Consider the following 144,179-nt stretch of genomic DNA (forward strand, 5'->3'; position numbering starts at 1 on the left):
AAAAGGCTAAGAAACCAGCTGAAGGTGAGGCAGGTAATGAAGATAGGATTAAGAAAAAAATGAATAAGAAGAAGAAGAAGAAAATTGAAGGTCCTAAAGATAGTGGGTTGGTAGACCGGTCTTCTCTGCCTAGGAAGAAGAAGACAGGTGATGGGCTTGCCATTTATACAGAGGAGGAGTTAGGGATTGGAAGGGAAGATGCTGGAGGTACCCCCCTTTGTCCTTTTGATTGTTCTTGTTGTTTCTGATTATAAACAATTACTCTTTTGAGTAAGTAATTTTGTTTGTATGTACTTTTTGAAACCTTTGCAAAAGTAGTTAATTTGTAATTCTCCATTTCACTTTTTGACTTTTTTAACATTATAATTATTTTGTTAATGTCTTAGATGTAGTAGTATATTGGCCGATCATCTCATATTAATATTAGCTTACAATTTCAAATTTTGTTTTCCTCAATTGTTAAATCAGAGATATTTGTATGTGAAACCTGTCTATGTCAGTAATTTTGGATTGGGGTAGCCTGCTGTTGTGTTAGCTTTAATCCATTTCTCTAGGTTTTACTTTAGTTTCTGTCTAAAAAAGTATTTCTTCTAACCTGTCTTTGAACATGGAAATCAGGATCCTTCATCTAACTCATTTGAGTTCTAGAATGGAGCAACTCGGTTGGGTTGCATTTTGGCCTCACCTTGGCGAAGGTGAAGCTAAAATTGTTCTTCAATTGGAATCACTTTCTTAGTTCTGTCTTGTGCTTACTGTTTCCGAAAGCAATAATTTTGTATTGGAAAGCAAAAGAGTTGCTCAAAGCCCTTTCCTTAAAAGGTGGTGCTTCTTCTGTTTTAAACTTTTGTAATTTTGGCAGGGAGAGTTAGATTTGTTAGACCTAAATAAATTGAATAGGTAGGTAAAAAATGATTAAATTCTTTTTAATAATTAAGAGAGAATCATGGACCGTACTCTACTAGTTGTAAAATACAAAATTTCTCCAAAAATTGGATAAATGAATAATCTTTGCTCAAGATAGATTAAAAAAATCTTTACCTATTTAATATATTTGGGCAACTTGAGGACACTGTCAAGAATTTTTTCTTTTTAAAATGAACCACTTCATTACTCTTGTTCTTTGTAAAGGATTACTCCCTTTAGACACCCCCCCAAACTCACACACACACAGAGAGGGAAGGATGGACTCTAATGAGTGGGAAAGGCAAAAGCCCCACCACAAAGGCGAGACTTGGGTTATTCTGTGATGGTGATACAGGATTGATCGAGTGCCAAAGATGGAAAAAGTATTTGAGAAAACTTTCAAAGGTGAGTGATCCTAATGAGTAATAGTTGCTCCCACTTCTTCAACCCTCTAATCAGATTGATGAATTTTAAATAGTAAATCTCATTCAAATTCATACTTAAAAATGTTCAAAATTCTTGAATACACGTTTATTTTAAAAACCACAGATACCAATTTACTTCACAGTTTGGTTAGTGACGTATGCTTAATCATTGTACAAGGCAATTTAAAGATGCTTGAAACCTAAAATTACATTCTCTTTACTTTTTAATTTTATTTTTAATTTTCTATTTTAATAATTTATTTTTAAAAATTTAAAAATACATTCTCTTTATCATTTTAAAAAATTATTTCTCAAAACCAAAAATTAAAAAATACATCTCTTTGAAATTTTAAAAATATTTTTTTAATAATATTTTATTTAATAAATTTAATTATTCAATAAATTAAAAATATTTAATATTAATATATTATTTAAAAAACATATACGTTTTAAAGTTAATAAATTTTATAATATTTTTTCTCATTATAATAATAAAATATAAATAAATAAATGAGTTTTAAATTTAAAATTTATTTTAGACAAAAACACTCAAAAATAATTTTTTGTTGTTTTAATTTTTTTTATTTTTAAAAACAATAAAAAAATAAATTTTTATTATTTAAGAAAATCAAAAACTAAAAACGCAACCTAAAATTTCTGATTAAAATAGGGAGAATATGATTTTACATGCATGTATAAAAATTTGTGCACCTTCATTGTTAATGATATTGAAGGCATATTCAAGTTCAGGCCTTTGAATCTGAAAGCGCCCAAGGAATTAAAAACTTGTGCATAATCCTGCCAATGGAGAAGTTTGGTTTTTAACATGTTAAGATTTATGATTTAATTTTAAAAATTTATATAATTCTACGTTTGATTAAATTAAAATATATATTTAATTTAAATACAATATTTTTAAAAATTCATATTATTTTTTTGAAATTAACCTTAATTAATTTTTTATTTAAAAATAATAAATTTCTTCTTATATATAAAATATTAAGACCCATAACTTCTTTAAAAAGTCAAAAAAACATCATTTTTCTTATGCATTACATGTGTATATATATACATAATATATATTTGTATAAACATCTACTTTAATTATTTCTAAAAAAATTTATGTACAAAACATTCACCTGTGTGAACTGCGTGAAGAGCAGAACAAGAAGCTAATAATCGTGAAGATAATCATGAAAGAACGATAAAATTATAAAAGAATAAAGTGTTTTAATTTTTCTATTTGTTAAAAACTGTACATAATTTATGAAAATCCAACATTCTCAATAAAAAAAATTGAAAAGAAAGTTGATTAAAAATGAATTTAAAAAAATAATACCAAACATGAAAATATAAATTCTCAATCTTCCCAAAAATTTAAAAACTTCCCTTCAAGCGTTCACAAGCATTCACCTTTTCAGTCAATATTCACAACTAATTATATCCTTTTGGCTGTCAATAAAGCTGTCCAACTAGCACTCTGCAATTCTTTTTCACAACAAACACATCATCAATGCCTCGCAAGCTTTGGCAGCTAGGCGAGGAATTTTGCAACCCCAAGAATTCAGAATGACCTCATAAATCAGCTACAAATAACAGGGTGTTCATGACATAGAATTTTGCAACCCCAAGAATTCAACTCCAAAATTCCTCATAAATCAGAATGACCTCTGTTATATTGGGATTGAATTCTGTCATGACATAGAATTTTGGGGTTGAATTCTTGGGGTTGCAAAATTCCTCATAAATCAGGGTATAATCAGCTACAAATAACAGAAAATCAACTCCAACATGGCCCAAAACATCAGGAATTTTGCGGGCCAAAAAGGTTGTTCATGAAAGAATTTACAGAATAATTTAAAAAATTGAATATGCAATCAATCCCAATATAAACACAAGGCACGCACCTAAACCTTATCCCAAAAGTACTCGGTTTTTTAATAAAAAAGAGCCAGGGTAAACTCCAGCAAAGAAAAAGGAAAAACAAAAACAAACTTACAAATAGGATACGATAAAAACTAACACCAAACCATATGTAGAAGACAAATTACAAACTGCATACAACGAATGCTCAGAAGCCAAGCGTAACAAAAAATTTCATGGAAGAAACCACATAAAATGGCATCTTCTTACATGTTAGCTTATTCATCATTGCATTTAGAAGAATATACAAGGAGTTGAAAGAGTAATTTTGCTACTTCAAATTTGAAGGAAACACTCAAGAAGAAGCAACACCTCAATCGTGAAAAGTAGCCATCTATTTATAGGCACCATGCAAAAGGTGGTTTGTTATTGTTTTGAGAACAAAACCCCCGTGTCTGACTGAGTGCCATAGTAATAATATGCAACGTACGCAAGCACAGCGCCGCCCAAAAGACAAGGAGACAAACAAATTCCATAATCCCCAAAAACAGCAACAAGTTACAAATTCCTAATTTCTAAATTGCTCACCAAGACCAGAATTTAAAACAAACATTGTAGTATAACCAGAATATTGTGTCATGAAACAACAGTGAGTTCCATGGATCTTCAACTGGTGGATCTAATCTTGGCTCCAAGCGGCAGACAGGTTGCCATTGACCAGCACCTGCTGTTGACTCTTATATAGAGCCACATACATTTAGTAACCTTAGACAACCACCATTTCCAAATCCAAAAGAAAATTGAAGGATTGATTGATTTGAAAATCATTGCAGATGTTTGTCTAGATGCCAAATAACAAGTTATCACCAAAGGATCAAAAGCTTTATTTTCTGAAATTCACTAATTTGATGTATAAAAGAACCCTTGGGAGGTTTTCAAGCTAGACTTCAATGATTAATTTGTGCATTCCATAACTTATCAAATAAAAAAAAAACACAAAAGTTTGATGAAATATCATTCTGAAAATACCTCACATGAATAGCGTATCCAATCATAAAGGTCCTTCGTTCCCTGAAGTCTCTATTTGCCTTATTCCCTCGCCATAACAAGTTGGAAATTGACAAGATTGCACTTTGAAGGTTTCAAATTGTAGTGATTTTAACCATGTTACAAGTAAATTACCGAAGCACACATAAAGAAGTAAAGAGCTTCCTCTCTTTGAAAGGTAAAATGTTTAGATTGTGTAACACTTAACACAAAAATAAAATAAACGAAAGGTAACCAATCTAAAACCAGCACAGGCTTGTAAGACAGACAGAACCAAAACTTTCTTGGACCTTCAACTATGCCAAATCTGAGAATAGGCCATACCTTTTACTCTGAGCACACAACACAGCCCAAGAAGAAAAACTGAGTTACATACAAGAGAGTAAAGAAGCCTCAGGTTGCCAACAATAGTCACACTCAATGAAGGGGAGGAATGGAGGAAAAGAAAAGTTAAGACTAAACTAAAATTCGAATAGAGGGAGTTACAATATGCGAGTCATGTGAGGTGCATCGACAACGTGACTTTAGATATGAAATCAGAATGGAAGCACAGGGCAACAGTTCACCGAAGCAAGAAGCCCTAAATGAGTTTCATCACTTAGCCCTAAGTGATGATTTTGCCGCCTTCCATTTGCAGAATGCCCGATGCGTAATGCGATGGGTCAGGTCATAGTCTTTGGGTTTGGATATTATAGGGATAGATTTATCTTAAACAAAATAAAGAATATAATTTTAAACAAATATTTATTATTTCTACTATCTAGCTTATTTTTTAATTTCACCAAGACCCTTAACCTTTCCAAAACTTCACAAAAATCAAAAACTTGCACAAAACCAACAGCAAACACCAGGCTTTTCTTTATTTTATTTCAGCACCTTAAAATTTTTTCCTAATTGCACAAAAACCCCTCAATCCAGAAAAACCCAGGGCTGGAATCACCTCGCCGCCGGCCTGCTTCCTCGAGAATCTGACCACTATAACCAAAATGGGGCTATATGGCTATATTCAACTGTCAGATCTAAGAATTAATCCTAGGGATTCCGGTCACAGTCATCCACCGCTGGCCAATGATTCACTTGATCGGAGCCGGTCATAATGTTCCCTCACTCTGCGGTGGTTTAACATATCCAAAAACCGAATCGATCCAACGGCTAGATCTAAATATTAACTTTTGGTGAAAAGATCCCATTTCTGGAAGGGCATCGCCGGTCACCGTCCATGCAAGATTCCGATGATCGGAACCGACCATCAGAGTCGTCTTGGCCTTGTGACCCACCTACCCAAAAACCAAAAAGATCAAACGGTGGGATCCCACTAGATCTGGATTTTAATTTTTGAAAGAACCTACATGTGCCAAGTATATACATATATATATGTATAAATCGGAGCCCAAAGATCATCGGGAACAAGCAGAAAAGGACAAAATCGCTTACCTTGGGGTCTGACTGCTCCGGCAAGCTGTCGCCGGCGGCTGAGGCTAGCCAGATCTCGGCTCCCAGACCGCTTCTGGGAAGCTCGGGGCCGGCTTTAAGGTAAATCTACGCCGGATCGTCGATCTGACAGGTCGGATCATTGTGCATTTGACCGGCAGTTGGCAGGACGGGAGAAGGTGAGAGAAAATAGAGAGAGAAAGAGGAGGCGACAGGCGAAGCTAGGGTTTAGGGAAACCGAGAGGTCTCCCCTGACACTTTATAGTCGGACCCCTTCGGGTCGGCTCCTAGTCCTATGGATCGCCTTGACCTGATCCGTCTCTCTCGTTCCTCCCCTCTTACCATCTTTTATTTTCTCTCCTCCTCTCCTTCATATATATATATATATATATATTGCAATGTGCAAAATGGCTAAATGATTGGGGCAAAATCATTCAGTCAAACAGAACAACTTGGAAAAAAGCATGAGGAGCAATTCTAATGTAACGTTGATAACTGCTAGAATTATCCATCGCCTGTGATGTGTTATGGGGAAAAGTTCACAAAAAGATAAAAAGTTTAACAAAATGTGAAGCCCAAACCAAGATGGAAAAAATGCATAAAATGAATTTTTTTTTTAGAGATTGAGGCATCTCTTGAACACAGACTCCGTTGGAAGATTCTAGTCTCTCAGAAGACTAGAAACAGGGAGACTCTGGTCTCCCAGAAATCAAAAATGATTTTAAGATACTAAAATATGTTGTAAACTAGCATACAACTCAAAATTCAATTATGGTCTCCCAAAAACTCTATCATGGGAAAGTCCTGAACAAAACAAAAAACATGAACATGATAGATTTTGACATTCAAAATTTTCTTTGAAAATTTCATAAAGGATAGATATTATCCATAAAAGTCCTAATTCTACTTAATTTTAGAATACTAAGAATGCTTATCACGAACTCTCATTCTCACCTATAAATAGATAGGCCCTCATTCTAGAAAGAATACGCTTATGATATTAAATTTAATACTACTTATAAACTTTTAGCAAATTCAAGTATTTGACTTAAGTATCAGAGTATTTGCAAGGACAATCCTTCGCCCTCTAATCATTCTCTTTCTTGCAGATATCAAACAGTTTGATGATGATTTTCTTAGTAAATAAATTTATTGTTGTGTTTGAGCCATAACAATTAGTGCCATATATGAGAAACATTCAAAAATCCTAAGAAAACAAAAATGGTTTGCACAAGATCTCAAGCAATAGGTAACAGGCACAACAATGAGGGTCTTGATGTCGATAGCCAGCCTAATCCCAGACTCTGGGAGATTTTTCCTTCCGAGGCTCTTGGGGCTTCTAGGATAACTCCTCAAATTGCCTTTCTCAATGAACATGAAGCCTTGAAATTATGTCATGAAGAGAACACTAAAGCTCTTAGGGAGATGACCATCTTTCTTCAAAATGCTTTCCCACACACTCAATTTCCTCCCATTTTACAAGGCTATGTATTGCTAGAAGACTAAGGTTACGCTAGGGTAGGAATTACGAAAGGAAAGGACTGATTAGAGGGAAAAAAACAAAACTACACATGACAGAGAATAGAGGAAATATAAGGAAAGTAAAAGGGGTCAGAAGAGGTAAAATGTAAAGAGATAAGACTGAATTCAAAATATCATTCCACAACATAACTAATTCTCTAAGAGCAAGCCTATACATAGACTTTACAACTAAACAGTACTAGCAAGCAAAGCTATAAAGTATAACATTAACTATTACATGAAACATATTATGCCTAATATATTCTTAGGGTCGTGAAAATTTTCCCCTCTTTAAGAGGTTTTTTGATCCTAAGAAACTTCAACACTTGGCCACTATTCCTTATCCAATCCCTGCTTGTTTTTCTTTTCTTCCTTCCACTAGTCCTTCAATATATAGTAGTTGTTTTTTGCACTGGTGGCCTTGGCTAAACTTTTCTCCACACGGTAACACAGCCCTAACTGTCTCTTTTGTTCCACCAAGAAAGATTTGCTTGAATTAGGGTTGGTATAAACCCTCAGCTGCAGATTTCCTTGATGAAGTCTCGAGGTTGAAGTCTAAGGATTATCTTCCAACTGTGGACTATTTGCAGGATGAATTTCGGTTAGGAGCTAATGCTTTGTAAAAAGGATTTTTCAATTAATCCACTATAATCCTCCTATCTCTCCGGAAAGACTATCTAACTACAAGTTAGAAATTTATAACATTTTGCTTACACAAGTAAACCCTCTAGCAACAAGCTATATATTACAACCTTTTACTTAAACAAACAAGCTCTCTAACAACAAGTTAGGAAATACAAACTTCTTGTCTAAAATAAGCAAGCCCTCTAGCTACAAGTTAGGTAAGATAGAGACTGATACAATTGATGAAAGAGTCTAAGATACTAATCTCTCAGTTACAAATTCTTATCACAAGTGAATACAAGGCTTGAAAATAAAATTTTACAAGGTTTAATGCAAAGCCTTGAAGAGAGAAATGAATGGAATAACGAAGCACAAAATGAATAACCACTTAAGAGCTTGTAATATGATTGTTAAGCTCAATGGTAAGTAAATATGATTTTGATGATAACAAAAATATTTTTATGATATAAATGTATTTTTTATTCATGTAAAATATAAATTTATTTTGAATTAAAAATGGGTACAAAGAGTAAATTTATTTTGAATTAAAGGTGGATTGTCTTCAGACATGTTTTCTTGTTTTGATTATTTATGTCTCAAAAGTTTATATTTAAATTTACATATCTTGATAAATGCATTTCTTACTCATGTATAAAGTAAATTTATTTTGAATTAAAGAAGAATTATTTTGATACATGTTTTCTCTTACTCATACAAAAAGTAAATTTATTTTGAATTAAAGGAGAATTGATTTTAGACATATTTTCTAGTTTTTAATCATTTATGTCTCAAAAGCTTAGGATGTGTTTTCTCTGTTGTTTTCAAGTCATTTTTAGTTTTCAATTTTCTAAAATAATGAAAACGCTTTCTCTTTACTATTTTTAAAAATTCATTTTTGAAAAGAAAAAAAGAATTGTAAAGAAAACTCAAAATAACAAAAAGTTGTTTTGAGTGTTTTCATAAAAAAAAAACTCTAAACTTAAAACACATTTATTTGTTTATTCATTCATATTTTATTATTGGAATGAGAAAAAATATTACAAAATTCATTAACTTTAAAATGTATATATATTTTTAATAATATATTAACATTAAATATTTCTAATTTATTGAACAATCAAATTTATTGAATAAAATATCATTAAAAGATTATTTTTAAAATTTCAAAAAGAACGCGTTTTCTAATTTTCTGTTTTGAGAAATAGTTTTTTAAAATGACAAAGAGAACACGTTTTTAATTTTCTAAAAATAGACTACCAAAATAAAAAATTGAAAATGAATTCAAAACTCAAAACTGAAAATTGAAAAGTAGAGAGAACGCAGACTTATATTTGAATTTTCAAATTTTGATTTTTCATGTAAAAAATAAATTTATTTTAAATTAAAGGTGAGACATGTTTTCTTATTGTTTGAAAAAGTCTAAACATTTTTTGAATTTTAAATTTCATATTAACATTTTCTTTAATTGCTAATGTGTTTAGAAGATATATATATAGGGTAAGTATAGAGGTTCAATGTGGAGAACAAACTTGACAAAACATTCAAATAAGAGTGAGAAATGTTTGAAATGCTGAAAGTGTGCTGGTTGGTAGAATTCTCAACAATTGGTGACTTGTTTGTAATTGTTTCTAGTTGTAAGTTTGTTATTTTTACTCACTTGTTGTGTGAGAAAATTATTTTACTCATTTGTCGTGTGAGGGGATTATATTTGCTAGTAGTATGCTATTAATTCTTGTTTAGACAATGGATCGTATGTTGATTTTAACTCCAATTAAAAACTAGTGTTGATTCTTCCTAATGGAACCTCAAGCCAAGTCTTGAAAGAGAGAATTAGATTCTTTAGAGCCGAACCTCTATAATTTTTTCTTGTTCCTTGTGGTTGTGTGATTTTATTGTTATTAATCCTACTGCAATCACCACATATTAAAATTACAAATTTAAGAGTTTTTAAAAAAGCTAAAAATTATTAAATTTCTTTAAAAACCCAATTCACCCCTTTTTGGGTATTTTTCTGGATAACAATGATTACTTCGCTCATTTGAATTATCCATCTAACTTCTATTTATAATGCTTGATAAGATCTTGTAAGAATATAGTCGTTGGTAGTGGGAAGAGCACTTTGGATTAGTGAAAAAACTAGGCATTGGGGATTCCTGCAACATAAATGATCGACAGATGCAAGGCATCAGTCAACAAATTAGTTAAAATTCAAAAATCGATCAGCAGTCTAGGAAAGAATTTTCGACACCATCTTGCAAAGCATTCTTTCGGTTGACAGATCATAGAGGATCAATCGATAGACAAAGGCTTAAAATGCAAAACATGAAAGCGTAGGCTTTCTGATGGTCAACAACTTTGAAGCAAATGATTGATAGATTTGGTAAATAGCATTTTGTTGGTTGATAGATTCATTTGGATTAATTGATAGATTAAGGCAAAACATCAAATTTTAAAAAACTATCATTTTGTTAGTCGACAGATCAAAACTGATTGATTAACAGATTAAGGCAAAACATCAAATTTTAAGGAACTATCATTTTGTCGATTGAAAGATAAAAAATGGTCAGTCAATAGGCATAAGTAAAATAGCTTATGAAGTTGACATATGATTTGTTTTTTTCTTGAAGGATTTTTACTTCATTTTATCAATACAAGACACCAATTTAAAAGCTCTTTGGGGATCATTTTTTAGAGATGTCAAACTTTGTTTTTTCAATCTTCTTTGATAGATAAGACAATTTTTGTGTTTTGAAAATGTGATGCTCATATAAGGTGTGTAATGCCCCGCTTTTTTGAGCATTAAATAACTTAGTAATTTCGGGAATAAATTTTTTTTTTCAATATAAACCATTTCCCGACAATCCTGTTTTACCTTCTCAACACACTAAATAAGAATCAATAAGTTAAGACAGGTAAACATTATAATTGCGGAAGCTTAAAATCGAAACCTGATATAGTACAGAATCGTAATCCACTTTAATCATAAAATAAGAATTCTTACAATTACATTTTTAAATACTTAATTACATGGAAACTCATCATCAAGAGATAACAACTAAGTACCTCAATTGATACAATCTAAAGATACCTCAAAAATACATTAAACCATAACAATTATACATGATCATTAATATAATAATATATTTTGACTCCTCATGAAAAAGTAAATAAAGGGACAATTCGCCAAACTCATCAGTCACGTCATCACGTGCCGTTACGTCTCAATCATCTCCCTGCCATATCTGCAAGTCCTAACTGGAAGGTGGAATGTTCCAGGGTCATAACCCATTAGAAGATGAAATTTCTAGTAAGGGTTTAAAAACATGATACGTGAATGCAGGATGCAAATACATGAACAAACATTTGCCTTAGTGTAACTTCCCAGGCTCAGCCCGGCATGGAATCCTAGGCAAATCCCGAACCTCTGTAGGACAAGCCTAACGTTATTCCATCATTGCCCTAGGGGAATTACGGCTACACTCTAGGGCGACATCCCGTTCCCATGTACAATTATCAATGTGACAATAATATCGTGCCATACAATTATCACGATTTTCCATGTAATATGACAAAATAAATCATATCTTTCGTAAATATTATGCATATATAAGCAATCATATCTTTCATAAATATCATGTATAATAAACAATCATATCATGTAGGATAGGAAAAACTCACATTTTTGAGATAAACTTGCATTTCCTCGAAAAGCGTGCATCGCCTCGATATGCGTGCCCGACCTCGATTCTCGTGCCCACTCTTAAAAGTTGCACCAATCATATCATCTTGATCACCTCAATCATAAAAATGATATTTTATCACTAAATATCTAAAAACTCCATTTTTTCATTTTTCCTTCTAAAAATCCCAATAAATACCATTGAAACTATTTTCTCAAATCCAACTCCACAAAAATTCATAATATACTATGAATTTCAAAGGAAAAATACTGGACTTACCCGGATAGTGCGTTTTCATGCAAAACGAGGCTCTTTGGTGTTAGAATCGAGACACCGAGAACTCTAAATCCAAATCTTTTTTACAGGACCTAGATATCGATTTTAGAGGAATTTAGAATTTTTTTTCAAAATTTTTGGAGTCCGGACGCGCCCTCACTTGCCCAAACAAGTTAGCTCACGCGCGCCCACTCCCGGGGCCTAGCTGGAGAGTGTGTTGCACACGCCGATCGTCTTCAACCTCCAGATTCCGGCCAACTCCTACGCATTTTGGTTTAATGGCCATATCTCCTTCATCCGACCTCCGATTAACTCCTCGTTTGAACCTATGGCTTCGTCTTTTCGCCCTCTACAAGATGACACCAAAAAATCCACAAATGGAGCCATTTTCAGACTGCTCAAGCACATTTTTCGGCGAAACTCGTTTTTTCGACGAAGCTCCATATCTCCTTTATCTCTAAACGAAAATTGCTCAGAATTCACAGGAATGATCCTCTGGACAGGGAAAAAAAAATCCCCTTATCCGTTGCTCTCAATTTTTGCCCAAACTCTAGGATCTGAGAGTTTAATTTTTCACTTTATTCGGCTAATTCAAAAATCTCTATTTATAGGCAACCCCGAGCCTCCAAATGCCCATGGTTGGTCGATCCAACCTCCATGAGGCTTCTACCTGCCCCAGATTAGTCCAAAAACGCCACCAAACACAGATTCAACGTATTGAAATTTCGGCCACAAAACAGTCGAAAATCATGCAAAATTGGTCATCACCTTGGCCAATGTCGGCCTAAGCTCGACCCAAGAGCATCCTAGGCCACTTTCCTCGAGTATCTCACTGCCGAATTCGATGATGGGAGGTGGTAGAGAAAGCTTGGTCGGCCATGGCAGATTTGCTCCATCTTCAACTTTTGAAAATTGCACTTTGACCCCTATCTTTTCTCATTTTAAACTTTTGGTCCTTTCCTTGAAGCCCTTGAGCTTCCCAATACTGCTATTGCGACCTATAAGTTCTATACTTTTCATTGCATTCCCAAAGATTCCGAAAAATATCATTTCGACCTCCCTCCGTGATTAGTGGTTAATTTTATAAAAATTTTGTTATAATTATATCCTTCTTTTGATCTTAAAAATAGTTTAAATTAGATATTAATATATATTTTATGGTTATATGCAAGTTTAAATTGAAAAATGAATGAAATGAAATTTTAAAGTAAAATTTAATAATAATAATAATAATATATAAAATTATATATAATACATATACATCATTATATGCATTCATGTAATATATATAATATAATATAATATATATATATATATATGTGCCATGTGTAATACATATATATAATATATAATTTATTAATAATATTAAATTATTTTTATTTTTTTTAGGCATGAAGAATTAAAGCCCATGAAGACTTAAAGTCCATGAAGAATTCAAGTCCATGAAGAAATCAAACCCATGGAGAAATCAAGTCCATGAAGAATTTAAGCCCATGAAGAATTAAGGCCCAATTTGAGCAACCCATGGAAGATATTATTTGGAGAAGGCCCAAGGATTATTTTTAATCCTAATGAAGATTAAAAATCAATTTATAGAAATCTATTTTTATTTTTTATGTGAGAGCTTTATTAGGTGTGTTTTTTAGCTAAAATCCACTTAACTATTAGGTGGATATTATAGCTAAAATCCATTTAACTTTATGAATGCTTTATTAGGTATGTATTTTAGCTAAAATCCATTTAATATTAGGTGTGTATTATAGCTAAAATCCATTTAACTTTAAGTGTGTGAGTGCCCATTAGATATAATTATGTCTAGTTGAATAATTGAAATTGTGTGGTTTGTATTGCATCTTGTGGCCTATAAATAGATCACTTGATTGCATTTGTAAGTGTGATTATTATTCTTGAATCAAAGTTTAGTTGTTTCCTTATAATTCTCTCTTTGAGAATTGTTCTTGTTCTTTCCCCTTTTCTTTAGTATTCTCTCTTGTGATCTTACTTCCTTCATTTCTTCTTTTAAATTCTTATGTCATTTATTATTACTTTATTATTCACCGCCTAAATGGCCGGTTAATTTGTGCCTTTAAATTTCTGCAATTTTCATTCTTGTCATTTAATTGTTCACCGCCTAAATGGACGGTTAGTTTCTTGCCTTTAAATTCTTGCAATTTTAATTCTTGTATTTTAATTATCTACCGCCTAAATGGCCGATTAGTTTCTTCTATTTTAATTCCTGTCATTTAAATTCTGTTATTTAAATTATGTCATTTAAATTGTTGTCAATTAATTTAATAGAGATGAGTAGCTAAATCTAATCTTGGGTTAAGGCAAGGACAGTGTCTAACGCCAATGATTCCCAAAGAAAGCTACGCTTTAAATGAGTAACATTGGTTTAAACTTCAATATAAGTGTATTTTGATTATTGAAAAATCACTAGGTTTGGATTGGAGCGTAAGCCTAACTTAGAGCTTTCATGTCACGCATGAGAGTTACTAGAACTGGAAACGCTATCATACCCAAACCCGGATGATTAATTTAGTTGTTTTGTGTATTAATTGTAATTGAATTTATGGTAGTTTCTTAAATTAGAATCCCGCATATCATGTATGGGGATTGCTTAAACTAGAGCTATCATTATCTTTAATTGCATTTAATAACAAATCCTCATATCTGAAATTAAATTAATGTTGCTAATCTTTTATGCTAATATTTGGGAATCAACGGGTTGGCACTGAAATTGTCTTAACTCAAGTACTTTCCAATTTCATATTCTCACGTTTAGTATTTTTTTCAACTTCTGTCTTGTTTTATTTTCTAGTATTTGTTATCTAAAAAAATCATAAAAAATCATGTTATCAATCCATCTAAATGCGTGTGCGTGTGTGTGACATTCTTTTTTTTTTTTGCCATAAATAAATCTCTCAGTGGACGACCTGGACTTATCCAGAAAGTATAAATTTAAATTTGAACTACAACTGCACTCGTACACTGACGAGTATAAACCTCTCGCCTAAATAAATAAATAAAATATAAAATTTTTATTGTGTTTTGTTTTGTGTTTTAATTGCAGGGTGAGAGTGCAGTCAAATTTTGGCGCCGTTGCCGGGGAGATTGAGGCAAAAACAAAAAGGAAAAACAAAATATAAGAAGAAGCATCTCCTGATAAATTCAGTAACTCTGTTTCTTTTTACTTTATTTTTGCATAGTGTATGATACTTAGGTCAGGTAAAACTGTAGAAAATCAGTCACTCATGTCTCAACACAATGAGAACATGCCACTTCCACAGAACATGTCTGCACGTGGTAGTGACCACGGTGACCCTGATCCCATTGATCAGGAGATGATCAGACCCCTTAGGGAGTATCTTCATCCTCCTAGGCAGACAACCCCCTCATGCATTATTCTTCCCATCAATCATCATAGGTTTAACTTCAAACCTGGCACAATCCAATTGTTGCCAACTTTTCATGGCATGGATTCTGAAAATCCATATACTCATATGAAAGAATTTGAGGAAGTATGTAGCACTTGCATGGACCATACAGCAAATGAGGATGTCATAAGATTAAAACTCTTTCCATTCTCACTGAAAGATAAGGCAAAAATATGGTTAAGTACTCTCCCACCTAGATCTATAGGAACTTGGAGAGAAATGCAAACAACTTTCTTAAAAAAATACTTCCCTGCCAACAGAACTGCTACTCTTCAAAGACAAATCATGAACTTTGCCTGTAAACCAAATGAGAATTTTGCGCAAGCGTGGGAAAGGTTTAAAGACCTTCTTCACACTTGTCCGCACCATGCTTTTGAGCAATGGAGAGTGGTCAGTTTCTTTCATGATTCACTCACTCCCCAATTGAAAATGCTAGTTTCTACAATGTGCAATGGAGAATTCTATGAGAAGACTCCAGAAGAAGCTTTCCACTTCTTTGACACATTGGCTGAGAATACAAGGAACTGGGAAGTTGGTCCAACATCTGCTCTTGATTCAAGAGAAAATCCACAACCTAGAGGGAGATACCAACTGAGTGAGAGTGACGATTTAAATGCAAGACTAACTGCTTTAACAAAGAAAGTTGAAAACATGCAACCCAAAAAGGTGCAATCTGTTAATCAAGTGGAAGTAAAGTGTGCTGTGTGTGATGCAACAGATCATTCAACTGAAGAATGTCCTACCCTACCTGCTTTCAAGGAGGTATTGTATGGGCAGACTAATAACAATCATTCACATAACTTTGAGGGGAGACAAAATCAAAATCAGAGTGGAGCCTATTATGGGAATAATCAGAACTACAATTCATACCATCCCAATAATAGAAATCACCCCAATTTTTCTTGGAGAAATGATTCTGGAAATCATTCTCAACCTCCCTTCCCTACACAACAACATACCTTTCAACAAAATCAAGGTTCTTCATCCAATACTTACCAACCTCCTCATAGGAGATCTTTGGAAGATACCTTGCACCAGTTCATCCAAAGTCAAACAGGTATCAATAATCAGGTTGCTCAGCTTGTCAAAAATCAAGACCAAACAAACAGAGCCATAGAAGACATTAGGAGCCAGTTGACCAAGATAACACAAACATTGAGTGTGAGAGAACCCGAGAGGTTTCCATCCCAAACTAATCCTAACCCAATTAGGCAAACCAACCAGGTAGAAGCTTCAAATAGTGAAACCAACACTCATGAACAAGTGCAAGCAGTGACTGCCCTAAGAAGTGGAAGAATAATTGAGAAACCAACTGATCCTAGGATAAACCAACATGTTGATGAAGAAAAAGAACCAAAAGATCATGAATCCACCGTGGAAAAAAATGAAAAAAATGAGAAAAATGAGAAAAATGAAAAAAATAAAAAAAATGAAAAACAAAAAGAAGATGAGAAAGAAATTCAATACAGGCCCAAACCACCTTTTCCACAAAGGTTGAATCATTTGAAAAAAGAGCAACAAAATGCAGATATATATGAAGTGTTTAAGCAAGTGAGAATCAACATCCCGCTGTTGGATGCAATCAAACAAACACCTTCATATGCAAAGTTTTTGAAAGATCTGTGCACTGTCAAAAGGAAAACAAATGTGCATGAAAAGGCATTCTTGACTGAACAAGTCAGCGCCATTCTCCAATTGAAAACTCCTCCCAAATACAAAGATCCAGGCTGTCCAACCATTACATGCATCATAGGAAGTCAAAAGGTTGATCGGGCACTCTTGGATTTAGGAGCTAGTGTCAATTTGTTGCCATACAGTGTGTATCAACAGTTGGGATTAGGTGAGCTTAAACCCACTAGAGTGACCCTTCAGCTGGCTGATCGATCAGTCAAAGTTCCACGAGGAATTGTGGAGGATGTTCTGGTACAAATCGATAAGTTCTACTTTCCAGTGGACTTCATCGTTTTGGACACCCAGCCACATCAGGGGCCTCAACCTCCTGTGCCAGTCATCTTAGGTCGACCATTCCTTGCCACATCAAATGCCATCATCAACTGTAGGAATGGTGTGTTAAAGCTATCTTTTGGGAACATGACTGTAGAAATGAATATCTTTAGGGTAGCCAAACATCAGGACACTGAGAGTGAAGTGGAGGAGGTAGACTTGATCCAAACACTGACCAATGACTGTTTTGAAGAGTTCATGAGAAGACCCAAAGAAGGAAATCAAGATCTCGAAGAAATAAAAGAAGTGGAAGTCATAAGCAAAGAAAGTGAGAAGCCTACATGGATGCCTGGTTTAGAGCCATTAAGGAACTTGGACAGTAAGCTCATGGCTCCTGATAGCCATCAGTCCACGCCTGAGAGAAAGCCATTGCCCAGTGATTTGAAATATGTCTTTCTAGGAGAAGGGGAAGCATTCCCAGTGGTGATCTCTTCAAGTTTGACACCTCAGCAAGAGCAACAACTGATAGAAGTTCTAAAAGCACACAGGAAGTCATTAGGATGGACCATTTCAGATTTGCAAGGTATTAGCCCTTTGATCTGTACTCATAAGATATTCTTGGAAGAAGGAGCAAAACCAGTTAGGCAAATGCAAAGGAGATTAAATCCCAACATGAAAGAAGTTGTCAGAAAAGAAGTGCTTAAGCTATTGGATGTTGAAATAATTTACCCAATCTCTGATTCTAAGTGGGTAAGTCCAACACAGGTAGTACCCAAAAAGTCTAGAGTCACTGTTGTAAAAAATGAGAACAATGAACTGATTCCCACGCGCATCCAGACAGGATGGCGTATGTGCATTGATTATAGAAAGCTCAATTCTGTGACAAGGAAAGATCATTTTCCTTTGCCTTTCTTGGATCAAGTTCTGGAGAGAATAGCAGGCCAAGCCTACTATTGTTTCTTAGATGGCTACTCAGGGTACAATCAGATAGAAATTGCACTAGAAGATCAAGAGAAGACAACTTTCACATGTCCATTTGGGACATTTGCATACAGGCGCATGCCATTTGGGTTATGCAATGCTCCAGCCACCTTTCAAAGGTGTATGATGAGCATTTTCAGTGAAATGGTTGAGCAGATTGTTGAAGTATTTATGGATGACTTTTCTGTTTATGGAAGTAACTTTGAGGCCTGTTTGGAGAATCTGAAAAAGGTTTTAGCAAGATGTGAGGAAACAAATTTGATACTCAATTGGGAAAAATGTCACTTCATGGTGAAACAGGGCATAGTCTTGGGGCACATCGTTTCATCTAGGGGGATGGAGGTAGACAGGTCAAAAATTGAAACAATTCAAAAACTCCCCATCCCTAGGAATGTGAAAGACATCAGAAGTTTTTTGGGACATGCAGGGTTTTATAGGAGATTCATTGCTTCCTTTAGCACCATAACAAGACCCTTGTGCCATTTGTTGTCTCAAGATGTTCCGTTTGAATGGAGTCCTGCCTGTCAAAATGCTTTTGATAAATTGAAAGATGCACTCATTTCAGCACCTATCATTCAGTCCCCTGATTGGTCCCTCCCGTTTGAACTTATGTGCGATGCTAGTGATTATGCGGTAGGAGCTGTGTTAGGGCAGAGGAAGGATAAGAAACCTCATGTGATATATTATGCTAGCAAAACTCTTAATGAGGCACAAAAGAATTACACCACTACAGAGAAAGAGTTACTAGCAGTTGTCTTTGCCCTGGACAAGTTTCGATCTTACCTCGTAGGGTCACTAGTGATCATTTTTACTGATCACGCTGCTCTGAAGTATTTGTTCACAAAGCAAGATGCAAAACCCCGTCTGCTCCGATGGATCTTACTCCTGCAAGAGTTCAACATTGAAATCAGAGACAAGAAGGGAGTAGAAAATGTGGTGGCTGACCATTTGTCAAGGATTCCAAGTCAAGATCTCACACAATTTGATGAACCAATTCATGACAATTTCCCTGATGAGCAACTGTTTAAAGTGAATGTTATTCGTGCATCATCTGTTGTCCCTTGGTATGCCGACATTGCGAACTACCTGGCAACTGGTCTGATCCCAGACCATTGGAGTAAGCAAGATAGGCATAAATTCTTCAGAAAAGTCAGAACATTCTTTTGGGATGAGCCCTACCTCTTCAAGTATTGTCCTGACCAAATCATCCGTAGATGCATACCCGATCATGAGCAACAAAGTGTCATCAATTTCAGTCATACTCTTGCATGTGGAGGCCATTTTTCTGTCAAGAAAACAGTTGCAAAAATTTTTCAGAGTGGATTTTATTGGCCGACACTGTTCAAGGATGTGTACAAGTTCTGTTCAAATTGTGATCGATGTCAAAGGTTAGGAAGTCTGTCAAGGAGAAACATGATGCCATTACATCCGATCCAAGTGTTAGAAGTTTTTGACTGTTGGGGTATGGATTTTATGGGCCCATTTGTCAATTCATTTGGTCATGAATACATCTTACTTGCTGTTGACTATGTGTCCAAATGGGTAGAAGCAATCCCGGCCAGAACAAATGACCATAGGACTGTCGTGAAATTTTTGAAAGAAAACATATTCAGTCGATTTGGGATGCCACGTGCAATCATCAGTGATGGGGGTTCCCATTTTTGTAATAAAGTAGTGGCAGGATTAATGAAGAAATATGGTGTACTGCATAAAGTTGCAACACCATACCATCCCCAAACCAATGGTCAAGCCGAGCTAGCCAATAGGGAGATTAAGCGCATATTGGAAAAGACTGTTGCTGCTAATCGTAAGGATTGGTCCTTAAGACTAGTAGACGCTCTTTGGGCATACAGAACAGCTTACAAAACAATTTTGGGAATGTCTCCCTATAGGCTAGTATACGGTAAATCTTGTCATCTGCCGGTGGAAATTGAGCATAAAGCATATTGGGCAATTCATAAGATCAACAAGAGTCTAACTGAAGCAGGCTTATCCAGGAAGCTCCAATTGAACGAACTTGAGGAAATTCGGAATGAAGCATTTGAAAATGCACGATTGGCCAAGGTTCGCATGAAAGAGTTACATGATCGGCACATCATTCGAAAAAGCTTTCAGGTAGGGCAACGGGTACTCTTGTATGATTCTCGATTGCATCTATTCCCAGGAAAATTGAAGTCTCGATGGGTCGGCCCCTTTGTAATCAAGTCCATCTCAGGATATGGGGCATTTGAGATAGAAAATCCGGAGTCAGGACAGCTTCTAACAGTCAATGGTCATAGGTTGAAACCATACCAGGATAGTGTTGAGGAGAATGAAGGAGTTGTGGATTTAGATGATCCATCATCATCTGATGAGTAGGGAAAGTTTCCTATCGTCTGGGAATCTGACGTTAAAAGACCACATTTCCATTTAGGTTAAATGGATGTTTATAGATCTGGAAAAAAAAAAATAATAATAATAATAATAAAATTAAATAAAAAAAAAAGAAAAAAAATAAAATAAAATAATAAAGAATTATATATATAAGTTATTCATTTTCTGCATTACTTAATTAACTTTGATTCAAATAGTGTTTCTCTGTGTGCAGTCTAAATAAATTTTTTTTTGCATACGAGTTCATGCATTGAAGACCACCAGGTATGCCTATCTTCTATCCTTTTATTGTCGATTGAGGACAATGCGCAATTTAAGTTGGGGGGTAAGGTGTACTTGATTTTATTGGTGTTTGAAACTGATCTATTGTGCAAATAATTTTGTTAGACTCGATAATATTGTCTTGTGTGGTATGTATGATTTTATTGGGCCCCTAAAACAAAATATGTATTAAAAAAAAATCAAAAAAAAAATAATAATAATAATAAGAATAAAAAAAAAATTAAAAAAAATAATAAAATAATAAAAAAAAAAAAAAATTTTTGAATTGAGAGAGACAGAATTGACGCTGGTGGTAGCTATCTTTTCTTGGGCAGTGCAATCACACTGCCCTATAAAGGATAAGGCACACTGCCAAATGTTGAAAAATGAGGCACCAAGCGTTGAAAAAGAGACGCCAAGCATAACCCTGTAATTATGGCATGCCTCGAGCCGAGTGTAAAATAGTGATGGTCATTGCTCTATAAGAGACTCCATATCTGTATAAGGCAAGCCACCCTTCTTGAGCTCAGTCTTCTCTCTTTTGTGTTATTCTCCGATCAGGTACTCTCATCCCTTTTGTAAAGTTTATAGTTCTTTACTTTTTTTTTTCTTAGTATAGTTAAAAAAAAAAAATGGATCTTTATCTCTCAAAAATTCACAAGTACTATCCATCTCTCCCGCAGAATGATTTGAAAAAAATTTATGTTGCTAGGTGTGAAAGACTTAGGTTGTTGATGCTTAATAACATCCCTGAAGATATTCGTTGGCTGATCGAAGCAAAAGTTCGATTAGCTGGTGAAACTTCACCTAGTTTTAAGCATTTTCCAGGCTTAGGGAAGAGTAGTTTTGCGAAGAAAAGAAGAGCGAAAAGAGTGAATGGTTGTTACAAATGTGCTCGATGGACCTGTAACACACGATGCAAATCTGTGGGGTTTACGTCCATAAATCGAGAAGATAAAATTAGTTTCATAAAGGATGGACTGAGTAAGGAGTCTCTGGATGATATCCGATTGACTCTTGAGACGCATCCGTGTGGAATAGTGCAAAGAGAACTTCTTGCTTTATGGACCCAGTTCAGAAGTGACCACCAACGCTATAGTCTTGGGAATCTGACTAAAAACGACCCTGTTTGCCAATCTATAAGAAAATTGGATGGGAAGCTTATCCCCACTTCATAGAAAGTGTTTAAGCCGTTTCTGGACGTAAAACCAGAGGAAGATGTGAGCCACAATCACAACTACTTATACATACGCATGATTTTTGTTTATATTTATTTCTTGTTGAATTGTTGTATAGCTACTTTTGATCTCCAAACTTCTTTTCAGGACATACAAAAGAAACAAACATGGAAGGGCAGTTCGTTCGTCAAATTAAAACCATATGTGTACTTTGTGGCTCTCAACTTGGGAGTGATATTTGTTACGCACTTGCAGCGAACGAACTTGGTAAAAAATTAGGAGAGAAAAAAATTAATTTGGTATATGGAGGGGGAAGTCGTGGATTGAATGGTTATGTTTCACAAGCTGTACATCTTGGAAATTCATCTGTGGTAGGTATAATGCCAATCCCTTTAGCTGAACCACATATTTCTGGGATTACACGCGGTCAACTTATAGAAATGACTTCTATGTCTGAGCGCATGGCTTGTAAGATTTATCAGTCAGATGCCTTCATTGCTTTACCAGGAGGTTTTGGAACACTTGAAGAAATCTTTTGTATAATCTCCTGGGCCAAGAGTAATCTCCATACCAAACCCATTGGACTTTTAAATGTTAACCATTTTTTCGATGGGTTACTCTCTTTTCTTGATCAGGCTGTGGACCAACAGTTCATTTCTCGTTCAGCAAGAAAGATTCTCATTTCTGCATCCACCATTGATAAGCTGTTAGAGAAATTACATGCTTATGTTCCACAGTACGATCCTCATGAGCCTCGGATAGACTGGTCTAAGGCAATTAGTAACAAGCGCCCAAGGGGTCCGATTAATTTAGATTTATCACTGTGAGAAATGCTCTTTATTAAGATGGCTGAGTAAGGAGTACTTTTTGTACTCTTGAGACGCATCTAGTTATTGTACAACTTGCAGGATTTTTTTGGTTGTGTTCTTGAAAAAAAAAAAAAAAAAAAAAAAAAAACAAAACTGTGGAATGTTGTTAGCAAAGTCTTTGATAAGATGGCTGAGTAAGGAGTACTTTTTGTACTCTTGAGACGCATTTTGCTTATCTTATGACTTGCATGAAATTTTTATTTTGGTGTGAAAATATAAATATATATATATGGTGTGCTCATTTGTTGTTTAAGTTTTAGCAGTTCACAGCAAAATGGACTTGTGGAGTTACAGGTATTCTTAACAACCCTAATTTATTACTGCAATTCAAGTTGGGGGGTGTAAGGTTTAGTTATGAATTATTTGGTTCATATTTAACTGTGAGTTTGCTATTGCTAGTTTGTAGTCTTGTGTGAATTGATTATCTTTATCTGCTCTTATTAAAAAAAAAAAAATTGTGTTTTAAATAACGCTATTCCTAAAGTTTTGAAGTTATGTACTGATAGCCAGTTAAGTTTGCAATACGAAACATGAATGCATTGATTTCTCATTTGAAAACGTTTATGCATGAGAATAAATAATTTACATTCATCAGGGATTCAAAATTTAGAAATTGGTTATCGGTCATAAAGTCAAAGGTAATAGTAATTAGCTGATTAGTACATTGTATGATCCCTCAACAGAAGTGGAGACTATTACCCAAGCAAGTGTTTGAGCCTAATAACCGTTAATTCTGAGTGAAATAACACTTACTCTAAATATGCTCTTTTGTTTATCTTATCTTTTCAATGGCTTCAAAATATCAATTCGCTTTGAATGTCTAGTATGATAGCGGATGAATTTGACTGGTTTCAAACTATGAATTAGATGACTGAGAAGCATGATAGGGGGATCAATTTCTTTCATTTTGAGCCTATTTTTTTTTCTCTTTAAATCAACCTCTTGTTAGCCCATCTGAGCCATTTGTAGTACAACTTCTTTCGTTACCCTTATTTAACCTATAACCATATGAATTTTATCCAATCTGGTGTGATTTTGGGAATTAGTCTGTTTATCTATTTTCATATTTAAAAAGAAAAAGAAAAAAAAAGAAAAAAAAAAGAAAAAAAAAAAGTGAAAAAAAAGGGGCAAATTCTCTTAGTTATTCAGCATAACTGTTTCAAAATGAATGCTAAAAAAAAAAAAAAAAAAAAAAAAAAATTCCCGACACACCCTTTGCACACTCTACCTTTTCTTTGACAACCCGTATTAACATTATAGCCCCATTACAACCTAGTCTGGTCCCTTTTGATGTTATAAATCATGTGATCTCAGAATTCGAGTTTGGAGTAGGGAATCATGTTTAAATTCAGAAGTTACTCATCTAGAGCATTATTCCAATCATGAAGCTATGTCAATTTCCTTATTCTTTCATGAAAATACGTTCCTTGTATTTGGGATGGCACCGAGTTTTGAACTTGTTCTGCATTTACTCTTATAACGGTGCACCCCCTTGTGTGTACACCTGAGGAATCCTTTTTATTGGAGAGAAAATCCATAGTAAGATTTGAAGTCAAAACTTTGAGGGAGTAAGTCTGTGTGTTGGTTATCCTAATTTCCATTCCTGAGATTGTATGACCTTTAACCAAAAATCTGATTTAGAATGCTAAATTATTTATTTAATTTTATGCATTTCGGTTTCGAATTTGAAATTTTTACATTCATACAGTTATTGTGAATAAAGTTTGGCAGGTGTATAATCTGATTGCTAAGGGACTAGCAATGTTTAAGTTGGAGGGTATGATTAGTGGTTAATTTTATAAAAATTTTGTTATAATTATATCCTTCTTTTGATCTTAAAAATAGTTTAAATTAGATATTAATATATATTTTATGGTTATATGCAAGTTTAAATTGAAAAATGAATGAAATGAAATTTTAAAGTAAAATTTAATAATAATAATAATAATATATAAAATTATATATAATACATATACATCATTATATGCATTCATGTAATATATATAATATAATATAATATATATATATATGTGCCATGTGTAATACATATATATAATATATAATTTATTAATAATATTAAATTATTTTTATTTTTTTTAGGCATGAAGAATTAAAGCCCATGAAGACTTAAAGTCCATGAAGAATTCAAGTCCATGAAGAAATCAAACCCATGGAGAAATCAAGTCCATGAAGAATTTAAGCCCATGAAGAATTAAGGCCCAATTTGAGCAACCCATGGAAGATATTATTTGGAGAAGGCCCAAGGATTATTTTTAATCCTAATGAAGATTAAAAATCAATTTATAGAAATCTATTTTTATTTTTTATGTGAGAGCTTTATTAGGTGTGTTTTTTAGCTAAAATCCACTTAACTATTAGGTGGATATTATAGCTAAAATCCATTTAACTTTATGAATGCTTTATTAGGTATGTATTTTAGCTAAAATCCATTTAATATTAGGTGTGTATTATAGCTAAAATCCATTTAACTTTAAGTGTGTGAGTGCCCATTAGATATAATTATGTCTAGTTGAATAATTGAAATTGTGTGGTTTGTATTGCATCTTGTGGCCTATAAATAGATCACTTGATTGCATTTGTAAGTGTGATTATTATTCTTGAATCAAAGTTTAGTTGTTTTCTTATAATTCTCTCTTTGAGAATTGTTCTTGTTCTTTCCCCTTTTCTTTAGTATTCTCTCTTGTGATCTTACTTCCTTCATTTCTTCTTTTAAATTCTTATGTCATTTATTATTACTTTATTATTCACCGCCTAAATGGCCGGTTAATTTGTGCCTTTAAATTTTTGCAATTTTCATTCTTGTCATTTAATTGTTCACCGCCTAAATGGACGGTTAGTTTCTTGCCTTTAAATTCTTGCAATTTTAATTCTTGTATTTTAATTATCTACCGCCTAAATGGCCGGTTAGTTTCTTCTATTTTAATTCCTGTCATTTAAATTCTGTTATTTAAATTATGTCATTTAAATTGTTGTCAATTAATTTAATAGAGATGAGTAGCTAAATCTAATCTTGGGTTAAGGCAAGGACAGTGTCTAACGCCAATGATTCCCAAAGAAAGCTACGCTTTAAATGAGTAACATTGGTTTAAACTTCAATATGAGTGTGTTTTGATTATTGAAAAATCACTAGGTTTGGATTGGAGCGTAAGCCTAACTTAGAGCTTTCATGTCACGCATGAGAGTTACTAGAACTGGAAACGCTATCATACCCAAACCCGGATGATTAATTTAGTTGTTTTGTGTATTAATTGTAATTGAATTTATGGTAGTTTCTTAAATTAGAATCCCGCATATCATGTATGGGGATTGCTTAAACTAGAGCTATCATTATCTTTAATTGCATTTAATAACAAATCCTCATATCTGAAATTAAATTAATGTTGCTAATCTTTTATGCTAATATTTGGGAATCAACGGGTTGGCACTGAAATTGTCTTAACTCAAGTACTTTCCAATTTCATATTCTCACGTTTAGTATTTATTTCAACTTCTGTCTTGCTTTATTTTCTAGTATTTGTTATCTAAAAAAATCATAAAAAATCATGTTATCAATCCATCTAAATGCGTGTGCGTGTGTGTGACATTCTTTTTTTTTTTTTGCCATAAATAAATCTCTCAGTGGACGATCTGGACTTATCCAGAAAGTATAAATTTAAATTTGAACTACAACTGCACTCGTACACTGACGAGTATAAACCTCTCGCCTAAATAAATAAATAAAATATAAAATTTTTATTGTGTTTTGTTTTGTGTTTTAATTGCAGGGTGAGAGTGCAGTCACTCCGGCAAAATTAAGAAATTACACTTAGGCCCGAATCTTCGTTTTGGCCTTAAACCTCTTCGTTTCTTCCTGAAACCACTGAAGGGTTGTTCCTTATGAAAAACTGAAGCCCCCTCAAGCTTCCGTTGAATTTTTGGAAGTCGTCTATAATATTTCGGTATTGTAGCCTAATTGACAGTTGCATTTTAGTTGTACCGAAATCCGTTCCCGATCCGATTTCTTTCGGTACCATAAATCCTATCTCAGGGTGCTTGTTAATGTCACATAATTTTTCTTTGGCATCTTGGCTCCAGGGCACTCCCTGCAGTCGATTCAGTCATTTTTTTTGGGTTATTCAGATACTAATCTTTTCTGAAATTCCATTTTTCTAATAAATTGCTTATTCTTAATTAGTCCAAATTTCTTGGGTATTACATTCACCCCTCTTTAAAGAAATTTCAGCCTCAAAATTTTCATCTGGCCGTTAAGGTAACTAAGACAATACATAGTTTATTACCCGAATACTTCAAATCAAATGTTCATTTGGTCCTTGACAAATACTTTAATTTGAATTTCTTACACGTCCGATGCTTACAAGCATGCCGTGTCATTTACATAATTTCATGTTGTGTCTCTTTATAGACGACCACATATCTTCCCACATCCTAGGCACACACATCCTTCCCCGAAACTTTTAAGAATGCCATCTTGTATCTCAAAAATCATAACCCTTGGGCTAACCACAATCATCAATAACACTCATCAATCACACATGCTTTTTGTATCTTGTTCATCAGATCCAGCTAAACAACCAGGTTAGCGTTAAAAACAGACGATCCTTTTGGCACTATACTCATAGTTAACAGGCCAATAAGCCTTCAACATCTGACACTCACAGCTATCCACCCAGGTCATGCATCAGGCACCTCTTTGCCACACCTCGGGTGATACGAAGTAGTGTAGTCGTAGTCCTTAAGGAATTCCATCCACCGTCGCTACCTCTCATTTAGCTCTTTCTCCGAGAACCCATACTTTAGGCTCCTCGTGGTTCATGAGCACATCAAATATCCCATCATTTTGGTAGTGTCTCCATAGCCTCGAGAGTACATACCACATCTACTAGCTCTAGGTCATACACTGAGTAGTTTTCTTTGTGCCTTGGTGTAATCCACACGTGATGATTTGGTCATGTTGCATTAACACGTAACCCGATCCCTTGTGCTATCTCAAACTCTCATTGCACTCGGCAGGTTATTCTCATTAGACTCTTCTCACGATTCCTATTATAGCCATAACTATTCCAAAGTGTCCAATCATGACCTTCTGACAACAGCTTGCCAAAACACCTTATTTGAAACATCTTAGTATTCTATTTCGAAATCTGGTTCACAAAAATTTCATTTCGAACCCTACGTTGTTCCATGTTTCGAAACATAGGGTCGGGACTATAAATACCCGAAGAGCCCCGAACTCAAATTTTTGCGTGTCCAGATAATTTTTTTCTTCTTTCCAAAATCTCCGGAACAATAAAACATTTTTTTCCCATAAAGAAATTTTTTTTTTCATTTTTTTCATTTTTTTCCTTTTCTTTTTTTTTCTTTTTCTTATTTTCTTATTTTATTCTTTCTTCCTATTCTTCTTCTTCTTCTTTCCTTCTTTCTTCTCCAACGCACCAACCCTGCGCGAGAACCGTCGCCGCCGCCTTCTAGCGTCGCTGCCACCCCCGACGGTCGCTGCTGCCCCCTCCGCAACCCCCTCCAGCGCCTGCTCTGTCATCGGCCGCGAGCCACCGTGCGGCTTCTCCGCGCCCTAGTCGCCGATCGCAGCTCCTCCCCACCATCATCGCCGTCTCAATCGACCCTCGCGTCGGCCATATCCGGCACGCCGTCGTTGCCGCTTGCTCCACCACGCAGCTGCCGGCCATCGCCCGGCCTCCCTCGGCAGCCACTGCGACCGTCGCCGTCCCTGCCGCTGCTACCAGATTTTGGTTGATCCGACCCGACTCGACCCGACCCGACTCGGCCCGCTTCAGGTTTTACCTATCCTTGATTCGACCCATTAGATCTGACCCATATCTATTTTGACTCATCCATTTATATCTGATCCATATCTGATTTGTCCAGATCTAAGCCAAAACCTAGATCTATTATGCCAGCGTTCAACCTGTTTCGATGCGATGCCTGCCGAGTTTTGAGGAGACAGTGTTCTCCACACTGTATCTTTGCTCCTTATTTCTGTCATGAGGAAGGATTCGCTCATTTTGCTGCCATCCACAACATTTTTGGTGCCAGAATTGCCTCCATCCTCCTGACTTATCTTCTAGTAAGTGACCGGCTTGTAGTTATTATGACACTCTTATTTGAAGCTCAAGCTCGGCTTCAGGATCCTGTCTATGGTTGTGTATCTCACATTCTAGCCCTTCAGCAGCAGGTTAGTGACTTGCAAGCCCATCAAGCTTATTTGCAAAATTCACTATTCGCGTATTATTCTTTGCATCCCCAACCTGTTCCTCAACCTGTTCAAAACCCAAGTTGGAATTTCGATCTTCCTATCATACCAGAGGATATCCCTCATCCCAATGTCCTAGAGACTACTCTTCCATCTTACCCTGGTGAAGCCAGCAGTAGCCAGATGCCACCCCCAAATGACATCAATGAGCTGGGACCTGTTGTGTTTGGCAACCGTCGTCGTCACTGAGCATCGGCATCATCATCAGTTTTATGGTTTCTTTTTTTTCTTTGAGTAATTGTACAACTTGATTTCTTGTAACTGTTTAAACATATGGAATGTATATTATGCTTTGGATGCTTTAACGTTCCATTCCCTTCGATTGATCTTTGGGCTCACTTTCAAGGAGCAGATTTGGGCTGCTCGATTTTGCTGTTTTGGGCTCACTTATCTCTCTTCTGTTTCTTCTCTTTTCTGTTGGACTAGGCCCAACCCTAGCCTTCCTAGCTCTTCCTTTCTTAGCCATGTATTTAAGGCCTCTTAGCACTTATTTCCAGGGGGGAGGAAAAAAAGAGAGGAGATTCTGGCCGTTTTTCTTGTTAGCATTTTTCTGTTTTCTTCATTTTGTCTCCATTTTGTCTTCCTTGCTGTAATGAAAGGCTAGAGCTATTGTAACTGGTTGTGTATCTTGAACCTGTGTGGAATCTGAGTCCTGGATGAACTGCAAAAACCTGGTTTGTTTGTTTTAATCTTATTCATTTCCATTTGGTTTAGTTCGAGCAGATTTTCGAATGCATAGAGTTCATGGTAGGTTTGTGTGAATTTGCATGGATTCATTTTTTGTTAAATGCTTAAGAGAACAGAGTGTTGTAGCCGGTTGGTATAACATCTCAGAAATGAATATAATGTGCTTGAATGGTTGTTCTTGCATAGCTCCGGATGGGTTGAATAGAGAGTGAATGGTTGCATTTTGTTTATAAGAGATTTCTGTATTCGTTTTATTGTTCCAATCATTCTAATCCTTGAACGGTTGTTGGGGATGCTTTAAGTTTGATATCCGGAGATTAAAACATCTAACAAACCAAGATTTATGTGTTGGACGAGGAAGATTTCACAGAGGGGACAAATACATAGCTGGTTGCATTTCATTTACTGATTTTCATCTATCCTTGTCTTTCTATTTTGTTACTTAGTTTTCTGTCAAAACCCCCCCTAAACAAACTGTTGTTTATATTGGTTCTCCTTGTTGGTAGAAGAAAGTGAGGCTCCTTGTGAGAGACGACCTAGGGTGCACTTTGTTGCAAACTAGAGAAGAGATACATAGATATCTAATCTGGGGTGGTTCAACAGCCGTCGGCCACTTTTCACCGACCGCAGGTGCCTATACCTCATAACAATAGGATCATCATTTTCATAACTTGCTGACATCATTTTAATGGTCGTCCAGTTATATATATCTCAATTTGCCTGCTGGTCTACCTAGACCAGTCGTTTAATCATACGAGAGTTTCATTCTAAAATTTGAAGATCTCGAATCTTTAATCAATTTGGGTCTGCAGCTTCCCTTACTACGACTCGTCATCTCGGCACACATGCCGTCACTTGATTTCATCGATCCTGTCATCCAATCCTTACTGGATTTCTTCATGGAACCCTAAAGTTCCATCACGAATCCCTAGATCCTCAAGAAATTCCTCAAGAATCTCAAATCACTTTATCTCCGAAAATCCTGAATCAGATTACGATATCTAGTTCTAATCACTTTTTGTGAACTCGATTTCCTTGCAATTATGGCTCTCAATTCATCGCTTATCATGGCGCTTCCGAGTTCGTCTTGTCTGGTTGACCACCGATAACTTTACCTGATTCCATAGATCCATCTGACACATTGAACCGTAGTCGCAACCTCTGTTGACTAGGACTCCTCATCATTCCTTGTCGCTGTCATGAATCCAACTCCTTCTGCAAGAATATTCATTCTAGGCCCTCGAGCCTCCCATTGCTTATCGTGTCATCATCCCCAAAGATGACCACGAATCTCGATGCAATCCTTTAAATAGGGCACTCGGTCCATATTCAACTCATCTCACCTTAGGTTAATTTCCTAGGCTTCTGGCCTCGGTCAACAATAACTAGTGGCATACCTCGCATCCTGGACCATTGGAACTTGGAATTCTCTACAAGGTACAGACCCTATTGTGTTGCCTCAGCATCTGATCGTCTCCTCGGCAGTTCACTAAGCAACTTAGACCCTGGGTCCCAGACCCATACCATAAGACAGTTTACACGCTTCCCCAGTATGTTGATCATAAGCTCATTACAAGCCTTCTGCCTTGGTCCCTAGATCCAGATCTGTCACTGTGAACACCCAACCAGCTGTGTCGCCACGCTACTAGGGTTTCTTTATCTCGTCTTTGCGAGTCGCATCAGTTGCACCACCTTCAGTTCATCAATTGACGCGCTCACACGTCATCATTTGGCCATATTTGGCCTCTTGTTCGATCCAATCCGATGGATCCCTTATCCTTACATTATATTTTTGAGATACTATATGATCCTCAAAGATCCTTATCTTTCGATCCTTAATCTTGACAACTAGGCCATCAGACTAATCTTGCACTAGCTTATATCAGGCATTCTACTATTCATCGAGAATAGTAATCGTCTATTGAAATAGTGTCTGCTCGTGAATAGTACACCAGGTAAGTTCCCAGAAAAGAGAGGTGGGTCACAAACGGACACACTTAAGTACTAAGTCTTTCCTTAGCCAGAACTTTCCTAGACATGCACTTCCACTACGCCACACTTATCCAGTAACCGTCAATACCCAAATCTTACGGTGGCTTTGCTTATCTAGCCACACGCGACCTTTTCCTTAGGTTCGCCCTAATATTGACTGTACTAGAGTTACTTAAGGCTCAGACATTTCCTATGTCTTTAACAATTATGCTCTGATACCAACTGTAACGCCCCACTTTTTCGAGCGTTAAATAACTTAGGAATTTCGGGAATAAATTTTTTTTTTTCAATATAAACTATTTCCCGACAATCCTGTTTTACCTTCTCAACACACTAAATAAGAATCAATAAGTTAAGACAGTTAAACATCATAATTGCGGAAGCTTAAAATCGAAACCTGATATAGTACAGAATCGTAATCCACTTTAATCATAAAATAAGAATTCGTACAATTACATCTTTAAATACTTAATAACATGGAAACTCATCATCAAGAGATAACAACTAAGTACCTCAATTGATACAATCTAAAGATACCTAAAAAATACATTAAACCATAACAATTATACATGATCATCAATATAATAATATATCCTGACTCCTCATGAAGAAGTAAATAAAGGGACAACTAGCCAAACTCATCAGCCACGTCATCACGTGCCGTACGTCTCAATCATCTCCCTATTATATCTGCAAGTCCTAATTGAAACGTGGAATGTTCCAGGGGCATAACCCATTAGAAAATGAAACTTCTAGTGAGGGTTTAAAAATGTGATACGTGAATGCAGGATGCAAATACATGAACAAACATTTGCCTTAGTGTAACTTCCCAGGCCCAACCCGGCACGGAATCCTAGGCAAATCCCGAACCTCTGTAGGACAAGCTTAACGTTATTCCATCATTGCCCTAGGGGAATTACGGCTACACTCTAGGGCGACATCCCGTTCTCATGTATAATTATCAATGTGACAATAATATCGTGCCATGCAATTATCACGACTTTCCATGTAATATGACAAAATAAATCATATCTTTTGTAAATATTATGTATATATAAGCAATCATATCTTTCATAAATATCATGCATAATAAACAATCATATCATGTAGGATAGGAAAAACTCACATTTTTGAGATAAACTTGCATTTTCTTAAAAAGCGTGCATCATCTCGATATGCGTGCCCGACCTTGATTCTCGTGCCCACTCTCAAAAGTTGCACCAATCATATCATGTTGATCATCTCAATCATAAAAATGATATTTTATCACTAAATATCTAAAAACTCCATTTTTTCATTTTCCTTTCATTTTCTTCCATTTTTCCTTCTAAAAATCCTAATAAATACCATCGAAACTATTTTCTCAAATCCAACTCCACAAAAATTCATAATATACTATTAATTTCAAAGGAAAAATACTGGACTTACCCGGATGGTGCGTTTTCACGCAAAACGAGGTTTTTTGGTGCTAGAATCGAGACACCGAGAACTCTAAATCCAAATTTTTTTTTTTTTTACAGGACCTTGATCTTGATTTTAGAGGAATTTAGGAATTTTTTTTCAAAATTTTTGGAGTCTGGACGTGCCCTCACTCGCCCAAACAAGTTAGCTCACGCGCGTCCACTCGCGGGGCCCAGCTGGAGAGTGTGCTGCATACGCCGGTCGTCTTCAACCTCCAGATTCAGGCCAGCTCCGACGCATTCTGGTTTAATGGCCATATCTCCTTCATCCGACCTCCGATTGACTCCTCGTTTGAACCTATGGCTTCGTCTTTTCGCCCTCTACAAGATGACATCAAAAAATCCACAAATGGAGCCATTTTCAGACTGCTCAAGCACGTTTTCCGACGAAACTCATTTTTCCGACGAAGCTCCATATCTCCTTTATCTCTAAACGAAAATTGCTCAAAATTCACAGGAATGATCCTCTGGACATGGGAAACAAAATCCCCTTATCCGTTGCTCTCAATTTTTGCCCAAACTCTAGGATCTGAGAGTTTAATTTTTCACTTCATTCGGCTAATTCAAAAATCTCTATTTATAGGCAACCCCGAGCCTCCAAATGCCCATGGTTGGTCGATCCAACCTCCATGAGGCTTCTACTTGCCCTAGATTAGTCCAAAAATGCCACCAAACACGGATTCAATGTAATCGAATTTCGGCCACAAAACGGCCGAAAATCATGCAAAATTGGTCAATCACCTTGGTCAATGTCGGCCAAAGCTCGACTCAAGAGCATCCTAGGCCACTTTCCTCGAGTCTCTCACTGCCGAATTCGGTGATGGGAGGTGGTAGAGAAATCTTGGTCGGCCATGGCAGATTTGCTCCATCTTCAACTTTTGAAAATTACACTTTGACCCCTATCTTTTCTCATTTTGAACTTTTGGTCCTTTCCTTGAAGCCCTTGAGCTTCGCAATACTGCCATTGCGACCTATAAGTTCTATACTTTTCATTGCATCCACGAAGATTCCAAAAAATATCATTTCGACCTCCCTCCGACAAAATTAAGAAATTACACTTAGGCCCGAATCTTCGTTTTGGCCTTAAACCTCTTCGTTTCTTCTTGAAACCACTGAAGGGTTGCAGCCTAATTGACAGTTGCATTTTAGCTATACCGAAATCCGTTCCTGATCTGATTTCTTTCGGCATCATAAATCCTATCTCGGGGTGCTTGTTAATGTCACGTAATTTTTCTTTGGCATCTTGGCTCTAGGGCACTTCCTACAGTCGATTCGGTCATTTTTTTCGGGTTATTCAGATACTAATCTTCTCTAAAATTCTAATAAATTGCTTATTTTTAATTAGTCCAAATTTCTCGGGTATTACAAGGTGACCACATACATAATTTTAGGTACACAATTTTCATCATCAAAAACTTATCACAAGAGTAAAATATCAATGTTATCTCTCAGTTAACACCTCCTGCAACACCGTAATTGAATAGGATTTTCGAGCATAGAAACCGTACCCTATTAGACATAGTGTGCTCGATGATCGCTTTTATAAATCTACCCATTTATTTGTGAGATTGTGCATTTTCAACTATTGTGCATCTTCTTAATAGGACATTGAGTAAATCTATTGAGACCGCTCCATATGAGATATGGACTGGGAGACAGTTTAGTTTTAAGCATGTTAGATCTGGAGTTATCTCGCTTTTATTAAAAACCTAAAAACAGATAAATTAGAGCCTAAATCTGACAAAAGTAGATTTACGGCGTATCCTCCTCATTCTAAATGGTACTATAAATTTTCTTAGCGATCAGAGAGTCTTAATCAGCAAAGATGCAATATTCCTAGAGAAAGAGTCTGTTTAGGAAGGTGGCATCGAGAGGAAAATAAATTTACAAAAGATGTCTTCCGAGTTACATATCCAACCTAATCAGGATACTGAGCCGGTCGGTATATCAAATGTCATCCCCAAGACACTTCGTAGGATGAGTAGAGTATCTCGTCTTCCAGATAGATATGGATTTATTATGAAATATATGCATGCAGTATTCTTATATGAAGATAGTGATCAATTAGTTGATCATACTATCAATAAAGAAGCAATATTTGATATTAATTCTAAGAAATGGCATGAGACTATACAATTGAAAATCAAATCTATATATTCCAACTAAATCTAAACTTTAGTGGATCCACCTAACTGAATCATCACTCATTAACTCAAGAAAGTTATAATTTGTTAATCTTATTAATGAAAATACCAAATGGCACTCACTTGGGATTGGATTGCAAATGACGTGGAAACGCAAATCATATTTCAATCCAATTATTGTGATTAGAACTCTAATCATTCTTTATTATTTTTGACATGGTGTTACAGCTAATGGTACAGTTGAACATACCATCGACTGTTAACTACTTACAACAATTGCATACGTGACGTGCCCCAATGCGGTGGAGGAAAGGCCTGCCTTAACCTTGCTTTTCTTTTATTTTTTTTATTGTTAAATAATACATGACAAATAACTATAGATATCCAACCCAGAAGCATTCCACCTGAATCACCATTCTTAGGGACCCGCCTTAACCTTGCTTTGACAATACGGCTCTATCTTAACAACTTTCCACCTGAGTTCAAATGCAAGCAACCCGAGGAAGCATAAAAATCAGCGTCTTCATCTCTTCACCATTGCAAAATCCAAACCTAACCAGAAAGAGATCAAATCCCAGAAGCTGTTTGGATTCTCATACAAGCATTTTTACTCCTCTTTTCTGCCAAGTTTTGAGTCTAACCTACCATCATGAAGAGAGAGAGCATTAGTACTGCTATGCTAAATATCATATAAACATTGGAGGACTTACAGAGGAAACGTTAGACCAGGCCGTCTTGCAACGAGGTTCTAAGCAACTAAGTTACGCCCCAGATGGGTAAATTCCATAACGGCATTAGCATGATCCAGGCTACTTGACTTTAAACATGTTAACACTTATAAAAGAGATGAGAAAAAAGCATGAAGATCTAGGAATTGCAAGCTTCTATCTACGGTCTCTGTTAGTACATTGAGCCCGCGACTTTTGCCCAAGTAACAACGATCCTCTTCTTGTTGGGTTGTATGGTGCAGTCGTTCCTATAGGATAAGACAACGCTCCTGCTACACTTTGAGCCACGATTATTAACAACTTGCAACAATAGCAGCACCAAGGATGTGCTCAATGCAACCGACCTGCCAGGAAAAATAAATTGGCAAGTGAATGTGTAATTCGACTGAAACACATCTCACATAAAATGGTACATAGAGGTAGAGAAGTCGGACTGCATTTTTAATTTGAAGGATTCAAATCGTGCACAGGCGTAGATGAGAGGCTTAAAGTCATTTCCTAATTCAGCTGTAATCAGCCAAGTTTTATCTTACAGAGAAAGGGATTGAATAGGCTCCTTCACTGGCAAGGCAAAGGCAAAGCAGAGTACTGTAGCCACACGAGAAGTTTAATGCACACATTGAAGTAGAGCATAGAGATTAAAAAACATCGGCTTCCAAGGTCACAGTTATTTCCTAGCTCAGTTCATAATTAGTTAGCCATGTGTAGCTTATAAGCCAGGCCAATATCAAGACTATTGCAGCCTCAACGTCATCCATGGACACAAGTTTAGTGCGGTCAAGACATTTTCATTCGATAGGTTTGAAGTAGATAAAATTATCATTTTCAGTAGAAGACTGTCTTTCCAGAAACAAACAATGACAATTCAAACCCAAGTGATATGAAAATATTTACTATTTAATGCAACGGGAAGAAAATCTCTGGTGGTTGCCATATACACTCTAAGAAAAATGATATTTATGGTTACTGAATTCATTGATTGAGTGGACAAAATGTCCAAAACACCTCTAGTTTGGTTTTAACAATCACAATAACCATTAGAAATCAAGGAGGTTGTATTTCGGGCGTTTTGTCTGTTAGGCCAATAAATTCGGCTGCTCAGTTTGTCATTAATATCATTGTCCGTACTCTAATTGATTTCTACTGCCAAGGATCTCCAGACTGAAGGAGTAGCAAAAAGGAAGACTCAAATTTATGGAATTGAGAGAATGCTCAAAGTTGCATCCGATGTGCTTTAGTCTTACCTCATCAACCTTGTGAGTTAAATAAGCACATTTACTGACAACCACTGAAACTCAGGCCATGGTGGAGAGATAATTAGGAGAATCAGCAGAATTTCCAGAGACTTGGAGACCATTGTTGGAGCAGCCACTGCTAGTTAACTCCCTATCACCAGAATCAGTCCCAACACCATGAAATGACTCACCGGAAACCAATGCTTGAAGCAGCTTTGGAGGAGATGGGATAGCGACTTCAACTACCCCTTCCAACATCTTTACCACCATTCCCATTGTAGGCCTCATTGCCTCCTCATCTTGTATACACCAAACTGCCACCAGCCCCAGACGCGCTGCCTCTGCAGCATCATATGCACCAGCAAGCCTCTCATCCACCACTGCCGCAACATTCCCTTCAATTATCTGTTGAGCAGCCCATGGTGGGAAAAACCACTTCTCCCCTGTTCCACCACCTCCAGTTGATGGTGGCCCCGTCACATTGCGCCGTCCACCTAATAGTTCCAACAATGTCATTCCATAACTATATACATCAGCCTTGGCAGTAATCGCCAGACCAGAGATCCACTCTGGTGCAACATAACCCCATGTTCCTCTCATTGTGGCTAAAACCCGGCTAAAATCTCTACCAATGAGCTTGGCCAATCCAAAATCTGACACCTTTGGCAAAAAATCTTCATCTAATAGAATGTTTTCAGGTTTAATGTCACAATGAATGATACAGTCTCTACACTCCTCATGTAGATAAGCAATGCCTCTTGCTGTCCCAATTGCTACCCGGAGTCTAACATCCCAACTCAGATTTTGGCCATCTTGCTTCAGGTACCCACTCAATGGACCATTTGGCATGTAATCATAGACCAAAAGCCTACGAGGATTTTCCGAACAAAACCCCCTCAATCTCACAAGATTAACGTGCTGAATGTTCCCAATTGTGCACACCTCTGCTCTGAACTCCCTCTCAGCACCACCTGGCCGTTCAAGTCTCTTCACTGCCACAAGTGAAGAGTCTGATAACTCACCCCGAAACACTGCCCCAAATCCTCCATGCCCAATTTTCTCTGAGAACCCCCTAGTAGCAGCATTTAGCTCCTTATACGAGAATACCCTTAAATTTGTCACTGAGAAAACTTCATCCTCTTCCTGTTTCTTTCTCTTAATCTTACTCCTCAGTAACAACAATGCTATGAGCATGAATGTTATAATTGCTAAAAAGGAACAACATATTCCTATAAAAATTAGAGTTTTCTTTCTTGTCTTTGGTGTTGTACCTTCTCTTGGTACCCTTACATACAGTATATCATCAATGGTGCTACCAGGAGTTGAATTTTGAAGATTCAAGAGTGACCCATACAAGTTCTTGCACGTATTAGTCTTCACATTATGGTATATACCAACACATGAACAATTACTCAAGCATGTTTTTTCGCAGAAACCCCTGCTTCTTCCCGAGAATGACTCCATTACTCCCCCATCAAAGCTCACTGCCCCAACCTCTTCAAACCCATCACTGCTTTCACAGACAGCATGGCTGTCATGATGGCAACCACCAGAAAAGTCTCCGTCATTCCATCCAATGTGATCAACTGGATGAAAATTGGGCAAGCACTTGCAAGGGCTCGACATTCCTGTATTGCAAAAGCCTAAATTCCCACACAGACCATAGACTCTACAGAGATTCTCCGGCTGTGACCAGAAAATGTTCCAATTCTCTATCTGCTGTGACCATGAATACTGCTGGAGCTGGCCGGAGAAATCCAGCTGGAATCGTGTCAGTGGTGGTTGCATGCCATTATCTGGTGCCACCTCAATGTACCCAAATGACGCCATGGGCGTGAATGGATTGGTGAAGTAAAATTTGTAAATATAGCTGTTAAGAATATGAATAGATGTCATCAGTCAATCCAAAACCTTAATTGATTGCAAGAAATTGAAAATGATACCACAACAGAAAAAAAGAAAAACTACTACCATACATCATCACCACGCCTATAATTATTCTTGCATGTCATAGGCTCCCTAATGAAAGGCAGTTTACCAAATCCAAGAACCGCAAACATGGCAAACATGGCACAACATGAAGTGGGCACACCTCATTTTTTCTTGTCTTTTTACAAAAAGTTAAAATAAAAAGAAACAAAGAACAGTAAGACAAGTAAACAAATAAACATATATTTCATGTATATACGACAAGGATATTTAATGCTTTACATTAATAATATGCATATATGTATATATAATATTCAAAATCATAAGAAATCATTCGAAACATTCTTCATAATGGAAAAAGAAACATGAAAAGCTACCTTTTTAAAAAGTTGTATTCATAAACATACTGAATTGTACACACACCTATGACACATGATGATATTTGTGACATTGCCAAGCTTACTTGCACATGAAGCAAACCAACCTTTTTGAATTTTAAGAAAAGAAATGACACAATACATGTGTATAGAAGACTTGGTAAAATCTATCCTTGAATTGTTTTTTGTAGAAAATAGGAGTGAATAGTGAAAAATATCTTATTCACTTTACCATGTGCAACGGAATACATTCCCTATTAATAGAGAAGAGGACTACAACTATTTAAGAAACTATAAACAAAAGGAAATATAATCTATACACTGTACAAGGAAACAAAATATTCAACACTCTTGCTCAAGTTGGTGAATGAATATCGATCATTCCCAACTTACAAGTTCTTTAAACCGCTTGAGAGGTAAACCTTTAGTGAGCAAATCAGCTAGCTGATTTTCTGAGGGAACAAAAGACAAACAAATCTCTCCAACATCTAGCTTTTCTTTGATGAAATGGCGATCAATCTCAACAAGCTTAGTGCGGTCATGTTGCACCGGATTGTGTATAATATTGATTGTTGATTGGTTGTCACACATTAACTTCATAGGATAATGACCAAGTATTTTCAAATCACTAAGCATAATTTTCAGCCACAATAATTCACACAATCCAAGGGCCATTACCCTAAACTTTGCTTCAGCACTAGACCTGGCCACGACCCCTTGTTTTTTGCTTCTTCATGACACTAGATTTTCCCCCCAAAACACACAGTAATCAGTAGTAGACCTCCTATCAACAAGTGAACCACCATAGTTAGCATCTGTGTATCCCCTAACTTTCAACTTTTGCCCAGACTTAAACAATAAACCTTTTCCAGGTGTTGACTTCAGATAGCACAAAATCCTTCGTACAGCTTGCATATATTTTTCAGTGGGAGTATGCATAAATTGACTCACAAACCCGACAACAAAAGCTATGTCAGGCTTGGTGTGAGATAAGTAAATAAACCTTCCGACTAGCTTTTGGTATCTCCCCTTATCAATTAATGGACTGTCACTTGGTCCTAATTTTTGGTTAGGATCCAAGGGAGTATTTGTTGCCCTTCTACCTAGCAATCCAGTTTCTTCCAATAAGTCCATGGTATATTTCCTTTGGGAAAGAAATATACCCTCATTTGAGTATGCAACGTCTATTTCTAAGAAATACTTAAGCCTACCAAGGTCTTTGATGTCAAATTCTCGGGCCAGATTTCCCTTTAACAATTTTTGCTCATCCTCCTCATTGCCAGTAACAATTATGTTATCAACATAAACAACTAGGGCTGTTAGAGTACATTTCTTTGAATGCTTTATAAATAACGTGTGATCTCCTCTACTTTGCCGATACCCCATTGCCTTCATAGCCCTTGAGAACCGATCAAATCAAGCTTTTGGGGATTGCTTTAATCCATACAGAGCTTTCTTTAATCTGCAAACATAACCTGAAACTTCATTAGGAAAACCAGGTGAAGGGTCCATAAATACCTCTTCCTCCAAGTCACCATGTAGGAAGGCATTTTTCACATCTAGCTGTATCAACTACCATCCATAACAGCTAGCCAAAGATATGAGAACCCCTATGTAATACCCCAGATTTTTAAACTCAAATATGAAGTGATACCTAAGGTTATTAGGTTCTAATACTTGAGGAAATAGATCATTTCAAGAGATTATAGAAGCCTTGAAACAAAGGTTCAATTTTTGAACCAGTGGCAAAATCATAAATATTGAAGTCGGGTAAAAGTGTAATTTATCTAAAATCTTGGGGTATTAGCGTAATTTATCAATTTTTCGGGAACCAAAAAGTGCAATTAAAAATGGCCCGAAGACCAAGTTGCAAAGGGTCTAAGTGCAGTTACGTGAAAAGTTCAGGCCAAAGCGTCGTTTGTTGAAACCTTAAAATATCTTGGATTTCAAACTCAAATCAAATATAACTTTTGGTCGTTTTGAAGTCCAAGTCCAAGTCTTTGTTAAAGTAAGTCTTCTTTAAGTCTTTACTAAAGTCTTTTCCAAGTCTTTGCTAAGTTTTTTCCAAGTCTTTTGCTTAGCCTCCAAAGTCTCCAAACCTTATCAACAAGAGCACATGGCAATCAACCATTGGCCACTTGAAAGATAAGATAAGGTCACATGATAGCTCATAATGACCCCCTAAGGTCGCATCGCGTGATTGGCCAAGGAAAAGCTTATTTAGCCTCCAAGTTTGCTAAAATCTTCAAACCTTATCCCTAAAGGCATGTGGCAAGCATTCATTGGCCACTTGGAGATAGGATTTGAAGTCTCATAATGACCTTGCAAGGTGGCGACATGTGATTGGCCCGGGAAATCTATAAATATAAGGCCTTTGGGGGTATTCTTTGAGACATTCAACAAGAAGGAAACTTTGGGAAAATATTGGTGGGATTGAGAGAAAGTAAGGATTTTAGAGGAATTGTCTAAAGAAAAGAAGGGGAGGTTCTGCCGAAATCAAAGTAGAAACAACCTCACCAGAAGGTTCAGAGTTCATACCAAAACTACCGAAAAACAGCAAGAAAACCCATTCCTGTAAGACGGTGAATAGTGTCCCAACAAGGTAAACCTTAAAGGTGAGTGGTTTATGCATGCCTTTTACTTTCTCTTGATCACTCTTGGTTTCATTTGTGGATGGGTTGTTGCTCACGTCTTATGTTCCATGTGTTCGAGCATATCCATTTTATTTTGTTGCATCAGATTTGAACACGATGGCTTTCGTGTGTGGCTTGTGGCTTGCATATCATATTCCTTCTGCTTTGTCATACATCGTGTCATTTGGGTGACTGTGGCGAGTTGGTGGCTTGTCGTGTGTGAACTACCACGAGGGCCTGTGTAAGGAGGCTGACCACGTGGGCCTGTGTAAGGGGGCTACCTCGAGCTTGTGTAAGGGGGCCGAGGGGTTCATGCCTGACAAGTGAGGAGGATATCTCGTGCCTGTGTAAGGGGGCTAAGAGGTTAGATCTCATATTTTATTGCTTTAAGTATATCTTGTCTATTTTTGTATACATCTTGGTATTTGTATCTGTGGCTAGTTGTTGAGACATCACAGGGGATCTCGTGCTCTTGCGGTGAGCCTAAACCTCATGCTCCTACGGTGAGTCATGATCTTGGGAGATTTTATTCTTATTTCGGCATATTACTTAGCATAATTGCTTATTGCTCTTGCATGCGTCGTTTCCTTTCTTGTACCACTCACTTAGATGTAACAATCTAACTTGGGGCATATTACTTAGCATAATTGCATATTGCTCTTGCATGCGTCGTTTCCTTTCTTGTACCACTCACTTAGATGTAACAATCTAACTTAGGTGTTTCATACCCCTAGGATATTCAACATCCCAAGTATATCAGTCGTGCCAGGTACCAGAGATAAGCAAGAGAAAAGAGCTACGAGGAGGCCGAAGTTTAGTTTAACTTCCTATTACTCATATTCTATGGATCTTATATAAATTTTTGGGTTTGTTTTGAGAGTTGTGTATCGCAGTTGTATAAACAGAGGTTATGTAAGGCTTGAATTTACTTATTATGCTGCTAAAGTTCTAAGTTGTGATTGCTATGTATTGTAATCGCGGTAAGATATATTTATTGCATTTTGGAAGTCACATAAGAGGATTTACTATTGGGAATTCTTTTTATCTAGCTTTGCTAGCTATCAGGTTCGATCATTCGCTTCTGTTGGTAAGGATTTTCATAACGCTCTTGTGAGATATTCGTTTGTATTTAGCTTCATTGTATATCTAAAAAGTGGGGGCGTTACACCCTACTATAGTCATTTTTGCCACAGGTGTAAATGTCTCCAAGTAATCTATGACATACATTTGAGTATAGCCCTTAGCCACTAATAGGGCTTTGTATCTTTCTAATGTACCATCAGCATTGTATTTTACATTAAACACCCATCTGCACCCTATCGGTTGAACCCCTTTCGGTCTAGGCACCATTTTCCAAGAATTATTCTTTTTTAAGGCCCTTATTTCTTGCTACATAGCTTGTACCCAATGCTGATTCTATAATGCCTCTTCTACAGCCTTAGGAATAGCTATGGATTCAAGGGAGGATAGAAAACTTTTGTGTTTCAGGGACAATTTGTGATAAGAAACAAATTTGGCTATAGGGTGTTGTGTACAACTCCTCACACCTTTTCTAACAACAATAGGCAAATCCAGGTCTGAGTTTTTAGGGTTAGAACAATTTATAGGGTTAGGCAAATCAAAATGCTCAATGAGTTCCAAACTTGGCCGAGGGGTAGATGATGGATCCTGCTTAGCACCTAGATTAGGCTGTTCTTTCCTTTTATACACATATGGTGAGCATTTGAACTGCACAGGAGATATCGTTGGCTGAACAGAGATTGGAGGATCAAAAGAAGGTTCCAAGTCTCTTGAACCTACTGCCATAGGATTGGAATAAATAGGAGAATCAGAAGAATTTGGATCCAAAGAAGAATAAGGTTGATAGGGTTGAGACTCTTCTAGAATAGGAAGATCATGGTCAACAGAAACACTCTCCCCCTAAGGACTAGAAGTAGGGACCTTGAAGAATGATTGATTTTCAACAAAAGTTACATCTTTAGATACAATGACCTTTCGAGTAGGAGGATGATAGCACCTGTACCCCTTTTGAGTAGGATAATAGCCAAGAAATACACACATAAGGGCTCAGGCATCAAATTTGTCCCTGTGATACTTAGACACATGGACAAAAGCCACACAACCAAATATCTTAAGAGGGAGAGAAGTATGCAAACCAATTTCTGGAAAGTGATTAGAGACATTGAAATGAGAAGAGTTGATTTAGGACTCTTAAGGGAACCCTATTGATTAAATAATGATTAAATAAGTTGTTGTCAACACTGCTTCACCTCAAAAGGTTTTGGGAATTGAATGATGGTGCAAAAGATCCCTAGCAACATTTAGGAGATACCTCATCTTTCTCTCAGCAACTCCATTCTGCTGGGGAGTTTTCACACAAGAGGATTCATGAACAATCCCTTTTTGTTGGAAAAAATGATTAATATGATGGTTGAAATAGTCTCTTGCATTATCAGTCCTAAACTTTTTAATAGAAACCCCAATTTGAGTGAGAATCATTCTATGAAACAAGGGTAAAATGCTACTAATAGCTGCTTTGTCTTTGAGTAAGTAAACCCATGTCATCCTAGTGCAGTCATCTATAAAGGATACAAACTATTTGGCCCCAAAACAATTAAGGACTCTAGAAGGCCCCCATACATCAGAATGCACTAAAGAAAAAGGAGACAAGGAAAGTTTATTGCTAAAAGCATAAGGCACCCTATGGTGTTTGGACAATTTACACACATTACAATGAACCATATTGATATCTACCCGTTTAAACAAGTCTGGAAACATAGATTTTAACAAAAGGAAATGAGAATGACCTAATCGAAAATGTTGAAATTAGATAGTGGACTGAGTGGAAGTATGTAGAGAAGAGGAGTGACCTAAGCTAGGATGATCTCCTATAGGTGGTTCACTACTCCCTTGTAGGTAGTACAACCCACTAAGTACCTTAGCAGCACCAATCATCTTCCTTGTGGCTAGGCCCTAAAACACACAATCGTGAGGTGAGAAAATTACACAACAATTAAGGCTTTGAGCAAGCTTGTGAACTGAACGTAGATTGGTGGAGAGGCTAGGCACATAAAGTACTTGTTGGGCAGGTAGAGATGGGTTTAAACATACCTTTCCTTGCCCAACTATAGGGATAGCTTGGCCATTAGCAACTGTAATTTTTCTGGATCTAGATTTTGGTTCAAAGGTCTCAAAAAATTTTATGTTAGATGTCATGTGATTGGCAGACTTGACTGCCAGATATGGTGGCAGATTAACGACGATAGCAGCCGCCCTTGAACATCGAAAGCAGATCTGGCGGCAGCAACTTTGGCTGCAGGAAATGGCGGATGACGACGGCAATAAAGGCCAAAAAACCTGGCTATGAAGGCCGGAGAAGCAACTGGTCGCAGCAAACAGACGGCAATGAAGGCCAAAGAACCTAGGAGCTTAGCTCTAATACCATGTAGAAAATAGGAGTGAATAGTGAAAAATCTCTTAATTCACTTTACCATGTGCAAGGGAATACATTCCCTATTAATAGGGAAGAGACTACAACTATTTAAGAAACTATAAACAAATGGAAATTTAATCTATACACTGTACAAGGAAACAAAATATTCAACAGTTTTCTCATGCCTTTGTCCCTTTAAATGTTTCAAAATGTGTTTTGAGATTGACAATTGTTGTGGCTATATGGGTGCAGCAACATGATGTACATAGCCCCTCTTAGAAGTTTCTGGTTTGCCCAAACATAAGGCGTTTTGAGACAACATGTTGACAAGAGAAATTAATACAGAAATATGTAGATTGCAACCGCCTCATTTCTTAGTTGTTTAAACGGTATGATGATGAAACTATATGGTTGAATGGGGCTAACGGAAAGACGACAATGCAATAAATGATGAATACCAATTGATTTACAACAGCCACTACAAGCTAAGTATGATATCACGGTGAGTTATTTAAAACATCATGGACAAATATGTATGATAACAGCCCTCACATTCAGGATAGTTGTCTAGCGAGACTCCCAAATTTGGTAACATAAGCACAAAAATGCCAGAAAGCAATACCGACAAACTAGTTCCACTGGTCAGTGTGTCAAAAAGCTGGCCAATTGCTGACATTATTGGGTTGTGGCGAATGATACAATGGTGTGTTACTGAACACTGCCGGGCACTTGGCAGAGGTTTACAAAGGCCAAATATCGTAGGCAAACTAAAGACTGGCAGACAAAGGCACCATACAAAGTGTACATCACAGTGAGAAAAAATCAGGGTAAGACAGGATGTATATCTTTTTTCTTGTATTCTTTTTGCGCTTATGAAGATTTTCTCAAAGATAAGTGGAAACATAAAAACATTCAATAAGTACGAGGATAAATGAATCGAAGTTCAGTGCAGAATCCGAAGCCACATCAAGATAAACTGGGAATGTGTAGAAAAGAAATGTGTTTCTTAGTTTAAGGTTTTCTTAATCTGGACGATGATCAAACAGATTTATAGCATTCATAACGAGCTGATAGTACCCAACTTAAAGAATTATTTGTACGAATAACAAAGTAAGGCTTAACTTCGAAGATAGGATGATACAATTAACAATTCGACAATACCGTATTGTCATCTCAGGCACGCTGGAGAAGGAATTGCCGATCCACTTTCCGGTAGACCAATACGACTTGGTGCCATTAAACACGAGCTCAATTTCCCCATACTCCGGCGGCTTCAGCCGGAGTGAGTAATTTCCCGGCGCAGGATCGCCGGAGTTCTTCCAGCAAGTAAACTTCTGGTGGACGGAAAGGTTCATTCCAGGAAGCCATGTGTCCGTCGGGTGGTCGAAGCTCCGCCACACGACCCCGCCGCGGCGGCCGAGCAACACCAAGTCTCCCGCCTCCAACAACCTCGCCTCCGCCGCCGCCTCGCCGTTCTCCGTCGCCCAAACGATTTCCCCTCCCGAATCCCTGACCCCCAATTTCCCGTCTTCCGTGATCAGCGCCTCCGCCGCTGACAGATTCTTCAGCGGCGCCTCACGGTTCGCCACCCAAACGTAGGTCGGCGTGAGTATGAAAGCGTACCAAATCCCCAAATACCATCTGGCTTCACCATTCGAGTTGAAAAAGCCAAGCCGAAACGTCCCGTTTTCACTCAGAATCGTGGCGTTTCCGCTTATTATCACTTTTCCCCCAGAATACGACTCCAATTTTCTCGTTGTCGGCCAGGAACTGACCTTTGAGTCTCTATCAATCCCAGGTTCCGCCATTTCCGAAGCAGAATTCGAGCTCGAAACCAGTTTGCCGGTCACGGCGAGAAGGAGAAGGGGCATGAACCATATAAAGTACGGCGACATTTGGATCAAACTCCAGAGAATCTGAGTTCAATCATATACATTGCAGGTATTTGGAGAGAGGGAGAGAAAAAGAGAGAGAGAGCGCGCGAAACAGGGATTCTGATTTTCCATGGATATGTTGAAAAGCCGGAAAGTCACTCGGGGTCAAGATAAAGAATTAGACGACAAAATAGGTGGAATGACGGAATTAGGCTTACAAGTAAAGAGATGGCGGTGGACTTGAAGCTCGAGAGTGGGGTTATTCTGGTAAATTAGGAGGATGAGACAGTGATACGGTGGCAGGCAGAAGATCTCGAAGTGCACTCACGATTTCGTCAGTTTCCAACAATCCACTCAGTCTCACCATCACTGTTCGTTCACTGGCCATAGTAGCTACTGTGACGTCATAAAAAGCTTTTTAATAAATTTTATTATAATAATTTTTATTTTTATTACGAATTTTTAATATAATTTTTTGTTAATTTTTGGCAGCCACCGCCTGGAACGAAAACGGAAACACCCAATTACCATTGGGGGCAACTGAAATACCATTATATTATCATTATTATTACTTAATACATTTTGTGTTTTTTTTTTTTTTATCCTTTTCCCATCCAATCCTCTGTTGACTCTGTTACGTTCAACCCAATAAGAATTGAACACGTCATCATGCTTTGTGATTATTACTTTTACCACCAGAGTTGAAGTTGGAGGTGCTAGTTAATGATATTGATTCTCTTTTTCTCTCTCTACTGATTTAGGATCCAAGGTTAATGTGTCAATATATTTAAATTTAAAATAAATTAACATTATTTTTTTAAAATTAAAGTAGTAAACTGCCAAACTAAATAAAATAACAATGAAAAGAATTATACTTAATTTCAAGTTATTCTTCCTAATTTTCAAATGAGTGAAGTTAAAACTTTAATTAATCTTAAATTTTTACAAAAGTTTAAACACATGAAATTTTTTTTCTCAAGTGAGTGACAAGTTGTTTGATAATTATTGCTTAGTTTTAATTTTAAAAAATAAAAAGAAGAAAAACCAACGCTAATTTATGTTCTTAACATCATCAAAACAATTACAACGAAAAAGCCTACTCATAATAACTGGTTTGGTAAGGATTAATGGATTATCATTGCTAAGCTATATTATTATTTTCATGATCATGAATAGTTTGAAAAATGATGGGTGGGCTTGTAACCATTGATTAGTTTACATTTTTTCTTGCAGAAGTCAACATTCCTCATCCACCACAAAGCGCACCTTCTTTTTTAATTATCTTTAAGAAAGAAACATTCAGACTCAGTGACGCATCAAGGTCAATAGAGCCGGCAGAACAACACTCTTGACTTGAGAAATAAAACAACTAATATAATGGTACAAAAGTCTAAAGCTGAGCTAACTTGAACGACATACCACCAGAAATTGAATACCAACTTCACATGCAATGCAAATAAATACCCAAGTCACTGACCTACCACATCCATAACCAGCCAAGACCGATGCTTGATTACATTCATTTCCCTGAGTTGGAGGGTCATTTTATTAATATATTATTATAGCCACCTTAAATGTCGGTATATGTACTCTCCCAGATGTTTTATATTTTGTATCGTACGCTTGCTTGTTATCTAAGAAGTAAAACTGGCTGGCTCTGTCCCTCCCCACCGACTAATGGTTGGGTGCTGCAGAAAGGAATATATATGACAAACCCAATCATATCTTCAGTCTTCTCAAGCCATTTCAGATATTATATATGTTTTCAGGCTGAAAAAACAAGCGTAAGAGTACGTATAAAATTGATTGTCGCAAAAGAGAAAGTCTTTGTGAACAGAGGAATCCATCCATATATCTGGCTTTCCTGGAAAAAACACTATACATTGGTATTGGCAAATGCCGAGGTTTGATGGTCTCAAATCCTTTTTGAGGCAAGAAAACAGATGAACAAATGGACGCAGGGCAAGGCATGTACATTGCAGGGAACAGGAGGATCTGCGCAAGCGGAAACCAAGGAAAATCATCGCAACAAAGAGTGTAGAACCAACCATACCTTCTTGAGATGGTTGATGATCCAGCCTTGCATTTAGCTCTCTTGGAAGACTCTCACTGGGAGATTCTTCAACCTTTAACATGTCAATCCATCTGAGAATATACAGACAAGGTTCAAAGTTCAAACAGCAGAGCGGAATCACTGCAGCCCAATAGATGGTTTTATCGCCTTTTTGGGGGACTCTGGGTTCTTTCCCCCTAGCTTTTAAGCTAGCCAGAAAGATTGAACCACCCAAAGAACATACATTAATATACAGACCAACCCCAACAAATAATTGCCAACAAACTAGAAATGAATTTTGTGGCCGTTAGCCTTCACTATTTACAATCATTCCTGGTCAAGCTAAGCTTCTGCTTTGAAGAACCGAGAAGCTCCATCTTGATAATATTAAACAGCTTCATATATCATTTCCTGTAATAGGGAGTAGCAGACATTGCTGTTGGTGCAAGAAGTTTAAGCGGTAAAATGAAGGAAAGAAAGACGGAAGTCATCTGTTTTGATCCACGATCAATTTCTCTCTCCACAAGTGCAGCAGTGGTGTGCCGCACTTTCTTTTTCCCTTCTCATTACCGAGGGAGAAAAGGAAAATAATATGATGCTCTCCTTCTGATTATGGACCAAAGAATATTTGGACGATATGCATGGTTCAATTAAAGCAAGGAATTTGCATTATGTCACTACCAAAATAAAGTAAAAGTATGAGGCAGACCTGGTCACATATGGGGCAGGTGTCACTTCTTTCCATCCACTCAAGAATGCATGAAAGATGGAAATGATGTTTACATTTGGCGATAATCTTTGGATTCTCTGTATCATATTCTGCAAACACCGATACAAAAGGATACAGTTAGCTGGCATCTGCAAATATTTCATAACAAGCACTTTGATTCTACTTATGTACAAAACTAGTGTCGGTTTACTGAAACTTAGCCAAAAACAAACCTTCGAGACAAGTAGGACAGACATCCTCTTCTTCTGATGCTGGCTCATTAAGTTCTAGTTCAAACTTCTTTCGTGAGGGGAGAATGACAGCTGTTCCAGTTCTATAGCCTGACTCCCTAAGATCCAAATATGTTGAAAAATTTTCATAACCACTGCCATCAAAAGTTTCTCTTGGGGACTCAGACTCTATTGATTCTGGATGTCCCATAACTGCATCATATGGGATAGGTGCAGGAGGGGGTCTGTAAGTGTCAGGAGTTGACATGTCCAAATTCAGATCAACCAGGAATCCTGTAGGGAGCACTGTGGCTGCACTATCATGAGACGTCAAGGACTCTTGCTCTTCCAAAACTGGACGACACTGCAAAAAACAAGCAAGAGCGTCCAGAAGTGTTTAGCTGGAAACATAAAACCTCATGCAACGCCTATTTTTACATTTAAAATAACCAGTTAGTCAACTTCTTTATGTCAGATCATTTATGTTGGGGCGAAAGATGGAGCACGAATTGGTAAGAGCTAGCTGAGGTTTACCATATGCTGAGGAAACATGAAGACAAAGAGCAGAGTTGTTAGCTAGGAAAACATAATGATGCCAACACTTGTGCTTGATTCTCACTATCAAATGGTTGGCAGACAGTTATAAATAGGAGCTGATGTCGTGACAATTTTGAGGTCAATGATTCCAAAAAGCTAGATACAAAGACGAAGTGAAAGGACAATGAGAAAAATATGCCAACCATGATTAAAAAATCTTTTGTGATTCTCATGCATCCAAAGTTACTCACAGGAAGCAAGAATTACAGCAGTACTGGTAAATGGAACACAATATTTTTTGTAACTATAACCTACACCTGCTAACAAAAGATCCACACAAAAACTTAAGAACTTCCAAAGCTTTTTAGTTCCTCAGAAGAGTGACGAGAAAAGGTAAATACGAAAATAAGGGAAGAAATGGGAAAACAGCACCCAGTTGATAGATTCAAAAGTTCACTGGTAATATTAGAGCTTTTGCTAAGAGTAAAATAAAATTCAAAACTTCAGAAGATATAGAAGAGTGCAGCTCTGTATCTCCAAGAAAAAAAAAATTATATTTCTCAATTATCCATTATACAAATGCATCAATTACAGAGTGGCTTCTGCTCATACAGAGTTATAAGCAATTGTAGTGGGCAACAGGCTTACTGGTGAAATTACAGCCAGAAAAATGACTTGCCTATATTATTTGATAAAAACAGACATTTCCAGGCCATCATAACAAAAAGTAAGGACAACAAAGGGTTCGTAATGAGTTGAGGTCGTTCGTTCTTCAAAGGGGATGACATAGTCAAGTGATCCCATCCACTGCCACTATCCAATAGAGTCTACCATGTGTTCACCAGTGATCATAGACATGGAGTTGTCACATTAAAGGGTGGACCTCCAATTTAAGTAGTATGAGGCCATCAATCTCAGATGATTGGATTGAAGAAGTGTCAAATCCAAGTTATATTCAGTAAAGAAGAGCATTCAAAGGGTAGTGAAAGAAATTACTAACATAGTAATACACAGGTGTTCCATGTAGCTGAGGTTTTCTGGAAGAACAACAGCAACCACCCATTTGTACGGTATTTTTTTCAACCACTCAAATCCTTCACTATGTCAAGTTGTTCCTGTTCTTTGGCATGGTAGGATAATCACATTCTACAAAGATAAATTGAATCATAAGTTACTGATAGCCAATAAAGTTGTAACAATTGCTGGAGCAAAACACTGTAAGCATGCTTTAAGATACATGAATATGGAGACTGACTCACTCACTCAAATTAATCAGTACAACGCAACATTAACCTACAAGAGATTAACTGAAAAAAAGACAGGAAGCAATAATAATGCAAACTGACATAGATCATTTGACTAGTAAAGTGAGATCAATATCACACAGACTTTGAATTTCCAGTCTTTGACGGCAGCCAAAGCATTAGAGTTCCCACCGCATACATTCTCCAAAAACATATAACTGGTTTGTAATTGTTACAAGGTAGCTAAACATAAAACTTATAAGAAGCCTAATTCAAATGATGCATCATAATGTTTACTTTCTGCCAAGTGCCACCCTCCATTTTTGGTTATTCTAAAGGATACAAGATGATCTAATGAACTTTTCTTGTCAAGATCAATCATTGCTGGACATAATAAAGCAATGTACAATCTGTGGCACATGATCTAAAAAATATTTTGTTTAGAAGCACCAAAGCCAACTCTTCCACATAAAAGAGTAACATGGCAAATTATAGCATGTGCCAGATACTGAAGACAAAATTGAGTCCACATTATCATTCAAGTGATGCTGTTCCCATTCCAGCATCAGTTCCATACGAAATAGAACGTACATATCCTTTTGTTTAACAAAATTACTTCCACCACACCAACTCATATGATAGACATATCTCCAAACTTATGGATAGACCTATAAAGGTATTTGAAGATGTAATAAAAAATCATATCCCACGCGAAATTGTAGTAAATCCCGATGGCAACAATTAAGGAATAACAATATACAAGTTAAAAGGCACTGTGAGGATAGCAATAACAACCAAAGTCATAGCTACAATTTGATTGACATTCTGATAATAATTAATTAAGTTTGGAGAGCTAAATCATTTCAGTGAAGCACAATTCCTCAAGGTTTGGCATTTAATGGAAAAGGCCCCTTACCCTAAAATTTGCCTCAGAACAATTTTACACAGAATTTTCAGGGAAAAAAATTCAAAACTTGGGGCTATCAAGTTTGTCAGTTGATAAAAATACTCTTAGCCAAAGTTTGTTTCAGTGAATTCTCATGCACCCAACAAAGGAGAGATTGGCCACTAAAATCCCTATCCCAATAGTGATATCATACTGGTACTAACAATAACACCTGCCATCAGTATTAGGTAACATTTCATAGCTCAGCATTATTCTCTATCTTAAATGCACTCAGCTATGAGTATTTGATTTGGATGTGTGTTCGCATGTTAGACCTTCTTGAACTGTTAATGGACATGTATCCGGAAGTTGGATACAGGTATGTAGACACACAGATGAATGTACGATACATATAGCATAATATTCTTGAATAACATCACATCATTCTGCAAGCAAACAAAAAAAAAAAAGAAAAAAAAATCATATTGTTGTCTAGAAATATACTTCAAATAAAAATGAAATTTACAGGAAAATGGAGATGTCTACCTCCTGTGGTCAAAGGTAAGCTACTTTTTCTTTGATCGTTGATTAAAATTAAAGGACCTAATTGCCCAATTTGAGTGCAGGCATTAGACACATATCTTATACCATTACTCATTTTGTGCCCACTCTTGTAATATCCTATGGACACAGGTACATCACAAAGAAAAATAGAAGAGCCCATATAACATGAATTATTCTGTCCAACCAATTAGTCTGAGTCCTTGAAACAAGGACCAACCATGGCATAACACTACTTAAAACAATTATACAAAGAAAGTATAGCTGCTCTTAGCTTTTGTTTCCACGTTTAATGTAATGAAGTATGGTCCTTTGGTTGAAGCTATGCAAGCCTCCTTTAGTGCGGTGTAGTTTTGGCAAACCAAAGTATCATAGATCATGGAAGAGAACTGGCAGCATCCAACTACACTTAGCCCCGGTGCCTAAAAAAGGTGGTCACACTTGAATCGAAGTGACAAGGTAGCAAAGAAGGACTTAAAACCACTGCTTATAAATCATCAACCTTCTTTGGGCAGCAAAAGTTCTGTTTCTTAATCCCATTTATGCACATCAGTTGTGCAATTCAGTAACAAAATAAAGTCATGAAGCCAGTTACTTGAGATAAATGCTATAATATCGGTCGAACAAAGAAACTTATTCTATAAAGACAACAAAATAAGTAATTTACAGCAAACCCAACAGGAAAACACAACCCAGGCAAACCTAAGCAACATGAACACCAATAATTTCTCAAAGCAATAAACGCAGCATTACGTACAAATATGTAATTGCATGTGTGTTTATACCCAGAAATTTAGCCAAAGATTCCTCTTTTATGGCAAAATTCAGTAGAAAACGCGGTTCAAACGGACCCCTAGACAGCAAAAAACATCCACCATATATTTCAGAGAGCAGAAATTACAACATATGAGTAAAATTACATATAAGACAAGACCCAGAAGAAAACCTAAGGATTCTTGTTGATGGTGGGTGGCCGCTCATCTGTTGAGGAATTGGAAGATGCGAGGCTGTGAGAGGAAAGGGTTTGGGAGCTGTGGGCAGTTGGTCTGCTTTTGAACTCTTTTTTCTGGTGTGGGGTTCTATTGGAAATAAAAAGAATTTTAGGGGTACGGGGAGAAAGGGAGAGAGAGAATTCAGGAGCATTGTCATTTGTCAATGAGATAAGCAATTGCAATTTGCAAGATTCAAGGATTGGGGAAGCCAAAAAGAGCGACGGAAAACGACACTATCGGAACTTCAACCGGAGGGAGATTCGTGTACTAAACAAAGAGGATAATCAACCAGTCCACGGCACTGCCCATTGAATGCTTTGTTCCATGCTCTTCTGTCCTTTTTTTTTATTTTTAATACATACCACCAGCCTCTCAATAATTTAAAATATAAAATTTATTATTTAATATATAACTATTAAAAATTATTATTTTAAATTATCAACGCAACAAAATATTGACGTATTTTTCTAAGTAAATGTCACGTCAGTACGATAAATTAGATTAGATTTAATACATAAACATATCATTTCATCATTCAAAAATTAAAAAAATTAATATTCAATTCCTTAATAATTAAAAATATAATATTTAATTTTTAATATGTAAAAAATGATCAAATTTGATAAGAAAATATCTAAATTTCATAAGAAAGACTTAAAACTTTCATTAAAAGACCATAAAATATTAAATAAATACCTAAATATAATAAAAAAACCTGCAAATTTAATTAAAAAAACTTAAAATATTTTTAAAAAATTAATGAGGTTTGTTTTGTCACTTCTTATTTAAGACCCCATTTGATAGTTTGTAAATAAGATTTATGGATTCAATGAACTTTTTTTTGTTTTTCATTTGAATTCTTATTATCAGAGTTTCCATTAGCTATTTTATGAAATTTGGTCTTTTTTTAATATTTTTAAGTCTTTTATGAAATTTAAGTATTTTTAAAAATATTTTAAGTCTATTTTATGAAATTTTTAGGTCTTTTATGAAATTTAGATCTTTTTTGAATGCTTTTAGGTCTTTTATGACATTTTTAGGTATTTTAAAGTCTTTTTATAAAGCATTTTTATGAAATTTAGATTTTTTTAATTAAATTTAGTATTTTTTCATATGAGAGATCTAATGTCAAATTTTTAATTGTTGAAGAACCAAATGTTATATTTATTTATTAAAACTAATCTGACGTGTTTGATTGACGTGGCATGTAATATAAATAATGATTTTATTTACTCTTAGTCAAAGAAAATACTTAAACTAGTAATTTTTAAAAGTTAAAATACCGAATCTGAACAATTTGCATATCAAGAACTAAATATCATATTTTTAAAAATATTTTTAAAGATAAATTGCATTTGTAGTAAAATCTCTGGTTCAAATATATTCATATCCATTATGATTTTAGGTAATTTGTAGTAATAACTCTGTTATTTAATTCATTTGAAACGAGACAAAGGATTCCATTACAAATCATTCAAATCACAATTATTTACTTCTATTTAATTAAAAAAATTGCTAATAGCTTTTGGCTTAAAAAAATCACGAAAACTTTTAAAAAACATTTTTAAATCATATAATGCCTCTTTATAAATGATTGAAAGTATAATTGTTTGAATGCATTTAATCCTTCTTTTTTTTATTAATGAAAATTCATAATCATTACCTTTAAAGTGTGTATTTTATAAACTTAATAGGTGGAATAATAAAAATCTTATAATAGATAAAAATATTATTATTATTATTGTGACATTTTATCATCCGCAATTAATTTCTTTGCATTTATTCCCATCATTCAACCGTCATATTCCATTACAATCATCATGGGCCGCAGATGCGACGCATTCTCCCTCAATCTCCACCGTTGATTTCAAGCGCCAGTTATCAACCAACCAACCAACCAAAACCACCCAGACTGCGACCCAAATCAGCAACTTGATACGTCTCTGGGTGGACTGAAAGAGCCGAAAGAGAGCTTCAATGACGAGTTCACAAACAGGCCATTATTTTCGAGGACTCACTCAAGCCACTCATCCTCCTGTTCCTCTGAATTGAAGAACCCTGCGACAATGGGTTATCCCGAGGTACTCGTAAATTCGTAATAGCTCACAAATTATTAGAACACGTGTATTCAAGTTGTTATTCGTTCATATATTGTTTTTGATTGATATCAAGGAATTGTATGATGCTTGTGAGTTGCTCGACGAAATGCCTGTGCTGTATTCAGTGGTTCATTTACCCGTAGTGCTGATTATCAACTGTACCTTATTTTTAACTAAATTACAGTCCATTCACGACATTCATTCATGAATGTAGATTGACTTGTTAAGAGTCTCATTGACAAATACAAACTCATGTAAGTAAAAGAAAATGTTGCCACGAAAGATGCGCCTGATTGCATTGTTTTTCTATACTTGGCACCTGATTACATTTCAGTTACGAGTAATGCAAATGTAAAGCAATATGGAATGCTTGTTGAGAATGTGGAAGCGATCCCAACAAACAGATAATTACAAGCTCTGTAAGTAATCCTTCCATTATTAAGTTAGCAAAAAGAATTATGGAACATTGTACACGAAATACTGCAGGCTTACAAAACTGAAGACAACAATATTCTTTGTTTGTTTGGTGACTTTTGGTCCCATATTCTTAAAGCCACCCGCAGAAAGAACAAGAGATGGAGAAGAAGAAGAAGAAGAAGAAGAAGAAGAAGACAAGAAAATACTAATTCCTAATGATAATTTCTCTTCCCTTGACACTTTTTTCCTGGAAAAAATAGCACAGTTTAAAAGATACCTTGTATAAATATGTTTCCTGTCTTTCTATGCACCTCTTGAAGAAGAATCCTGCCGCGTTAACTCATAGTTAATGTTTGGAGGCATTCGATCCTCGCGATCTGCAGTATTTGCTTTCGAACACAGGAAAAGGAAGGAAGAAGTGTATATGGTGACATGCCACAGGCTGCAACCAATTTTATGCACCATAGTGATGGCATTTGTATTACGATTTATGCATATATAGTTAATGAATTCTGAACACAACACTATCATATCAATTTCTTTTTGAGAATTTTGGGACTCTCGTACCTGTGCCAAACCCAGTAGGATTCACTGGATTCTAGTGTCCAGCTAATTGCAGCCATTGCTAAGGCAGTGAATCCTGCAAGTACAAATCCCCAGCGAAACCGTCTGAGAAGCATTGTAATGAGATTTAGGAGCCATCCCTGCATGGCTTGCAACCTGTAATGGATGTAAACCATAACTATAATCAGATAATACCAATAAAGCAAAAGTATTGGCATCCATAGGCTTAATCTTTAATCCTTCACATTTCTCTGCAAATTTTATGTAAAAAAAACAGCATACAGTTTGAAGGAAACAAACAAATACAATTTTAGAAGCCAACTAGTTTCAGAGTTATTGACACAAGAAACTACTCACCTGTCGAGGATATTCAGATAGAATTCTGCTGAGAAGGAAAAGGACCTGTGCTTTGTACAGAATTCGATCAGCCACCCAATAAGCAGACCTAGAGCCCCAATTGCTATCACAAGTGTAATATTGGAGGATCTGCAAATTTTAGAATGGTTAAAAGCAGGCTGACATTAAGATTAAGCTTGACGAAACAGGATGCCGTACCTGGTTGGTCCAGTTTCAGCCATTAGGGCGGTGACAATTGCCACAATGGTGTGGATTGTCCTCTTAGATACTTCGCTAATATCAGCTAGGTATATGAAAGTGCTCACCACAGCCATGAAAGAGAGCCAGAAATCCATGAACTGTAAGTATGTCGCATTTAACTAGTCAATAATGTCACAAAACAAGATCCTTCACTAGCAGTAAGGTTATAAATATATATATATATAGAGAGAGAGAGAGAGAGAGTTTTGATCTCCTAAGTAACGCTAATATAACAACTCAAATATAATGATGTGGGACCCACCCTATCAACTTGTTGTGTTGGAAGAATTAAATGAGTGGGCCCTACATAGTCAATTTATTTGAGTTACCACATTAGCATTACTTAGTATAAACATTGCTTAGGAGATCAAAACTCTATATGTATATCTGTACTCCCAATATGTGTATGTATGCAAAAACAAAAAATAAAAAAGAAAAGGAAATGCATATCAATAAAGATAAGAAGTATCATAAAAATATAGTGGGCTTTATCTCCAACAGACTGAATATCAGTAGTTCTGCACAGAACTCATTAAGGAAAACTTAATACCTGCAGAACACGAAAAGGTAATGGACACCAGGTGCCTACATCACATGCATGATATATTCCACTAGAGATGCCACTAGACATAAAAAGAACCCACTCTGCAAATGCCTGCAAAAGAATGACATATTTCGATATTAATGGTTTCAAATAAAAGAGGGTGACAAGAAATCTGGAAACTGGCTTGATGTTCAGAAAATTACATCACATGCCCTGAATCACATACAATTTGCAGCCTCAAATTTATAGAACATTTATAATCCCATCCTGATGAGCGAGTAAATGTTACCTTTTGGCGAAGTGACCAATAAGCAGGAAGTAGAGCTGCAGCATTGGAAGCAATAAGGGATATTGACTGCCACATGTGTCCTACATAGTTTTTAGCATTCTTCATTTAGCAGAAATATTCAACAGCAGAGCAAAAACTTTTAGGTAGTGTTCTCTTCGTGTTTCAATTTTGAGTTTTGAATTCATTTTCAATTTTGTATTTTGAGTGTCTGTTTTGAGATTTTTGAAAACGCATTCTTTTTGTCATTTTAAAAAACTATTTTTTAAAATAGAAAGCTAGAAAACGAGTTTGCTCTCTAATTTTGAAAAATTGTTGTGTTTCTTTTTTTTTTTTTACTTCTTTTCTTTTTTCCCCTTTTCTTCTTCCATTCTCTGACACCCTGCATCTTCTCTGTCGCTAGCGACCACCATCGGTCGGAGATTCACACAATCAGAGCCTACCATTAGAAATTCCAAGCCAAGGGGGTTAACATACACAAAAATGGGCTAGGTTTAACGGTTGGATTTTCGTAGATCTAATTTTTAATTTTCGGCCAACACTTATATACGCACTGCCAGTTGCCACCGACCACCATGGTCGGTGGTTTCTGGCGATTAGAGGCAACCACCCGACATCCAAGGGTCCATCGAACAACATACCCAAAACCCAACAAGATCCGACAACCAAATCTCCTTAGATCTAATGGCAGGGGGTGGTTGAGAGAAGAGAGGAGAGAGGATAGAACCAGCAAGATCAAATGGTGGGGGGCGGTCGATGGCGACTTTGGGCGGTGGCAGGCGAGGTTGATGGCGACTTTGGGCGGTGGCAGGCAAGGTCGATGGTAGCTCGTGGCGGTGACAGAAATGGCAAGCGCAGTCGATGGCGGGGGCAATCGAGAGAAGAGAAGAGACAAGAGAGAACTAGCAAGATCGAATTGGGGGGGTGGGGGGGGGCGGGGTCGACGACGGCTTTCGACGGTGGTGGGTGAGGTCGACAGCGACTCATGGCAATGATGGAGATGGTGGGTGTAGTTGACGGCCGAAGCTTGAGAGAGAGAGAAGAGAGAGATATGCGAGATTGGAGGGGGGGGGGGGGGAGGCTTTGTTTTCCGTGTTTTTGTGTTTTGAGTGTGTTTTCACTAAAAATACCCAAAACAACATTTGTTGTTTTGGGTTTCCTTTACAATTTTTTTTTTTTTTGTTTTCGAAAATATATTTTTGAAAATAGAAAAATAAAGGCATTTTTAGTATTTTAAAAAATTGAAAACTCAAAACGGGCTGAAAACAACAAAGAGAATGCAGCCTTATTGCTATGTCCTAATAAATGTTTTTATTAAGCCAGGATGCAAAAGAGAAAAACCACTAGAAACAGAGTTCAGTTTAGATGCCTGGTATGCTACCATCAGCCTGATGTGGAAAGTGGCAACCACAACCTGAGCCAGCCAATAGTCGAGTTCAAATTCATGTAAACTGCAACTAAAAAGACTTGCAAAGGATGGCATAACTTAATAGTTAACCCTGTTACCTCAAGCTTGTGCTTATTGGTGTGTGTGTGTCCATCTAGAAATGAAAATCAGGAACAGAGTCCTGTATTTATTTTAAAACAGCTGGCTCATCTATTTTGGTTTCTAAGTGCAAGTAAGTAAATAAATCAGGCAAACAGTGAATTTAAACTTTCAATCCTATGATCGGGGTGTATGCAACAAGAAATAGGACCAGAGAAAAACTGGATTATGACAAGAACTTGAAATACTAGCAAAATATTGACAGAGCGCAGTGAGAAGTCGGGTTTTGCATTATCAGTAATATAAGCTATACCTCGACGTGATACAATTTCAACACTACAGTCAAAGCCTCCATGGTTCCGATCACAAGAGCAATAACTGGAAAAGGAAAAAACAGTAATATAGATCAAAATCAGATAAGACGGTAAGAATGCAGCTCTTAACACCTATCCCAATGCTCCTCAGAAATGAAAGAAACAGAGTCATTGCCTAGGAATTTTATTTATTTCATCAGCAAATAAAATTTTTATACAGGCAGAAAATAAAACCTGTATAATGTTAATCCACTTGCATCCACAACAGACTGACATGACCCGCGAGAGGAGCATTTTCTTGGGCATCTCTCTAGTGAAATGGACATGATAGATTGGCTTTTGGAAGAACTATTACTGGGGTTTGAGTGCCTTAATCCAACACTCCAGGGTCCACCTCTAACATACAACACATAGAAACTAACTGTTTCATCATCCGAATCATAAAGCTTAAAAAACATCGAGCCATTGCTGTTGCTTGTCTTGTTAGCATAGAAGTAATCCCAGGTATAGAGAGATGGCAATCCGCCAAATCTCACATACACTTCATAATTTATTTTTGCATCTGATGTTAGTCGAATGTGAAGATTGCCTCCAGAAGCACCAGAAGGAATGTCCAGAAGAAAATACGTCCAAGCAACATCCGACTTTCCCTCGTCTGAGGAGTTGCTTAAAAGGGGTTCCAGAGGGAAATTGGCTGAATCTGGCGAAATCTTTCTGCTCATTGGTAAATAATAAGATTCGAAAGGGACAGAGAAATGCTTCCTGAGAACTGTCTGCAGACAATCATTCTCACCTTGTCAATAAATTACTCCTGCGAATAAGTTTCTTTAACAATCAACAGGAAGTGTAACCAAGGAAATAAAACCAAAGTATGGATACCAAGGAAATAAAACCATATACAGCCAAATTTAATCCATGTAACATGTACCCAAAAGCTGAAGCATATAATATATGAAACAAGAACAACAATTACAACCATAGAGAAGCAAATTTCTAAGGTAAATGTATTTTGTTACATTACAGTCTGATAATGGTTTCAACTTCAGGTCAAACAATCTAGAAAACACTGCCAATCATGCCAAATGAACACAAACATGCAAACTCCTTGGTCTAATATTCGCTTATATACAGTGTTATGACATTTCTCTTTCACCCTATCCCTATAGCCATCTATCTTTGAACTCCATGTCGAAGTAAATTATCCAACTTGTCACATACACTTTGAAACAAACATGCACCAGAGAACTGAATTATTGACACTCAAATTAGCAGTAGCACCAGTTGATAAAAACATACATCAAATACACCAGTTGTTAAAAACATATGTTGATTATTGGCATTCAAAAGGATTTATATGCATTCCCACCTGAAGCATGTATCTTTCCCATGTACAGTTCAATCCAGCCTTCTCCTCCGGACATTGAAGAACTAGCCAGTCTAAGGAGTAGCAAACCTTCATGTTCATGTTCTCAATCTCTCCAATTTCCTTTGATAAATTAACAAGATGAATTGCAATGTACCAGCGACCAACTTTTGGCATGCCTATAACCAAAGGGTCAACACTGATATTGGTAGAATAATCATGCCGAGTGGGCAGTGGTATTGCACCATGACGTGCATAACATGTCAAAATTATTCCACTGCCACTTACAGTACCATTGGAAGAAGTTGTTTCATTCAGTCTCACATCTGTTGCTGTTATAGTCAACTGTTCTGTTATCCCCATTACATCCAGGGAGAAGATTTTTTGTTCACTGCCTCCATGACAAGAATCCCCATTTGAATTTCTGCAGAAAACTACATTTTCTGTAGTTTGATTATTCAAGTTGGTGCCTGAAAGATTTCCTGTTAAATTGTAGCTGTCATCACATGAAAGCAGATCAACTGTTTGGTTGCAATATTGGCCCCCCAACACTGGGGTTGTGCATCCTTCCACGCTAATATTGCCAGTGAATGAATACGTTGCACCTCGATTAATCTGCAAGCATATATAATGGCTACAATCATAAATATTAACTAACTGTAAGTAATCAGAACAAGCAGTTGCCTGCTTTATTGGGGGAAAGGTGTAGAAGAGTTAGATAAATGATAGTAGGCCTTCTCTCTTGGTAATGGTTGCAGCTGATTATAATAGGAGTTTATTTTATGTTCTGATGTATCTTGTGTATAAATAGCTTATAATAGGAGTTTATTTTATGTTCTGATGTTTCTTGTGTAATCTTGTGTAATGCAAGTGTATTCATTTTATTCTTCAATAAGATTTGCTCGAGGTATTTTTTTTATCTTGAGATTTTTCTTTTCTTCCTATCTTGAAGTTCTCACTTCATGGTATCAAAGCCATTCTGACTAACGTTGATGGCTTCGCAAAATGAGGTTAGCTCAATTCCAAATCTACACTGTCATCGGAATTCCAGTCCTATTTCACAACTGTAGCAAAGGCATTTAGCTTCGTTCCGATCAAATTAGACTCCAATAACTATCTGTTTTGGAAAGCTCAGATCTCCACAATGATCAAAGCATTTGATTTGCAGTCATACATCAATAAGGCACCAGCTCCGTCAAAGTTTGTAAATGATCTGGAAAATCCAAATCGTAATGTGCAGGTTCTAAATCCAGCCTATCTGAATTGGATCAGATCACATCAACTCCTATTAGGTTGGTTGTTCTCTACTATCGATAAAGATGTTCTAGAACAAGTTATTCACTGTGAGTCTTCAATTGAACTATGGACAGTTCTTGAGAATCAGTATTCACAACAGATAGTTGCGAAGTCTTTCCAACTGAAACAACAACTTAGATCTATGAAGAAAAATGATTTGCCGGGTAATGATTACATTTTGAAATTTAAAACTATAGGCCATGCCTTAACTGCAATCGGAGAACCGTTAAGTGATAATGAGTTGTTGATGGCTATTTTACATGGATTGGATGATGATTTTGAAACAGTTGTGAGTCTTGTAACCTATCAAATAGACAAAATTGACTTAAAAAATTTGCAATACTTATTACTGATGCATGAACAACGACTCACTGCTAGGAACATTTCCAGTTTTTCTAATACTTCCTCCAGTTACAGTATTGGTCCTGCCAGTGTAAATTTGACCTCACAATGGTCTAAAAATGAGTCCGGAATTAATAGAGGTGGTGCTGTTACTAGAGGAGGAAACTTTAGAGGTGGAAGACGTTGATCCTCTGGAAGGAGAATATACTGTCAATTGTGTGGGAAGCCTGGTCACTTGGTTGACAGGTGCTATCACAAATTTGATCAGAATTTTCAAAGGAGCCCTTCCTATAACTCTAATTTTGGATCACAATTTGGTAGAGGAGGTGATTCATTACAGCCTGGTCCTCAGTCATTCATAGCTCATCCCATAGGATCTAGGGAAACATACTTGACTAATAATTCTGAAGCTTACTACGGCTACTTACCTTCATCTTCAGAACTTTCATCTCAATTTTCCACTGCTTCAACCTCCAAGGGTGAACCTTCATGGATTGTAGACTCCGGTGCCACTAATCATATCACTTCAAACCTGAATAATCTTTCCACTCATTCTCCTTATGGTGGTAGTAAAAAGGTTGCAGTTGGCAATAGTAAGAAATCTTCTATTTCTAATATTGGGCTTAGTCAATTGTACTGTAGGCGCCCCTAACTAGGGACCCACAACAAGATGTCATAAATGCCAAAACCCATTAAAACATTACACATCCTCCTTGACAATGGAAGCCTCACCCATACATTCTTACTTATAGACATACACAATAGCGTCCATATACTCACATAAACAAAAGTAACTCAATATTACACGCCACATCAGGGTCCATAAACCCACCATATCCCTCAAGGGTACAACCTGAAACATAAACAAGTATAACTTAATATTACACACCACAGACACCCCCAAGGACCTTTGATTGAGACGGCTCTGTACACACTGCTACCCCATGGATCCTGGTTCACTTGGCTTGCCCTCTACCTTAACCTTACCCTTACCTGGAATGATGCAAGCAAATATGAGTCACAAGACCCAATAAGTATAACTGGAAAAAAGCGAACATAAGAGTCACGGGTATCGTGAAGCAATAGAGTCATGGATGCCATTTAAGGTACTTTCAAATGATAATATAATAAAACATGCATCCATGCTCATATGCAATCTTTTTAAAACCATAAACATGAGACCAAAGTCCAAAACCATGGGACCGAAGTCCATAACATAAACTTGGGACCGAAGTCTAACTTTGAGCTCAACACTTTCTCTGTGGATATATCCTGCGGACTCGTCCGCTGCGCGCATCATGAGGCCTTTACACATTCTTAAAAACCACTTTCATGCACATGCTTCATGCGTCATCGTAACATGCAAATTTGTAATAATTTTTCATATATAACTGACATGCGAATAACGAAACAATAAGCACAATAGGACAACATTCATGCAAGATAACATCAAGTCCTTGCATGTCCTCAATAAAACATCATTCCCAAAGAAAAATAGGGTGATACAAAACCCTATTTGAGACTCAAGAGGTATAACTGAGAACCATAAAATAATTTACTAGTAAAAGGGGAAATAACTTGTAAAATAGGAAAATAACTTGCAATTTAGAAAATTAAGAGGTAGGATCTTGCAATAACAAGAGATAGAGAATAGAACTTGTAATTTAAACATAACTTGAGCAAAGAGGAACTGAACTTGTAAAATAGGAGAAAAACTTGCAAACATGAACTTGAGAAGAGGGAGAAACTGAACTTGCATATTAATAAAAAACTGAGATCTTGCCTCTTAATTGAAACAAAGAGGAAGAAGAACTTGCAAAAACTAGGAAAAGAACTTGCCTTAAATATCTTCTTAATTCTTGCAACATACCGGGGTTGCTTATGCCATAGCCCAAACTACACGGACAGAATTTCCCTTAATTTCTCCAAAATTCTCTCTAATTTCTCCCCAAACCTCCCCCCCCCAACCCAACAAAAAATCTCCCATTTCACTCAATGTCATGGCCTATTTATAGGCCAAGGGGGTAGGACAATGTAGGGGTTACGTGGGGGCAAAGGGATTAAAAATTCTGATGAAAAGAAAGGTTTTTGGACACTTGGCAAAGGCTGGAAGCCACTTGGCAGTGGCTGGCGCGCAGCAGGGCTACACAGGGCCCTACGTGGCACGCATGTGGCTGCGTGGTCGGGCAGCCGCGCGCACCTGCGTGCGCAAGGCCCCCCACTGGGCTGCGAGTGCATGGGTGCGCCTGCTGGGTTTTAAAAACCCAGCTGCATTTTTGCTTGGCCGCGGGTTTGATCCCGCGACCTCGCCTTCCTCCCTGACACCCCCCCGACCATCTCTCCCATAGCCCTCCTTGCTCCTCATCGCAATCAATTTATTTTTAAGGCATTTCCAACTTCTAAAATTTCATTTTAATGCCAATAACTTTCAAGATTTAACCCAAATTAATTTATTTCCACCTTTCCTTATTTCCATAATGCCCTAAAATAATTAATTACCCATTTCCTCAAAATAACATAAATTATTATTTCCCCTTAAATCCGCAAATATTCCATAATGACCTCAAATAATTCCGAATAGTTACCGAAACTCACTTGATAAATTTTAATTTTTCTCCAATTAATTTCTCACACCCAAATTCACATTAATTTACAAATAAACAGGTCGTTACATGTACACTCAAGCCACTCCTAAGTCCTTTTTTACCTTACCTAATGTGCTTCATGTCCCTAACATGAAAAAGAATATTATTAGTGTTTCTCAGTTGACTAAAGATCATAATCTCATAGCTGAATTTCATGCTGATTCACATTTTATCAAGGACAAGGGATCAGGTCATGTGCTACTGTATTAGCTCATTCCAGCTCTTGGTCTTGCTGATTCAAGAAAATCAACTATTGATCATGCTGATTTTTCTTCTGTTAGAATCCTTTTTCCAATAAGTGTAAAGGACAAGATTTGTCTTCCATGTCCTCTGTAAATTTTTCTTCTTCTGTTTCAAAAGTTTGTAATCAATGGCATGCCAAGTTAGGGCATCCATCGTTGAACATTCTTCGATTAGTAATGAATAAAATTGGTATTCCTTGTTCTCTATTGAATCTATCCTTTTGTGACTCTTGTAAACTTAATGCATCAACTTCCTTTTGAAAATCACTCAATTACAACCACATCTCCTTTGGAGTTAGTCTATTCTGATCTATGGGGACCTGCATCAGTTCTTTCTACAGAAGGTTTTTGATATTATATAGTGTTTGTTGATGCATATACTAGGTATACATGGCTATACCCTTTGAGATTAAAATCAGATGCCTTGGTTGTTTTTAAAACCTTCCATAAGCTTGCTGAACTTCAATACAACTCCAAACTTAAGGCTCTCCAAACTGATAATGGTGGTGAGTTTTCTTACCTTATCTCACTAATTGTGGCATTCAACCTCGATTTACCTGCCCATATACACAGCAACAAAACGGTGTAGCTGAGCGTAAACACCAACATATAACTGAGATGGGTCTTACATTACTTTCCCATGCTCATATGCCCTTGAGATTTTGGCTAGAGGCATTTTCCACTGCTTTTTATATCATCAATCTCTTGCTAGCCTCTACCTTAAAATTCAAATCACCATTTGAAATTCTTTGTTGTAAACAGCTTGATTATCTACACTTGCAAACTTTTGGATGTACCTGCTTTCCTCTTCTTAGACCATATAACAATCACAAATTTCAATTTCATTCTACCAAATGTATATTTCTGGGGTATAGTCATATTCATTCCGGGTTTAAATGTTTGCATTCTTCTGGGAGAGTCTACATCTCACGACATGTTCACTTCAATCTAGAAGAGTTTCCTTTTTCTTCATTATGGACTTCTTCCTCTTCTTGTTCTTCTCAGTCCCAATCTAATAGTCAATCTACTTCAGTTCTTCATGGCATTTCTTTGTTTCCAGTTAGTCCTTCTCATCAATCACAACCTCAAGTAGCACAGCCTTTCATCTCTTCTCCTAATGCTCACTTAAGAACCTATGATGATTCTATTGATCCTTCCTCATCTAGAGACTCAAAGTATTTGTCACCTAGAGCCTCAAGAGTCTTTGGAATCTACAAAGGATTGCTAGCATTCTGCTGCTCCTAAGTCATCCAAATTACAAATTGCTTGTGCACCATCCATTCATCCTATGATTACACGATCTAAGTCTAAACAACTTGCAGTCATCTCCCCTCATGCTTTAGTAAGTACTTTAGAACCTAATTTTGTTCAAGAGGCTTTCTTAGATCCTAAATGGGTAGTGCTATGAATGATGAATTTTCTGCTCTTCAACGTAATTAGACCTAGGAATTAGTTCCGTTTTCTTTTGATATGAACTTAATTGACTGCAAATGGGTGTTTCGAGTTAAGTACAATTCAGATGGGTCTATCTTGAAGTATAAGGCACGGCTTGCAACAAAGGGTTTTCTTCAAAACCCTGGTATTAATTATAATGAGACTTTTAATCCCGTGGTCAAGGCTCCAACTATAAGAGTTTTGTTTTCTCTAGCTGTCACCTTTGGTTGGGATATTCAACAGGTTGGTGTAAATAATGCCTTCTTGAATGGTGAGCTTACTAAGGATTTTTTTTATGACTCAGCTCGAAGGATTTGTTAATCCTGGTCTTCCCAGACATGTTTGTAAACTGAAGAACTCTTTATATGGGCTTAGACAAGCACCTTGTGCTTGGTGCACAAAACTGAAGAGTGCTTTGCAGCATTGGGGTTTTAAGAAGACAGTATCTGATGCTTCACTTTTTGTTAAAAGAACTGCCAAATGCATGTTGTTTGTTCTTGTATATGTTGATGATATATTGGTCATTGGTTCAGATTCTATGGCTTTGCGAGAGTGTATTCAAGGCCTAGATAAGCATTTTGCTCTAAAAACACTCGGGTCAGTCAACTATTTCCTTGGGTTTGAAACTTATAGAGACACTACCGGTATCTACCTCACACAATCTAAGTATACATGGGATTTATTAAAGAAGGCAGCTATGGAAAATTGTAAGTCATGTGCCACACCTGTGACCTCGAGCATTTCTTTAACAGATGATGGAGAATTATTTTCTGAACCCTCTTTCTATAGAACCATTATAGGTTCTCTTCAGTATTTGACTCACACCAGGCCTGATATTGCGTTTATATTAAATAAATTGAGTCAATTTCTCTCCTCTCCTACAGTTCAACATTGGCAGGCTTGTAAAAGGTTGTTATGGTATCTTAAGGGAACAATTCACCTTGGTTTGGTGTTCACACCCTCCCCTAAAGACCAATCTTTAACTGTTTACACAGATGCTGATTTTGCTGGGTGTAAAGTGACCAGAAAGTCTACAAGTGGTTTATGTGTTTTTCTTGGATGTAATTTGTTGGTTTGGAGATCAAGGAAACAGTTAGTTGTTGCAAGATCACTGTGTGAAGCTGAATATAAAACAGTGGCTCAAGGAGTAACCGAGATCTTATGGCTTAAGTTGTTACTATTGGAGTTAGGCTATCCTTGTAAGACAAATCCTGTTTTGTGGTGTGACAATCTAGCAGCTAAAAGCATGACCGAGAACCCTGTTTGTCATTCAAGAACAAAGCACATTGAAATTGATGTGCACTTTGTAAGAGAAAATATTGAAAGTGGAGATGTGGATGTTAGATATGTGCCTACTCTTCATCAAGTAGTTGATGTTTTTACTAAGGGTTTGTCAAGAGACAGATTTGTTTTCCTATGTTCTAAGCTGAGGCTCAAGTGGTCACCTATATGTCATTCTCAGTTTGATTCTTGTGCTGATTCTACACAACATTTGTTGCCTACAAATGCTACAAACACTGCAAAATTATTGTTGCCTATGGAGCTTGATTTGAGGGGAAATGTAGAAAAGTTAGATAAATGATAGTAGGCCTTCTCTCTTGGTAACGGCTGCAGCTGATTATAATAGGAGTTTATTTTATGTTCTGATGTATCTTGTGTATAAATAGCTTAGTTGGTGTTGTAATGAAAGTGCATTCATTTTATTCTTCAATAAGATTTGCTCGAGGTATTTTTTTCATCTTGAGATTTTTCTTTTCTTCCTACCTTGAAGTTCTCACTTCAAAAGGAAAAATGAAACAGCTACATATTTTACCAAAAGGAACTAACGGTTGAGAGAGACAGAGAGAGAGAGACCACAAAACTTTTGTTTTGTTTTTATCTTAATTTTTGGATATAAGGTTAGTTGGTCTAGAAATATCAAAGGAAGTGGGGAAAATCAAGAAAAATATGCACAAACAGTACGGTGAGAACAAGAATCATACAACAAACAAAGTGAAAAATAAACTAAGCACCAGTTTGTCAAAGATGAAAGGTTACCATCTTTGACTGTGTTCTTGCAGGTCCAATTCCATTAAATAGGCCCCAATACCAGACTCCGGGAGAGATCTGTATAACAATTTTGTATATCAAAGCTAACTTTTAATAGACTGAACAATATAGAAAAAGGAAGACAAAGGGAAGCACCTATCAGACATTCTATGTGCCACTGGTGCATAATACTCCTAGTTACTATAAAAGATAATTATATATTCAAACATTTTGAAATGAACCTGCTCACTTGTCAGTTTCAGAGATATATTTTTCTGCATTGGGTAGCACAGCTCTGCATTCTGGAGATCTTGTATGTCTCCAAAAGATCCATTTGATATAGAATCTAAAACTGCATTCAGAGGAGAGACATATTGAAAACAGTCTGGTTGGGGGATAAGGGGAATGAAGAGCATAGAGAGAAAAACACACACAACTGATTCAATGGACAACCAGAAGAAAAAAAAAAACACAATAAAGCTTTATGCAATGAACAAACAAGGTAATCCTTTATAGTCACTAAGAAAGCAATTCAATTTAGGCATGTAATGGTCAAAAAAGTAAAAACTTAAGAAGAATACAGCACTGTGAATAATCTCATCAAAGGATTCAAGTATTAATGAGACTGCATCAAAAGTAAAACAAATTTTAGAAGACAATGATGCCTTATAGATTCAATTGTTCATTGAACACATTCATGTGCGAGAAAATGAAGGTAGAAATCAACTTAGACAAATTTATGTATGTAACTTGTACCTAATCCCGTCAAAGAAGTGTTATAAGCATCCGGCAGAGGGGGACTGCCTTCTCGCAAGCATATCATTGGTATCCTGCTGCTGTTAGGATTTTTAATGCTTTCTGGATCCTGAAAGAAATTGAATTATGGACCAAAGAAATCTGAAATAACAATAACTGAAAACTGGTATATCAATTTCATGCAATAGTAACCAAAAGGTAGCAAACAAACTCTAGGTTTTATATTAAAGTCAAGAAACTGCTTTCTCTGTTAAGGGGACCAAAAAAAAAAAACTATAATGGAAGACCTTAAATGCAATATATCATGAAACAGCTAACAGGGCTAGCTTAGTAGGCTGCTTGTTTTCTGTTTCCAGTTTTCATTTTAAAAAATTTGAGAACTTCTCAAAATTTTGAAAACTCTAAAAGGGTGTTTTCACAATTTTGTTTTCATTTTCATCTCTTCCCCCTCCAACACTCCTCACTGCCGGCAACTTGATGTTGCCAGAAAGCGGCCAGGAAATCGTCCGGTTCTCCTGATTCGCCAACTCAAGAGTGAGGAGAAGGCCGGAGGAGTCTCCAGCGACCTCTAACGTCTCCTCCAATCACCAGTGACATCAGGTGTAGGATAGAAAATAAAGAAAAAAAAAACTGAAAATTAACACAAAGTTGTCAAACAATATGTTAAATTTTCAATTTTTTTTTTTTAAATGAAATGAAAACTGAACATGAAAAATTGAAAATGAAAACTGAATGCTTGGGCAAACGGACATAAAAAATTTATGTTACACTCAACAAGCTTCCTCAGGTAAGTATGCAAGAATATTTACGAGGTCTACATCTGACTCCAACGCGATGGACATGGAAGAAAACCATGGAGGCAAATCAACTGCAATAGAACAACCAATGAAAAGTTAACAAGATGGGGTAAGAACACAGCAGCAAATCAATAGATCAAGTTCTAGTTCATCACGACTTCCAATATCGAGAAATCTTACTAAGATAGGAAAAAAAAAGCATAAGGAGTTGAGAATGAAATGCTGTGTTTTGGGCGGTGTAAAAAACAAAGTGTGAAACCACTCTAAAAGAAATTCTAAAAATTCAGATTCAAAGTTGATGCAGAAAATAGGATCCAACACCCAAAATAACAGAACTTTCATAAAGGCCAAAACATGACCTGAATGATACATGCACAAAGCATTCGAAATCCTAAATAATCCGCAGTAAAGATCATAGTAGCAAGTACACGGACCAAAAAAGCGATTAAGTACACGACCAATTACCAATCGATCACACAAGCAAATTCAACCAAATCCGGGAATTTTCAATCTTGAATTCGGCCCAGTTCAGACAACAGGTCACAGAACACAAAAAAGAAGAAAAAGGAAGACAAAAACAGGCAAACAAAAATAAATTGCTTAATCAAGACTTAGATATAAGGGCTAGGGCTACCTCTGATATAACGCCATTCGAAGGGTTTGAGCTCAGTTTTGGAGTAGCTGAAGCTGGAAATAGTGAAGGAATTGTACGGAGTACCACGCTGCTGTACTTGGTAGGAGGAAGAGAGGGCATGAAACCACACAAAAAATGAAGTGACGAGAAAGAGATGGAGATTCAGATAACAACTGCCCAGAATCGGATTCTCGGCCATGTTTGACAATTATAATTAACGACTCTCGAGGGGTAACAAAGGGGTTTGATAATCTAATTGGGGAAACCACAAAAAACGAAAAAGAAAGATAGAGATAAATTAAAGCTTGTTTAACAATGGCCAGTGGAAAAGAAAACACAAAGTCTTTTAGGGTGCAAAGACTTTGACTTCTGTTAAGCCCAGATGCCCACGCGCCCTGGATGGCATGTGAGTCACGCTCCACGCTTCTGGCTCCTGTTGTCAATTCTTTCCCAAAAGGTCAAAAATAGTGAACTGATTCTCAGTCCGACGGATGGAGTCGGCCGACCGCTCTTGAACAAAAAATCAATATTAATATAAAACTCTCTTGATTTTCAAATTTCCGAATCCGTAGGCATGGCGAGCGGAGGAAGGAGAAATCTCTTCCGAGCATTAACGCACGGTTCATCTTCAGCGCAGCGGCCTTCTCTCCGGTATTATCATTTTCTTCTTGTTGAATAATAATGTGATTTATCTCGAGTTCGATTGTATCAGGATTAGAAGAATCCTAGAAGATTGAAAATTCCTATGAGATAAGAGTTCTGATAGAGGAGAGTTCTAAAAGATTTTAGATTGGATGTAGGACTGTGTTCGCATGATCTGTAGACTGTAGTAATTGATATGCTCCATTAGGTCTATCTTTTTTCTGTTGAATCCTCGTGATTCTTTCGGGCTGAATAATAATAAGAATCAGAATTTTATATTTATTTTGTCAATATTTTGGTCCTATTCTTCACCATTAGCAGCTACCTCTTTTATCCTCTGAATCTGACTTGACTTTTCACACTGGCATCTCTTGGTACAATTAAAGCTTTAGATCTTCATCCACTGTTCATTTTAAGCAGCCTATGCATGAATTTCTTTGCCGCCTGATCTGTTGCTCAACTCAATTTTGAACAGCCAATTTGAATGCCAAACAATATATGTGTCATTTCTCTGTTTTTGAGTTAAAAACTTGTTGATTTGATGATACTGTGAGAAGTGGATGTGATGAATAAACATTTACTCTTTAATTGGACCTGAACTTTAGTCAATAATGGGTGGGTTGGTGTTTCTGGAAAGCAGGCTGAATACTTAGGGTAAATTATCTTTTAAGGTTTTTTTATTTCATTTTTTTCACAGAGGGAATTTCTACTGCTAATGCCGTTTTAAACTGAGTAAATTAAAATAAAAAATTACGTAATTTGAGTCATAAATGGTTTCATCGCATCCCAATGACAAAAATTATTAGGTTTTCAAATTTTCATTTTTTCTCATTTATTCTTCTTGCATTCTCAAGATATGGCAGGGCTTCTCCATCTTCCATTCCATAGCTTCCAAAATAATTATTATTTTAAGATAGATCTTTCAGTTTTCATTATACTCAATCTGAATTATAGAAAAGATTCACGTGCCCTTAGTGTTACGGCCCGCCTCCCAGAACTTTTATAGCGCATAAAAAATTTGTGAGATGGTTATTATTTAAATGATATCGAATAATAACATAAACTAAAACTCACACACAACTCTTTTAGAAACTATATTTTTTTTTATATCACATAATATTGCATAACCGTTTTTACATAATTATTCACAACTTAGATCCACCTGGGCTTACATAACATACCTCCATCTCATAAACATAAAACATTACTCTTAACACAAACATCATGACACCAAGGACCTAGTATCGGGAAAACTTTGTACTTACTATCATCTGGATCCAATCCCGCTGAACATACCTGGTATCTGAGATGATCCTTTTACCTGGAATGATGGAAAGTAAGCGTGACTCACAAGACTCAACAAGCTCTAAAAAGGAAGATTGTAGGTTTAAGACAAAATTATTCCCATAACACCTTATGCAATTCATGTCAATGCAACGTCATATCATGCCATGTCCAACCTGCCTTATTTCTAGATGCATAAATATATAGTAAACTCCACATAAACGGGCATTGACTCATTGAGGCCCACATAAAACACACACTAGCACCCAAGTCCAACATACAAACATGTAACCAGCCTTTTATAGGCTACCATACCATTTCCCTTACACGTCCCTTTCTGTCACTCAAAACATAATTTGTTGCCGTGGGTCTCACCCCAGGGTTTTACTGTTGCCATGGGTCTCACCCCAAGGTCTTTCTGTTGCCATGGGTCTGACTCCCAAGGTCTTTTTGTGGGCCACTTCCACGGCCTACGTTCCGTGGTGGGCGCCACCCATCACCCATACTTATCACTTAAAATCGCACATTCTTGCATTGCAATGCAACAAATAGAAAATGCGATGGCTTCTGCAGCATAAACGTGATGACAACATAAACAATAACATACCACGTTTGTCCTTGTTTCTCCTCATACATAAAGACTTCTCTTAACACTCACATATCAAACATTCCACCTCACACATTAAGACTCTTAGCAAATCCCATATCTTAGCCATAACTGACTTTTCTAAGAACCTAGCCCCAACGGGTTTAGCATCATTCCCAAAGGAAGCGGAGCGATACGAAGCTCCGTGACGGTTGAAATAAAAGACACCTAAGACATCATTGCTTAGCTCATTCCATTAACAATAAACCCATTAATAAAATATAAGTCATAGGGTGGTTATCACGTGGATTATTATTATTAATGCGTGGAACCGAGTCATAGTGAGAGAAGGAATAACATACGAGAAACTACAAAGACTTTCACGAGAAATAAAGAACACGAGGAGAGGGTTAGGAACTTACCTTTATTTGCCCGATTCTTGATCCTTTAAAGCTCCCGTCGCAAAGTAAAATATTCTACAGAAAATAACAAGGTTGCGGCTCAAATTAATTAAATCTAACCGTATAATCCGCGTAATCTAATCGTATAAAATCTATAATTTAAATGTATGATATTTCTAGTAGGTTTACCTACTTACCTAAATATTTTGGACACTAAATAATGCTAAGATTCCCTATTTCCCCCCATAATTTCTCCATTTTCTTCTTCTGTGTTTGTCTTCCTTCTCTCCCCCACTTTTGCTGCTTGGATTGGCCTTAAAATGGCAAAAAATTGGCCAAAATTGGCCTTTTAAAAGACTAGTAGTGTGAAGCTTGGCGGCAAAGGCAAAACAGGCAGCCCAGAGCGCACCACCTTACGCGTTCCGCAGTTGCCGTGCGACAGCCCCATTCCAGCCAAAACGACGCCGTTTTGGGCGTTCTTACTGATTAAAAATTAGCATTTTTCTCCCTCGCAAGCGGGCGAAATAGAACCCGCGTCCCCCGCCTAGTAGCCCTTACGCGCAACCACTTGCGCTGCCACCCGCCTTCAACATATATGCGCGCGCGATTAAATTTAAAGTGGTTCGCGCGCCTCTTTTCCAAATTCACCAACACCCAAACTTTCTGGAAACTCCACTAACCTCCTGAATCCACAATTTCCACTTATTCCACTTGGACCCCGATAATTCTAAAAAATCTCAATTTCGCCCAACTTGATAATTTCATAATTACTTCCAAGTAAAATAATTAATTATTGTAATTGCCTATTCCTTCAAAATAACATCAATTATTATTTATCTCTAAATTTTTGGGATGTTACACCTAAGGTATAGGTCGAACGGTCGGATAAACAATATATTGATATCAATTTAGTGAGTTGCAAGTTCAATCTTCGCCTAAGCAAGGACCAAAGGTCTAATCTACAATTTACCTCACCTGACGTAATTAAAGACACGAGCACCGAAAGTCGTGCAAAAAAAATTATCCCAAAATAAAGATTCACGTGTTGTGTTATAGGCTGGTAGAGTCTGAATCAATCGACAATGATGAATGAATTTAGGGCATTAGTAATTTTGGCTTAAGACAATGTGATATGGTTTTTAAACAATAAGAGTATTATTTATTGTAAATTTTGAATTGTTAAATATATTCCTTGTTTTTATACTAGACCTTACAGATAAAGGATGCATTGTAGTTTAAATTATAAGATGACAAAAGTTTTAACACAAAAGATAGTTTATGGTTTCAATGGAAGTAAATATAAGTTAATTTTTATGTTTAGATTTTTGTAAACACAATAGTGTATTTCTTTGTTGAGTTAAAGTGAACCATTAGCAAATATATATATACTAGCATATGCCCGTGCCTAAAGGCACGGTGTAAAAAATTTTATAATAATTTTGTAATAAAATATAGTTATAATTTATACATATTATGTTGTAATAATTTTACTTATATTAAACGCTCTACAAAACTCAAATAAGAAACAAACATATAAGATTTATAATGTTAATAATATTACAAATCAAAATATAAGAGCAAGTAAAAAAAATTGTAAACACTGAAAAAAAAATAGAAATTAAAATTATTGTATACTTGTTAATGTTTTAAAATAAAAAAATTATTAAATCTATATAATAAAGCATATTAGTAAATACTTTACAATCTGAACAAATTAAATTAAAAATTAAATATCAAACAATACATACTAATTGTCGTCGGCCCCAATAGCCTTGGCCATCAACCAGGGGGAACCCCAGTTCGGGGTCGGAGAACCTTTGGTTCCCAATCGTGAGTGGTCGGGAACCCTTGTGTTCCCGAACCTTGGGTTCCCCGACTATACGTGGTCGGAATTTTTTGATTTTTATATTATTTTAATTTAAAAAAAAATTATTGTCTAAAATAAAAAATAGAATTAAACAAATAAATGAATTCGTTTTGAATATTTGCATCTTTGAGTAATTTAATATGATAGATTAACTAATTTTATATTTCTTTAAGTATCAAATATTCAACATCTAAAAATAAAAATATTAAATTTCGAATTAAACTTTCTACTTTGATATCATTATTTGAATAAAATTTTACACTAAAAATAACATTTGATCATCAATGATTTAAAAAAAAAATTTATTTCTTTTATAATTGAATCATTCATATCAAATTCTAAATGTCAAATTCTTATATATTAAAATTTACACCATTGGTTTTTTTTATTTAAAAAAAAAACAAAAATTAAGTATTAAAACTTACATGATATTTCAAAAAAAATTAAAAATTTACATTGTTGACATTTAAAATACTTAAAAATTAACTATTAAATATTTTAAAAATTAAATTGTAAAAAAATTAAAAATATCAAAGATTCAACACCTAAAGATAAAAATATTAAATTTCGAATTAAACTTCTATTTTTATACCATTATTTGAATAAGATTTTACACTAAAAATAGCCTTTGATCATCAATGATTTAAAAAAAAAAATTATTTCTTTTGGAATTGAATCATCCCTATCAAATTCTAAATATCAAATTCTTATACATTAAAACTTATATTGTTGGTATTTTACTTATATTTCAAAACTTACATGATATTTCAAAAAATTTCAAAAACTTACACTATTGATATTTAGAATACTTAAAAATTAAGTATTAAATGCTTTAAAAAATTAAATTTTAAAAAAAATAAAAAATACTCCTTGACCTTGTATATAGATTTTTTTTTTAAATTAAATTTTAAAAAATTAAAAAATTTAAAAAATTTTTGGAGTCCCCGACCATTGTTGGTCGAGGTCTTGAAAGGGCCCCGACAACAGCCGATTGGGGGCCGCGGGTCAGGGGTTCGTCAAACCCCTGTTAGGGGTTCCTAGAACCCCCCATCACCGTCGATCGGGGGCGATGGGTTGGCCGCTACAGCAGCCAAAAGATGCGATCACTATCGTCGCATCCCACCACCGCAAGCAGCGTTTGTCATTTGTCGCCCCTTTGCTGTGAGCACCTTTTGCCATCCTTCCTTCTGCCACTCTACTGTCTCGCTCGATCACCTCCTCTACTGGCCACAACCGGTCGTTGCCCCCTCATACAGCCTCTCGGATCGCCATCGCCCCTTGCCAGCCACTCGCAGCTCTTCACCCCCACTCGTCGTCCTTCCTCTCGCCCCTTTCACCATCGTTGCACCTGCCCGCCCCTCACCAACAATTGTCCTTCCCGCCCCTTTACCATCGTTGCACCCACAGGCCCCCCACTCGCCATCGACCCTCCGTTCCCCCACCCCGCCGCACTTCCAGATGACATGGGTGGGTGGGTCTGTGAGAAAAAGAAAGAAAGAAGGAGAAAGAGACAGTGAGTAAAGAGTAAGTGAGCATAAACATCATTCATCTTATTCAATCTCAACTATTAATATACATTTAAAATTCATCTCTGTCGTTTAAATATTCCTCTAGTACATTTTATATATTTTTAAAAACCCTTATCCCTTATAACATTTCTTATATATGCATGTATGCATTACACTGATGATGACACTTGACCTATTTACCTACACTCCCCGTAGTCTTTGAAATTGTAAATAAAATTGCATTACCCCAAATATTATTATTGTCCTAACTTCTAAATAATAATAATATAGTAAACAAAAAAATTAATATAAATTATTATGTATTAAGGTTTACGCTAACTTCACTTAAGGAAAAGATTAACTTCAAAAGATTTTTCTCCAATTATAAAAAAATTATAGAAACCAAATATAATTTAATTCAAATAAAGGGGCAATTTATAAATTTTTAAAGTAAGCTCATGTATAAAGGCTTACCCTATGTGGGTAGATATAAATACAAAGATTGGAACATGGGGATGCGAGAAGCAGAGGTGTCTGGGAGAGGAGAAAAGATGAATAATTAATTTAGGTTAGTAGAGGGAGGAAAAGTAAAGAAAAGAGAAAAATTTGTTTATTTACATGTATTAATATATCTATAAATTTATTATAATTAATTTAAATATTTTGATTGAAACTTTCAAGAGATTTCCATAATTCATAGCGCACATTGCACGCAATCCAATCGTATTGAAACTGCAAGCTTTGTCTAATTCAACAATCCTTCTTCAATTAGGGAGTGAGGTGAGATTTGATGGCTTCTGTAGGGTGGCAGAGACGCATGATTACATCTGTAAAATTAAATGTGGAATGGGGACAGAGCTTGGGATTGTTGGGCGGGTAAATTGGAAGAAGAAATATGGGGAGAAAAAAAGAATTAATATCAATCATTGATATTTTCATCCATCCATCTTAATCATACAAATAAAATGTATCGACCGATACATTTTTACATATTTTCAAAAATTATTTTTCCTTATTATATAGATTTCATCATGAATGCATGAATGTGTTAAAATGTTTTTGCCACCCTTTTCTGCTCCTAGTTACAATTCATGTTCTTGAGATTTTGAGTATGCAGCTTCTAACCATACCACAGTTTTTGCCACCCTTTTCTGCTCTAGTTAATTTTCATGTTCTTGAGATTTGAGTATGCAGCTTCTAACCATACCAAAATCAGTACAATGTGGACGAAGTAAAAGAGAGAATTAGTTACCAAAATCTGCAGTTACAGATTTTATTTACCCTCAACAGTTCAATAAAGATAAATAAAAAGCACCATTCAGGTTGGAAAGGGGAATTATTTTTACTCAAAATAGCCCGATAGACCAAAGACAACATTCATATACTACATATACCAAAACAACGTGGCAAGCTTTGAATCCATCCATGAGCTCAATAGAGCTCACCAACCATTATTATCTTCGAAACCCCAAGTGGATGCAAACAAACAACATAGCTCAATATAAGTTAGAGCAAACACAGCTCAATATAAGTTAGAGCAGAAAAGGAAACAGCAAAAACCTACAAACATAAATATATTACCAACAACAGCTGAAAATTATATCTTCCACTCCAACATCCCAATTTCTGACCATAAACGCTCCACCGAGAAAACCCTAACCCCTCTGTACTTTAGCTAAAAAGTAGATGCATACAAACTATGAAAGCCACATAACCAGTTAAGGGTTTTGAGTGCCAATATCACAACTAAAGATTTTTCCCTTTCTTAACCCGCAATTTGTAATCAAGGAAACAAACCAAAAGGCTCTATCCCAGATTATTCCCTTAGCAACTGATGTTTGGTGTGTATATATATATACACAGATAGGCGCAGAACACACGCACACAACACACACATACATATACATAGCAAACATCACAAATACACACACACACAACACACACATACATATACATAGCAACTGAGATCTGTCCGCAGCAGCGAACGATGAAGGGAGGGGGGTGGGTCAGTGAGAGAGAGAGAGGTCGCCGCCATCAGCCGTTCGCTGCCGCGGGCGACCTCCCGCGCCTCCGCTACTTCGACCCTGCTACTTCTGGCTGTTAAGCGACGCCGCATCTAACTGCGCCTCCGACCGCGCGCACCCAGCTGCTGCATCGGCTCTCCACCACGAGCCCACCCCGCTCGCTGCATCGTCCGCCACCTCTGGCCACTCGCTGCTTCAGGCTTCAGCTCCACCGGCCACCGTTCGGCCTCGTCTATATAGAAAGAGAGAGAGGGGGGGTCGGCCATTGTGGATGGGTGGATATGTGTGTGTGTATATATGTATATGAGAGGGGCTACAGAGAGGGATGAGTGGGAAGGAGAGAGACAGTGAGATGCTGTTGGGCGGGAAAATATTTAATCTCAGTCATTGAAATGTTCAAAATAAATATTAGCTATTGAAATGTCTATACATTTCAAAAAACAGTTATGTTTTATTATATAGATATATATATATATATATATTTCCTCTTGTCCCACTTTCGTAGGGTTTTTCTGTATTCATTATATTTTTAGGAAGTCGCATCAAGTCCTATATATAAAGAAATACATAGAAGATATGAACTAGTGTTCCTCCAAACAAATGAATCAAATATGAGATACTAGGTAATGGGGAAATTTATAGATGGAACAAAACACAAGTTAAACTGACATTAATTAATAGCAGTTATATACTTTGATAACTGTTCATTTAAACTACAGCTATTCTATTAGTTAGTTTATAAGCCTAACGTCATCCAAAACCCAGGAAGCCAGTCGCCCCCACGCCTTTTGCATTCAGCCGCGTCTAACTTCTCAAACTTAACATCTTTCACGCAATGCCGCTCCCATCTCATGGGGGGATCTCTCGCCTTTAACTCTTCGTATAGCAACTGGAATCACAAGTAGATGGCGATTAATGGGGAAAAGCCATTGCTAAACCCAAGAATAGAGGTAAAGAAAAGAAAACACAATCTTGATTATAGAGAGTGAGTGCATCAAACCTCAAGGGAACATTGCGTTTGATCAGATAAAATGCAAAGAGTCTTCAAATGAGGCGAAATCCATAGCAAACTATCCACAAGATGTATGTTCAGACGACACTTGTGTGATGGAAAAATGGCATAAATGAAATGCTTGACATTGGGGAGTGGAGGAACCAAGCTCTCTCTTGCTTCATCTGGGATAATAAAATCCTTTACCCAAAAAAAAAAAAAGAAAGAAAAAGAAAACGGCGAGTTCTATATCATCAATATCACCAAACTTTGTGAAAGTGTAAGTCCTAGACAACAAGAAATTAAAGCCGGATACCTCATGGGAGCGGGTGAAAATTTTCACAACTTCTGACCGATCAAACACGCTGAGAAATTCAGTAATGATTCCATCATCCCATGCATGTTTGTCAGCATTAATGAAACTTAAACACAAGTCGGTTCGCAGTGAAGCCGAAGCATTCAACGAGATAGGAACCATTAGACCCTCATACCCCAAACTTAGTAAATTCGGAGTGTCCATGCTGGCTTTAGTTAGTTTCAGACAGCCACTGATCACCAAATGCCGAAGAGTGTAACTGGAGATATGAATTTTCTTCAAACTAAAGCAGTCCCATAGGGTCAACGTTTCAAGGAGATGGAGTTTAGGAAACAGATCATGGAACCACTTGTCCGAGATCTTGGCAAAAGATAAAGATAACGACTTTAGGGATCTACATGACACTATGTCGACTTTTTGGCAGCGTACGTGGCATTCGTTGTAGACAAAAGATTGAAGATTATTCAAACCTATAACCTCAACCTCAGGCTTGAGGAAATCAGGTGGGTAGGATAGTTCCAAGTGTAACTTGCTGAGTTTTGGCAGCCCCCAAATCTTAATGCTTCTTAAACCAAAACAGGTAACCAATTTTAAATCCTCTAGCCCGGGACAGATGTTGGAAAGGCTTCGAATCAGCCGATCATCGACGACAACATGACGCAAACATAGTTTCTGCAAGGATGGGAATAGTGCACGATCAGCGTCGCAAGGCAAGCGCATGGAGCAGCACCTCAAACTCAGCACAGTAAGCGATTTAGCAGCGAATACGGTGCGAGGAAGATCGTAGAATCCACAGGAGGCCAATTCCAGTTCTAGCTCTTTTATATTGCACTCAACGAGCCAACCAATCCAGCGATCCGCGTGATATGGGAATTCTTGGTGGGCCCAAATGCCCATTCGGAACCTGTGAATGCTTATACCCTTCTCCCTGCGGTTCATCAGATTTTGATCCACAAAAGACACTAGCTTCTTCTTCTCGTCTCTCCCCAAGTCGGAGATTTCCCCGAAATTCAAACAATGGAGAGTGGCCCATACGTGGTTCCACCGCTTGGACAGTAGGATGGTTCCACTGGCTTCTTTGATGGACAAGCGTGATAGAATGTGATGAAGAATATCATCCGGCAAATCGGAAATCCGATCCATGGTAGGTGTTGGTAGTTGGTACAAGTTTCTTTCCCTGGAAAATTTCCACTTTTAATCACCACTACTACTCATCTAAAATCGAATTGAAGATGCCCACTTAATTTCAAGTGCACGTTCGGCTATACTGATGAACACAGAACGCTTCTTCTTAATCTGATCGTATTTGTTTAATACATATCAAAGTTTTAGATGAGATAAACTCTAAATCCTAAACTCGTACGCCTAGCTATTTTTATGGAAACAATCTTTTTGATAACAAGAAGTTTCACGGTACCATTATTTTTAAAAATGCTAAGTATTTTATGTTATTTAGCATTTAATAGTTCATATTTGCATAATAATTTCCTATAAAAAGTTAAAAAAATGTGCACATAATATATAGAATTTTCAAAGTTTCCATATTTATCTATTCTTTCTTCTTTCTATAATATAAACAAATATCCCATTTTGATGTTATGAAACAATCTCAATAAAATTATTTTTCAAAATACCCTTTGTATATATATTTTACTTAAAAAACAAAATTTATATGAACAATAATTGAACTCATCTTTGATATAGAATTAACTTAAAATCAATTTTACTACTATACCTAACTTCATTTTTACTTAAATTTTGTTTTAAAAAATTAAAAAAAATTAAACTTTAACTATTAAATTGTTGTGAATAATTATCTTAATGGATAATCTTTTGAATGTGACCGTAGAATCATTGTTGATCTTGACCGTCCATTGAGAAGGCGAACTTTTAGAATAGAGTCACCCTCACTTATTTATTTTGTATTATTTGAGAGATCAAGAAATTTACTCATAAAGAATTTATCTTTTTATTTTCATTCTCTTATTTTATTTTCTTTGAGTTTTATAATACATCACTAGCATGAGTATAGCTGCTTGATTGTAGAAAATTAAGCAAGAGAACGAAGGAAAAAAGAGAAATTTTTAATGAATAAATTTCTTGATCTAAAATAAGCAACAGGATAATTTTATTTGTAATAATTTACTTTCTCAGTAGACGGTCAAGATCAAAATGATCTTAACTATAATAATTACTCTCAAAAGATTACTCTTTTAAGTGATTATCGATTTAAATAATTATTCACACCAATATTTTGTGTTAAGTTTAATTCAATACACAGAATTAGTGTTAAGTTTTGATATTAAGATAAATGTGGAATAAGAGGTAAAAATCAATTAAATCGTATGTATTACGATAGAGGTTTAATGGGAGTTAAGCTAATTAAGTTGAATCTGTGAAGTACTCTGATTCAAATTTATTATTATTTATGCGTGCTTTTGATAGAGTCGCGCATCTCCCACTTATAAACAAATTAGGAAACCATAACTAAATACAAACAAAACATAAACATAAAATCCTCACATCATGATTAAGAACAATTGCATTGAAATTAGGAGTGTTTATATATATATATATATCTATAGATTGAGAATTAAATTAAAATTAAATTAATGTGGTATTGAGTTAGGTTCAAATTAAACTATCGGATTTATACGGATTTGACGCAGTCTGATTAATATAAATTATAAAGCACATATCTCTACAATTATCACTTTTTTTTATATAATTTTGATCCATCTCAAATAATAATGGTTCAAGTAAGTAAACAAAAGGCATTTGTGTTTGAGCAAAACTAGGGCTGTAAATGAGCCGAGCCACTCCCGAGTGGCTCGAAGTTCTGCTCGAAAAAAGCTCATTTGTGTTTGGCTCGATTCATAAACGAGGCAAGCTTGAGTCTGAATTTAAAATTCAAAAAGTTAAAACGAACCAAGCTTGAGCAAGCCAATACTTGACTCATTAGCTCGCGAGCTGACTTGTTTATAAGCTCGTGAACCAACTCACGAGCTGGCTCGACAAATTAGCTCGTAAACAAAGCTCGTGAACTAGCTTGATAGTAGACTCGATAATTGATTCGTGATCAAGTTTACGAATTGGCTTGGAAATGAGCTCATGAGAGCTGGCTCAACTCTGAGCTCGTGAATAAAATAAATTGACTTAATAATTAATGTTAATTATGTAAATTTAGCAATATGTATAAAATAAAAATATATAAAGAAATTTTGTTTTATCCTTTCAAATTAAATGACTAAATAATATCAATTTTATAAAAATTAATCTTATAAAAATATTAACATTATATTAAAAATAATCTTTTGATAGCCACATGAATTTTTGTATAATAAACTGAATATCAATATGTATAATTTTTAAATAAATAAGTCAATAAGTAAATAAATATCAAAACATTGCAATTTCAAAAAAAGAAAATATTGCTTTTGTAAGGATTGGAACCTACAACATTTAGATTTTTATATTTTGAAGAGGCTTTTTATCATTAAGTTAAGCACATTTAGTCAATATTTAGTTCTATATATTTTTATATAAAAGTATAATATACACTTGATTCCGTAACATTTGTTTATATAAAAATATATTGTATATTATATTTACATTTAATTATATTTGGATATATATAAATATAAAAAAATTACTTGAATTAACTATAAAATTTCTTGTCAAATACATATATATTAATTGAATCAATAAATGCCAGTTATTATTTTTAGTGGATTAACCATCAATAAATACATTATGTTTGATTAATTAAACACTGTCATCTTATATACTTATTAATTAATTATTGAACATTAGAACAAAATTTATTTTTCTCCTTATATACTAAAACATTAAATTGTAAGTAAGAGTAATGCTCTCGTATGTTTATATTTGTACAATCTACATTTTAGTTCTCTAAAAAAGAATATTGCTTCCCATATATGTTTTTAAGTTTTGGACTTGTGGTGTAATTAGTTTGTTCAAGAATCAAGATTTGAGGACTAAAGTTGATCATTATATATATATATATATATTTTGAATCAAATATTAAACATTATAAATTATTTTTTATATATTTTATTAAACATTTTCCATCGCTAATCTTATTCTTCTTATATTTTTCATTTTTATGCATTAAATTATTTTTGTGACATTTTTATTCAATATTTGTTTGAATACCAAAAAAATATAAAAAATAAAAGATTAAATCCTTACTCGATTTCTAATTTCTAAAACCATTCTTTTGCTCATCAAGCTTTTTTTCCTCATTTGCTTATTTCTAAAATCCCTAAAACTTTAACAAATACACAGTACCATTAATCTCATAAAAAATTCCTATAGAAATAGAGACAAAGTTGCGAAACTTTAGACATTTTTCCTTCATTTGCAACGTTTCTCACATCAGTTAGTTTTCAGGTCTATCTCCGTCTCTTTTAACATTGTTTATGATCCCATCTCATCTCTTCTCTTTTCTCATCTTCCTTCTCTTTTTTCTTTTTTTTTTTTTTGTATTTAGGGTTATATTTACAATTTTTTCTTACTAAATATATTTTCGTAAGTCTACCTATAAAAGAATTATTAAGATTTAACTAACACTATTATAAGCAATTCTTAATATAATTCTGTAAATGCATGAATATAATTATTAAGCTATTATAATTAATTAAACATTAATTATTTATTGATAATAAAATATATTAAAAATTACGAACATATAAAAAAGAATACGATATATCAAACTAATTTATTATAATTATTAGATTTATTATATAATTTAATTTTTAAATAAATATTAATTTGATACAATAATTTAAATTATTTTATTATCATGTTTTAGATGATTGTCATAAATTATAATTTAAATTATTTGATAATTGTATCAAATAATTATTAAAAAAACTAATTGTAAATAATTTAAAGTATATTAAATAATTATTAATATTATTTTTATAAATTATTTTATCTTTTTTATTTAATAACTAAATATTTCAAAAAAAAAAAAAAACAACCCTCCCCAAATTCTCATTTCCCTCTTATCTTTGGCCAAAACCCTAACTTTCCCACTCTTCCCCCTATCTCTTTCTCTCTGAACTCCCACCGTCGACCACTCCACCTCCATCTCTGGTCATCGTCGCCGCCTTAAGATCTGTCGCCGGTCATAATCATCGCCTCCATATCAGCCTCGAGTCATCGCCACCGCCTTGATATCTGCTACTGGTTGTCATCATCGCCTCCATATCGGCCTTTGATCGTCGTCGCCACCTCAAGATCGGCCTCTGGTCGTCGCCACTGCTCCACAAGGTCTGGTTCTTTCTCTCTCTCTTGGTTTGCACCTAAGAGTTTTTTGCAGGGACTGTTCTTTTGACTATTTCGTTGTTCGTTGTGTGAGTTCTTGGTGCTCAGTGTAGCTGGTTTTAGTGTAATTTTTATTTGTGCTATCATGGATAGAGTCTCAATTTTGTCTTGTTTTGTGGTTTCTTTGTGCTTGCTACTTTAAGGTTGTGTTGTTTGGGTTTTCCTTGTCTCTTAATTTGTTGGTTTTTAGTTGATTTGTGTAAATAGTTTGCATCTGCTCTAATGTCTAGGTGTTTATTTTTTGGGTCTTGTTGGTTGTATTTGTGTTATTTTGGGTAGTTTATGAGCTTTAGCTTAATCTTAATAAGAACTTTCACATTTTTTTTATAAAATAAAATGATTTGAGATCTTATTTAAATTTAGTTATGCTATTGGATTGGCATTGAAGGAAATTGCATCTTATTATGCTCATTGGGAAATTTTGAAATCTGAATTTGATTATGAATCTTATTTCTATTCCAGCATTGAATAAAGTTATTTTAATGCTGCAATGCAAACAACTATACTATTATAATAGTTAAAAGTCCAATTTGGTGTTATGAAGTCCTTTTAGATTTTATAGTCCTAAATTATACTCAAGTTATAATGCTCAAATTAGTCCAAATTAGTTATTTTCCATCAGAGAGAAAGCAAGTCTTTTAGTCCAAATATAAGAAGCTAATGTCACTAGTGGAGCTCTTTAAGGATGAAGCTATCTGAGAACAATTAATGTGAAAAACATAAAGTTCTCACTATATAGTACATTAGAAAGGAAGTGTAGACTCTTAGACTTAATAATCAAACTGAACACACTTTGATTTTTTTATTGTTGAATAGAATGTCACAAGAGATTGAATCCACTCAAGAGTCCTCCATGTTTCCTGTTGGTGGCTTGAGCAAGATAGCATTAGAAAATCAAAATGAAAATTCAACAGAAAATGCAAATGAAGGGGATGATAACCCTTTTGAAAAGAAGAAAAGAAAGAAAATTTCTAAAATTTGGTTTGAATTCAAAGAAGTGACACATCCAATGGAAATAAGAAAGTTGAATGTAGTCATTGCAAACATCAACTTGACATTGTTAAATATGGTGCAAGAACACATCTTCTCCGGCATTTGAAAGTTTGCATTTAACGACAAATTGTCATGAAGGTTTGTTTTTTCCCCTCCTTTTTATTACTTTTTGCTATTAATTAAACATGTATTTAATTGGATACATTTTTAAAATAAAAGAAATTTATGCTTGTTGAATAAATTAAATGTTTATGATGTGTTTTTTTTATTTAGGGACAAAAATAACTTTCAATTACTATAACAACCACTAAGTCTGAAACTATAAATGCAGTTCAAAACTATAGATACGATCATGCAAATGTTAGAGAACATTTTGCTCACATGATTTTGATACATGAATTTTCATTTAATTTTGTTGAATATGAAATGTTCAATTTGTTCATTAGAACGGTGAGCCCTAATTGGGAAAAAATCAATAGAGCAATTTTGAGAAAAGATTGCTTTAATAGTTATGAAGTTCAGAAAAAATAGATGAAGACTTTATTGGATAGTGTTAATCAAGTTAGCATAACTACTGATATTTGGATTTCGGATTATAAAATATAATACATGGTTGTGACTAGTCATTTTATGGATTCAGATTTGAGATTGCAAAAACGTACTTTTAATTTTGTTGATGATCCTCCTCCACATACTGGGGTTGTGATATGTGATGAGTTGTAAAAATATTTAGTGGAGTGGGAAATTGACAAAAAAATTGTGGATTGTCACGGTTGATAATACCTCTCATAATGATGTTTTTGTGTCTTTATCGAAAGATAACTTGAAAAATAGTAACAATCTTTCTCTTGATATTTTTTTTTTTCATGTAAGATGTTGTGCTCACATATTAGATATTCTAGTTCAATATGGTTTATCTGAGATTGAATAAATTATTCATAATGTGCGTGAGAGTGTAAAGCATATTAGGGCCTGTTCTCTTTGCTGTTTTCAACTCGTTTTGAGTTTTCAATTTTTCAAAACACTGAAGACGCGTTCTCTTTTCTGTTTTCAAAAACGCATTTTCAAAAACAAGAAAAAAATTTGTAAAGAAAACCCAAAACAACATTTTGTTGTTTTGGGTGTTTTCTGTTAAAACAAGCACCAAAATGGAAAACACGGAAAACGCACGCACAGGACCCCCCCACCCCAACCTTCCAATCTTGCATCTCTTCTCCATCTCTCTGTCTCTCTCCTCTCTTCTCTCTCTCTCTCAAGCTTTGCCCAAAGAACAGGCCCGCCATCTCCGTCGCTGCTGAGTCGCCATCGACCTCGCCCACTACCGTTAAAAGTCGCTGTCGACCGCTCCCCTCCCTCCGCCATTCGATCTCTCAACCGCCGTCGACCGCTCCTCTCATGTCTCATCTTTTCTTTCGACTGCCCCCCATCTCCGTCACAACCGCGAGCTACCATCGACCGTGCCCTCCATCTCCGTCACAGCCGCGAGCCGCCATCGACCTCACCCGTCGCCGTCGACCACCCCCTGCCATTAAATCTTGCTAGTTCTATCATCTCTCATCTCTTCTCTCAATCGCCCTCTGCCATTAGATCTAAGGAGATTTTGCCGTTGGATCTTGTTGGTTATTGGGTATGTTGGTGGACGGGGCCTTGTGTGTCGGGTGGCTGCCTTTGATCGTCGGAAACCACCGGCCACAGTAGTCGGTGGCGACTGGCAGTGTCGAAGCTATAGGGCGCCAGGGGAGAAGAAGAACAGAGAAAAAGAGATGGAAGAAAAGAAAAAAAAATAAAAAATGAGAAAAAAATAATTAAAAATTTATTATTAAATTTTAAAAATAAAATTATATATTTATTTAAAATTTTAAAAATAAAATATATCTATATTATAATTAAAAACATAAGATAGGATATATTATACTATTAAGTGTATAATTTAATATAAATTATTGTTAAGATGTATGTTAATAATTCATTAATTAAATTTATTATTTTATTTTAATAATAAAAGTTTATTTAAAAGAGTTAATTTTATTATTTAATAATTAAATACATTGAACAAAATATCATAATAATAAAAAAGAAATAATTTTTCAAAATTTTAAAGTAAACGCGTTTTCTAGTTTTCTGTTTTGTGAAATAGTTTTTCAAAATGACAAAAAGAACACGTTTTCAAAAATCTCAAAACTGATACTCAAAACACAAAACTAAAAATAAAAGTGATATTGCTAAATAATTGAATTTTCCTAAAAAGGAACTCATTCTTGATTATGGCACGTGATGAAATGCAACATATGCTATGTTAAGTGTTGTTTTGGAATTCAAAGATTTATTTCCTTGATATAAATTAAGATATAGTAGCTACAATCATTTACCTTCAGAGAAAGATTGGAAAAAGGCAAAAATTATATGTTCATTTCTTGAAGAATTTGATGTAGTCACCAATATAATTTCAGGATCTGAATATCCAATCTTAAACTTATTTCTCCATGAACTTTGGAATATTAAGAAAATATTGGATGAAGTAGTTAAGAGTTGTGACCCTTTTTTTTTTTTGCAAAGAATGGTGAAAAAAATGAAGAGAAAATTTGGCAAGTATTGGGGTGAGAGCAATATGTTAATTTCAATTGCAATTGTTTTAGACCCTAAGAACAAAATGAAGTTGATTAAGTTTGTTTTTGATGTGATATACCCATTTGATGATGCTCAAAAGCATATAATTAATGTTCAAACCAATTTGTACAAGTTGTTTGATAGGTATGTTGAGGTTCATAAAATGAGCAACATCGATAAGAAAATGCTAATTGAAGGTAAGGATGATTCTACTTCTAGACCTAGTTTATTTGGAAAAGGATGAACAAGAGGATGAGCACAGTTTGACAGTTTTATAAGAAATGTTGACACTATTCATAAACAAAGTCGAAACTAGATGTGTACTTAGAGGAAAGTGTTCATTTGTATAATGAAGATATAGATCCTCTGTTTAATGCTTTAGAATGGTGGAGAACCAACAAATTGAAATTTCGTATTTTATCAAAAATGACATGTGATACTTTATCCATTCCCATCACAATTGTGGCCTCAGAATCAGCTTTCAGTGCTGGTGGTAGAGTAATTGAACCACACAAAGCATCTTCGGGCACAGATACAGTTCAAATGTTGATGTGTGCTGGTGATTGGTATAGTGTCTTTTATGGGATTAAGAAGAAAGAAAGAGAAGTAAGTTCTATATTCTTTATTTTTGTGCTTCTCTTTATTTATTATAATAAATATTATTTATAATTTTAGCATTTTTATTTTTCTTTATAGGAAAAAGAAGATATGATTCAATTTTCATTACCATAGTGGGTGTAGATTCAATTACAGAGCAAAACCTCCGGTATTAATTGTTATTTATTATATATATTCTATGGTGTTTTGGACTGTAACTTCAAAATTACTTGTTATTTATTTGGACTTCAGAATTACTTGTTATTTATTTGTGAATGTTTATAGTATTTTTTACATAATTTGGTTAATGGTTATGCTATGAAAAGTTATTTAAATTTGAGTTTTATTTTATTATTAATTTAAACTCGAGCTCATAAACAAGTTTTTGTTGAGTCGAGCTCGAGCTCAGCTTCTGAACAAAATAATCGAGCTTTTAATGATCCAAGCTTGAGTATAATTCGAGAACAAGATTAACAAGCCAAGCTCGAGCTTGGCTCGCGAATAGATCTAAATGAATTTTAAGTGAGCCTAGCTCGAGCTCATGAAGAACAAAATGAACCCGAGCTCAAACAAGATTTCGAGCTCCAAAAAAATAGACCAAGCCAAGCCTGAGCTATGCCAAGCTCGCCTCGGCTCAGTTCGATTACAACTCTAAGCAAAACGAACAGTTGAGTTAATAAAATATTTATTGTTTTGAGCAACTAACCAATATTCCGTTGCCATTTCGTTAAACAACCAACCAATTTCTGGTTAGGGCAACAAAATGGTTTTTGTTGTTATTGTTGTTGTTGTTGTTGTTATTATTATTATTATTTGTTCCTTTTGGCCCAATGGGGTTGGTAGGACTGGTTGTAATGGCCGCGGAATGTCACGATCCGATAATCTTCGTAATAAGGGGTGGTTGGCACCTAAAAGCACCCCAACGCTCAAGTCAGTGAGTATTAAGAATGTCAGAGTGTTGGTAAGGGTTGAAAAGAACATACCTTGTCCTGTGATCAGACTGACTTAATTAGCATTGATGAACTTACCAGAAACCCATGCATTGCATGGTAGTAATCATATTGGAAAATTTGCATAGTTAATTGAATCAGTAACTATGCATTAATTTTCTTATATAGTCTTGAAAATATGAACTATTTTTCCTTTATTTTCAAGACTAATGCATGAGTTTTTTAATACTAATTAAAATATTATATTTTCAAGACTACTGCATGGATTTTTCAATACTAATTAAGATTTAAAATATCACATTTCAAGACTATGGAAGAAAATTAATGCATAGTGAAAGAAAAATAAGTCAAAATCCATATTTTTAATTTTTGTTATCATTGCAGAAATTAAATTTCAAGATCGAAAATTAAAAATTTTAATATAATTTTTAATTAACATTGAAAAACCCTTGCTTCCTCACGTTTAGGAGTTTTAATTTATATTTATATTTATAAGTCAAAATTTATATTTTTAAAGTTTTGTTATCATTGTAGAAATTAAATTTTGATATCAAAAATTAAAAATTTCAAGGAAATTTTTAATTAGTATTGGAAAACCCATGCTTTCCCACATTTATCAATTTTAATTTATATTATATTTATCATTTATAAATAAATATATAATATAATAAATAATTTTACTTTAATAATTAATTAATCACTACCTTTAATTTAATGTAAGACTAATGTATGAGTTTTTAATATTAATTAAGATTTAATATATCATATTTTTAAGACCATGAAAGAAAATTAATGCATTGTGAAAGAAAAATAAGTCAAAATTCATATTTTTCAATGTTTTGTTATTATTACAGAAATTAATTTTCAAGAGCATAAATTAAAATTTTTAAGAGATTTTTTAATTACCATTGAAAAAACCTATGCTTCCTTACGTTTAGGAGTTTTAATTTATATTTATAATTTATAAATAAATATATAATATAATAAATAATTTTATTTTAATAAATAATTAATCACTACCTTTAATTTAATGTAAATATTTAATGATTTATTGTTCCAATGTAATAACTTTTGTATATAAATAGAAAGTTGATTTCAAGATTTTTCATTTTATATAATATTATGTAATTTAATAAAAGACTTTTTAAAGTAACTTTTCAAAATATAGATAAAAGAGTTGATTTTGTCAATTAAATCAATACTCGTAAAACGTAATGGACATTAAAGGTTCGAGTCGTGAGACTTTGGAAAATTTCATGCTTTGAAGATAAGTCAGAAACTTATAGCATTGCCATTGAGATGATTTTCATGGAAGAACATGTTTTTTTCTTTTATAAATTTATTATTAATTATTTATATAAATTTTGCCATCAAATTTATAAGGTGGAAGGATTCATGTAACAATCAAACGTTTGTTGGATTGGTCTTTTAAAACATTGATTTGTGAAGGACAATTATATTTTATGTCTAATTTTATACTTAGATACAACAATATGAAATACAAGACTACAAGTCACAAGTACAAGATAAACTTTATGTCAAAGACTACTCTTGTAGATGTTATAGATGAAAGTTTTTCGATACAAAATTTGATCTTTAGATCATTTACTAATATTTTGAGTGCAGTTGAACTTAATGAAAAGAAATTGTTTGGTAAGTATAAAGTTAATTATGTAATTATTTATGCTCTTATAATTGATTTATTTTTTAATTTTATTAAATATATAATTGGAGAGGTCGTTGGTAAAGACAATGCTAAGTGCCAAGAATCTTGTGGAAGGACAAGCGAGAAAATGTGATAATCTATTTAGTGTGTTAATTCTTTTTTATCATATTGAATGACGGTACATTGAATTAAGGGAGTTCTCCATTAGCATATTGAATGGCGGACAATTAATTAAACTTAAATTTTGATAAAAGGTTGAGTATTAAAAGAAAAAAAATTGTGATCATCGGTCATACTAGACTCATTTAAAATAACAAGTTTAGTTTTTATTTTTAAATTTTTAAATCTATTTTAATTACATCTCCCGTGCATCGCACGGGTTTAACACTAATAATTGGTTCAAGTAAGTAAACAAAAGGCATTTTTGTTTGAGCAAAACAAATAGTTGAGTCAATAAAATGTATACTGTTTTGAGCAGCTAACCAATATTCCGTTGCCATTTTGTTAAACAACCAACTAATTTTTGACTGGGCAACGAAATTATTATTATTATTATTATTATTTGTTCCTTCTGGCTCAACGAGATTGGTAGGACTGGTTGCAATGGTTACAGAATGTCATGATCCGGCGATCTTCACGATGGGGGTGGATGGCACCTGCAAGTACTCCAACGCTCAAATCAGTAAGGATTCAGAATGTTAGAGTGTTGGTAAAGATTGGAAAGAACACATCTTGTCGTATGATCGGACTGACTTATATAAAGATGAAGGTACCTTGTCTGTCATCGGTCGTCGTGGGAGGATAGAGGGCCAAGATGCACAGTAGTGATAGGGATCATTCTCAATGATCTTGAATTTGATGCAGATTACGAGCTGATGAGGATTAGTGTGTGAGTTGTTCGGGATTGATAAAATTCTTTACTGGCATAAGGATCTCGGCTTAAATGGAAACATTATCCTAGCTCTTGGCCTAAGATCTAGCAAGGGGACAGAGCTAGGTGCCAAGTTGTGGGCCTACGGCCCAATGGATTAGTACGGTCCAGAGCCCCATAGGTCGGATGTTCGCAGGGGCTAGCATCCAAGCTCGGAATGAAGTCGAGGTATTGATAACATTCTAGTTTGCCTTGACCTAGTATTAAGCTTGCTGGAACTGATTTTGCTGGGATCGAGCTTGAGAGTTCTCAAGGGTTTTTTTTTTGAGGCACTGACTAGAAGTACACTCAGTCTCGAAATTTGAGGCATCTATTTCGGAATATGTAACGTCGTGGGCAGACAAGGAGTTGTTTCGATGCCTTAACCCAAGGCGTTTAATGCGTGTTAGGCAGCGTGACAGGTGGCATGATCTCTATGGGTGATTGGTGACACTTAATCTTTGCCCATTGGATGCATCGTGCGGTGTCGATTTGTTATCTATAATGGGATTAAATCGTAACCGTTGGGTGATATCTATTTATAAAGACATTTGTTGGCCATTTTCCCACTTCTCACTTTTGCGTTTGCGACTGATTTCCAAACCCTGGTGCCCCAAGAGCTTCTGCATTCTTCCTATCTTCGATCGTTCACCTGCTTTTGGCTTGGGCTAAATTCCCTTTTCACTCTTCTTCTATAGATTATGCTTGCTTCTATAGGTAACTTCACAAAATTGATTCTTTTGATTCTCTTCTTTTCGCTCCTTTTGCTATTTTCTACTGGTTCATCGGATGTAAGGGCAAGTTTGGGGAGCAAATCTGGGGAAGGGAGTGATTTCGTGATATTCGTGGGAGAGTTCCTAGTGAGGAGTCTGACGCCTGGTCGTCGTGCTTTGCTGGTTGAGCTTAGGGGAGTGATTCAAGGTGTAGATTGGGCTAGTTGAAATATAAATCAGAGTAGAAATGGGTACAACTTCTTACAGCTCTGTTTTCTCTGGTTCCCTCGAGTATAGTATAGGTGCTGCATCCATGGCTGGGTTACCTTCAAGTCTACTTTTTGGTGCAAGTGATGATTATAACTGGGTGAGTGAGGATGTGTCCAAGGTCACCTTAATATACAACTCCCCAAACAACGTTGCCGTGTTGAGGTCACGGATCCATTTGTCAGCGACTAAAGATGAGGGGTTTGTTTAAGTGTTGACCTTGTAGGGAAGAGGAGCGGGTCTTTACGACAGCGGACTTGGGATCGATTTTTGTGTATGGGATGTTTTTCACATGTCTTTGCCTTAAACTCCCATTCACCAAGTTCCAGTGCTCGGTGTTGGCGATGCTGAATGTCGCCCCGACCTAATTGCACCCAAACAGTTGGGTCTTTGTGAGGGCCTTTAAAGTGTTGTTGAACTTTTTAGGTCGGGAAGTAAGCATGAGGGTCTTCTTCTCTTTTTTCCAGTCGAAAGAAGTCAGCAAGGGTAGATGGGTTTCTTTAATTGGGTTGATGAGGAGCAAGTTGCTAAAGGTCTTTGTCAGCTCTTATAAGAATTTCAAGGCTGGCTACTTCAAAGTGGCCTCTCGGCAGGACATGCTTTCTTTCTTCTTGGATAATAAAGTTGCTGCCAAATTCCCTATGTGCTAGAGTAAGGAGCCGAGCTCCATCACCGAGGTGGAATACTAGCATTTAAGCTTGGAGGACCAACTGACGGTGGATCTCCTTGAGGATTGCCCAGTATTGGAAAGCTCGGCCCTTGTCAAATATGGGAATGACCAGGAGGGTTTGGCTGCCTATATGGGTTGGTTTTTGTCTTGCTTTTATTTTTTGGTTGTATTTGTTTGTTGCTTACCCTGTTTGTTTTTTGTTTCAAGTAAGATGACCCCCAAGATGACTGCCAAAAAGGTGAGGTAGCATGCGCTTTGAAGAGGGGAGGTCGAGCCGAGCTCGGGGTCGACACATAAGGTTGTTGAGAAAGCCCCCGGTTGTCCAAGGCCCTTGTATTGGCTAAGGGTATAACACCAGCTCCTTACTCAGCCTCTCAACCTGCTTCTTAGGAAGGCACGATCCCTTAATGGGCCGAGGAGCAAATCGACGATACTCTGTTGCAATAGAAGAGGCCGAGAGCTGCTTGGGATACGGAGTCCGAGCCTCGAGCTCGGTCGCTGATCAGCAGTCGGGCGAGGGCTAGCCTCTATTAAGGCCCAACTTATGGGGATGCAATGACATCGAGGCCGATTCAAGGAGCCTCTAGAGTAAGGAGTTCTGACCCGGGGCCTTTGTTGAGGATCATCTCTCATTTCCATCAGACTAGCAAAGGGAGTTGGACCTTGAGGTTAGGGGGCTATGCCACCGGATCGAGATACAGTCCCTCCATCTCCCTAGCACATGCCAGACACTAGAGCTGGAGTTCTGGACCTAGTCAAAGCGAGTCAACCGAGCTCGCGATGAGGCAGTAGAGTGGGTGAAGGGGGAGGTGGTTGTCGAGATGGAAGGGCTACAGAAGTAGGTGGCACAGGTGGATGATCTTTCTTTTTGGGAAGATGACCGCTCCAAGAAGTTTTTGCAGTAGCAGGAGTGCAGTTTGGAGGAATTGGCGGTGTTAAAAGAAGAAGCTCAAGCTACCAAGGCCGCTGCTTTGGAAGGGGCCGAGAAGGTGGCAAAATTGATGGCCAACCTTGCCACCGCTGTCCTCCATGCTGATCGAGTGAAACTCAAGGCTGTCGAGTTGAAGACTCAAGTTACTGCGGTGTAAGTCGAGGTTGAGAACTTGAAGGATGAGGCCGTTGACCAATTCCTGGAGGGTTTTGCGAAGGCTTTGTCCCAAGCTTAGGTGCTTTTTCCTAAGGTTGACTTCTTGGCTTACGGTGTAATACCCCATATCAGTGTGAGGTTATCGCGTAATTTAGATGAATTTAAAATACCGAAAAGTGGGTTTAAAAGTAAAATAAATCGCTGAATCGACCGAATGAAGTACCTCGAACCCTAGATGATTAAGAAAAATGGTATAGCATCATCAAGTAATATAAGTTATGATTTTTGGTGATAAAAGAAATTGGATCGGGAATAGTTTTCGGTACAGCTGTCGACCAGGTTGAGAAAACCGAATCAACGTAGGAAACGTCCAAAAGTCAACGGAGCATGTCAAGGACTAATATTTTATGTATAGAATAATCCTGAAGTGATTTCGTGTTGAATCGAGTGAATTTAGGGTCAAAACAATCAGTCGGGCCTAAGTATAATTTTTTGAATTTGCTCGAGGGAGGTCAGAACGGTAATTTTTTGAAAGTTTCAAGGGAGAAATGAGAAGTACTAATCTTGAGGGTCTTAGTGATGGTGCTAGGAAGATCAGGGGCTTGAGGATAACAGCCAAAATGCAAAAGAAAATTTCAAAAGGGCCAAACAACAATTTTCGAAAAACCTGCATGCACATAGCAGATTTGGCCGTCGATTTGGCTGGAAAATATGGAGATTTGGCAGCCTAGCTTCATCAGGGCATGGCCAAGGGTGGTCTAGGAGGCGTGTGAGAGAAGATATGGCCAGAGATTGGCCACGTGGGGGTCGGTTTTGGCTTATAAATAGCGAGGGTTCTTGGCTGAATTTGGAGCAGCAAATCACTCGAGTTTGAGGGTGAATCAAAGAAATCCAATAAGGGGCTTTTGATCCTTGAGGTGAGAGGAGCGTTTCTGGTAAGTTTCGTGAATTTTCGAGGTGTTTTGAGGGTTGATCGGAAAAGCGAGGCGGACCGCCGTGCCACACCTGAAACTGCTCGATCGGGGGGTTTTCCGGTGTGGTTTCGGCCGGGGGTTGGTGCCATCGTGATCAACTGGAAGAGGGCTTCTAGGAAGTGTGATCGGGGTCGGATTCCAATCGTCGGCCAGCGACCAGCTCGCCGGAGAAGAAAGAGCGCATGTAGTACACGCGCGGCTTCATATGCGCACGCCACTCGCCCGCGTGTGAGGGTGTGTGAGGGCTCAGGTATTTTTGGAATTTTTTTTATTATTTTCAAAAAATTATTTTATGAATTATTATGTAAAAACATTTGAGAAAATAGTTGCGTAGATAATTATTTTTGATTATTAGTAATAAAAAAATGGGAGAAAAATAGGAAAATATGAGAAAAATTAAGAAGAAAATTACATTTGGATAATTGATGGATAGATATGATAAATAGGGTGCCTAGCGGGTTAAGGTGAAATGGGTCTTGCGAAGTTAAAGGTGGGCACGCAAATTGAGGCATATCACAATTTTCGAGGAAATTGAGTTGCGTCTAAAGGTGAGTGTTTATCCCTATGGCTTGGTTTATTGTGAGTAGTTCTACCAAAAAAACTTGTTGTGGCATGTGAATAGTTTACTGTGAGTTGTTCAATCCACATTAAATTTCGTATATATTCAATTTCGTACACACGTATTAAATTTCATACGGTAAATTGCATACATTGAGATGTTGATTTTATGTCATACATATTATGATTTTTGGTATTAGCATGTTATGTGTTGTCCATGCAGGGCGTGGGTTGTAATCTTGTGACGTGGCCCTCGAGTGACAGCACTCGGGATGCGTGTCGAGGATTAATGCTATGTGACCCACTTGGGACGGGGCTAAGACGGACTTCACCCTACGGTAGTCAAGTGATGGGGCTAAGAATGGACACCGCCCCGGTTGTTGGCTCAAGTGGCGGGGCTGAGAGTGGACACCACCTCAGGTTCCTTTGAGCAATAGCATTAATACCGAGATGTCGTTGATTCCGGGGATAGTGCCGATGTGATACTCTTGGGACTAGGGTTGTGTTGGGTTTTGGAATGCTTTTGAGTAGGAGCTTAATGCCTAACAATGATAATGGGGTGATTCCCGGATTCATATGTTGAGGTTGTCCCTCTTAAGCAGGATTGTGTTTGCCAATGGGTCGATGTGGTCGTGTCGCCTTTAGAGAGATTGCATTTTCCCTGATTAGGGCTAAGTGCTATGTGGGATTCTCTTAGGCTGGGGCATGTCAGGATTTATTGATTTTATATGTGATTTTGCATATCTTCATGAAAATGTTTTTGAACTCACTTAGATGATTCAACATCTAATTTGGACTATGTCCTTGGAATATTCAAATGTTCCATGTGAAAGTAGTGGCGCCAAGGGAAAGAATGCCGTCAAGATGTAGCTGTTATGTTTAGTTTTTGTAGGTCTTTGTCTATGATTACAATGTTCAGAGATTATGTATTTTCATGTGAAACATTGATTTGGTTATTGTAAAAGGAATTGTCGGTTATATACCATTGAGGTTTCGATCTTGCTTCCGCTAATGTGATTGATAATACCTGTCTTAGTCTATTAATTTTTTTAAATTTTGATATGCTGAGAAGGTACAATCGGGATTGTCGGGAAATGATTATGATGAGGGTATGTATATCGAGAGGCATATGTTGTGTGTATGATGCTGGAAAATATATATATATAATCCCGAAATCTCGAGGTAATGCACGTTCTAGGAAGACGAGGCGTTACATATGGTGCCTTTAAAGAGGTCGTACCTGGTTAGCTTGTGGATTTGCCTTTGGTGGATCCAGCTGGCTAGGCTGAAGCTTCGATGGAGGTGTTGGGAATCGAGAGGTACCAACCTATGGAGGATGCTAACCAGCTTGCGACTACCTTTGAGTTCACTTCGGGAGAGGTTATCAATCCCTTGGCCGAGTCTACCCCCAGACTTACTGGACCCTAACTCATTTTTCTTCTTTTCTTTTTGCTATAAATTTATAGGATAGGTCAGAGTATCTTCTGTAATTTTAACTTTGATGCAATAAAGTATATTTCCTTGATTTTCAGCCTTGTCCGATGTTTGTCTGTTTGTTGGTTGCATCTCCTCTGTTGCCTTTTGTTTTCTTTCTAAGGTTGAGTTGGGAAATGTAATAATCTTTCCTCGATTTTTTGCACTGTTCGGTGTAAGGCTTCTATAATTTTGACTCTTTAAATGACGCTTTTGCTCGATTATTTGTTGCACGTGATTAATTTTGCATGTCAATTTGACTGTGCACAATATATTTGTTGTTGGCTCTTTTTACTTCCAACTCTAGGTCGAGTGAGTGTGTTTATCTCTAAGTGATTTGAGGAGGTCGGGATGACTCAAGGTCTGCCCGCCAGGACTGGCCCGGGCACAAGTGGGTGGACTGACAGAGCTTGGCTGGGCAGGGCATGGCTTAGGAGGTCGAGATGACTCGAGGTCTGCTCGTCAGGACTGGCCAGGGCGTAAGTGGGTGGACTGATCCAGCTTGGCTAGGCAGCGCACGACTTAAGAGGCGTGACGTGCAAAAGAACTAAACATTTGATTTCATTGATAAGAGGACCTCAATGTAGAACTAGATAATATGCCATGTGGCAACTCTAAAGGAACAGCGGCATAATCAAAGAATATAATAGATTGAATCTAGGTAAGAAACACGAAATCAGACTGTAACATAAATCAATTCAAATACTCTTTGAACCATAAATAATTCTCAAGGATGATCATGAGACAGTTACTTAGTTGTAATATTTCCATAGGCTAGCTGTGTTCCATGACCTTGGCAAGGGTTGCCCTGAGAGCTCGGCGAGGTGGTAAGCTCTATTGCCGATATTCGAGTAACTCGGTAGAGTCCTTCCCAATTGGCACCGAACTTTCCTTCCCCAGGTTGCTACCTTGCGATCTCTACCTTCCTTAGGACCAAGTCTCCTTCCTGAAAACTCCAGGCCTGACCCCATAATTGTACCTTTGGGCTGCCCTTTGCTTAGCTGTGTGTTCTTGGATATGAGATAGGTCTTGTACTTCCTAGAGGAGATCCAATCAACTCTTTGCTCATCTTCATTGGTATCTTCTTAGAAGTGCTACCTTCGGGGGCTCGGCTCCTCGACTTCCACCATAATCATTGCTTCTGACCCATAGGTGAGCCTAAAAGGGGTCTCCATCGTTGATGTCTGTATTGTCGTGTGGTATGACCATATCACCATAGGGAGTTCCTCTGGCCATACGCCATTTGCCTAATCCTGTCGTTTCTTGAGCCCGACGAGGATGACCTTGATGGCGTCTTCAGCCTGCCCGTTTGTTTGGCGATGCTCGACTGAGGTCAAGGCTTGATGAATGCTGAGCTCCTCACAGAATCCTACGAACTTTGCGTTGGTGACTTGAGTGTCGTTATCAGAAATGATTAGCCCGGGTAGGTTGTATCTGCAAATAACATTTTTCCAAACAAACTTTTTGATTTTTTCTGTCGTAATTGTTATTAGGGGGTTAGATTTGATCCACTTGGTGAAGTAATCAATGGACACCACAATGAACTTGAGCTGGCCCAGGGCTAGTGGAAAAGGCCCGAGTAAGTCAACCCCCCACTTGTAAAAGGGCCATGATACATCGAGACTGTGCAATTCTTCTAGTGGCGAGTGGTGTGTATTTGCATTTTTCTGGCACTTCTCGCATCTTCTCAAGTATTTTAGACACTCATTGCATGTGGTCACCTAATAGTATCTAGCTCGTAGTATTTTTTCTACTAAGGATCAACCTCTAATATGACTTTCGTTGACTCCCTCATGATGTAACACCCCGTCTCGTCAGGCGTGTCACTATAAGGGTATTCCCGGGATTTCTTTTTTTTTTTTTCTTCAAGTTCAACACGCGTGGTGTATCAAGAACAATCTTCACATGCAGTTACAAACCCCGCGAACCCCTAGCCTTGCCCGTTTAACTATCAAGATCAATAATCTTAAACTAAACGAGACTTAATACAACGCAGCGGATACATTAATATCAAACACTGTAGTTCTTACATTGCGTTTCCATAGCAAAATACATAATACAGATCAAATGATAAAATTGCTATTATACTACTGTTCATTTGCAACCTGAAATACATACTAAAGCCTCCAAACATTACAACGACTTAACAAACTAAGTACCATTGGCTCTCAACCGGCCACATCCTTGCCCTCACAGCAGTACCTGGTTGGAACATTAAACGTTCCAGGGGCATAGCGCAGGTTAGATGATAAAACATCTAAGTGACGGTATGAAACAATTTATACAATGCATGAGAGACACACGAGCATGGCATACTCAGACAAGCGACAACATGCAAGACACGTCTAACTTGAGAAATTTCCCTGACATACTTAATCCCTCGAATGCCCCACTATGACACCCATTCACCTGGTTTAACGTTAATCCCTCGAGTGCACCGTCGTGACACCCGTTCACCTAGTTTAACATTATTCCCTTGAGTGCCCCAGTGTGACACCCGTTCACCTGGTTTAACATTGTCCCATTCTCAAGTAGACCTCATCCCGTCCCACACTCACACAATACCAACACGAATATCAATATCCCGATGATATGAAATCACACGCCATGCACCGACTCTTTCATAAGTAAAAATAGTTCATACAATATACCACATGTTCAATATGCAAATGATGCTACAAACACATAAGTAAAACGCTTTTGTAGAACAACCCAAGTTCTGGAGGGTAAAATCGCTCACTAGAACTAGTCCCAATTGCATGTAACCTAAGTTCGGGAGGGTAACACCACCCACCTGAACCCACTACACACCTTCCAACATATTTTCAAGATAAGGTAAAGATAGGATCAGACCACTCACCTCGAACGTATTCAGATCACCTTGATCCTCGTGCAATGCCTCGATTTGCGTGCCAAATCCCAAATACTTGAACTTATACTCAACCTCGAGCCACAATACTTCCTAAACACCATATTTAATTAAGAAAGCATTAAAATCCATTTTCCCCAATTTTTCCATAATTTTCTCTATTTTCTCCCAATTTCACGATGATAATTCCAAAATCATTATTTCTTCAACTATTTTCCAACATATTTCAACACAATAAATCTTAAAATAAATTAATAAAAATACTGGAAGAAAATACCAGAAAAAACCCCTATCGCACGCGCCCTCATGCGCTCGGCGCATGACTATGTGTGAAGGCTGGCGCGTGCAGCCACGCGCCACCATCTTCTCCAATTTTCCGGCCGCCGTCGACGACTCCAATTCCAGATCCGAGGGAACCCCCTGAAAGCCCTCTCAAAGTCGATCCAAGAGGTGCCATTTTCAGGCCGAAAAGACGCCAGAAAAGCCCCTTAACGAGCAGTTGCAGGCGGCCAGTGGCGGTCCGCCACCCTCTCTCGGCCGAGTTTGAATCGGCCATAAAACTTACCGAAAATTCTCCCAAACGATCCCATTCTCTTCTCCTTGACACAGGGATGAAAACCCCTTATTCACTCTCCCGAAATCATTCAAAAACATGGCCAATCTTGACTCCAAAAACCAAAACCCTCGGCCTCCTTTTATACTCGAAATCCGGCTAAAATTCGGACAATCACCGGCCACAACTTGGCTTACAAGCAACCTTACGCCGTATAACACCTCCCCCAGGTCCTACCGTGGCCATCCCATCGCCGGAGGCAGCTCCACGTGTGGCAGAAGGCGGCGGCCGACTTTGGCTTGCTGCGTTCACACCACCAATTTTTGATAATTTGCATTTTAGCCCCCTAACTTCTTCAACTGACATTTCTGCCCTTTTCCTTGAGCCCCTGAACTATCCAAATATACCACTAAGTCCCATAAGACTTGTATTCTTCATTTGGTCCTTGAAACGTTTGAAAAACTACTGTTTTGACCTCCCTCGGGCAAAATTAGAAAATTACACTTAGGCCCGACTGATCGATTTGACCTCAAATCCATTCGTTTCAATCCGAAATCACTTAAAGGTTGTTCTATACATAGAATATAGGTCCTTGATATACTCCGTTGACTTTTCAGACGTTTCTTACGTCGATTCGATTTTCTCAGCCCGGTCGACAGCTGTACCGAAAACTGTTCCCGATCCACTTCTTTCATCACTAAAAATCATAATTCGAATCACTTGTCGGTACTGTAAAATTTTCTTTGGCTATCTAAGGTTCGGGTTACTCCCTTCGACTGATTCGATTGTCTAAAACTACGTTAGTGCATGTCATATAGCCTTATTCTTTCGATAATTCTAGTTATACCCTTCATTAAATATCATTTATACTTTTAATAATTTCCTGGATATTACACATGAACTTCGGACATCGCGTAAGCAGCCTAGCCTTCCGTCTACACACTTGAGAAGTGGCATGATGAAGCTTCTTTTATACAGTTGATCCCCAATCATGGTATAAAGACTGCTCGTCCTCCTTAACTTTCTAGCTTCCTCCGAGCTGTCGGGCAGCACTCATTCCTTCAAGAATCGGATGATGGGGAGCCCTCAGAAGCTAGGGTCTACTTCCACGGCGTGAACTTCTTCTAGGTTAACAGTTGGTGAACCCAAGGTTTCTTGTATAACCAACCGATTATTTCCCGAAACCTTGGTGCTGGGAGCTTTGAGAACAAGTCTGCTCTTAAATTTTGCTCCCTTGGGATGTACTCAATGTCGAAAGACTCGAAGGCTTTGGATAGGACTCTGACCTTATCAAGATACTTGCCGAGTTGAGGATCTTTTTCTTGGAATTCACCTTTAACTTGATTGGCTACTAGTTGGGAATTGCTCCTTGCAATCAGCCTAATGGCTCTAACTTCTTTGGCCAAGCCTAGCTCGGCAATGAGGGCTTCATACTCAGCTTGGTTATCGCTTGTCCTAAAGTTCAAGTAGAGGGATTGTCCAATCAGAAGCCCATTTGGTCCCTCCAAGATTATTGCTGCATTGCTTCCCTTGCTATTTAAAGCTCCGTCCACCGACAAAATCCAAGGGTTACTATCGAAACTTTGAGTAGGTGAAGATAACTCAACACAGAAGTTGGATAGTACCTGAGATTTAATATGTTTGCAGGGTTGGTATTGTATGTCGAATTTGGAAAGCTCCACTGATCATGCGATCATTCTTCCTGAAAGTTCGAGCTTCTGGAGCACCTCCCTGATTGGTTGATCAGTCAGCATTGTGATTTGATGACTCTAGAAATAAAGTCTAAGCTTCTGAGCTACAGTAACCAAGGTTAATTAGGGCTAACTTCTCTATCTTCGATATCGAATTTCAAGCCCTTGCAAAACTTTGCTGATAAAATAGATTGGTCATTGTATTTTCCCATCTTCCCTTACTAACATTGAGTTGAACGCACCTTTAGAGACGGAGAGGTAAAGCAAAAGCTCTTCGCCAAGCTTCAACCTAGAGAGGATGGGAGGGTTCTTAAAAAGTGTTTCAATTCTTGGAAGGCAATTTTGTACTGTTCCATCCACCCAAAATCTGTTGACTTCTTCAAACATTGGAAGAACAGTTAGGCCCAATCTGCTAATCTCAAGAGAAAATGGGAGAGGGTGGCTATTTGTCCTGTTAGCTGTTAGATCTCTTTCACATTGTTAGGGTTGCACATCTTAAGGATAGCTTTTGTTGGGGTTGGCTTCTATCCCTCAACTGGTGAGCATGAATTCGAGGAACTTCCTAGCTTGTACACCAAAAATGCATTTTTCTAGATTCAGCCTCATGTGTCATTGGATTTACTCAAAGATCTCGACTATATCCAAGAAATGATCTCCATTCTCTAAGGTCTTGGCCACCATATCATCAACATATACCTCAATGTTCCAACCTATTTGATCGATGAACACTTTATTCATTGGTCATTGGTATGTAACTCCTAGATGGCATCACTCTATAGCAAAAGTTCGTGTCTTCGATGATGAAAGTTGTCTTTTTCTTGTCATTCGGGTGCATTTGAATCTGGTTGTACCCTGAGTATGCATCCATAAAACTGAGATACTTGTACCCCGAGGCTCCATCCACAAGTCGGTCGATATTCGATAAGGGGTAAGAATTCTTTGGGCATGCTTTATTTAAATCAGTGAAGTCCACACACATCCTCCATTTGCCCGAGGGTTTCTTCACCATCACCACATTTGACAGCCATATGGAATAATGCACCTCCCTTATGAATTCGGCTTGGAGGAGCTTCGACATCTCCTCAGCTATTGCCTGCCGCCTTTACTCACCTAATTTTCTTTTCCTTTGCACGATTGGCCTTGCGTTGGAATGTATGGCCAACTTGTGGAAAATGAAGGTCGGGTTAATGACTGGTATGTTTGCAGGTGTCTAGGTGAAAAGGTCGATGTTCTGCTACAACAGTGTGGTCAACTGCTACTTGAGGTCATGGCGAAGTGCAATGCTGACCCTAGTTATCTTCTCTAGGAAGGTCCCCAAACTCACGAGAAGTAGCTCCTCAATGACTTGTGGTTGGCTATCTGGGAACTCACCCTGTGGATCTAGCTCTGCCATGTTTACGCTATGTTGCGCATATCGGCTACTGATGGCAATGATTTGGTTGCTACGAATCCTCTTACTGGATGGGGAGCACTGAACTCTTAAGCTGTCATTGTAGCATTGTCGAGTCTCCTTTTAGTCAGCGTGGACCACTCCAACCTTAATGGCCAAAATCGAGAATTTCATAGCCAAATGTGGAGTAGAAACAACTGTACCCAAAAAGTTGAGGGACGGGCAGCCTAGTAAGGCATTGTAAGGTGTATGACAATCCACCAGCAGGTACTTGATACTGACTATTTTGAGTAGCTCAATGTACCCCTTCACTTTCACCTGCTTCCCCAAGAAGCCTACTAGATTTCATTAAATGGCTTCAAATCTTCTTCTAGTATCCCTAGCTTCTTTAAAGTTAACACGTATAGCAAGTTAGCCGAGCTTCCCTAGTCCACTAGGACCTTCTCGATGACAAAGTTGGCTGCAACCATTGATATCACCATGGGATCGTCTAAGTTCTGGTTGATCCCTGCATAGTCTTCATCAATGAAGAAGATCATTAGGTGTTGGGCTATTCTTCTCATCTGGTGTTCAGTGCTTCCAACGATCATCACTACCCTCAGGTGACGTCTTCTTGTTGAGCTGGAATCTCCCCCGCTCGCGAAACCCCCAGAAAACGTGTCGATAACCCCCTCGTATTTGATTAGGAGGGGTTGGCTTAGCTTTTTGACCTTCTTCAGCCCTAGGTCTTCTTTGCGGGCTACAGCTTCTCCTCGAACATCGGTCATCATGTGGTTTTCTACTCCGACTTCGTCTCTTATAGACATACTGACAGAGGTGGCTTTCTTTAACTAGCTTCTTAATCTGATCCTTAAGGGCGGTACATTCTTCGGTCGTGTGACTGAACATCCAATGATAATCTCAGCATTTTCTAGTGTCCACATTGGGGTCGGGGTTAGGCCGGGCTCTCACCTCGGGAAGTGGAATGACCCTTGAGTTAAAGACTTCTTGGAAGATTCGATCTCACATTATCGTCAGCGGAGTGTAAGTGTCATAGGGCAACTGAGATGGCTCGGGAACCCAGGTTGGCTCTCATCGTCCCCTGGCTCGGTCTCTGTTCTCTCATCTTTGGTTAGAGTCCATCTTAGGGTGGCGATGATGCTCAGCAAATGGCCATGGTCACTAGTTCAGCTGTGGTTGGGCTTGTGGCTAGGAGTTATTGCGCCTGGTAGCCAATACTTCTTCCACATTTATATAGCTAGCTCCTCGTAGTTAGAGTCTTTCAAGGTTGACAAGAGGCTTCTGAGCCAAAGAGTAGGCAAAGGACTCGGGCTTTAAGCCCTGCCATGATGGCATGTAGGGTGACAACCGGGTTATGGTCCCTAATTTGAATGGCCTCCTGGTTAAATCGATTCATGAAAGCTCAAAGTGGCTCGGTATCTCCTTGCTTCAAGTTGATTAGGCTAGCTGAGGTTTTATAATGAGCTTGGTTGGTGGAGAAGTGAGTGGCAAGCTTGAAAAAGTCGTGAATGGAGCTTGGCTCAAGGGTAGAGAACCACAACAAGGTGAACTTCTTCAAAGTGCTAGGAAAAGCACAACACATAATTGGGTCGGTTCCTCCACTTAACAGCATCAAGGAATTGAACATCGTTAAGTGCTCTAAGGGGTTGGTGATTCCATCATGCAGCTCCAATGTTCTAGGAAGGAAAAATCCCTTTGGCAGGGGTACAAACATGATGAACTCTGAGAAAGAGTGGCTCATAGTGTACAAGGATGCTGATGGTGGAAGAGTAGGGGTGTGGGTGGCCTAGAGCTATTGATGATGGCTGACCTCTACATTGTCGTCAATCTGCTCATTGCGCTCGGTGCGCTGTTGGTTGCGAATTAACTCAGCAACTTGGTCCTAAAGCTGTTGAATGGTTTAAAGGAGGGCCTCCATGGTTGTTGAATTCTCTGGCTAATGGTTGATGGTTGTGTTTGGATTTTCCTAGTTTGTGGCCATATTATTGTGGCTTTTGGTTCTGGCTATGGGTGGTCTGTAAAAGAGATTGAAGTGATTCGACGTGTGGGGTAGGCAAGTTTTACCAAGCCCCATGGTGGGCACCAAATGTTCCTTTCGGCCCAACGAGGTTGGTAGGACTGGTTGCAATGGCGACGAAATGTCATGATCCAACGATATTCGCAATGGGAGTGGCTGGCACCTACAAGAACTCTGACGCTCAAGTCAATAAGGATTTAGAATGTCAGAGTGTTGGTAAAACTCGGAAAAAACATACATTAGCCTGTAATCAGGCTGGCTTATATAAAGATAAAGGTACCTTGCGTGTCACCAGGCTGTCATGGGAGGATAAAAGGTCAAGAGTCACGGTAATTATCCTCGAGGATCTTGGATTTAACGCAGATTACGAGCTGATGAGGATTAGTGTGTGAGTTGTTCGAGATTGATAGAATCCGTTATTGAAGTAAGGATCTCGGCTTAGATGGAAACATTGTCCAAACTCTTGGGCCGAGATCTAACATGGGGGCTGGGCTTGGTGCCAAGCTATAGGATGGGCATGGGGGCTGGGCTTAGTGCCAAGCTATAGGATGGGCCCAATGAATCAATACGGTCTATTATTATTATTATTATTATTATTATTATTATTATTATTATTATTATTATTATGTCTTTTTTTCAAAGCCATTTGTGCACAAAAACTCATAAGCTCAAATGATAATTATTTTCTTTCAAAAATTGCAACTCAAATGATTAGTGACTAATTTGTGATTCTAAATTTGAAAGTGTAGTTCATTTTTCTTAGTTATTTTTAAATTATAATAACTAATTTTATAGTAAGTTTTGACCCAAACTAGATATTTATCCTTAAACCAAATCATCCCAAATTGTGACGGATTTGAGCATGAGCAAATATTATTATTTGATATTATTATTTTTTATTTACTCGTACGTATATAGTATGGGTTAACCGTCTAATATTTAATAAATAACTAATTGGAGTATTTTTGAAATAAAAATGTGTGAATGACGTTTTGGAAAGTTCATACCTTATGAGCATTGTTGTTAAAATTTCGATTTTACTCGTACGATTTTATGATTCAAAGACTCCCAAACAATTCAAATCCCATGTAAAATTCAATTTGAGATAAAATCCTATAAAATCTCGATTTTACATATACAATTTTACGATTTTATACTTCAGTGACCCCCAAGTGATTTTAAGATTCAAAGACCTCCATTGATTTAAGTTGCAATTTAGAGGATGCTTCCAATATCTCAATGTCACATAGCATCTGACATTGGAACTTATGCAATGAATTGTTATATTTTTGCCTCTAAATTGGAACTTGATTTAACATTGATTGCATAAGTTCCAATGTCACATAACATCTAACATTAATTGCATAAGTTCCAATTTACTTGATTTAAATTATAATTTTTACTTGATTTAATGTTGATTGCATAAGTAAATCAAGACAAATAATTAATTAATTAATGGACCACCCAACTCTAAATCTGGATTTTATTTGATTTAATCAATGTTAAATTAAGAAAAAATTACAACTTAAATCTAATGGAAGACGTTAGAAACATTCTCTAAAAAATTTTAAGCTATATTTTACCTCTAAATTACCTATATTTTTCCTCTAAATTGTCTATACCAACCTACTAGTTTTTAAGACATATTTTGGAAGTATCATCTTTTGAACTATAATAAGGAATAATCAGGTTATTAAATGATATTAATTCATTTTCTATAAAATTATGTTATTATAAACATATATTTATAAAAATTAAAGGGTATTTTTAATTATTTCTAAAATTTTACGATTTTACGATTCGATTTTATGGACCCTTTATCGATTCCATTTAAAATCTTGATTTTAACTACCTTGCATATAAGTCTATATATACCTGTTAAATTTAAACCATACGTTTTGACATCCAAATCTCTTCCAAAATGTAGCCAAAATTCAGAGCCTCGATCTATATAGACGTCTGAAAGATTGGCCATGAATGTCTAAAACCTTCCAAGAATGTGTTCTTGACCCAAGGTTTCAGACAAGCTTCATATAGATGTTTAAAGCCCAATATACAAACATCTAAAGTACATCAACAGAATGCATCCTAATCATCAAGAGTTTATATAGACATATGAACCAAGGGGTACAAATGTTCGAAAAATGTCCAGTAAGTGTTCTTGTTCATCAAGCTTATTCAAACTTTTGCACAAAAATTGTTCAAACATTCTAATAGCTTATTGACATCTGAGACATCTAACAAGATTCCCTTAGACGTCTGAGTACGAGATGAGAAACATACTTCATTTGGGAGCACCTTTTCTATTGACATTTGAAACAAATATCTTCATCCAATCTTTATATGCTTAAAACATTCACTCTTTCTTATAATTTTGACTTTTTTATGTCATTCACTTTCAAGAAGTCAAAGACATTTCTTGTTTTAGTTACTTAAAATATTGTGTCATTTTTGTTGTTTCACGTAGAAGTTCTCATTTTAATCCAGTTGATCTAATAGTCTATGTTCTCTAAAGATATGATCACTTTTAATGATTAGTTTTACAAGATTTGTCTTCTATTTATTCATTACATTTGATAGCTTCTGATATAGAAGGAAGTATTTGCTAGAGACATATAACCATTATGTCTTTTGTTTATAGTAAGTAGTTGAGGAAATTGTTTAAAAGAAACCTTCTCATTTTTCCTACCAAACACGAAAAGTTTGAGAATACAAGTGAACTATTGTGTTGAATGAAAGAGATGTATTGAAACTTGAAGAGTTGTGAATAAGTTCACTCACTATCTTTGTGTGCATGGTCTGTAAGTTTGTATTAAAACTTTTGTGTCGGATTTGTTTTACTTGCATCAAGAGGTTGTCTTGTTTGCAACGTAATTTATTGCAAAATTATACAAATGTTAGGGTTGTATTTAGGTTTTCTAGCTCTTGTACAAAGCCTGTGATTGTAATTGAGGCCATTAGCTCCTAAATAAAAACTAGAGATCATTTCCTAGGGAAATCTGCAAGCAATACTTTGAAGAGAGACAATGCAAGCTATTATAGCCAAATCTCTATAAAATTTTGTGTTTTTGTGGTTGTCTTTTGTGCTTATTTTGATAGATTTTAAAATAATCACATGCATTAAACCATCGCTAGTTTCTTTTAAAGGAGAATCAAATTTTTATGGTCCGATCTACCCCCTCTTAGGACATTTTTTGGGTAGTAAGTGGTTTCTATTGGAATAGTCATATGACAATGAGTGCGAATTTAAATTTTTTTTGTATATTAGATATACACAGCAAAAACACAATTCTACACTAACCATAAGTAACTTGGGTATTTAAGCAACACCATATTATATCATATGTAATACAATAAACAACGTACCTAAAAGCCCGATATCAGGTGAGTGTAGAAACTGTTTATATATTGAGACTGAATCCTCAAACTATGAGGGCCTAGTCCATCCACACCTAGCAAGACTTTCGATATTAACTCATAATTCTAATCATGTGCTAGCTAGAGGACACTAAGTCACTCTCACCCATCAATCACTCCCAAACTATTCAAAATCTTCCAGCTCCATAATTGAGCTATTGGAATAGATGTATGGTAGTATAGATAAATTTTAAAATTTTTTGTATATCAAACATGAATGGTGAAAGTCATAAAAACATACATCATACATAGTTTGGATATTTAAACAACATAATATTTTATCATATGAAATACAATAAATAACATACATATAGCTTGATGTTAGGTAGGTGTAGAAATTGTTTCTACACTAAGACTGAATCATCTTCACTGCATAAAGGGCCTAGTCCATCCACACCTAACAAACTATTTGATACCACATCGTAGCCTTCATCTTGTGTAGCCTAAGGACTTTGATTCACCAGCACTTGTCAGTCTCCTTAGACAATCTAGAATTTTCCTCGCATGTAACTATTACGCTATAGTAATTTTATCAGAAGCAAAAGATAGACGAAAATAGAGGTAGAAACCAAGCATAAACCCTCTCTCAAATTCTTTCGATCAATTTCTTTTCCTCCAAAAATCACCACGACCCCCTCTAATTTTGTGCCACATGTAATCCACTACGTTTGGTTAAGACGGTACTGGGAGTCAACTGGCAACTTGCATGCAATTCTAGAAGAAATCACAATTAGCTCATTAACTTTTAACGAACCCCGTCAATAACATTTAATGATACACCCAAAACTACCATTAGCTATTAACGATGTCTAAGACATAACATATGCATAGTGCTAATATTGGAAGCTACACTATATGATGTGTGATTTTCTAAGTTCACTACCTACTAGCAATCAGATAACGACAAAACCCTTTTGATGTTGGTTGAAACACCTCAACCTGTCATAAGAATCTCTCTATATTCTAGTGATGTTTTGAAAAGTCTTAGGAAACGCCTAGCAGCGATCCAACACAATATAGAAGGCAATGAAGTCAAACTTCAAGTGAGCCTATTATAGTTGACTATTACCGTGTAATACAATATTTCTATCACTTAACGTCTTGATCGAGCGAGAGTCATGGTACTATAAACTCACAAATTTAGTAGTTATGTGTCAGATCTTATCAGCATGACTAGATGACATCTCATGAAATACTTTCCTAATTAATCATATTGCCTTAGTCAAGGAATTTTTTGTCACACTAACAGTAAACCACATAAGACATATTCCCCACACCAAAATAAGGGTGACAGATCATATACCTGAGCACCTACCTTCATACACAAGTAATACAAAACCACATAGATGAACATCCTCACCTCGTAATTGGATGGTTCAGTGAATTATCAAATCCCGCACACTGATACACAAGATAACTGTATCAGTCCAAGTCTAAAGATTAGTTACACAATTACAACTCCATGACAAGATTATTATCCACAATACCATATGATCGGTCATTGGTGTCACATTCAGTGTTATGTTCTCTAATAACCACTCACGAGTTTACTAGATCATGTCATATGGTATGTGACTCACCACTTTTAACAATTAGTTTTTCATACTAATCAAGATAATAATCTTCATATTGGCCCATAATTAATTAATCAGAGTTCTTATCTGATTAATCTAACGACCACGAATATTAAAGAAATTTCGTTATTAGATAATCTCGTCACATATTCTTAACACCTTAAGAATAAACTCTCACACAGAAAATTCGGAGGGTCATTCATACAACAAAATAGAGAATTTAATGAATGATGATAAACTTATCTTTTATTACTATATACAAAGATACATTAAACATATTTTTTATAAATATATCAGACATCATCTAAATCTACCGACATATCACTAACCTGAGCTACCTGCAGCGAGATATAAAAGTAGCAGTAGAGAAGAACAGAGCAAGCCAAGATGAAGAAGGTAGAATTCTTCTCGGCCAATTTCTCTCCCGTTTCTGACTCAATTTGGGTCTCCAAAACAGCCTCCACGTGTCCCCACAAATTAGCCAAGAAGATGACACGTGTAAGACAATATACATGGGAACACTTAGGCACCTTACAAGTTTCCAACAACATATAATATAACAGTATAACAAATATAAGACACATGTACATATATAGCACATGTAATTTATTCACTCACATATCTGCCGATGTAGTTGAGTATTTCTCTACAGAGACTATATATTGTCTTTCACTTAGTTACGCACGTACAACACCAACACAGCGTTGATACTCTCCCAGAGCCCAAATGGGAAAAGTATTTCGATATAACGAGTAATTTAGGTTACAAGTTTTAAAGAATACGCCCGTCATTTCCTACAATCAATATGAAGTAATTAGACAAGCATCTACAACAAGCAATTGCATATTTTCATACTCAAAATCCCACTTGAAGGGGGAAAAGAAAAACTGAAAAGCTATATATTTGATGACTAACACATCAACTTAACGAGTGCCGCTAAGAATATTCAAATCACATTTTCGATAGTAGAAAACTTTTTAAGAAAGAGAATCCAATGTTAATTACCTGTTGAGGAAAATCACCATCTTCCATTTGTGAATTCATCAACAGCCTTATTCCACGGTCTATGGGATTCCGATCCACTTCACCCTAAACTCAACAATACACATTTAGAATAACTATATATATATATATGAAAGCACTTTTTTATTCACAGAAGATAAAAAAAATTAATCCTGTGAATATTTTAGTTATTTACAAAAAAAAATAGCATTAATTGGAGGGCAAACAAGCAAAACTAATTAATTACCTGTCCAGCATCAATTAGTGACAACAATGCCCATGACGTTTGTACCAAGTTTGATCGGTTGTCTCCTAGATTTGTGCATACCTATTTTTCATACATAACGCACAACCTTATAATTAATAAGATTTCATGCATGCAATATAAGATATATATATCTTAGCATATATATTTATATAGAGGGAGTAAGGCTAATTATTAATTAAGGGCAACGATTAATAGCGAAGTAAATATATTTTATATTTAGAAAAAAATGCATTTATTAATCCTGTTTCTAATTTAAACCACTTTTATTGGTTTAGGTTGAATGCATGTATTTTATAATATTTTATTAATTAATAAAAAAAAATTAGAACTGAAAATAAAGTGTAAAATATAGAAATGTTACTGCAACATTGGTGATGAGTGTATATGCATGCCTTGTTTAAGCTCGAAAGGCAACTCTCTCCCCATCCACCGTCAGGGAGTTGCTTTGACAATAAGAAGTCACAAGCTTTGCGCAACGTGGGACTATTGTGGTAGTTTCGGCCACAAGCAACCAAGCCCTTTACTGCAAACCATGTGCCATAGGTGTAGCAAATCCCCCAAGAACCATACCACGAACCATCAGCATTTTGTGTTTTTTCAATGTATCTTACTGCCCTTGAAATGCACTTTTCTATCTCCTTTCTCCGATGTCTTGGATGCAACTTTCTAAAAAGTGCCAAACCCTGAATTGCTGATGAGGTGCATTCCACGTACCTGAAACACCATCCATTCACCCGTTACTGCAACTAATTAAGAGACATATATTTCATTGAAAAAGAGAGAGCAAAAATCAAATCTCACTCTTGCTCGATGAGAACATCTTTGAATAACTCTACAGGGTTGAGCTTCTGAAATAAATTCGCAAAAATGATCATTTGTTTTTAATTACCAAGTGTGACTATATATACCATGCAATGGTAGGTCAAAACCGAACATGGCAATGCACTTGATCGAAGTAACCAACAGCTTTTACCTCAAGCCAGTAGAATGCTCTTCGAGGCTCCAAAGCTGTAAAACCACCATTGCTACTCTGTTTGAAAATTTTAAGAAAAGGGTTGGTCGCGACGAGCACGATTAGCAAGTTAAACAAAATGTTTTTACTTAATTGTGTACCTGTAGGCTAAGAAGAACATTGACGGCATCATACAAGCGTTCTGTTTCAATCTTTTCCCCAACGAGTTCTGGTGACATTTGTGAAAACAAAAGTGAAACCTGTAATCAAAAAGAAAACGAACAACTTGTCATAAATGTCATTTATGAAATGCATCTAGTTGCTGCAAATTCAAGCAACTAACTTGTCAATTGCTAGCTGTGTGTGTGTGTGTGTGTGTACCTTTAATCCTTCAGCAGTGCAATCTGAAACTTGCCAACCATCATCTTGCATTGAAAATGTCCATGCACCCTTAGAAGTGTGCCGATACATTTTAGCATAGTTCCCTGAAGGGTTATCCCTAACTTGTGAGGCTTTCACAAACTCGTGAGCTTTTCTAAGGGTTGTCGCATACTCTTCAGCAAGATTACTGGACAGAATTGCTTGAATAGCAAATGCCGCATCCCACATTTGACTCCCAACACTCTGCACACGTGACATGAGTATCATATGTATCGATTATGAACTTTATGTGTGTGTGTGGGGGGGGTGGGTGTGGTGAAGTCAACTTTGATGAGCCATCAACCTGCATTTTCATGCCATCTTCAGCCACCCAAAGGTAATCGGGGATTCGGGCTAGATGACGCTTGTATGCTTCTGAATTAGGATCTTCCACGTAGCAAGCAAGAAGGCATAGCGCCTTCTCCACACTTCCAATGCAAAAGTATCTACTGTTTTCATCTTCATAGTGTATGTGTTCCATGACGACTCTCAGAGCCTTCTCCCTCAGCGATGAGAAAGGCCAACGAATTAGAATCGGCTCCGCGACATGGTGAAGGAATCCCCAAAGGATATCTTGCACTAAAGGATGCGGGTAGTAGAGATCTTCCTGCAAGGCAAGGCATGCCTTGGCATTAGATTAATCGAAACTCATTAATTAATTAATGAACTAACAATTGAACTGACCTTTGAGCAGGTATTTCGAGCTTTGTTCCAGTCAATCAGATGATAGGGCTGATTATAGAGCTCTTGCCGTAAGGATTGAACCAGGCACGTTATAGGGCCGACGCATCGCTTGCCATACAAGTAGGACATAGGCATGTAAACCAAGCGACAATAGCCGAGAATTTTGGCTGGATGGATGGGAGAGAGCTTGGGGAGCAACCAGGACTCAGGCGGTATGGGGTTGCAGCCGCCCCACTCGTACGCACCAAGTACGGCAAGCCAGAACTTCCCCCAGGAGGGGATGGCCAGGGCACCGCCGTGCTCGAGGATCCATTTGCGCCCTCTAGATACACCGTCTTCATCGCCTCCTTCTCCCAGCAGCCTCAAACAGATGTAGTTCAGGCATGACCCAAATAAGCTGCTATCCCCCTCAATGTGAAATCCCCACCCTCCATCTTCATTCTATAACACACACACACCCCAAAATGGGTTAATTTTATTTTTCAAATTAACATTATTTGAAAGAGAAGTAATTAATGTTGTTATATATACCTGATGGTTGTATATATAGCGAATAATCTCCTTCTGGTGCTCTGTTGACAAGACGACATCCACGTCTCCCGTTACATACAAAGCTATGACCTGACCAAAGCACCAATAATTATTATTAGTATCACCCTTAGTTATTAATTGTATTTAGAATAAGAATTAATTATTAAATAAGGTTATCTTAATTAGTAACTTAAAAGGTATTTGTTAACGTGTATTTAATACATTTTATTCTAAATAAAATGTGATAATTACACATTATTTTTTGCATTCAAATACTAGTATAAATTAATAATAAATATATTATTTTTAAAATAATTTACCAACCAATAAAAGCTAGAATACTAAAAATAATGTACAAATTATTAACACATGCTAATCCTCTTTTTCTCACGTCCTTCTCTCTTAATTAACGCATGAAAAATTCTATACCTACAATCAAATTTGATAAACAATTCTCACAAATAGACACGTATTTAAATTTATAATAATTTTATTTAAAATTAATAATAACTCATAGTATTAAATAAATTTATTATTAAATTTAATAAAAATATTATGAGTCTACATATATCTATTAATTTATAAAAATTATTTATGAGTATAAGGAAGGTTTTCGAATAATGGTAAGCAATACAAAGAAATCCCCTCTTTCAACACTACCATGGGCCCATGCCCATGCCCTATATCTATTTCTTATTCGAAAGAGATATTAAATATAATGATAATCACATGAGTCTAGCTATCTAAAGTTTGTAATATTAATATTTATTTTTCGTTATATATATATAAATCTACTTAAAATACTTTAGAGAAAAGTATATTGATCAACCTCTAAATAAAAAGACAAAAGACAATCAGACATTTGAAACTCTTTAAATTATATTTTTAGTAAAATTGTAACCTTCCAATATTTTTTTTTATGTTTGGAAAGTGTATTCACTATTTTTATTAAATTTTCTTCTATTAAGATCCAAACCTTGGGTTCATCTTTGCCTTTTTTTCAGGTATCCCGATCGAATAATGTTCATATCATTTTATCATTCACATGTCCTTCATTAATTGTGATTAAATAAAACAATATTTAATAAAAATATTAAATATTTGAGAGACTTACCAAGAAGGGAAGAAAAAAGAGTGGGCCGGCAAATTCACTGGCCCAGTGACCATCGTGGACTTGAATGCTTGATAAGAAAGAGAGCCCCCTTTGCAGCGTCCTTGTCATTGCTTCCACACTTATTTCGCCCGTGTCTTTAACTTTCACGCTCAATGAGATTTTTCCATGAGAATTTTCCTTTTTAAGCTATGAATCATGATCATGATCATCATCACACCAAAAGCTAAACTTATTATATTAATGGTTAGATTTTCTCTAATTTATTTATTATACTTTATTAATTTAAAATATAGTTCTACCATAAAAGTCAAATTCAGAAGGTCTTTTCTTAATAAATTATTATATATATATATATATACATACTAATTAATTATTTTCTTTAGAAACTGGTTCAGTTCCATCACTAGTTGGGTCATTAATTATTAATTCTCTGGTCAGGTGCGTACGTAAGTAATTAACACTAATGTGGAAGTTTCAGTTTGCAAGTCAATGAATTAACCAATAAGGCAGGCAATGAACTCAATCTCAACAAGGCTCTACAAAACAGGTCTCATCACTAGTTCAAGTGATAATTATATTTTATATATATATATATATTTGTTAATACATATAATAAGTATCAAGATAATTTTTTTTATCAAAATATTCTTATTATTAAATTCATTCAAAATTATTTGTTAACATCAACAATAAATTTATGATTAAAATAATATTTTATAATTAAAATAAATTATCAAAAAAAATAAAAATAAAATTTTATTTTCTAAATCCATATTCAAAAATAAATTTGAAAAGAGTTGAAAAGTAAAAATAATTATTATTGGAATTACAATAATTTCACCTAAATAATTAAAAATGATCAAAATATATTTTTATAATAGATAATAAAATATAAAATTGAATAAAATAATTTAAAAATTAATGAAAGGAATTGTATTAATTAATAAAATATATATATAGGGAGAAATTCAAATTTTAAAAATAATGAAAGGAATAATATCATTCAAATTTTAAAATTATCAAAATATATGATAATTTAAAAATATATTAAATAATATTAATTATAAGACTTAAATAAATAAATTATTTTAATAAATTTAAAAATTTAAAATATATTAAATAACATTAACTATCCTACCAGGGATATATAGATAATTGACTTTTATCTATAAAATATCAAATAAATTTATTTTATAAAAAAAATATAAGGTGAGATTTTTTAAAAATAAAATAAATTTAATAAATAAATTAAAAATATCAAACACCCAAAATACGGATGGGATCTTCTCCTCTTATCTGCCTGCACTGCCGACTTATAATAATAATAATAATAATAATAATAATAATAATAATAATAATAATTTCTTTTAAAATTAGAAATTCTAAACCTCCGTCCAGTAAACGAGGAAAGACAAAGGGACAGGCAAATACAAGACAAGACGAAGACAAAACGGGATTAGATTGTGGGGGGGGGGGGGGAAAGACTACTACTTACATGAGGAGATCGGAGCTTTGCTTGAAGCGGTGGCGATTGAGGGTAAATTCGTGGCGAAGCCGTTGGACAAGAGCTCTCTCCTCGGCAGTGCCAGCCTGGGGATCGAACTCCCAGTGCTGTCGTCCCACATGATTGTTGCAGCTCGTCAACCATTCTCCCCCCTCTGCGATCTTCAGCTTCCACATATTTTATGCACGTATATATATATATATATATATCCTGATCATCATCATCATCATCATCATCATCAAACATATATATAATATACATATGGGACAAATGTGCATGTGTGTGTATATGCATATATACGCATGTATGTTACTTACCGATGTTGAAACCAAAATGAAGTGTGCGTGTACATATATATATATATATATATATGTCTGAATGAGATTAAACGATGAGGAATTACATAATATATACATACATACTCACCTTGGAAGGAAGGAGCGACTACGAATATGAATTGATTCTAGAGAGCAAAAAGCAGTGAAATACGGGTAGACTCTTGGAGAAGGAGGTTTGTCCTTATATAGACCATAGAAGGAGGGGAGGAGCTACAGCTACGCCAGGGTGGGCAATTGCCCACCCTCAACTTTTAATATTGTCCATCGTTGCCTTTATTATTTCAAGATTTTTTTTACAGAAAAAATACAATAATTTATCCTTTTAATATTGTCCATCAAGCACGCTTAATCCGGAAGTTCTTTATTTATATTCAATCAAAAAAGTATCCAACTAATGTTATTTCCTTCCGTACTTATCATCAATATATACTACAATTCTCTAGACTTTTGGGGTATTACATTCTCCTCCCCTGAGCACATGACATTCTCGTCATGTAACCTTACAACTAGTCTCAGCTCTCTCCTCTTTGGAGGTTGTCATCCTATAAGCTTGTCAAGAGTCGCTCCTTGTTCAGGCATTCGCGCCCCGGACGCCACTCCCCGCCCTCATCGAACTGCCTTCTCTAAGGGTCAGTCTTAATACCACATGTAACATCCCGCATTAAGTGATAAGAAGTACCATAACAATTTACCCTGATAGGCCTACGCGAACTTACTAGGGGTCACCCATCTTTGAGCTTTCCCCAGCTCAATCAAGTTTAACCTGAGAGTTCTTTACCTACATTCAGCCCAAAAAGTATCCAGATGATGTTGTTTTCTTCCTTACTTATTCTCGATATATGTGACGACCCGAAATTTCCTAGATCTTTATTTACAACCAGCTAATAACTTAAACGCAAGGGCTAAAAATTTGCCCCATTATTATACAACAACGGAAGCAAAATAAGTATAAATATACATCTTAAGGGCATTTCCTGACTCAATAAAGCATCAATTAATCAAATACCATATATACATAATTAGAGCCCCTGATCACAAGTCACACCCCAAAGATCTTTTCGGCTGGGATTGCCTTGTACACACAGAATCCAAAGAAAAGAATAACAATTTCTATAGCAACCATCCCCGAACACCATTCTTCTCAACCTGGAATGATGGTAAAACAAAGTGAGCCATAAGACTCAACAAGCATATTAAAAGAGATATGCTAAGGGTAGGAATAAATCTCTCACACTGAATGCCACCCATCAAATGTCGTGATGGAAATCAAAGTGTCGTGCCATGCCATGCCATGTATTACAATATGCAACCATCCACATAAATAAATAAATCAATGCACATAGTGGCAGTCTTGGGGCCAACATAAGAAATGTATAACCTTGCACCCAAGTCCGCATACAAACATGTCGCTACCATGGACTGGCTAACACACACCATAAGGGCCTGAAGCCCTAGTACGAGTCATATGAGCCCGCAGCTCTGGCTAGCAAAGATATATGAGCCCGCGGCCCTGACTAGCAAAGATATATAAACCCGCGACCTTGGCTAGCAAAGATATATGAGCCCGCGGCCCTGGCTAGCATAAATAAATGAGTCTGATGCCTTGGCTAGCATAAATAAATGAGCCCGAGGCCCTGGCTAGCATAAATATTCAGTATCGTAACCATGCAATGCAATAAGTAATAAATGCAATGGCTTCTGTAGCATTAACATGATGACAAGGCCCCCATAAGCCAAGCATCAGGCCATGCTACGCCACATAGGAATTCACACAAGCGAATGCTCTAAATGCATATGCTCGCCTAATATACACAAGTCAGCATTCAGCAAGTCAACTGTGTCATGCCAATGCTCACACCCCCTAACACACATAAACATAATCCCCAATGAATGCAAGCCTAGTCCCACGCACTGCAATGCCATGCAATATGTCACATAATGGCAGAGCCGGTCGACAGTGACCAGGCAACGGTCGATAATCTATGACTAGGGATCAACCGGTCGACGGTTCGTTCTAGAGTCACCAAATGGTCAACACGTCGCCTCACCGGTTAACAACTCATGCCTCCATTTATCGAGACTCTCATTCACGAGAAACCATAACCACAACCATATCCTGCCAATCCTCTAGGAACCTAGCCTTGGATTAGGTTCACATCATTCTCAAAGAAATAGGGGCGATACAATACCCCGTAGGCACACAAAAAATAAAACCTCAGCGAGTCTCATATTTAACTTAAATTAATGCATACTAATAAAATCATTAACTTGTATAATTAATACGCAAATTGAATCGAATTAAGGAAAGGCGTGAAATTCATAAAATGGAAGAGGCACGCAAAGGAAGTAAAGAGCTTACCTTTATTTAGCTGATTTCAACATTTTTACACCCACACGCCGCTATTTCAATACACGCTGCAGATTAACTTAATCTCCCAAAATTAACCAAATAGCACCCAAAATTTAATTCTAACCATAAGAAATTATTAATACACTTTACACTACTTACTAGGCTAATTAAATCTTGATTAAACCGTCTTTAATCTTAAATTTGTTCCCCAATTTTAGCTTATGCGCTCTGCCTTCTCCTTTGTATTCTTCTTCCTCAGCTTCTATCGGACTTTCTCTAATTTTTGCTGCAATTCATAGCTTAAAAGGAAAAAGAAAAGGGCTACCAGCGGTAGCGCAGCTGGTGCCACCGCCTTGCCCAAAACGACGCCGTTTTGGGCATGGAATGGCTGGAAAATTACAGCCAAAATCCTCCATTGGGCGTGCACTCGTGGACTTGATCCCGCGACCTCACCCAGCACACGCGCACATTCGACCACCCGCGCTAGCCATCATCCTCAACATATAAGTGCACTAGATTAATTTTAAAGTGACCCCGCGATAATTTCTGGAAATTACATTTAAACCCCACTACTTCCAGAAATTCTCACATACACCCCATATAATAATAACTCTTATACCCCGAATTTCCAATAATTACTTACCTTATTTCTTCAATACACATAATAATTAATATTTCTCTTAAACCCACAAATATTCGATAATCACCTTATATGCAATAATTAATAATTATCAACTGTCCACTAAATTATTCAATTCTACTAAATCAAATCTCGCTTCAAATGCATAATTTAATAACTATTAACTACTCTCAAATTATCAGGATGTTACAATATATACTACTCTTCTCTAGGCTCTTGGGGTATTACATTATCCCCTTTTGAGCACATGACGCCCTCATCATGCGACCTTATAACTGGTCCTAGATCTTCTCCCCCAGTGCCACTCCCCGCCCTCATCGAACCGCCTTCTCCACAGGTCGACTTTGATACCACATGTAACATCCCGCATCGAGTGATAGGAAGGATCGAAATAACTTACCTTGATAGGCCTACGCGAACTTCCTAGGGGGTCACCCATCCCTGAGCTTTCCCCAGCTCAAGTGTAATACCCCATTTCAACATAAGGTTGCCACGTAATTTAGATGAGATTTAAATACCAAAAAATGGGTGTGATGGTAAAATAAGTCACCGAATCGACTATAGAGAGTGCTCAGGAGCTTAGATATCGAAGGAAAATAATATAGTATTAATGAGAAATTCGAGAAGTGACTTTTAGCATCAGAAGAAATTGGATCGGGAACAGTTTTTGGTACAGTTTCGGATCAGGCTGAAAAATTGAATTGTCATGAGGGACTTTTGAAATGTCAATAGAACCCTTAAGAGACCTTGATTTTGTAAGTAGAACAACCCTTGAGAAATTTAGGGTTGAAACGGGAAAGTTTACAGTTGAAACGAAAATTTGGGCTTAAGTGTAATTTCTTAAAATTACCCGAGGGAGGTCGAAAGGACATTTTTTTAGAATCTTCAAAAGATGAAATGAAGGTTTTAGATCTTAAGGGTCCATTTGAAAATAATAGAAAGATCAGGGGCTTGATGAAAAAGGGCCAAGTGAAAAAGTAAAAAGTTGAAGGATGAATGTGCAATAAACTAAAAGAGGGAGCTGCCATGGCCAAGAAATAGGTTGTCGGCCATCGATTAGCATTTTCGACCAAAGGGATCTCGAGGGAATGGTCAGGGGAGGCTCGAGGATCAAGCAAAGACCGTCGGTGAGCTCGAGTGAGGTTGAAAAATCGAGAAAATCGACCATGGTTCGGTCGACAATGGTGTGGCATGTAATCAGCCATTCGAGGCCATTTGCCGCTGCTTTTGGGTCACCCAAGGGATGCTTGAGGCATTAGAGGCATCGAGTAAGGCAGCCATGACTGATTGGAGGGTCAATTTTGCCTATAAGTAGAGCTAGGGCTTGGCCAAAAGTTTGCAAAATTAGAGCTTCAAACCATAGGGCTTTTGACGCTCATGAACTAAGGGAGATTTCTAGAGATTTTGAAGCATTTTGGAGTGCGTTAGAAGGGTGTTCGAGGGTCGCCATAAAGTCGTGGGCGGTGTTAAAATCAGACTATTTTTTCGTCGAATCGAGATGCTCCTGGTGGGTGTTTTGGGCCAAAAGGGACACCTTGGTGATCGACTTTAAGAAGGCTATCGGATGGTGTTATCGGGGAAGGATTCCAGTGTCGGCTGGCGAGGAACTTGCTGAAAAAGAAGGTGTGCGTGGCCTTCACGCGTGGTTTCTATGCGCAGCCCACTCTCCAGGCTCGTGGGAGCGCGTGCAAGTGAGTTATTTTCTTATTTTTTTAATTATGTTTAGAATATTATTTTAGGAATTTTTGAGTAAAAAAATTGGGAAAAAGGTTTGAGGAGATATTTATTTTGGAATATTAGTGAGGAAAAATGGGAGAAAAATGAAGAAAATGTGAGGAAATTAAGAAAAATTAGGGTTTTGATGCTTATTGAAATTAATATGATGATTAGGGTGCTTTGAAGCTTGAGGTGAAGTAACTTGTGCGAAGTTTGAGGTTAGCACGAAAATCGAGGCTATGCACGCTAATCAAGGCATTCTGAAATTGTCGAAGGTGAGTGATTCTACCGGAAAAATTAGTTTTGTTGCATGTGAATGGTTTAGTGTGAGTAGTTCAACCCTAAAAGCTTGGTTTTTATTCTCCTAAACTTGATTGATTACTTGCAAAGGTTTTGTTGCATGTGAACGGTTTTAACCTGTGATGGTTGTTTTCATGAGGACGTTTGTCCCTAAATATTTTATGCATGTGCATTGAATTTTGTGCGATAACTTATGTTATGAAATGATGTTTAAATGATGCATAGTTAATGATATTGGCATTGGTATGTTTGTGTGATGTCCATATGGGTTGTGTGTTGTCAACCTGTGTGAGGTACTTGAGTGATAGTACTAGGGAAGTGTGCCAAGGGAAAATACCCATTGTGATGGGGGCTGAAACCGAACTTCACCCTTGCAAGTCGAAAAGTGGCGGGGCTGCGAGTGGACACCACCCCGGACCGGCTCAAAGTGGTGGGGACTACGAGTGGACACCACCCCAGAACGATTGAGCGGTAGTATTGTTCCCGAGGTGGACGTGGATTCCCAGGGATAGTGTTGATCATCTTGTGGCCAGGGTTGTATTGGGATCTGGATGCTTTTGAGTGTGAGCGTAATGCCTAGACATGATATGAGGGTGATACCCGGGTTCATGTGTTGAGGTTGTCCCTCTTAAGCATGATTGTGTTATGCTAATGTGTCGATGAGGTTGTGTTGCCTTTAGAGAGATCGCATTTATTCTAGTTAAGGGTTAAGTGCTATGTGAGATTCTCTTGGACTGGTGCATATTGGGATATGTCAATTTTGTTTCATGGTTTGCATACATTCATGAAAATGTTTTTGAACTCTCACTTAGATGATTCAGCATCTAATTTGGACTATGTCCCTGAAATATTCAAACGTTCAAGATGAAAACAGTAGCGCTAAAGGAAAAGGGGTTCTTGAGATGTAGCCGTTAGCTCTGTTTGTAATCGTTAGCATATATTTAGTCTACGCTCTAGGTGTTAGTAGTTATTGTTGAGAGATGAGACTCGATGTATTTTGTTTTGAAATGTCTTGTCAAACAATTCTACGTTATGAATAAAGTGAATTCAGTTATGTAATTTCAAAGTTTTGATTATGCTTCCGCTGATGTAATGATTTTGTTAGTTTTAGCTTATTCTTAAGTTAATATGTTGAGATAATGGATCGGGATTGTCGGGATTTTGATTTATGTTGAGTATATGTTGAGAAAAAAAAAATAATATAACCCCGAAATTCTGAGTTAACGCGCGTTTCGAGAAAGTGGGGCGTTACATTAAGCACGCTTAACCCAGGAGTTATTTCTCTACATTCATCCCAAAAGATATTCAGCTGGTATTGTTTCCTTCCTTACTTATCCTCAATATATACAACTCTTATCTAGGCTCTTAGGGTATTACATTATTTTAATAGTGTAATTTTATTAAAAATAGTTTATTTTATCGTTTAATAATCAAATTCATTGAATAAAATATCATAAAATATTTTTTCTCAAAATTCTAAAATAAACGTGTTTTCTAATTTTCTGCTTTAAGAAACAGTTTTTTAAAATGACAAAAAGAACACGTTTTTAATTTTCTAAAAACAGACTATCAAAATAGAAAATTAAAAATAAATTTAAAACTCAAAACTGAAAATTGAAAACGCAAAGAGAACGCAGGTTTAGTGTTTAATGAAACAGTTTTGAGTGCGCGTGATTGGTAAAAACAATCAAATGTTAACAACCTGTTATATTCATGACTTGTTTGGTTTTAGCTTTTTAAGAGGTGAAAATTATTTTGATTTTATATTTGAAAGATAAATCATAAATTATTTTATTTTATTTAATTTAAAGATAAATTAAATTAAATATCAAGAAACTGGATTATCCCTTAGATGAGGGTTCAATGGCAAAGTAACGTCATAGTTTGAATACAACTACTAGGGAATTATAGGAATAATGAGTCGTGTGAGCCCTCAAATATTGGTAGAATCGGATGAGAATTTCGAGGACAAAATTCCCTTAAAAGGGGGGAGAAACTATAATGACCCGTTAGTGGGTCCGAGTGTTAACTATGGGAATAAAATATTTGCTTTGTTGAGCCATTATTTTTGAAGGATTACATGTGATATTTTGTAATACACCAAGAGTCCAAAGAAGAGTAGTATATATCGAGGATAAGGAAGGAAGAAAACAACACTAGCTGAATACCTTTTAGGCTGAATGTTGACAAAGAACTCTCAGGTTAAGCATGCTTGACCTGGGGTAATCCAAGGATGGGTGACCCTCTTAGGAAGTTCGCGTAGGCCCATCAGGGTAAGTTGTCACAGACCTTCCTATAGCTCGATGCAGGATGTTACAAGTGGTATCAAAGCCGACCCCTGAGCCTCTGAGCGCGATGGTGGGGCAAACCTCAGCGAGAACGCTAAGTCCCTAAGGGGGGTGCGTGTAAGCACCTTAGGCGAATCCCACATCGGCCATGCAAATGGAGGAGATTTGGGACTGGTTATAAGGTCGTATGACGAGGACGTCATGTGCTCAAGGGGGGGAGAATGTAATACCCCAAGAGCTCAAAGAAAAGTAGTATATATCAAGGATAAAGAATGAATGAAACAACACCAGCTGGATACCTTTTGGGTTAAATGTTAGCAAAGAACTCCCAAGTTAAGCGTGCTTGACCTGGGGTAATCCAAGGATGGGTGACCCCCTTAGAAAGTTCGCGTAGACCCATCAGGGTAAGTTATCGTAGCCTTTCTATTGCTTAATGCAGGATGTTACAGGTCTTTGCCAACATTCAGCCCAAAAGGTATCCAGCTAGTGTTGTTTTCTTCCTTCCTTATCCTCGATATATACTATTCTTCTTTGAGCTCTTGGGGTATTACATATTTTTTAGTTGGTTTGACTCATAAGGTGAAATGGTGAAAAAGTCAGGGATTTGATTTTGACGAAAATTGAACCCACAACTATGTGAGATATGTGTGTAGAATATTATATGAGAAATGAAAAAGAAGAGAACAATGTATTTACATGAAGATGATTTATTTAAAAGAATTATATGATATTTGCAATTATTTAAATAGTCAAGGGATAAGGTGGAGATTAAAAGAAAAGAAGAAGGGCAAAATGGAAAATATGGCATGGTATATAAAGAGATAAATCTCTCATTCTCTCCTATTCTCATTCTTCTCCTTCTTCAAACCATCTTCTTTTTTTCTTCCATCCAATTCTTCTCTTCTCCTATTTTCTTTTATTCTCTCTTTGAAATTGTTGTTTGAGATTCAAATTCATGGGATTAGCAGCTGGAATCTTCGGTGGATTCATCCAAATAGAGGCAAGTTCTTGCTTGCACTTATTTTTCATCTTTGATGTGCAAGTTTCTTCTTGTTCTTCTTCCTTTTCTTTCTTGTTGGATGCAAGCTTTGGTTCCTCCCTTTGCTTCTTTATTCCTTGATGATGTTGGGTTGAGGGTTGAAGTTTGAAAAATTTTATAATTTTTGAGAAAAAGTTATGTTGGTGCCTATGTAGAAAGCAATGTAAATCTCCCTCCTCTTTGGTTTATTTTCATTGGTTTCAATTGGATTGTGGGATTAAGGTTGTTTTACTTCATAACATGTGAAGATTTTATGTATTTAGAGTTAGGATGAGGTATTGGATGATTTGGAAAGGATTTGGGCGATTTTTGGGTGTTCTGCTTTGTTAGTTCGAGTTTTTGGGCTGTTGAGTCGACTCGATGCAAGTCGACTCTTACTGCGCATGCTCCACTGTTTTGGTGATAACTTGTTTTATAGATATCTGATTGATGAACCGTTTGAAGAATTGTAAACTAGACTCGATAAGATTCGATTTGGTATATATTTTGGGGTATTTGGACAAAAGTTGGATGAGTTGGATCCCTGTGAAATAGCAGCTAGAAATCTAAATCTTCAGCTCCAATTCAATAATGTTTTGGTGCTTGGGGCGTAACTACTTGTGGTGATATCCAAATTGAAATCTATAGTTTGTGCCATAGTATAGATGTCGTAGACTTGATTTTGATAAACTAATTGAGTAATTTGAGTACAAGTTAAGTCCATAACAGCTTTATCAAATTCTATCTAGATACTAAAATTCTTCTACTATGGGAGATTTGCCTTGCCCCAATTTTATGGAATTAATATATTTCTTTGGGGTATGATGAGAACCATTGAGGGGTTAAGAGGTGATGCTTCTAGCTGTGATTCCCTAGTCGATTGGGAGGGTCTTATTTGGCATTTCTTGACGTGTCTTGTTTTTAATGGCCGAGTAAGTCTTGATCTCCCTATGTTTCTTTGCAAAATGATGCTGAACCTTAATGGGGTAGGTTACAGATGGTTTTTATTTGGGGTTGTGTGGTATTTTAATTTATTTACTATTACACATTGCATGGTGATGCATTGGGACATTGGGTTATGAGTTTGCATACATCTGGAATCATGCTTTGTATTCAGTGGAGGCGTGAGCATTGGCATGACTCGATTGGCTTGTGAGTACCAACCTGTGTATTGTAGATGAGCATACACACATAGACCATTTGTATGTGTGAGTTCTTATATGGGCGTAGCATGGCCTGATGCTTAGCTTATGGAGGTCTTGACATCATTTTTATGCTGCATAAACCGTTGGTTTTCTTTATTTGTTGCATTACATGATGAGGATGTGGGACCCTGGGGAATGATCTGATGTATACCTCGGAGGTCTCTGGATATGGAAGTTGTTTGGGCTCGGTGGGGAATGATCTGGTGTATACCTCGGAAGTCTATGGTAGCCTATATTGGGCTACAATAAGTTTGTATACCGGACTTGGGGGCTAGTGTGTATCTTATGTGGGCCCTAATGACTATTTGTGTGCATTGGTACATTTACGTTATGATTTGGCATTGTGGTACATGGCATAACTTGGTATGCGAAACATGACATGATTTGGGGGATGGTTATGGGCGAGTTAGTTATTAGCCCTATTAACCTTTTATTTCTATATACTTGCTGAGTCTTGTGACTCACTCTTGCTTTACATCATTCCAAGTAAGCATGGAAAGATAGTCAAGGGTGGGTTCAACCAAGCTTAGTTTTCCCCATGATAGATGTCATGTACAAAGGCACCCTAACTGGAAGATTCTTGGGCATTTTGTCTTATTTTGAGTCCATGAAGGTTATTGTCTTGCTATGCTAGGCATGGTGTTTTTTATGAGATATGCAGGCATGTGGGCCCTAATGTTGTCATCAAAGAATGTAAACTATATGACTTCTGCTTCTATTGTGTATCTTAATGAAAAACTCTTTAGAGATGTTTTTTAAGTCTGCATCTATATCCATTTTCATAAGGGCTTTCTCTCGAAAATCCCGTGTTTACGAGACTTTCAGGAACAGGTCCTTACACATGTATATGGTATATTATATTATATATATTTATTTATATGTAATATAAATAAAAAAATTATTTTCCTAATATTTTTGTACTTTTATTTGATATTTCTTTAATTACTACTGCACCATTTGTAACACTCCACTTTCAAGAGCGTGTTATAACTTAGAACAATTATGGGATAATAAATTTTTTTCTTAAAAACTATTGCTAAACCATATCATTTCTCATATCCATCCCAAAATTTTCATGCATCTATCTTGAAAGAGAATTATCATAAATATCAAATGCAGAAGTTAGAATCAAACCTAACATTTTAACATTAATCATAAATCAATTCTTATATCTCCATTAACCATAATTAAGGTTACACATCAGCATTTCTCAAAACGTTCAGAATTCAAAGTAGTAGAACTTAAATACATGGGCTACATAACATATATTCAACTCATCATACAACTCATCATGCACTTTGTTAAGTGTCATTTCATACCTCATTCATCCTCGTTTCTACTACAATCTCCATCTGGATTGTTTGAATATTCCAGAGGCAAAACCCAAGTTAGATGATGAATCATCTAAGTAAAGGAACAAAACATTTATGATCATGTATATATGCAATGCACATAACATCGTAACTCTCTGTTTGGGTCGACCGCACCTTAAGATTACCCATCATTTTTACAATATTCCTGTCAGACCGAGGTGTATGGGCGCACCCTTGTCAAAACAACGACGTCAGTATCTAATCCCAAACCCATACAACGTATAACCGTGAATCTCATTATGCTCATATGCATATTTCATCATCAATACATGTAAATGCAATCTACATGAGATACTCACATCAATGCATGACAATATGACAAAATCATTTACATAAAATTGGATTTTGGGTCGAACCACTTACCTTAAAACAAAAATTCAACTTGTCTCGATTTGTGCATCAACCTCGAAAATAACGCAAATCATCAAGATCCTTGGCCAAATCACTTCCTAGCTAATCATTTCCAATAAAAATCAATAATCTAATTTTTCTGACTTTTTCTTATTTTTTTCTATTTTTCATAGTCATAAATTCTTCTAAAATTCAAAATAAATACTTAATAAAGTAATTTCTTCAATTTTTCTTCATCTAAATTCCTAAAATAACATTTCTAATCTTCATAAATATTCCGGGATATTTCCATAACCTCTTTTTTTTTTCTAGTTAAATTTCCTTTCAAAAATTCAAAATAATTATTTCCTCATGAAATTTCTTAAATAAAATTCATAAAAGTAACTATTCATTTTTTATTCATTTCTGAAATTTTTTTCAGAATTTTATCCCTCTTACTTTTATTTTTCCTCTATTTTTCTTTATTTTTAACATTTAAAAACAATAAAAATTACCTCCAGTCATCTTCTTCGACGCCAGCACACCGGAAAATAAAACTTCCTATACCATAAGATATCTCACCTTGAGTCTATCATCTTGGCCAAATTTGAGCTTGAAACAACACCCTGAATACCTCCCTCCGAGCAAAAATAAGTTCGACTCCGACGAGATTCGATTTTTCCGATGAAGCTCTGATCATCTCTCAAATGAACTCCAAAATTTCTCAAAATTTTCAGAAATGATCCTCACCTCATGGGTGACAAAATACTTATGGTGTGGTGCCTCAATTTGTTCAAAAACTTGGTCGATTTGAAATTTAAAATTCTGAAGTTTTTGGCCACTTTGGATCTCTATTTATACACAAATTCAAGCCCGAAAACGACAACTCTTGCTTCAACCAAGGTCACTAAGGCTCTCCCGTGACTTAGATCCGTCCAAACCCATCGAAAAATGGCTCCAAAATCAATTTACAATGGTTAATTGTTCTGGTTTCTTTCGGTCGATTTTTGTCCAAAATGATCACTTTGGTCGCCCATTGATCACCCTAGGCCAAGCTTAGGGGTCTCTTGGACCTTTACCTTGAATCTTCCATCACTGAATTTGGTGATAGGAAGGGTGGCCAGAAACTTGGTAGGCCATGGCAGCTTCCAAGTTTTAGAAATTGTACTTTTGCCCATTTATTTTGACTTTTTTATATTTTGGACTTTCCATGAAGCTCCTAAACTTTCTATAACTTCAATTGAGTCCTTCAAGCTTTGAACTCTTCATTTCATCCTTTAAGATTCTAAAAAAATTTCATTTCAACCTCTCTCGGGCAAATTCGAGAAATTACACTTAGGTCCGAATCTTCATTTTGGCCGTAAATTCTTTTGTTTATTCCTGAAACTACTAAAGGGTTGTTCTACATACTAAATATGAACCTCCTTAGGGTTCCGTTAACCTTTTCAAAGTCTCATGCGATAATTCAATTTTTCAACCTAAATCATAACTATATTTTAGTTATACCGAAAATTGTTCCTAATCCAATTTCTTCTGATACCATAAATCACTCATTGTAGTCGATTCGGTACTTATAACTGATATCAAATCAATTTTCAGTATTCTAAACTCACTTAAATTACGTGGTAATTTCATGAAAATATGAGTTCTTACACCCTTAAATATTGAATTAATATTCATTGAAATACTTAAAATCTAAAATTAATAACTCAAAGTTATTCGATAAGTACAATTTCATCCCAAAACCACTTCAGGATTGTTTTTTATGCAAAACTTGAATCCCCTCAGGGTTTTGTTGACTTTCTAGAAGTCGCTCACGATCATTCGATTTTTTAACATGTATCTTAGCTATATCGGAAACTATCCTTGTTCTGATTGCTTTCATTGTCATAAATCTTATCTTGAGACGCTTGTTAATCACCTATAATTTTTCTAAGATATCTAAGTTACAGGACATTCCCTACAATTGATTCGATCACTTATTAATTCAATTCTTATATAGACTTTAGTTCTTCGAATCACTTAAGAGTTACTTGTAAAATCTTATCATCCGAATCTTTTTAGACCAAAAATTTCTAAAAACTTTTAAAATTAATTTATTTTATCTTAAGATATTACATGATCTTTCGCCACTTTCAAAAAAAACTTATGAGTTTTATCACTTGCGCCATGGGAGTCAATTAACGCCACTTTATTCCACCTAAAAGTAAATTCAATATATTTTAATTAATTTTTAATAATAGAACTATGTATAATTATTTAAGATTAATTAGGTATTAAGATTTTTTTAACATATAAATTTAATCTTTTTCAAAAATAGTATTAAAAGAGGTTATCAGTCAAAAATAAAATTATAAAAACAAATATCTCAAACATTAATTTTCAAATAAGAAAATATTTTAAATACACCCCATTATAAGGCAATAGCATGCATCTTAATTTGTTGGACAGGTAATGCTAGATTTATTCAAGATGGAGACCCATCCTACAAATTAATTATTAGACTTAATCCATACTCACCCCTTAACAATTAAAAAATATGAAAGGTAGTTGTTGATTTATAAAAAGCGAAATTTTAATATTTTAATTATTACTTAATACTTAAAGAGTTTATTATGACGAAATATTAATGCATATATAAATACACCTGTTTTCACAAGTGACACACTATGTGAATGATCAGTTAGCAATATTTGATTATATTAAACTGATTTGTTGTTCTCTCTCAACAATCTTTATATATATATAAGTATAATAGTTTGACAAAGAGTTTTTTCCCCCCAAACTTGCATTAATTACTAAAAGTATTGATTATTGTAAAATTAATAATGAATTTTCTAATACATGAGTTTTTCAATGCTAATTATGTAATACCCTTGGGACATCGTGAATAATAAGCGTAAATTTGGTATTTCGAGCCATAGTAAAATTATTAGAATTTTAGTGCTTATTAGTAGAATTAATAGAGTTAGGTATGTATAAATTTATTTATATTGTATAAAATATATAAACATAGTTATTGTAAAAAATACCAGAAATGAGATAAAGATTTTGTATTAAAAATTAGAATTTTCTTACAAAGATCAGTATATAAATTCATATATGTATGTATATATGTATATTATATATATATATAAAAAATCAAAATCAGAGCAGGCGCAATGGCCATACTCTGGCCGCGCCTGTAACAAGCAATCAGAGGGAGAGGGAGGCATTAATGCCGCAATGGCCGTCGGAATGGCCCTTAGGACGCGTGGGTGCCCTTGATAAGACAACTCGTGGCCGGTTTGGGCTATAAATAGTCATGTTTGAGTAGCCCACTTCATCAAAAAATTTTATTTCAAGAAACGGATGATTAGGGTAGTGTTTGAGATATTGGTGAGTATGGTTTTGATCCTCGAGTCGTGGGCAAGAAGTCTGGAGAATTTGGTGGCCAACGGAGCAAAGGAAATGGGGAATCGAAGCTTTGCTGGAAAATCACGTAACTGTGGGAGCCGAGCCTTCAAACGCCAAAATGAGGTATTTTTAGTTGTTTTTTCTAAATTCTGAAGCTATATTCGGGTTCGGGATGTTGGATTTAGGGGGGAGAGAAGCTTGTTTCGAAGTTTGGGGGCTCGGGAGGCTCGTTGGAGGCGAAGCAACCGCCGAAGAAGAAGACTCAGATGGGTCGAGCGCATGGCGGCACGCACCAGTGCCTGGGGGGTGGCACGTGGGTTGCATGCGCGCGCCAAGTGAAAGAAAAGAAAAAAAAAAGAAGAAAATTTCAAAAAAAAAATCTGGGAAAAATTCCAGAAAATCTAGAATTTAATTTATGTTTTATTTTGAGAAAACTTTCCTAGAAAATGTTAAAATAATTATGGAAAATAGGAAAAAATAGGAATTTAATCTGGAAAATTATAAGGAAATTTCATAAGTCGAGAAATTCTATTTTAGGAATATTAGTGAAGAAAAATTGGGTTAAATAAGGATTTAGATATTTATTGTGAATTTTGAGGATATAAGACTTAGAAAATAAGAAGAAATTATGAGAATTGTGAGGAAAATAGAAAATTGATATTTAGGAATAAATTTAATGCTTTTAGGAAACCTTGAGGCTCGAGGATTTGGAAATAGCTCGTCTGGCACGTCTTTCGAGGTCAACGCGATCATCGGGGTAGCTTAATTTGTGAAAAGTAAGTGTACTGTTACAAGTTTAGTACGATTATAAATGTTTATGTTTAAACCTCGATCTTCGGGAATGCTTTCATTATATTGACATGCTCTAATATGTATCCATCACGTAGACTGCACACATGACATGCTATGAAATGCATATGTACACGTTGATATCATTGATCACGCGCATCGTGGCCGTAGGGAATACGAACTAGCACCGCTACTTTACTAATGGTGCCCCCATAAATCCCGGTTTCAAAAGAGGTGGCCGTAAAAATGGTAGGTAGCATGAATAGTGTATTTGACCCCTACGATGAGTATGACATTGCATACACACATGATAAAATATTTTGTACCCTTACTTAGATGATTCATCATCTAATTTGGGTTTTTGCTCATAGAATATTCAAACGTTCCAATTGGGACTTGCAATGATGGTACAAAAATCGAAAATGTGTAACGACATGAGTTGTCAAGGAATGAGCAAGTTGTACCATGTTTTGTTATATCATGAATATTTCAAGTATTATGTATAACAAGAATGTATGTTTTAAAAGCTTATGTATTGTACTGAGAATTTGGTATTACGAACTATGTTCATCTATCAATGTATGAGATGCTATAATCAGATTCGATTTCAGTTTCCGTTTTATAAGATTTTATTTAAATCTACTGTATAAATTGTTTCGCTTGGCACTAGATAGATTTAAGGGAATTTCGAGAATAATGTAATTTAACATGAAAAAAAAAATAAGTCCCAAATTTTCTAAGATATAACACTCCCTGAGAAAGTAGGGTGTTACAAATTATGATTTTTCAATGCATTATTTTGTGTATATTAAATATTTAGTTAATATACATATAATAAAGTAAGATAGTCTGCAAAAGATTTTTTTCTCCCAAAACTTGTATTAATAATAATTAAATTATCTTTATCTTTATATTATTATTATTATTATTATTATTATTATTATTATTATAAAAGTATAATAGTCCAAATTTTTTTTTTCCCCCAAAACTTGTATTAATTATAATTAAATTATTATTACTAAAAGTAGTAGTAATTAATAATTACTATAAAATTAATAATAAAATTTCCAATACATGAGTTTTTCAATATTAATCATGGTTTTCTAACGCATTATTATGTGTATATTAAATATTTAGTTAGTAAATAATTTATTGTGGACACAATTAAATAGATGAATATACATATGCACGTAGGTAATTTTTAATCTGCAAGAATTTATACACACCAAGAAATTACACAAGATTTAGCCAGAATATCACTTTTAGATTGATTTTCCATAGTCTTTCTGACTTACTAAAATTATTAAAAATCATTTATAATGTGTATATTATTTATCCATCTGTTTAAATATTTAGTTAGTTAACTTCTAAGTATGGATTTTTTAACGCATTATTATGTTTATATAAATATTTAATTATTAAGTAGTTTGTCAAGCATTTTATTCCTTCCAGTAGTCTACTAAAGTATTTTTTACCTCTAAAATTTGCATTAAATTAAAGATAGTAATAATTAATAATTAAAGTAAAAAATTAAGCATGAGTTTTCAATACTATTTATAACTTAATTTTAAACTCAATTAATTAAAAATATTTATAATATTATTTTTGATTAATTCCTCAATTAATCCCTCAATCAATCAAAAATAAATATTATTTTTGAAGAATATGAATAGACAACTTAAACTATTAATTAAGTTATAGAAAATTTTTCATTTGTATAAAATAAAAATAATTTACATTTGTTACTTATTATTCCAAAGTAATTGAAGATCTCCTATAAAGTATTTTAAAAATTTTCACTATCAATTAAATAAATATTATTAATAGAAAATTTAAATTATTAATTATGTCATGTATAGATATATAATTTCTCGATGAATTAAAAATAAATATTATTAATAAAAAAATATTTAAAATATTATTTTTTATTAATGTCTCAATTATTAAAAAATAAATATTAATGTATGGGTTTTTCACTATTAATTAAGATTTAACATATCACATGTGTAAGACTATGGAAGAAAATTAATACATAATGAAAGAAAAATAAGTCAAAATTCATATTTTTAAATTTTTGTTATCACTGTAAAAATTAAATTTCAAGATCAGAAATTAAAAATTTTGAATAAATTTTTAATTAGTATTGAAAAATCCATACTTTCTTACATTTAGGAGTTTTAATTTATATTTATATTTATAATTTATAAATAAATATATAATATAATAAATAATTTTACTTTAATAATTAATCAATCACTATCTTTAATTTAATGCAAGACTAATGTAAGGTCGCCGTTTCCTTAAGAGGCGGTGGCCTCTAACGTGGGTCCACGTGGCTGCTTTCCAGCCTCCTCTTTTTGCCTAATTTAAGCCCAATTTCGGGCATTTTGTTTACAGCAAACGAGCAGCAAACAATTTCAAAATATCAGTGAGCGTGCGGGTAAGAAAATTAGAAGATTTTGTTGGAAAAAAAAATTCAAATTAAACTCCGTTTAATCCCAGATTTAATTATCTAGGTATGTAATTAACATGTAATTAATATTCTGTGCGGTTGAAATTTTATTTAGAGCCCAATATTATTAATTTTGTCAATAATTGGGATATTACAGTTTGTATAACTTTGACTGCGTTTGATCAAATTGAACCTAATGCTATATTCGGAAAGGTAAGTTCTTTATACCCTCATTGTCGATTCTTTCGATGTTAATTTATTTGACCTCCCTTCATTGATTTCGGTTATTAATAAATTATGGAATTTAAACGGTGCGTTTAATAATTTAATTTATTAACCTGGTCTCGAGGGTTTTATTCGTTGATTGCCTATGAGGGTTTGTGCCACTCCCAAGTCTATGGGAATGATGCCGTACTCACCCGGGGCTAGGTCCTTAGCTGTCGAGTATTATTATTGAATTTTTGGCTGTTTATTGGCTAGAGCAGTTGTGCAGTGGGGGCAAGAATTAGCTGTTCGGTGACGGTGCGACTGTCATATGGTCTATCTTAGATCGTTAGATGGTCTCTCCTAGTCACGGACCGCTGACCGGTGCCAAGCACTGCTGACTAGCTCTACCGTTATGTGATTATAGCATACCTGGTTATGTTTTATTCTTGTTGCATGGTTTGGTATGCACATGGGTATGGGCTGCATGTTGGGTTTATCATGTCTTGGTTATGCTTGATTACGGACATTCTAGATTGGTCAGATTGCATCCAGCACGAGCATATGCATCTCGTGTGATTTACTATATGGGCGGAGCGTGGCCTGATGCTTGGATGTATGGGCGCCTTGTATCACGTTGATGCACATTACGCCTTGCATTTTATATGCATTACATGGTTACTGGTAGTATTTAGTTCTCGGACGGGAGTACCATTTCGAGGGAGCCTATGGCTCGGCTGTCGGGAGTACCAACAGGGATACGGGTGACGGGAGTACCGACCCGGGACAGTGCGCACAGGTTTGTAGGAGATCTATGTTGCCTTTCAGGGCAGCGGCAGATTGGTTTGGGACTTGGGTGCCAGGTGTTTTTATGTGGGCCCCAAGGACCGGTATGTGCTTTCATTATGCGGCACTGTTGCGTTGTTGCGTCACATGGCTTATGTGTACATGTGGATTTATATTTGGGGTGATCTCCTATTCTATTTTATTTACAGCCTTCATTTTCATATAAACTTGTTGAGTCTTGCGACTCACCTTGCTTTCCATCATTCCAGGTAAGGATAAAGCAAAAGTCGAGGGCGAGGACCGCTCCACCTAGCAGCCGGCCGTGTCGGTAGGGTGTACAGTTAGCTGCCCCCGTCTTCTCTGATGTTTTGTTAGGAGTTTTGACTCTCATTTTTTACTGTGCCCGGTTGTTCTTGTATCTTTTATTTGTTGGCACAGGTGTCTGTATATTTTTATATACTCCTCGACTGATGTTTCAACAGGGTACTTGTGGGCATACATGTATATTGTTTTGCTTCCGCTGTTGTATTTTTCGTATGTATGCATGTCAGGGTATTTTTGTCTTATGTTTATTTCTCTTCCCTCTATGTAAGCGCTTTTGTTCGGATAGACCGAGCGATTGGGATATCCGAGCGGGGGTGCTTACAACTAATGTATAGGTTTTTCAATACTAATTAAGATTTCATTTTTAAATTTATTGAGCGGATAAGCACTAGTTAAAAAAAATGATGTTTAGTCACTAATGGGTAAAATGTTAAAATTTTATATCTCAACTATTAAAATTTATTATTTTAAGTCTTTACCTTGAGACACAAAATCTTGACATTCAAATTGTTATTTTAATAGTTAAGATACAAAATTTTAACATTTTTATACATTAAGGATCGAATATTATATTTTTTATTTGTTAAGAGAACACAACAAACCAATCAGTTTATTTAAATATTTTTAGTTGATCATCCATATAACGTGTCACTTGTAAAAACAAATGTGTTCATACACATACTAATATTTTGTTATGATAAAAATTTAAAATAATAATTCTTAATAATTAAAATAATGAATCTTAATATTTATTTATATATCAAAAAATAAATGCTATATTGTTAATTATTGAATGGGCACGTAGCTATTAAACTTAATTATTATTATTGCTTTCTTAGATATCATGTGATGACTTTGATGTTTTTGGCTTTTTTTTTAGATATTAGAGTTTGGTTCCAAAGCTACATGCCACGTGGGAACATGGCATTGGGTTGTAGGAGGCTCAACACAATAAATGGGAATATAAGAGATGGGTTAGAACTTATTACCGTCTTTTAATATATTTTATTTTAAATAAGATGTAATAATTGAATGTTGTTATTTTTAATTGTTTAATATTTTTATTACTTAATAATAAATATATCATATTTTGACATTTTAATTAATATAATTATTTAAATATTAAAAATAATATATAATTATTATACTTACAAATAAAATGCATGAAACTGGAAGAAAAGATTTTTATACTTTAGACTTATTTTAAAATATCTCTCTTTTTACTCCATTTTCATATATTATAAATACACGACTCTAGTCTCTAAGTAACTGACTTTAATAGCTTATTTTATTTTATTTTTTATTATATTATAAATAATTTAATCTCTATTTTGATCGTGTCTAGAAAATCATATCTGCTCCAACAACACTCCATATTCTCTTCTCTATTTGATTCACTGTTTAATTTATTTATTAATAAATTTTACAAAATAAACAAAAAAAATAATAAATTAGATACACACAGACATAAAATAATCAATAAAAAAGTCATAAAAAATCACAAACTACTTGTTCATTCTACTTGTTCTTGTTGTAGCTGATCATGGAGTTGCCGTTGGTTGTTGCTGGTCTTTGCAGCCTTTGTTGGTTGCTGCAATCATCGAATCTAGCAATCGATTTGTCTTCCACAGTGGCTGCACCTCTCTTTTCTTGCCAATGTCATCCTCTTCCAACATTGATGGTCGTTGGGGAGGAAGGGGAAATGGAAATGTTGTTCTCAGAAAAATCAATCGCCACAGGTAGCAACCCAAATGAGCTTCACTAGAAATTTGACGAATTAATTTAGCAATGACGAAGGTTGTTGGAGTTGGAATTTTGGAGTTTGTTTGCCAAATTTGGATTTGACAATAGATTTAGCAAGTGTTGGAGTCAACCTTAGGCTACCCCCAAATTTGGGGTAATGTGTTTATCCCCATTTTGCCCTTCCATTTTAAGTATAACAAATTTTAATTTCTTTTGTATCCTTTTTATATATTTTTATATCTTTTTATTTACTTATTATTAGTATTAATAATATTTAAATAATATTAATAAATTGTAATCAATTAATCAATAATAATTATTAAATATACTAAATTATAAATTATTAAATAAAAGTTACATACAAGATAAAAATAATTAAAAAAATAATGAATTACGTAATTTTTACTTAGTAATTTAAGTTAATATATAATAAGTAAGTAAATAATTTTGAAAATAAAATAAATGTTTATAATAACAAAAATAAAAAATATTATTCCTTAAAGGGTTGGAAAGAATTTTATCCTTACTCCAAATTTGAGTTACCCTAAATTTGGGGCAAAGGCTTAGAGATGGCCTCTTATCCATCGATTATGTGATAGGCAATAACAAAGTAAGAAAGAAGCGGACTTCCTACCTATCATCTCACTATCCAACCATCTTAACTCTTTAAACTTAGTTTGATATGATAAGATGGGGAGAAAGAAAAAGGAAATTGATTCAATCTTTCATTTAATTGGTATAAAGAAATGGAATTCTTTTAAAATGATGTAAACAAAATTTTATCAAAAAATAAATTGAAAGTTGACTCATTTCATCGAATGGGTGATACAATTATTTTTTCACACTCACAGTATTCTTTTAATTATAGAATGAAATATATATAAACCTCAGAAATAACTTTTTACATTTTCATCAACCCATTTTTGTGAAGAATCTCTGTGTTGTAACTCTTATGTGCAAAATTTCCACTTTTGTGCAGAAATTCCACACTAAATGAGTGGAGAGGGAGATGAACCCAAGGTGAAAGCTCACTCCATGGACCGCAATCTCCTCTTCGCGCACATTCACGATGCATTTCTCATCTTGATCGGGCATCCTCGCACGGTAAGTGTAATAATGCCCCGTTCTTTCAAGCGTGTTATAACTTAGCACAATTTTGGAATAATTTTTTTTTCTTTTAAACTAATGCTAAACTACATTATTCTTCGAATCCGTCCAAGAATTCCCATTCGCTTTTCTCGAAAAAGAATCATTATACACATCAAATGTGAAAGTAAGGATCGAAACCTGATATCATAACATTGATCATAAATCAGTTCTTACATCTTCATTAACCATAAGGATATACATCAACATTCCTCAAAACATTTAGATTTCAAAGTAGCAGAACTTAAATACATATGCTACATAACATACATTTCATGCACCTTACTAAGTGCCATTTCATTCCTCATTCATCCTCGTATCTGCTACAATTTCCATCTGAAACGTTTGAATATTTCAAGGACAAAGCCCAAGTTAAATGATGAATCATTTAAGTAAGGATACATAAAACATATTTCGTGCATGAATGTAATGTCTTACTCATCGTAAGGGTCAACTGCACCCTTCATGCTACTCACCATTTTTGCGGCCACCTCTTTTGAAGTCGGGGTGTATGAGTGCACCCTTGGTAAAACAGCGGTGCCAGTTCGTACTGCTTACGGCCACAATGCGCATGATCAATGATATCAACGTGTACATATGCATTTCATAGCATATAAATGCAATCTACATGACATGCTCATATCAAGACATGATAACATGATACAATCATTTACCTAAAATCAGGTTTTTAGATGGAACCACTTACCTT

General features: G+C 36.0%; 6 protein-coding genes, 1 long non-coding RNA gene, 1 other non-coding gene and 1 pseudogene across 13 annotated transcripts in view; 2 read left to right on the forward strand and 7 right to left on the reverse strand.

The window, feature by feature from the left end:
- The window catches only part of LOC127802123 (uncharacterized), a 1,480-nt gene extending 151 nt beyond the window's left edge, over positions 1 to 1,329 (forward strand). Inside the window, exons 1-2 of the mRNA XM_052337816.1 lie at positions 1 to 207; positions 1,259 to 1,329. The exon at positions 1 to 207 is cut by the window's left edge and continues 151 nt beyond it. Coding sequence (XP_052193776.1) covers positions 1 to 207; positions 1,259 to 1,329 — 278 coding nt within the window. The remainder of the gene's footprint in view (positions 208 to 1,258) is intronic.
- Positions 1,330 to 2,483: 1,154 nt separating this feature from the next.
- On the reverse strand, positions 2,484 to 6,013 carry LOC127802899 (uncharacterized). Of its 2 annotated transcripts, XR_008023360.1 has the most exons (3): positions 5,673 to 6,005; positions 4,221 to 5,515; positions 2,484 to 3,927 (listed from the first exon to the last, which is right to left on the reverse strand). It is a non-coding gene; the product is annotated as an uncharacterized LOC127802899 (long non-coding RNA). The 2 variants fall into 2 exon arrangements; XR_008023359.1 differs by lacking the exon at positions 2,484 to 3,927 and having other exon boundaries at positions 4,385 to 5,515; positions 5,673 to 6,013.
- Positions 3,395 to 3,486, reverse strand: LOC127802920 (small nucleolar RNA R24). Its single transcript, XR_008023370.1, has one exon. It is a non-coding gene; the product is annotated as a small nucleolar RNA R24 (small nucleolar RNA).
- A 22,729-nt stretch (positions 6,014 to 28,742) lies between the features above and the next one.
- On the forward strand, positions 28,743 to 29,291 carry LOC127802124 (LOB domain-containing protein 29-like). Its single transcript, XM_052337817.1, has one exon. It carries the CDS (start codon positions 28,743 to 28,745, stop codon positions 29,289 to 29,291), a length of 549 nt encoding a protein of 182 aa, XP_052193777.1.
- A 6,182-nt stretch (positions 29,292 to 35,473) lies between these two features.
- Positions 35,474 to 47,822, reverse strand: LOC127802649 (G-type lectin S-receptor-like serine/threonine-protein kinase SD2-2). Its single transcript, XM_052338584.1, has 3 exons — positions 46,882 to 47,822; positions 37,358 to 39,218; positions 35,474 to 36,457 (listed from the first exon to the last, which is right to left on the reverse strand). Exons 1-2 carry the CDS (start codon positions 47,613 to 47,615, stop codon positions 37,409 to 37,411), a joined length of 2,544 nt encoding a protein of 847 aa, XP_052194544.1. The 5' UTR covers positions 47,616 to 47,822; the 3' UTR covers positions 35,474 to 36,457; positions 37,358 to 37,408.
- A 1,543-nt stretch (positions 47,823 to 49,365) lies between these two features.
- Positions 49,366 to 55,087, reverse strand: LOC127800970 (probable E3 ubiquitin-protein ligase RHB1A). Of its 3 annotated transcripts, none has more exons than XM_052335687.1 (6): positions 54,761 to 55,087; positions 54,600 to 54,667; positions 52,124 to 52,269; positions 50,590 to 50,950; positions 50,357 to 50,466; positions 49,366 to 50,058 (listed from the first exon to the last, which is right to left on the reverse strand). In XM_052335687.1, exons 3-6 carry the CDS (start codon positions 52,184 to 52,186, stop codon positions 50,035 to 50,037), a joined length of 558 nt encoding a protein of 185 aa, XP_052191647.1. In that variant the 5' UTR covers positions 52,187 to 52,269; positions 54,600 to 54,667; positions 54,761 to 55,087; the 3' UTR covers positions 49,366 to 50,034. The 3 variants fall into 3 exon arrangements, with proteins under 3 accessions (XP_052191647.1, XP_052191648.1, XP_052191646.1); XM_052335688.1 differs by having other exon boundaries at positions 54,572 to 54,667; XM_052335686.1 differs by lacking the exon at positions 54,600 to 54,667 and having other exon boundaries at positions 54,761 to 55,086.
- Positions 55,088 to 57,310: 2,223 nt separating this feature from the next.
- LOC127801820 (uncharacterized) lies at positions 57,311 to 72,963 on the reverse strand. Of its 3 annotated transcripts, XM_052337249.1 has the most exons (15): positions 72,651 to 72,963; positions 72,029 to 72,087; positions 71,220 to 71,328; positions 70,706 to 70,815; positions 70,473 to 70,541; positions 62,480 to 63,091; positions 61,348 to 61,886; positions 61,113 to 61,177; positions 60,683 to 60,727; positions 59,317 to 59,396; positions 59,034 to 59,138; positions 58,442 to 58,581; positions 58,244 to 58,372; positions 57,890 to 58,042; positions 57,311 to 57,764 (listed from the first exon to the last, which is right to left on the reverse strand). In XM_052337249.1, exons 1-15 carry the CDS (start codon positions 72,847 to 72,849, stop codon positions 57,626 to 57,628), a joined length of 2,553 nt encoding a protein of 850 aa, XP_052193209.1. In that variant the 5' UTR covers positions 72,850 to 72,963; the 3' UTR covers positions 57,311 to 57,625. The 3 variants fall into 3 exon arrangements, with proteins under 3 accessions (XP_052193209.1, XP_052193210.1, XP_052193212.1); XM_052337250.1 differs by lacking the exon at positions 60,683 to 60,727 and having other exon boundaries at positions 72,651 to 72,962; XM_052337252.1 differs by lacking the exon at positions 72,029 to 72,087 and having other exon boundaries at positions 70,714 to 70,815; positions 72,651 to 72,796.
- An 8,735-nt stretch (positions 72,964 to 81,698) lies between these two features.
- Positions 81,699 to 83,412, reverse strand: LOC127802125 (putative F-box protein At1g49610). Its single transcript, XM_052337818.1, has 2 exons — positions 82,270 to 83,412; positions 81,699 to 81,851 (listed from the first exon to the last, which is right to left on the reverse strand). Exons 1-2 carry the CDS (start codon positions 83,410 to 83,412, stop codon positions 81,699 to 81,701), a joined length of 1,296 nt encoding a protein of 431 aa, XP_052193778.1.
- A 31,505-nt stretch (positions 83,413 to 114,917) lies between these two features.
- LOC127802690 (lupeol synthase-like) lies at positions 114,918 to 121,273 on the reverse strand (annotated as a pseudogene).
- Between the last annotated feature and the right edge of the window lie 22,906 nt (positions 121,274 to 144,179).

The sequence above is a fragment of the Diospyros lotus genome, chromosome 5, assembly GCF_014633365.1.
Source record: "Diospyros lotus cultivar Yz01 chromosome 5, ASM1463336v1, whole genome shotgun sequence".
Classification (NCBI taxonomy): Eukaryota; Viridiplantae; Streptophyta; class Magnoliopsida; order Ericales; family Ebenaceae; genus Diospyros; species Diospyros lotus.

What these genes read in the sequence shown, in the direction of transcription:
- LOC127802124 (XM_052337817.1), top strand. Translation starts at nt 28,743, where the DNA reads ATGCCAGCGTTCAACCTGTTTCGATGCGATGCCTGCCGAGTTTTGAGG.
- LOC127802649 (XM_052338584.1), bottom strand. Translation starts at nt 47,615, where the DNA reads ATGTCGCCGTACTTTATATGGTTCATGCCCCTTCTCCTTCTCGCCGTG. An exon ending in GTGCCTGAGATGACAATACG is followed by an intron (nt 39,219 to 46,881) that starts GTATTGTCGAAT and finishes TATTCTTAACAG; the next exon opens with CTATATTTACAAATTTTACT.
- LOC127800970 (XM_052335687.1), bottom strand. Translation starts at nt 52,186, where the DNA reads ATGGGTGGTTGCTGTTGTTCTTCCAGAAAACCTCAGCTACATGGAACA. An exon ending in CTGTCCTACTTGTCTCGAAG is followed by an intron (nt 50,467 to 50,589) that starts GTTTGTTTTTGG and finishes CGGTGTTTGCAG; the next exon opens with AATATGATACAGAGAATCCA. An exon ending in CCTGCCCCATATGTGACCAG is followed by an intron (nt 50,059 to 50,356) that starts GTCTGCCTCATA and finishes TCCCTATTACAG; the next exon opens with GAAATGATATATGAAGCTGT.
- LOC127801820 (XM_052337249.1), bottom strand. Translation starts at nt 72,849, where the DNA reads ATGGCCGAGAATCCGATTCTGGGCAGTTGTTATCTGAATCTCCATCTC. An exon ending in TACCTTTTCGTGTTCTGCAG is followed by an intron (nt 58,582 to 59,033) that starts GTATTAAGTTTT and finishes ACATACTTACAG; the next exon opens with TTCATGGATTTCTGGCTCTC. An exon ending in TATCTGAATATCCTCGACAG is followed by an intron (nt 58,043 to 58,243) that starts GTGAGTAGTTTC and finishes CATCCATTACAG; the next exon opens with GTTGCAAGCCATGCAGGGAT.
- LOC127802125 (XM_052337818.1), bottom strand. Translation starts at nt 83,412, where the DNA reads ATGGATCGGATTTCCGATTTGCCGGATGATATTCTTCATCACATTCTA. An exon ending in TTTTCACCCGCTCCCATGAG is followed by an intron (nt 81,852 to 82,269) that starts GTATCCGGCTTT and finishes TTGTGATTCCAG; the next exon opens with TTGCTATACGAAGAGTTAAA.